General features: G+C 40.5%; 5 protein-coding genes across 5 annotated transcripts; 2 read left to right on the forward strand and 3 right to left on the reverse strand.

The window, feature by feature from the left end:
* Positions 1-7,129: 7,129 nt before the first annotated feature.
* LOC135715580 (non-specific lipid-transfer protein-like 1) lies at positions 7,130-7,653 on the reverse strand. The gene is made up of 2 exons (XM_065238792.1): positions 7,459-7,653; positions 7,130-7,385 (listed from the first exon to the last, which is right to left on the reverse strand). The coding sequence occupies exons 1-2, from the start codon at positions 7,583-7,585 to the stop codon at positions 7,195-7,197; spliced, it is 318 nt and encodes a 105-aa protein (XP_065094864.1). The 5' UTR covers positions 7,586-7,653; the 3' UTR covers positions 7,130-7,194.
* Positions 7,654-10,989: 3,336 nt separating this feature from the next.
* LOC135715579 (uncharacterized) lies at positions 10,990-13,170 on the forward strand. The gene is made up of 4 exons (XM_065238791.1): positions 10,990-11,125; positions 11,388-11,638; positions 11,740-12,906; positions 12,973-13,170. The coding sequence occupies exons 1-4, from the start codon at positions 10,990-10,992 to the stop codon at positions 13,168-13,170; spliced, it is 1,752 nt and encodes a 583-aa protein (XP_065094863.1).
* Positions 13,171-17,571: 4,401 nt separating this feature from the next.
* LOC135715581 (non-specific lipid-transfer protein-like 1) lies at positions 17,572-18,086 on the reverse strand. Its single transcript, XM_065238793.1, has 2 exons — positions 17,903-18,086; positions 17,572-17,828 (listed from the first exon to the last, which is right to left on the reverse strand). Exons 1-2 carry the CDS (start codon positions 18,027-18,029, stop codon positions 17,638-17,640), a joined length of 318 nt encoding a protein of 105 aa, XP_065094865.1. The 5' UTR covers positions 18,030-18,086; the 3' UTR covers positions 17,572-17,637.
* A 20,267-nt stretch (positions 18,087-38,353) lies between these two features.
* Positions 38,354-63,482, forward strand: LOC135715577 (uncharacterized). Its single transcript, XM_065238790.1, has 3 exons — positions 38,354-38,519; positions 62,111-62,482; positions 62,541-63,482. The coding sequence occupies exons 1-3, from the start codon at positions 38,420-38,422 to the stop codon at positions 62,648-62,650; spliced, it is 582 nt and encodes a 193-aa protein (XP_065094862.1). The 5' UTR covers positions 38,354-38,419; the 3' UTR covers positions 62,651-63,482.
* Positions 62,688-98,480, reverse strand: LOC135715576 (autophagy-related protein 2 homolog A-like). The gene is made up of 10 exons (XM_065238789.1): positions 98,248-98,480; positions 88,661-88,763; positions 77,595-79,970; positions 77,314-77,531; positions 76,971-77,248; positions 76,749-76,899; positions 73,947-76,688; positions 73,723-73,877; positions 73,507-73,653; positions 62,688-63,789 (listed from the first exon to the last, which is right to left on the reverse strand). Exons 1-10 carry the CDS (start codon positions 98,396-98,398, stop codon positions 63,559-63,561), a joined length of 6,552 nt encoding a protein of 2,183 aa, XP_065094861.1. The 5' UTR covers positions 98,399-98,480; the 3' UTR covers positions 62,688-63,558.
* Positions 98,481-128,829: the final 30,349 nt, after the last annotated feature.

Consider the following 128,829-nt stretch of genomic DNA (forward strand, 5'->3'; position numbering starts at 1 on the left):
TCAATGTATAAATATATGCATGAAAATGAACGATCGATCACTGCAGCTTATTTCTAAATGTAAAATCCATACACAAATTGATTGATTTATGGGTCCACATTTCAAGTTCTTATGGTATTTATATTACGTAAGTCTTTAAAATCTGTCGATCATATACAAAGTACAAAATAAAAATAAATACCTATCATTAAAATAAAAAAAAAAATAAAAATTTCTGAAACATTGAAATGAAAAAAAATATTCACCTTACGATTAAAAGTAGAGTCTAAAAATGGAAAAGAATATTAATATGATGCCAATAGCAAAATAAGATACAATATCGCAAATTGTTGTTGAGTTTTTCTTCGACTGTTTTATGACTCAAAATTTGAATGTCATGAAAATAACAAATTTTGATGTGATATCATAGTTTGTTATTAGATTGTTATTATGTGTTATGGGTAAATAACATAATAATATCAAGATAAGCTATGATAGTAAAATTTGCAATTGGTTAGTTCTTGGTTTGCTATTCTCATCTACTCGGGTTGAGCTTACTCTGCATATCAGAGCGCCGTTGTGCTAGCAGAGCAACATCATCAGCCAAATAGAAGTCGTTGAGATGCTCCATGGTGATAGGCTGCCAAAGCAGCCCACGGTTCGGTACACGGTCAATTGCACCTACCATGATCTCGTCGATTACGATGAGAAACAGTAGCGGTGAGAGTATAGATCCTTGTCTCACACCAGCGACTACCCAGATAGGGTCGGACAAGGCTCCGTTATGCAGAACTCTGCATGTGAAAGCCTCATACTGCGCTTCGATGAGGTTGACGATTTTATCCGGGACTCCCTTGCGTCTCAGGGCACCCTACAGATTCTCGTGATTGAGACGGTCGAAAGCTTTTTCGTAGTCAATGAATACCAAATAAAGTGACTCTTGGAATTCATCGACCTGCTCCAGGATGATGCAGAGCGTGACAATATGGTCCACACAAGATCTTCCGGCACGGAATCCTGCCTGCTGTCGTCGGAGAGTCCCGTCGATCTTCTCCTGTATCCGATTCAGGATAACTTTGCACAGAACTTTGATGACAATACACAGTAACATGATGCGTCATCAATTGTCGCACACAGTCAGATCCCCCTTCTTTGGGACCTTCACTAAGATGCCCTGCATCCAGTCGGCCGGAAAAGTCGCGGTGTCCCAGATAGTACAGAATAGTTGATGCAACATTTGTGCGGATAGCATGGGGTCAGCTTTGAGCATCTCTGCTGATATGCGATCGACCCCTGGTGCCTTGTTGGATTTCATGCTTCGGATAGCTGCTTCAATATCCTGCAGTGATGGGGCCTCGGAATTGACACGAGTGATGCGCCGCACCCTAGGCGGATCATGCCGAGATGTTGATGGCTGGTTGGCTGTCGAAACTTGAAGAAGTTGTTCGAAGTGCTCAGCTGGTCAGTGGGGTCGGTAAGCAATTGTCCAGTCGTGTCCTTCACTGGCATCCTCGGGTTCATCCTTGCTCCACTCAGGCGTCGTGAGATATCGTAGAGGAGGCGTATATCGCCAGTGTTTGCGGCTTTCTCCACTCTTTCCTCTGGGTGCGCAGCTCACTTAAGTTGTTCTCGCTTGTTTCTATAGAGGCATTCTTGATGGCCGTCCATTGTTCTTCTACGCTGCCACCTTCTGGAACGTCCGCAGCTCGAGTCTCAAGTTCTTCAACAAAAGACCTTTTTACCGCTGGATCTTCAAGTCGGCGTGCGTTTAACCGCCGCCCGAGTCTCTCCTCCCGTCGCTGGATCCGTGCCATGCGTAGGCGGATTTCTCCGATTAGAAGGTGATGGTCAGACGCGATGTCGGCGCTGCGTTTATTCCGGACATCAAGAAGGCTCCGTCTCCATTTTCAGCTGATGCAGATGTGGTCGATCTGATTTTCGGTATGTGCATCATGGGAAACCCACGTGACTTTGTGCACTGACCGATGGGGGGAGAGCGAGCCCCCGATCACCATGTCGTTATTGCCACAAAATTCTGCAAACAGCTCACCGTTCTCGCTCATTTCGCTGAGTCCATGGCGTCCCATGACACGCTCATAGTCCGTGTTTTCGGAGCGGATCTTCGCATTGAAGTCGCCTGTGTAGATCTTGATATCACCTTCTGGAATCTTATCCACGACGGCATTCAGTTGACTGTAAAAATTCTTCTTGTCCTGTAGCTCGGCAGCATCGGTTGGCGCATAACATTGGATTATGGTAAGGTTACGAACACGTGTTCTAAATCTGGCAACGATTATCCTCTCATTAACAGGCTCCCACTTGATGAGCGCAGCACTTGCCTGGAAGCTAAGTAGCAGACCAACTCCACGATGGCGGGGAGCGTTTTCACCTCGAATACCAGAGTATAGTAGTACCTGTCCCGACGGCAGTTTGTGTTCTCCAAAGTTTGGCCAACGAACTTCACTCAGTCCCAGGATTTCTAGCTTCATGCGTCGCGCCTCGTTGGCGAGTTGTGCCAGTTTACCCTGCTGGGCTAACGTCAATACAGTCCATGATCCAATTCGTGTCCGTTGTTTTGCGCTAAAAGTCGTTGCCGTTAAATCAGTTCGATGTCTTTCTCTGTTGGTTTCTGTAACAATTGTAAAGGTTTCAGAGACAGTAGGTGGTTGGCCTAAGGTCTCCTATCCGCCGTGATGGGGCTGCGATCTTAGGTGTAGCTTACGGGGAAGAGCATTTCTTATTCAGCCGCTGGATGCCAGTCAGACGCTGTTTGAGCCGCACCTCCATGGTGAACAGACGCTCGGGTTGGCGAAGCATTTCCTCTATCATCGTGCTATGTTTACCGCGCCAGTGTTCGTGTCGCACCTCCTCACTCTGCTATTGTCGGATTGACAACATTGCCCAGGCTACGCCAACCAGCTGTGTCCATGTTTCAGCTAGCAGTCTTTTGTGATCATATGACTCGTGGAGGCGTGAGGTAGGAACTTGTGAGGACCGGAGCTAGGTATATCGCTCCTTCCAAATTGTCACTCACCATTGTGTATCCCATGCCTGAAAGTATTTCATATTAGATCTCTACCGCTAATTTGGTATGGAGTAATTACGAGGGAGTAGTAACCGAAATGGACGGCTCACCTCGCACATAAATTTATATGTAGGTACGCGAGGAGTGGTGTTGAACCAGTTGAACTAATGACATGTGCTATTTTTCGGTACTTATCTTACTTATGACAAGTAGGGTAGAGAACTACTTCGGCCTAATCACCCATTTTGGGCCTATCGAGCAGAAAACTTCAAATAAATCCATGATGTCAGGGTTAACAAGTCAATAATGCGTTTGGTACGATACTTTAGATAATAAGCTACGGAACATTCTTCCCAAAAACTAAAGAAACGCTCCGACCGAAGCAATTTTCATCTTCATCCGATAGGCCGAAGTGAATTCATTGGCGTTTCAATGGCGTTTCAATGCGTTAGGCCGAGTTTAGAATCCGTAGGCCGAGTTTGGCGTCAAGAAGCAGTGTTAGACTTTCGACAATATCTTAACGATTGGTTTCTCTTTATCAAATCTTACGGTACATACGGAAAGGTAAATAAATTTGGAAGCCCTCAGTAATAATAACATTCCGTTTGGTACTAAACTGCGCTAGATTAAGAAAGACTAAGTGCGGGTTGTGCTGAATAGGCCGGAAATGGGGTAGTTAACCCTACCTTTAATCAGTTTTCTGAAACTATGTCTTATGCCTTGTTCAGACTGGAGAGTTATAACATGCTATAACGGTTGTCAAATAATTGCAACACAGAAACCACCATCAAGATAGCGCTATAATATGTTATAACTCTGTATTCTGAACAAGGCATTATAGTACATTCAGACTACAGAGTTATAACATATTATTTCACAACCGTTATAATATGTTATAACTGCTCAGTCTGGACAGCGTTTTAGGCATCATTTCGAAGACACGCTTTCGTGCTGTATGTTATTGAAAAATTATCGAGCGCGCTTTTTTTCAAAGGTTGGGAACGAGTGGGTATGGCCAAGTTCCAGCACAGATCTGCACATTGGTTCAGGATAGAAATTCGACAAGAGAGTCGTCCTATAGTGCTTTTGATTCTGGGTTTAGACGTTTGACGTCTTCAGTGATGTTTTTTTACTTGAAGTTCCTTTTTTTTGTGATCATAATGGGTCTGAAAAGTTTGTGAACTAGTTGGAAATAGCCCAGAAAAGTCTTAGAATAGTCTTTGGTTCAACAGTAGTAGGTCAGTAGGAGTACAATATTAGGAAATTGGATTCCTAGATTTTCGTTTAATTTCTTCTTCTTGTTCGCATTTCAAGCTTATTACTTAGCGCATATTAGCTTATCGCGTGCTCTCAACTTAATATTCTAAATGCACTTTCACAGTTATGTGACCGGTCGAACGGTGGATGATATCCGTCGTGTGGTCTTGCATGCACTGGCTTATCATCGACGGGAAAGTCACCAACATCACCAGCTCGCCCATGGAGTGCGTGTATAGGTAGCCGAAGATGACGACCGTTGGTAATGGTCAACGGTGAGTGACCGATGGCCTGGAATAGGCAACTACTTCCTCATAATTACACCTAGATAGCGTTGCCGAACATCCTGCCCCTGGCAGAAATGACCATTTCTGGAGATTCTCAGCGCTGGATTCGTGGAAGAGCTCGGTAACATGGAACAGATAAAGAAGACCCGGTAGGATTTTCCAAAAAATTAAAAGTGTTGGACAGGTCCTTACCTCGACCCTACTGTTCGAGGGCCTTGTATGCTGGATAATCTACGATGAGTTCCGACCCGGCTGACGTGACGTACTCGCTATTTATCGCTTTCGTTGTGGAGTTGATGGTACGATTCCATTTAGAAGCACCAGCAGTTGATCCGATCCTCGTGGAGTATAATGGGAAACGCTCGTAGGTACATGTAATGTGAATAAGACCCGGTAGCCAATTTCGAGAAGGTATGTGTTATTGGAAAGGTCCTCACCTGGACCCTTCGTATTAAGGGCCTTGAATTCATTTCGTTCCCAGCAATTTTGAAGAGCTCGTTTGATCTGCTTCTGCAGAAACCATGCTGTTGGCCAGGCTGACGTTGATAGCTGATCGTCGACTAATGGTGGTATTGGAAGTATGCAGATTTTTGCCGTAGGACGAGTGAGGAATCCGGTTGCAGTTTGCAGAGTGACTACTCGTACTACGCCGTCCTTTCCTGCGTGTAGATCGTGGATTCGTGCAGTGCCCCAGCGCACCGGTGGCTGGTTCTTGTCTATGATGACTACGAGCTGGTTTTTGTGCAGTGCTACAGGCGGTTTACACCACTTACTACGTGGTTGTAGCAACCAGTGGAAGCTAACGATTTTAAATTGGCTCACTACTTGACTAGTCTATTGGTCCCAAGCAAATCGATTAGCCCAACCCATTCTAGTCGAATCTAGTACTACAGAATGTTTGTTTTGATTCGCTATGAAAGTTTGACAGATAAAATAAGGGGTTTTTTTTATCTAGTTCGTTTATTTGGAAGGCTCAATCGCGTTAGCTTTACGGAGCCGATAATTCATTCTTCACTGTGTGTAACAAAATTCACTTAATTCTATGTCTAGTAGGAGTTGGGCCGATTACTCGCGGCTTACTCGAGGTTAGAAGGGTACATTTTCGAAGGATATGATCAGGGGAGGAGCTTGGGGTAGGGTTTCGTTGTCTCATCAGAGCGTTGTCGCCAGTATGAACGGTAGTGCTGTTCAAGCTTCGTCCGGAGTTCGACCGGCTATGGTGGGTGACCAGTGGGCGACGATGAGACTCATCGAGACGGGGGGACAAGACAAACAAAAACTAATAAAGAGAGACAAAAGACAAAAGGATTTAAATTCTTATACTAGACATTTGAAGAAAAACATAAACGGACTGCATATAGCAGAGATCACGGGTTGCCAACACGTCTCTGATTGGAACATAGGGTTATCTTCCTTGGGCCTCGAGGGTATTCAAAAGTCGCTCTCTGGCGGCGTCATTATCCGTACATTGCCAAACTGCGTGTTCGATGTCATCGTAACCGTTTCCACACCGACAGATGTTGCTGTCCACGAGGTTTATTCTATTGAGATGAGCATCTAGCGAGTAGTGGTTGGACATAAGTCTACTCATCACGCGAATGAAGTCACAACTTAAGCCCAAGCCTTGAAAAAATAAGGGGTTAGTGGATTTTCCTATGTTTTGAGGGGTGATTCAATTAGCTTGGAACCGAAGATAGTACCAGAGCTGAGCCAAAAATTTGAGCACGTTTCTTCGGGACCTATTAGTCTTAGAGTTACCTCTATGGTTGTAGTGAAGCGAGGTATTCTAAGTACCAGCGTTTCCAGATATCCTGGAGCAGTTTCTGGATGAGCTGCCATTGGTGGAGAAGGTTTGCTGGAATCGATTCATAGTCGACGTCTTGGACGGACTGCAAGGACGAACCGATCAGAAAGTGTCTCGGTGTGAGGGTTTGGAAGTCTGACGGATCCTCGGATAGTTTGGTGAGCGGCCGTGAATTGAGACAGGCTTCAATCTTCACGAGGAGTATCTCCATGTCGTCGAAGGCTAGCTTACTACACGGACGTTGTGCTTCTGTGCAGAGTTGATTGCAGCTTCCCATAATCGTCCGAAATGCGAACCACGGGGCAAATTGAAGTGCCAACGAATCTCGTTGGTAGCACATTCACTGGCGAAAGTGTGCTGAAAGTCTTTGTCATGTAGTAGTTTCCGGATTTCATTCGCTGCCCCAACGAAGTTTTTACCGTTGTCACTGTAGACGTCTGAACACAAACCCCGACGAGATACGAAGCCTGGAGAAATTTGACTATAGTTAGGTCTACGACGAGTTCCAGGTGTACAGCCTATGTGCTGAAGCACACAAATACTGCGACGTAAGCTTTCGGAGATGCATCTCTGCGGTGACGAGGCTTGAGGTAGATCGTTCCCCAGAAATCAACACCGACGAAGGAGAGCGGTAACACGCTGAGTTGGAAGTTCAGCCATGAGTTGCTCGACTGCCTTCATGCCCTTATATCCCTTCCCGTCATATCGGGCAAACTTTGTTGATCACATTTTCCAAAACTTTTCAAAGAGTTTCTTTCAATTAATGTATAAGATAGCTTTTTTTTCATAATAGCTTAACTTATATTGTTAGATTATTATTCGATAGGCCGCTTCCGTTTAACTTAGATAGCATCAACCAGAGCCTGGAAGAGAGCCTCGTCACCGGTCATCTTGATCTTTCCCTGCTCAACGGCATCATGCACCGAGACAGCCTTGGTTCCAACGGAAATAAAGTCTTCGTCCTTCATGTTGATCACCACATCGGCTCCCGAAGCTTTACCCTCGTATACCTTCAGGCCCTTCAGATCAACAACTGCGAATAATAAGAATAGCACAATTATCACCCGGTATTAATTTGATGGATTGTAGAGAGGCTGGTTCCTTACCCAACTCATGTACACCATCAGCTGCTTCGATGTTCAGCTGGAACACTCCAAGCACCTTTCGTGGGCCATTGGCGTCGATTCCAGCAACACGGGCCTTGACTTTCTCAATAACGGCGTCGCACTTCATGATTGATTGATTGTTGTCTGGAGGATCTTCACTTGTCGAAGGAACTGTGAATAACTGATGTAGACAATGGAACCGGAGTCCAATTTTATACGACTCGATGAAAGTGCATTTCCGAAATAGCAGGTGGTCCGGATTAGTTCCGTTTGTTATCTACCGCGTCGGTTAATGATTTTAACCAACAACACCGAAATAATCCAAAGATTTGTTAGCTGCAAACGTGCGTTGAACGTATCGCGAATGAAACAAAAGTTATTCACATAGATACGTTGGGTGAATAATGCAGTTACTAAGATAACTAAATAACACGCTGAGTTGGAAGTTCAGCCATGAATTGCTCGACTTCCTTCGGTTTGGCTCGAAAACAGGTGATGCAGCCGTGAACAATGCGGCGAGTGATGTTTCTGCCGTCCAGGATCCAGGTAGCATTTTGGAGTATGACGAATCGATCAATCCGCAGAGCGTTCATGCGGGGAAGTTCGGTGTAGTATTCGACCCAGCGTTTCTTCATCTGCTCCGGTAGTTCCTTGTCCCACTCGTACTGCTTTCCGCTGTCATCTTTCAATCCCCACAATACTTGCATGAATGTCTTCGCGATGACTACGACCGGACCCACCAAACCAAGTGGGGCAAACAGTTTGGCGATGCAGGAAAGTGCGCTTCGTTTCGTGACGACTGTTGAAGACTTGGTTGTCGCTTCAGGAACGACGTATTTCAACTGGTCAAAACAGGGATCCCAGTGTAGACCCAGTGTCTTGATGGCCTGACCCTTGTCGAAATCCATCGAAGGATGCAAGACACGGTTGTTTTCCGGAACTCCTTCTAGAACTGCAGGGCAGTTGCTCGCCCACTTTCCAGCTGAGTTGAACATGGCATCCATTTGCTCCCATAGTTCGATTGCTTCGGCGACAGTCTGTGCGCTCGAAAAGAAATCGTCGACATAAAAATCCTCACAGGTTGCCTTCGCTGCGAGGGTATAGCTCTCCTTCTCATTCTCCGTTCGCTTCTTCAGTACTCGAGTGGCTAGATACGGGGCTGAAGCGATGTCGTAGGTTACGGTCTTCAATTTTAGATGCGGATCGGTTCTGATAGTGAAGGACGCCCGAATATCAGATGAAATCGGCAGTCATTTAAATGTACTTTAATTTATAATTTATTCTTGTTCTATTTCTCTCCACTGCCGTTGGTTGCCCCGCAACATGGGTAGATTACCTTTTCGTGGTACGTTACAGGATGTAAGATCTACCACCGATTCCTAGTCCTGAATACTTCAAAGTAGGGTAACAGGATTTTTCAGTAATCAAAGGAACACATCTTAGTCCTTGTTACTTTTTATGACTTGTTGATAGTGTCAGGAGTCGGTTTTGTCCACCGAGGATGATCTTGAAACAAGGAAAAAATGAGATAGGGAAACAGTCCTATTATTGCGGTACGTTAGAAGCGTTAGGAGCCTATTGTTGTGTACGGAGACGTTAGAACTTCTAACGTACCGCAATAATAGGACTGTTAAGGAATCCAATGTTGACTGACAAAAGGGCGCGCCTTTGGTGGGTGTTTCCAAACTCCAAAGGGTACACGGCAAGAAAAAAATACTCAAAATTAAGTTAAAAAAAACTCAACGTTGGGTTCTATCATTAGAGGTCCGCCGTTGAGTGAATCAGAAAAGCGGCGTTGGTTAAAATTTACTCAACTATTGAGTAATAATAAATGAACTCAAATATAAGTTTATTTTCATTGAGGTTGCTCTTATGTGCCTTTAACCATTTCATTTTCACAAGCGTTGATAGACGAGTGGTCAACACACGGGCCCCGTAATGTCAACGTCCATGGTTCGGTTCCAGTCTGCTCCGTTTTATTATTTTTTGTCAACTTGGTCAACGTGGATTCATGATCAGGATTACTCAAAATTGAGTTCTCTTCTTTAACTTAATTTTACCTAGCCCCACGGAAGCCACGTGATGAGTGAAAGGAACTCAATTTTGGGTACTTTTTTCTTACCGTGTATAAGCTTACGTCAACACGTTGGCAGCCAACTTGGGAGCAAACGTCAGAACAAGGTCCCGTTTCTAAGTAAAACGTATAATACTTTCAAGTAAATTAAACCACATTTATTTATTTTGTTTTTTGTTGGATAATACCAATAATACTTTGGATACTTTAACGTGCTTTAACGTAAGTAACTACAATACTAATTAAAAAAATGAATTTCAATAAATATGCTTTGCAGCTTAAAAAGGCTAAACAACGTCTTTTTCTGAGGAGGATCCGAACGAAACTCAACGATCCAACATATTTAAGTTTAAATCCACGTTCGGATTAACTTTTCATCATGCCGGAGACGGAGCGCAATGATTGCAAGATTTGCAAAACTTTCCAACAGCTTGGATAATATGGTCTATTGCTCGATGTGTGAAGAGTGGATGCATTATGGATGTGCGGGAGTGGATGGCAGCGTTCGGAAGGTGAGAGCTTGGAAATGCGAAGCATGCATCGCATCGATTTCCAAACCCCTTTCACCACTAGCCTTTCCCGTTACGACAGCAAGTTTAATTCCACCAACTACGTCACTGCCAAATGTGACTATCTCGGTTGCTGTGACTAGTCAAGCAATATCTCTAGGCGCTGTTGCTGGTATAGTCGGTGATAATGTAATCAGCCCCATCAGCAGCAGCTCTACTCAATTTTCGGAGAAAACGAAAGCTACCCTTCGTCAGCTGCAAGAGCATCAGGCAAGTCTTGAAAGAGAGATGGAAATATAGCACAATCTGGAATTGGAGAGGAAAAAGCAGCACTTGGCGTGGGCGATTTCGAACGCGAGAGGAAAAATCATGCACCGGAATGACTGCGAGCGCTTCATATCATCAATCGTTTATTCCCGCCACTGGGGCTAACATCAGCGCTCCACAGATTTCGACGGTACTGTCTATTCCATCCTTGGGGCCTCCAGCAGTTGTGCCCTACAGTTCCGCGCCATCCGTTCGGGTCTCAGCACAAGAAATCGAGCATTATAGGAGTCTAGGAGCGATTCTGAAAAGTAGAGTTATGACGTCGCGGTCGATGGCAGTAATGAGTATGCCTTCAGTTCCAGCATTCCAAGCGTGCAATATGATCCCAGCAATGAAGTCACTCTCGATGCCAACCAACATACCTCCAGCACCTGCACTCCAAGCTTGTAATACGGTACCAGCTATGACTCAGCCACGGATGTTTCCCGGTGTAACGATGAATGCAGTGTCGACTAGTGCTACGATGCCATCACTTTCGTCGGTTTATCAACCACAAATCGCAGGTTATCCATTTTTACAAAGTCAGCCATCATTCTTGGGTCAGCCCGCGTACGCGTACCCGTACCGGTATGCACCAGTGCAGTGACACCAACGCAGCAGCAGTTGTTGGCGAGACAAGTAATGCCGAAGGATTTGCCACCGTTTAGAGGGGATCCTGAGGACTGGCCCCTATTCTACAGTGCGTACCTCAACTCCACTACGGCGTGTGGCTATACCGATGTGGAGAATCTGGCGAGAATCCAGCGTGCTTTGCAAGGTAAGGCGTATGAAGCAGTCAAGAGTCGGATGCTTCTACCGGCATGCGTTCCTCAGGTGTTGTCCACTTTGTATATGCTAGTTGGACGCCCTGAGCTTATTATTCACAATTTGCTAAATAAAGTGCGAGAGGTGCCGGCTACAAAGCTAGATAGGTTAGAAACATTGATTACGTTCGGGATTGCTGTACCATCTCGAAGCGGCGGGCCAAGTGGCACATATGTGCAACCCAGTGTTATTGCAAGAGTTGGTCGTCGTTGCAGCATCTGACGACACCGTTATTGCTGATACCAATTTGGCAAAGTCGAACAAGAGTGATAAGGCGCGGGAAAGGAACTACCTAAACGCTCATTCGGCGGAAGATTTAACGAAGAAACATCAATCGTCGAAGCAGGAGTTACCTTCGCCGGTCTTGTGTTTAGCGTGTGAGGAACCACAGGTAAAGGATTGTACGATCTACAAGAAGATGGATGCGGAACATCACTGGATAATCACCTCTGCCGCACGTGCCTTGGTAAGCATGTTCGTAGACCGTGTAAAACGCAAACAATCTGTGGAACGGAGGGATGCCAGATGCGTCATCATCAGCTGCTTCATGCAATTCTTCATAAGCAGAACAATATCACTAAAGAAGAACCGAAATCAACAGGCACTGCAGGTGAAACCAGTGAGCGGGTGAATGCACATCACAACCCAAAGCAATCCGTTCTGTTCAAATTTCTTCCCGTGCGGTTGTTCTGGAAGGGAAAGTCGGTGGAAACGTTCGCGTTTTTGGACGATGGTTCGAACATGACTCTGGTAGAGGACTGGGTAGCTAAACGTTTGGGAATCGATGATGGCGAGGATCTACCGCTGTGTATGAGCTGGACAAGCAACGTCACTCGCTACGAACCAAAATCTCAACGAGTTTCGGTCGAGATAAGTGGTGTCTCACAGTCTGGGAAGTTCATGCTAAATGACACCCGCACGGTGAAAAATCTCAGTCTACCTCGGCAGTCGCTGAACTACGAGGAGTTGGTTCACCAACACTCACACTTGAAGGGATTGCCTCTTAGTAGCTACGAATCAGTTTCCCCTGGAATACTAATCGGTTCCAAAAATGCCAGTTTGATAGCGGCTCTGAAAGTAAAAGAGGGTCAACTGGGCGACCCTATCGCCAGCAAAACTCGGCTGGGTTGGACGCTGTCAGGGATGGCAGAGGAAGGCGACAGCTCGGTCAAGGTGAGCCTTCACATCTGTGCGCGTTCGCAAGAAGACGAGCTACACGATATGGTGAAAAAATTCTTCTCTGTGGATAGCGTAGGAGTTGCGGCTGACAAAGGTCCAGAGTCCAATGACGACAAGTGTGCTCGTTCTATTTTGGAGCGGACAACCAGGCGAGTCGATAACCAATACGAAACAGGCCTTCTATGGCGTTACGATCACTTCAAATTTCCCGATAGCTTCGGTATGGCGAAGCGGCGCTTGGAATGCTTTGAGAGGCGGATGAAAGCTGATCCAGAACTTCGTGAAAGCGTTCATCGACAGATCGACGAATATTTGCAGAGCGGCTATATACACCTGACGACCCCGGAAGAGTTGAAGTCTGCGAATTCCGATAGAGTTTGGTATCTACCATTAGGAGCAGTTCGAAACCCGAAAAAACCAGGGAAAATTCGTCTCATCTGGGACGCTGCGGCGAAGGCAGGAGGTGTCTCCTTCAACAGTATGCTTCTAAAAGGTCCCGATCTTCTAACACCATTGTTGACAGTCGTATTCGGGTTCCGTGAGCGAAAGGTTGCGGTTTGTGGCGATCTGAAGCAAATGTTTCACCAATTTCGCATTTTGCTTGGTGATATCCACTCACAGAGGTTCCTGTTCCGGAAGGATCCCTCGCATCCAATCCAAGTGTACATAATGGATGTAGGGACTTTTAGATCTACCTGTTCACCGAGCCAGGCCCAGTTCATTAAAAACATGAATGCCGAGGAACACAAGGAAACCTTCCCCAGAGCGGCCGCAGCAATCCAGCTTTCCATGCTCGGTAATGGCGGCTTGTTTGTATGAATAAATGTATCCTTCACTGTGCTTTTTGACACTATCTGGATGTTCGAATTTCAACCCCTTCCCTTTCCCTCTCCCAGGAACAGAAGAAAATGGAACAACATACGCCCTCCAGTTAGTGTTAAAAAGCACAGTGAAGGATACATTTATTCATACAAACAGGCCGCCATTACCGAGCATGGAAAGCTGGATAGTATCCAAAGACTACGTTGATGACTATTTGGACAGTTTCGACAGTGAGAACAAAGCTATCGAAGTGGCTTTAGAGGTAAAGCAGGTGCACACTAACGGAGGATTCACCATAAGGAACTGACTTTCTAATTCTGCGGAAGTTCTTCGACGAGTCGGGGATCTGGGATCTCAAGATACAAAGTCTATCGAAACCAGCAAAGAGAGAGCAATTAAGCGAGTTCTGGGAATTTCCTGGGTCCCAATCGATGATCAGTTCACGTACGAGGTGGATCTTAACGTAGACGAAGTGACTCCGACAAAACGCAACTTGCTACGGTGTGTCATGAGCGTTTTTGACCCACTGGGACTGCTGTCACATTGTCTACTCCACGGACGGATAATTATACAAGATATTTGGAGATCACAGGCAGGCTGGGATGAAGAAGTTTCGGGAGAAATCCAGGAAAAATGGCATCGATGGATTGCTGAGTTTGGAGAGCTATCAAAGATACGTATCAGCCGCTCGTATTTTCCTGGTTTTGCTTCGATCGAGGTTGGTCCGCTACAGCTTCATATATTCACGGATGCGAGTGAGGATGCATACGCCTGCGTAGCATATCTACGGGTAGAGGCTAAGGGGAGAGTTCACTGCGCCCTCGTGATGGCAAAAGCGAAGGTGGCGCCGCTCAAGGCTTTGTCCATTCCCCGCCTCGAACTTCAAGGTGCTCTCTTGGGTGCCAGGATGGCGAGGACCATTACCGAAGCTCATTCACTACCAATTGTTCGTCGGGTACTGTGGACCGATTCGGAAACTGTGCTCACCTGGATAAGATACGACCATAGACGTTATCGGCAGTTCGTCGCTTGCCGAGTGGGGGAGATTTTGAACAAAACGGACGGTGAAGACTGGCGCTGGATCCCCTCGAAACAAAACGAGACCGATGAAGCGACTAAGTGGGGGAAAGGGTCCCTGTCTCAGCTCCGAAGCCAGGTGGGTCCAAGGTCCCGAGTTTCTACGTCATCCGGAAGCAGAGTGGCCGAAGAAGAATGCAGCAGGACCGTCGAAAACCACTGAAGAGTTACGTGCTTGCTTTGTTCATCGAGATGGATGTTGATGGATTTCAGCCGCTTCTCCAAGTAGAAACGTCTATTAAGAACCGTGGCATACGTCATTCGAGTCCTGGACAATGCCCGTCGTCGCAGATTGGGGCAACCCAAGAAAACTGGAAGCTTGTAGCAAGACGAAATCCAGCGGTCAGAAGTAGCTTTTTGGCGTCTAGTACAAGCCGAAGCCTACCCGGATGAAGTCACCGTACTGCTCAGCAAGAACTCGGCTACCAAAAATTTTGATAATCAAGCAAGATCTACAAGCTGTCACCGTTTACCAACGAGAGAAAGGTCCTGCGCGTCGACAGCCGAATGGGAGCGGCATCGGGTGTGTCGTATGATTTCAAGTTTCCCATCATTCTCTCACGTTACCACCGGATTAGCGAACTCCTAGTTGACTGGTATGACCGGAAGTTTCTGCACGCTAACAACGAGACAATCGTTAACGAGATCCGGCAGCGTTTCCAGATACCGAACCTCCACATGGTGGTACGCCAGGTCTCTATGAATTTCCAGACCTGTAAGGTCCGGAAGGCGTTACCCGTTACACCGAAGATGGGTCCTTTGCCTGCAGCGCGCTTGAACCAGTGTGGTCGACCGTTTACCTGGCATCGATTACTTTGGGCCAATATCGGTCAAGAGCGGTCACAGCAATGTGAAAAGATGGGTGGCCTTGTTCACTTGCCTTTACGTCAGAGCCATCCACCTAGAGATTGTACATTCTCTCACAACCGAATCTTGCAAAATGGCCATCCGTCGCTTCGTAGCCTATCGAGGTGCGCCCAGTGAGATCTATACAGACAATGGGACGAATTTCCAGGGTGCTAGTCGCGAGCTGCTGCAGGAAATCCAAGCCATTAACAACGGTCTAGCTGACACTTTCACCGACGCCAATATGAAGTGGGTCTTAAAACCGCCCTCCACTCCACGCTTTGGGGGAGTGTGGGAGCGACTTGAACGGTCCGTTAAGGTTGCTCTTGCGTCGCTGTCAAGCTTGGGGAACTCGGACGACGAAACCCTACGCATGATTATTGCTGAAGTCAGTGCCATTATCAACTCACGGCCACTGACGTTTATTCCTCTAGAATCAGCGGAACAAGAGGCTCTGACGCCGAACCACTTTATTCACCTGAGTTCTGATGGGGTTGTCCGAGCAAGGAAACCACTGGTGCAATCCCAAGGAGTTTGCCGTACCAACTGGGATATGGCAACACAAATGGTTGACCAGTTCTGGAAGAGGTGGACACAAGAATACTTGCCAAGCATCTCGAGGCGGACCAAATGGTTTGAAGAGGCGAAGGCTCCGGAAGTGGACCCGAGGTCGCATCATCTCGGTGGTAACAGGACGTGATGGCCGCGTACGACAAGCCGTCCTGTGTGTAAGATTACTGTGCTGGATATGCAACCAAAGAGTAAAGCTGAGCCGGAAGCGGACCTGCAGCTTTACGAGTCGGGGAATGTTGCGGGCACTGGCAGCACTGCCACATCTACTCCTCGGTCGCAGTTGGTTCCCTCGGCATTGGAAGATCTCACCTCTGCCTGACAGCTTACGTCAACACGTTGGCAGCCAACTTGGGAGCAAACGTCAGAACAAGGTCCCGTTTCCAAGTAAAACGTATAATACTTTCAAGTAAATTCAACCACATTTGTTTAATTTGTTTTTGTTGGATAATACCAATAATACTTTGGATACTTTAACCACAGACAAACAGACGTAACTCTTTGAAAAACTTCTTCTTGAAAACATAGTCACCCCTATTCTGTATTTCGTTTCGAACGAAATTCTCATACAAAAAAATTATTTTTTGTATGAGAATTTCGTTCGAAACGAAATACAGAATAGGGGTGAGTATCTCAAAACATATAACCTCAGTAACGACATCTCTCTGGCTTCTCGCGGAAAACAAGCTTGCTTGCTAACGCGTAAACAATATTGCATAAAAGTTCTATAGAATATATAGAAACGTCAAAAAGATCCGATGCCAGCGCTGTGGCGAGTAGTTCGCGGAACTGATAATATTCAAATCAACCATTGAATGCATGAACGAAGATACACAATGAAGAGTTACGTCTGATTGTCTGTGTTTTAACGTAAGTAACTACAATACTAATTAAAAAAATGAATTTCAATAAATATGCTTTGCAGCTTAAAAAAGGCTAAACAACGTCTTTTTCTGGGGAGGATCCGAACGAAACTCAACGATCCAACAATAGTGATGGAGTAATACCATAGAGGTAACTCTAAGACCACTGGGTCCCGAAGAAAATCATTATTATTTTTGGCTCACTCAGTACCAGAACAACGGTCCCAAGCAGTCCCAAGCTATTTCACTCACCCCTGCATGTTCTGCATGAATCCACACACCCCTGATGTTATCTGTCAAACTTTCATAGCGAATCAAAACAAACATAGTGTAGAAATAGAATTTCAACTAGAATAGGGTACGTTAATCGTTTGCTTGGGACCAATAGGCTACTAAAGTGGTGAGCCAATTTAAAATCGTTAGTTTCGTATTGATTGTTGGTAATACGACACATAAGGACACGGGATATACTACAATAGATCAGGTGGTCGCAGTAGTGCTAGGTCCCGAACAGAGGGGAAAAAACCACAAGACTTCGAAGGATGTCGTGAAAAATGTGGATCAGAATATTTTGGGTAGGTTAACTTCGGGCACTCCTTTAATTGAGTTAGTATGTGGTGCGACTACAAACAAGGAGCTGGGATAGAAATATCCCTACAAAAATCTCACGTAATAAGTGCATGGTCCCAGTAGATAATGCTAATCGACTACGAGGCTTTCATAAACCTTAGGCAAGCAACTCAAAAATTTAAATGCCGCAATAGTTCTCTATGTTGTCAATACTAATGTATGGGAGTAATGGCAGGGGTTTTCCAAGCACTCAGGAGAATGCCTTCCACCATGGGACAATTGACGAAAATAGTGGCGGGTACGGTAGGCGAAACGACACAATTCTTGATAAAGAGTGGAGAGTGACGATCTGGTCCAGCGGTTTTGGATTCGTCTATCCCTTATATCCCTTCCCGTCATATCGGGCAAACTTTGTTGATCACATTTTCCAAAACGTTTCAAAGAGTTTCTTTCAATTAATGTACAAGATAGCTTTTTTTTTCATGATAGCTTAACTTATATTGTTAGATTATTATTCGATAGGCCGATTCCGTTTAACTTAGATAGCATCAACCAGAGCCTGGAAGAGAGCCTCGTCGCCGGTCATCTTGATCTTTCCCTGTTCAACGGCATCATGCACTGAGACAGCCTTGGTTCCAACGGAAATGAAGTCTTCGTCCTTCATGTTGATCACCACATCGGCTCCCGAGGCTTTACCCTCGTATACCTTCAGGCCCTTCAGATCAACAACTGCGAATAATAAGAATAGCATAATTATCACCCGGTATTAATTTGATGGATTGTAGAAAGGGCTGGTTACTTACCCAACTCATGTACACCATCAGCTGCTTCGATGTTCAGTTGGAATACTCCAAGCACTTTACGTGGGCCATTGGCGTCGATTCCAGCAACACGGGCCTTGACTTTCTCAATAACGGCGTCGCACTTCATGGTTGATTGATTGTTGTCTGGAGGATCTTCACTGGTCGAAGGAACTGTGAATAACTGGTGAAGACAATGCAACTGGAGTACAATTTTATACTAATCGATGAAACTGCACTTTCGAAGCTACGGATTAGTAATGTTTGTTATCTACCGCGTCGGTTAATGATTTTAACCAACAGCAGCGAAATAATCCTAAGATTTGTTAGCTGAAAACGTGCGTTGAACGTATCGCGAATGAAACAAAAGTTATTCACATAGATACGTTGGGTGAATAATGCAGTGACTAAGATAACTAAAGTATTGGTTCATGTCAGGTTCTAGAACACTTAGAAGTCAAATTTTTCAATTGATATCAAGTAAACTAAATTGAGGCATTGATCGATTTCTGAAGAAATCTTTAAATTGTACTCCATCACACTTTGCAAATCTCTATTTGCTATATATTCTTCGGCATTAGTATCGTACGATTCATGTTCTTAACAGGGCCAGCCTCCCATTCGGATCATGACACGCGAGTTTCTTATTTTCTCTCAAATAAGGTAGCCAAGATATATGCTTTGAATGACTTCTTTCCACCTCGGCAACGATTTTCACCGGAGAAGATTACCAACATAACCCTTGCTTAGCTTATTCCGTGAGATAACTGCCCCGTAAATGATCTTCTCCAAAATAAAGCGGAAGGGAAGACACGCGGTGGCTTTTATGCCACCTACTTTGGTGCGGCGGTAATAGCCAGCATCAGAGCGGCAAAAAACAAATCTTCAGAGTACCGCTATAGCTGAAGTTGTCTTGCGTGAGTGTAGCTCTTTTTTTTTTTTTTTTGCTCTGAGCACCTGTTTGCTGTCCCAGTCCTGCTGACCCGAGCGGACGAGAAGACCTGATACACAGCATCCCGGTATTCTTTCGTCTTTGGCTTTACGCTTCTCACCTTTATGGAAGTCCAAATCTCGTTATTTCTTAGTTTCACGAAACAAAATTTTTAGTTCACTCGGAAGTCTCGTCGCGAACGGTCACAGTGTTTGATTTTTTTTCCAGTGCTACAGTGTGCTTTGTGTATTTTGATGCAGTATTTGTAATAGTATTGAGATAATTTGCCTTCGGTAAGATTTTTTTTAATTTTATTAGCGAACAGGCTTTTGGTAAGAAGCATTCATATACAAAAGGTGTTTCGCAGAATGTTTCGCTTTGAATTGACTTTTACTTTGCACACTCAAATTCAACAGATGTCGCCCCGCCACTTGTGAATAAACTACGCGGAAAGAAATCCCCTATTACCTTTTGGAAAATTTCTAATGCTGATTATTCATAAAATGTATAAGTCAACTAACAAGCAACCGTGCAGCAAAGTTAATGAAGATCATGTGTCAAATGAAATCTATAAATGTTCAAACATACCGTTTATGCTTTCTTCTAGGACCTATGTGGTTTATCTTAAGGCTGATGTTGTGGAAAAAAATCTATAAGTGAAACACATGAATCACATAATTAATTTTCGTTTCGTGTAGTTTTGTGGTATGAAGATTTTCACAACATCGTCAATTTCTCTTCAAACATTGCTTCTAGCGGTGAAAATATTTCTAAATGTTTTTCATTTTAGTAATATCGACTCGCATAAACAAGATCCACATGAAGCGCCTAGCCACCAGTTCTGGATATCATCCCAACTCTATGTTGTATGATCGCACCATCTATGATACCGTTTATAAGAAGACATTATGTAGAAATAATATGTCGAGCACGGTATGCACCACCCATCGCGCTATTTTATGGATTACTGATTTTTTTTTTTAATTTTTTATTATAATTATAATGGAAGTCCCACACAGCAAAAAAAAATGTAATATCGATAAACGTAATTCAAGCTGATGTATAAAATAATGATGTAATAGCAAAGAGCAGATACAATATTACATCAATGGATGTAATTTTGTTCGCAAAATCGATGTACATCGTACAACGTAATATTACACAACCGGCGGAATGATCTCTGTGCAGCAGTTTGGATGTAATATTCAACAACTTTTTTTTCTGTGCAGCCACTTATTCGACGCCACTTTGTCGACATGCGCTTGTTGCAACTGATGGGGATACGTCCTCCCATGCAGCAGCTTCAGCTTCCACGATGCGACTTTATCTTCGACAGATTTTAGGTCGTAATTCAGTTGGTAGACTTCCTGCGCCAGATGCAGGGCGGTGAACCCGTGGTGTGCCTCACAAACAGCACGGTAGACCTCGAGACGGTTCTGGCTTTCCACAACTGCTGAATCTGGGAAAAACATAACACTTGGATCTCAGTGATGCCTCTTCCTCCTTCTTTACGGTGACTCTCTCGACGGCCGACATCGGATGATGCATGCGATGCTTAGTGAACGTCACTCGTACCAAAGAAGAATACTAAGAACAGTCGAAAGAAAAAGTTTCTGTTTTATAGTACGTTCAGACTACAGAGCTATAACATGTTATAGCGCTATCTTGATGGTGGTTTCTGTGTTGCAATTAGTTGACAACCGTTATAACATGTTATAACTCTCCAGTCTGGACAGCGTTTTAGGCTGTGAACCATTTGCCGAGTTAAATTTAACTCGTGGTTAAAAGGGGCATTTCGAAAGTTATTTTCGATGTTCGAACATCCCCGTGTTGTCGATTGAACGGTTTTCAACCCACGGTTGTCAAAATTTAACTTCTTGTCTGTCAGAAATAACCATGCTCGGATAGCAGGGTTCATCAAAAACTTTCCATCTGTCAACTTTTAACCAAAAGTTAAAATAATCAACCAAATGGTTCAGAGCCTTAGTGTCCTCTTTCATGGTCCCTTTCATCCAATAAATACCCCCCGTATGCAAGATGTTTTTGTGGTTAAGCAGCCCCCTTGCCAGAGTTGAAATTTTGCGCATTTTTTATCAAAACAATCACACCAAAATTAGTGATGTCCCATTTTTTAATTACTCGATTAACAACTAATCAACTAAGTCGTACCTGTTATTGGAGAAGACGAAACAGCATTTTTAGTTGGTCTTTCGACCAAGCAACATGCATCGGAATGATAGTTATTTACCGTTGTATGCATTTCTTTTATTTAAAAAAAATCTCATCATTTTCCTCTATAGTTTTTCAATACCAAATTATCATATGTGTCACGAAAAGGTACAAATAGAGCACGGCAAGTTGATTAGTACATTAAATAATTTATTTGTTGGTAATATGTTGTAGCAACAGAACTGTTAATGTGCTTACGACGTTATCGAGGTATCATCCAAATATTTCAAAGATTAAATTTACCATTTGGCTAATCATTTGGATCTTGTAATATGTTTACGATGAATTATTTGGATAACAGACTATAACTTTTGAAGAATTTCTTATACATATTAAAAATTGGAGCAGTGGGACAGATATGCGTCCATTTTTGCAATGGGACAAAACTACTGCATATATTTTTTTTTTTTTCTAGAATAAACAGCATGTTTTAATATAATATTTTAAAAATGTGTATGTGCATCATAACCTCAAAAAAGTCAAAATGTCACATGGGACACCGGCAGAATAGGCTAGTCAAGTAGTGAGCCAATTTTAAATCGTTAGTTTCAAACCGCACACTGGGCCAGAAATGCAATCTAGCGGATCAATATTAATAACTTCGAAACGAAGCATTTCCGCGACTTAGTGTCTTCGGTAAAGTTTCTCTTCACAATAAGGACCATCTGGTTGACATAAACAAATAGTACAAAACTCTTCCGCAAATATGGCGCCACAATCTAACTTCTTTCTCTGACTCGAGACTTGATGTTTTCGGCAAAGTTGTTTATCTTGACATAATAAACAACTCTTTTGAAGACGTAAAATTTCCACAGCCTACTGGTTTCGAGTTATATGGAATTAAAGAAAAAAATGTTGAAAATATGGTTTTTTCTTTCTGTTTCGATTTTTTGACAACAACCATATAATGTTATATTTTTCTCTTTTGCAAATGCATTAAATAAATAACTTTTGTGAAGAAACATACTGGTTTAAGCTTAAAATTTTTAAGATATTGTTGAAAAACCGAAAAAAACAACAATTTTTGAACTTTAATATCTCCTGAAGCGCAAAAAAGTGCAACCTGACATTTTCAGCAAAAATTAAGCAATACTCGATAGACAAAATATCAAAATTTGAGAGAGGTATATTTTGGTGTTTTTGAGATTTCATCATTTTAGTGGAGCATGTATTTTTTTATAACTTTTTTTAATGCATTGAAATGGCGTTTTTAAGACTTGACGACTTAGGCAAAGTTGTGTATCTTGATAAAATAAACAACTCTTCTTAAGGCTGTGAACCATTTGCCGAGTTAAATTTAACTCGTGGTTAAAAGTGACATTTCGAAAGCTATTTTCTATGTTCGAAAATCCCTGTGCTATCGATCGATCGGTTTTTAGAAGAACTTAGCCAAGGTTGTCAAAATTTAACTTCTTGTCTGTCATAAGTAACCACGCTCGGATAGCAGGGTTAATCGATAACTTTCCATCTGTCAAATTTTAACCAAAATTTAAAATAATCCATCAAATGGTTCAGAGCCTAAGAAGTCAAAACTCCTCCAGCCTACTGTTATGTGCATTTAAACAATATATTTAAAATTAAAACACTTATTTTCACATTTTTTCTGTAATTCCATATAACTCGAAAACAGTGGGCTGCGGAGTTTTGACTTCTTCAGAAGAGTTGTTTATTTTTTCAAGATAAACAATCTTGCTTGAGTCGACAAGTCTTTAAAACGCACGGGACCTTCTGGTCTTAGAGTTACCTCTATGGTTTTACCGCGACGTCATTGCTCTCGTTATCGTTCTACAGTTTTAGGTTAAACTTTTGGAGATCAAACTAGGCGAATATCGATATGTCACCATGTAATCGAACCGAAACTCAGCGATTCGCGACGTCGCGGGTCATCAATATAGTGATCGGACACGGAATAGAGAACGATAAGTTTGTGTAACTTTGAATATTTATTTAAGTGTTTGATCCAGTGATGCAAAATATCATGACACTCACTTGACACTCGTCTTCGCATCAACCGACTATCGCTGACAGAACGTTTTGTCACGCAGTGAGAGGTAGAGCCATGGCAAACAACAATCACCAATTATGGTCGCTGCTCACAAGCAAAACGTTACGCTCGCTGCTGATGATGAAAAGCACAACGAAAACAGTGAAGACTTCTGCTTTCTGCAGTACGATCATGAGAAAAAACGAAACGACAGAAGAAAATGAAAACAATGCCTACGCATTCCAAGTTCGTCTCGGCAGGCGCGACTGTGTGAGTTACAAACAAAGCAGGCAACATTAAACGGAAGCTGTTGGGCTCACTCGCCAACACACTCACATATGCAAGCAAAGCAGCAACTGCTTCAAAACGAGCACAGATGAGTGTTGTGATTGTCGGGAATGACCAGATCGGTGATGAATCACAACCGAAGACGACATTCACCGGTTGCTTTTTATTTCTTTCGTCAACTTGATGGATGGTCATGGAGAGAGCTTCGACCAGCACATTGATAGGAATGTACAAAGCGCAACTACCATCAGCTGTTTGACGATCGTGATTGTGATAGGTCGCAACTCTGGTTTGATCGTAAAACAATCACGCGTGAGAGTTGATTGTTCTGCTTAGTGATAGCTCGAGTTCTTTCTTTTCTTTTGTTGACGAGCCAATAAAAACACCAAATTGACCAGTGTTGCCGGGTGGTGCCACACATATTTTATGGAAGTGCAATAATGTGATACAAAAGGTGCGATAATAGAAATTCAATGCAAATGGTCCGTGCAGCAATTGGGCAAAAGAATTATTATATATACATAAGATATAAGATTTCTTGAGGAATTCCCACTTGTAACTTCTAAAATGTTGTCAACCTCATTATTTTGCTAAATAAAAAAATGCGTCCTTAGTTGTGCAACAATTGGGTTCTTTAATTTTGAAAAATATATCGGTTTTTATATAGGGTTTTTGATCTAATTTCCGTCCTACTAAGGACAACCCGCACTTTACCACACTTTTTGGAAAGCGTTTGAACAAAACATGGAATGTTTTCATCAAAGATAACTTCTAAATTTATCCACCTTTCCATACGTACCGTTGGATTTGATAAAGAGTCAAACAATGTTGAGATATTATTAAAAATCTAACACTGCTTCTTGCTTCTAAATTCATCCTACGCGTTTCAATTCCGTCCAAACGCATTGAAACGCCATTAGATTTCCTTCGTCCTACGGATAAACGGAGAAAAAGGGGATGCGCTAGGAGCGCTTCTTTTGTTTTGAGAACAATGAGCGTAAATATGCATACAATGCGCTCTAATAGGATTTATGTCGTAGCTAATGAACTAACGCATCGGAACAAACGTATTATTGTTTTGTGCATGGTGAAATCATTGATATTATTGATGACTTCTGCTCGATAGAACGGAAATGGGCGATTACGACGAAGTAGCGCTCTTCCCTATCATCTGAAAGAGCTTCGTTTTCTGAGCACAGAGATATTTTTTTCGAACCCACACACTTTCAGCTCGATTTTTAAATCAAGATTTAAAGCAAAATATTAACTTCACTGTTTGACACTAAACTGACAAACTGTCAGCTCGCTCCCATATAAAGTGACACCGAGGGGCGCTAATAAGGTGATTTTTTGCGAATGTAATCGTTCTTATTTAAAATAGTTCCAGTCTACCAAAATTGATGAAATTTTGGGTTTGAGTTCCATTTTTAATGCAGATAACGAATATTCATTTACCTCAATACCCTTAAAGAACCCAATTGACAAATTACCCTACGCATCATTCAGCATTAGCATCATGCTTGAAATGCACAGTTGTACCCACTAGAGTCGGTGTATAATGAGTCACGCCAAGAGAAAAACAGTTGAACTCGCATCACGGTTTTCGAAAGATTCCCTTTCTTTTAACTTGGCAACAGAGGACTTCTGCATCAACTTCAAATGACTTCTAGTGAGGAAAAAAATAACGGCTGTAGTATATCATTATATCAGTGATTTTGTTGAATTATCTTAAGGAAAAATAGTAGAAATTGTCATTACTGATCATTACAAAACGTATCGCATGACAAATGTAATGCTCACTGCGTGTATATGATTATTTCTTCGGTTATATTTAATATTTAATTGCAATACCTTTCGTGGACCTTTCATAGCATCGTAATGCTTGTTTACTTTGCACGATAGGTAGCCGGTTTGACAGTTCAATAGGTAGACTTGGCTTCACTCTTGGCGTGACTCATTATACACCGACTCTAGTACACACCAACTGCTCATTTGCTAATAACTTATCACTCAGTTGTTGAAATTTGTTTTTCTTTAAAGTAATTGATAGATTAGAATCATAGCTTACTATAGATATTAGACCTGTTCATTCGGAAAGTTCGTAGAACAAATACTTTAAAATTCATCACTTTTTAAGATATCTTCGAGCATGAAACTAAGTCAAACTCCAATAAAATCACTTTGAATAATCAACCTTTAGTCACAAAGTTGGTAGATTAGTACATTAAGCTTTGCTATGAAAGTTTTTAGAGCAGTTTTAGTTGTTTCAGTCTCGAGATAAAAATATTATAAGCCGTAAATTACCTTAAAAACATAAAATTAACTTGAAGCACCTCTAAATCATTACCGATTTTGCTGAAAATTTGCACAGAAGTTCAAATTAACATGACGAACAGTAATCACGGTTGACCCGGTGCATCCCAAACATTTCTGTTTAAATGAACAGGTCTAATAGATATGCAAAAGTAGATAAATCTTAACATTAGAATCAACACAAATGAATTTTTACACTTAAAGTTCGAGATGTGCTGCGAGCATTTCTCACTTCATTTTTACAACAAATACAGTTTATAACTAGAATTAAAATCTGCTATTTTTACGTATCTATAACAAGCTTAAAATCTATTCTATCTACTGCTTCAAAATGAACTCTGTCTCGTCAACTGCGTGCAAAGTTATTCACCCATATCCCTGTTTTCGTTCGAATCGTATTTTCCGTACAAAATACGGTTCGAACGAAAACGAGAATATAGGTGATTAGCAAATGAGCAGTTCGTGACCAAAACTGTGTATGCCAAGCATGATTAGCATTAGCATTACCATCGAACAAGTTGCACAATATCGTAGGTGGTACGAATTCAAAACTATTGAGAGCAAGACTGTTATCTATTACTGGACAGATAGTAAGTAGGAAACAATTGCTCTCTCCCAGATAAAGACAAATCCCGCTCCAACAGTTAAAGGCTGGCGCACAATGCATAAGTTTCCGGTTTTTTTTTTGACAGATGATGCATGAGCTAACTATCAAATAACCTGAAAACTTATCCATTGTGCGCCGGCCTTAATGATTGTCCTGGCCACGTCCTTACAACTGGTAGGGATAGGAAAGGTATGTTAGTCCAACATTTCGACAGTGAGTATGCATAAGGGCCTATACGGGATGATCGATTCTCTTCGTCGATTTTCTCTTTTGTTAATAACTCGTTAGATTTAACGTTTCTCGGTGCGTTTGCTGTTGCTTTTGATAGCCAATACAACCTTTTACTACTCTGCATTGAACAAATTCTAGAAAATTATTTCGCTTAGCTGTAGCAATGCAAAGAGAAAATCGATGAAGAGAATCGATTATCGCGTATTCGCCCTTATGCATGCTCACTGTCGATTTACTTAAGAGAGATGCAGAGTACTCTACGACCCCTCATAAATGTCTCGGGTAGAGTCGGTGTATAATGAGTCACGCCAAGAGTGAAGCCAAGTCTACCTATTGAACTGTCAAACCGGCTACCTATCGTGCAAAGTAAACAAGCATTACGATGCTATGAAAGGTCCACGAAAGGTATTGCAATTAAATATAAAATATAATCGAAGAAATGATCATATACACGCAGTGAACATTACATTTGTCATGCGATACGTTTTGTAATGATCAGTAATGACAATTTCTACTATTTTTCTTTAAGATAATTCGACAAAATCACTGATATAATGATTTACTACAGGCGTTAATTTTTTTCCTCGCTAGAAGTCATTTGAAGTTGATGCAGAAGTCCTCTGTTGCCAAGTTAAAAGAAAGGGAATCTTTCGAAAACCGTGATGCGAGTTCAACTGTTTTTCTCTTGGCGTGACTCATTATACACCGACTCTAGTCTCGGGAATCGAATTCTAGATAAACATTTCAAAAGGTCCTATCTGCATAGATCGATTCTCTTCATCGACTTTCTCTTTCGCCAACAACTCAGCTGCAAAACCTTTCCCTGTTGTATTTGACGTTTTGGACGCTAGATAAGAACCTCCTTTATCAAACTATGTGATTGAATTGTGGTTATGAAAAGAGAAAGTCGATGAAGAGAATCGATCAAAGCAGATAGGACCATTTGAAATGTTCATATAACATATTGAACTCACCATCGCTGTCACACCCGTAGCTAATTAAAAGGAAGGAATTATGTTGTGTTTTATCATTTTTTTTATTGATTGAGGGGAAAACCCGCGGGAGTGAAAATAATGTTACTACCTCTTCTCCCGTAGGCACACAACCTCTATGTCTTTTCAACTTGAATCATAATCAATTACAAATGTCAACAATAAATCTTTATTCAAATCGAAGCAATAAAGTTAACAGAATATAATATGTCATATATGTCATATGTCAAGGTATCACCATATAAATCCAATGTTTCCAGTAATCCCGTCCAGTTGTTTGCAAGCTAGTGGTATTGGAACGATCGTGACATCTAAATACTCCATTGAATAGGTGACGAATCATCTCAAGGATCGCATCAACTTATTTCTGATATACCACTTCTACTTCATATCATACAAAGAACACCATCTGCCGCACAACAAGAATATTCTCCGACTTTTCCGTTTCCGCAGGAGAAAATACTTAACTTCCGATGGAATCGAAAGCAACGGAAAACTGATGCCGTTTTAGTTTGAAGCGAACCCTCACCCGGGTTGCAACCTAAGATCTGTCAAACTGATAGTTTGAACGCCAGTTACCAACCTCGGTTCGCCACCAAGCAACCTGAAGAACGACTAGGTTCGAGCCCGAATTTTTTTCGAGGTTCATCAGTTTCACGCATACATTCAATGTAAAGAGCCTGAATTATAAAGAGGCGACATCTTATCCATTTGACAGGTCTTCTGCTCGATTGGAATGACTGTGACAGACAATCGATTGTTCCAATTTCGACATGTCGCCTCTTTATAAATTTAGGCTCTTTAATTCAATGGTGAAATTATTATGGTGAAATGTCAAAAAGGTAAACAACAAAGAATCAGCCAGTCTGAAAAAATAAAAAAATATTCAGTGAAACAGATAGGGAATCGATTGGACTTGTAGTTGGTCAGTTGGACCGAGAAAAATAGTTAGAGGCTTATGGTCTGAAGATTCCCGGAAAACCCCGTGTATGGTCAATTATTGAAAGACAGCCTAGAGATTAATGTTTTTTTGTGATTTGTGTAGAATATTGAGCATAGATGAAATATGCAATCCTCATACCGATTCTGTTACTGGGTTGGTCGGAAAAAGGATCCCCAGATATCCAGAATCACCGGGAAAACTGTCCATTACTGAAAGTCGCGAGTCACGATTTTTTTATTAATTGCATAGAATCTTGAGCATAGCTATAACCGAGGCTATAACATGCAATCCTCAGACCGATTCTGTTACTGGGTGGCTAGAAAATGGTTCTATGAATATCCCGAATCACCGCAAGTCTTACTAATTTTTAAATGTGGTACGAGACAAACGCGGTTTTGTTAAACTGCATACAATTTTGGGCAAAGATGAAATATGCAATTTCAATAGTGATTCTGCAACTTACTGTCCATATTCCTCAATCATATGTAATTATGCTGTTGGATTACGTCTTCTTCATGGTCATGAATTAGTTCGTAATTTGCGTGCGTTCAAATAAATTTTGGAAAATATAAAATGGCAGCGGTCACAATCAGCAGTGAACAAGAGAATTTCCAGTGCATATTCAAGCTGAAAACTGCTGTTGAGCAATCGCTTGGCAGCTAGCTGGCATTGCCTTTTTGACTTTTCTATTTCAAGTCACACATACACATGTACACAACATTTCAGTTCACCCAGTTCACCGCGAGAGTGATATTTTGAAGAAACTAACCCAGATTCGAACCTGGTGGCATGAGTCACGGCATGAGTCACAGATCCAATGAGCGCAATACAGTTTTTCGCCAATAAACTGAAATTAAAAATTATCACTCGCAATGCCACAAATTTCTGGTCCGGGAGAAAAAATCCAACAACGCAGATAGCGACATCCCTTCTGATGCTTGCAAACATGATGAATCGCGTTTTCTTTCTCGATTCTAAAACTTCCCGAGAAAACCACCAATCACACACATATAACCGCCCGGGAGCCAGAGTGCCAGCGCTAATCAGGCAAATGCAGCCGAAAACTATGAAAGCGAACGCACGCACAAATCAGTGAGCAAACTTTAAACGCAACCGTATCCAAAGGGGTTCAAAACTGCACACCAGGGCTGGTAGCGATCACTGCTGTCAAAAATAGTGATTTTAGTGACCATGTTGAAGAAATAAGTGACCAAATAGTGACTTATAGTTGTAAAAATAGTGACTAAAAAGTGACCTAAGAGAAAATAAATGTTTGATGTTTTAGACTTATTCAATAAGTATCTTATGAACACTTATGTACGATATGAACCTTTAAAGCGAAAGATTGAAGTTTCGACAATTTTTCTTAAGTATTACAACCATTGTAAACGCTCACTAATTTACCCTGAACTTATATATGGGTACCTGAAGTTCTCTAAATTTATTTAATAACCCGGTAGATTTTCTGATATCAATTCATAATTCCCTGACGCTTCTGCCGTTTTTAAATCAATCATAGAATTCCTGGAATACCCTATCATTCCACGGAACTGCTTGTAAGTCTCTGCAAATTTGCTTAAATTAATGGGATTATTCTGAATTAATATCTAAATTTATTAGAAGATCTCTGGAATTTCTTGAAGATATCACTGCTTGCTAAAAGTTCTCGCTTTTTTTTAATGAATGGAGATTCGTTGAATTTCTCTAATCAATGCAGCTAGATTTTCGCGTTTTTTTTTTAGTTCTTGAAATCTCCATGATATAACACACTTAAAATACTCTCACGTTTTCCGGATGTTCATAGAATTTTTATCACGTTCCAGAAATTCTCACGGAGCTTTGCTAAAGTTTCCGGAAATTCCATGAGTTTCTCGCAACTTCTTAAGGTTTCTACAATTTCCTTGAAATTAATTGAACTACCCGTTGATTCTCTAATCTGTCTTGATGTTTTCGAAGCTTCCTTCAAACTCTCAATTCTATTGAAGATCTCGGTTCTGCTGCTCGGAAATAAATGGAATTCCCGTAAACACCTTTAAATTTATCTGAAATTCTCTGCTTTTCTGTGAAGTTTCTGAAATATTTTCAGCTTGGACTTACTCAAATTAAGAAAGTTTTTTTTTTTAACTATATGATGATGATGATGATGATGGTCCCACCTCTTACCCCTACAAAGGTTTGAGCTGGACGAGTTATCTTTAAGATAATTAAATATAAACATTTTAACCAGGTTTGCAAACAAAATCGAGCTGGTTACAATTACAGATATAAATGTCCTGTTAAATATGCTATAGGCATCAACCAAAAACATTCAAAGGTGTAGCTAGTTATCAAAAGTCCAAGTATAGTCCTCGACAATACTTCCATTTACACGTGACCTGGGATTTACACGTTTAAGCTTCCACAGTGCCAGGACTATATCCAAGGAAACGACTTCCAGCCAATCCTTTACTAATTTAAGGCTTTTGCCACAATTTCCACGTATTAGTCATTTATACCTGTATACAGCGCGTGAGGCTCAAACCATTGTCGACTACTCAAAGCTATTTTTACTATTATTACTACAAAATCAAAAAAAACTAAAAACCCATCATCACCATCGAGGCAAACAATGTAGTTTTTTGTATATGCTACACAAATTACTAAAATGTCTTGATGACAGTCTCCATACAAACTAATCCGTTAGTGATAACTTTGTCAAGATACATGATTTATCCATTCATAAAAAATTAACTGCTCAATAAACAGCTTTTACATGTGAAATGCAGCGTCTCTTGAATTCTGTAAGTGTAGTTGCACGCTTGATGTGTCTAGGCATCGAATTGAAAACATTTATACCTTTGAAAAATAATAAATTTTGTGAAGCATTATTCAAAAGATGTGGTGTTCTTACTTCATCCGCGTTTCTAGTGTTATATCTATGAAAATCACTTCCTCTTTCAATCCGATCACACAAATATCGAGGCAGCAAACCGTTAACTACTTTAAAAATGAACACCATAGTCAAAAACACAATTCTTTGCTTCACTGACAGCCATTGTAAAGCGTCCAGCATAAAAGTTGAGGAAGTGAATCTATTACATCTTAAAATCAAACGCATTACTTTATTCTGCAAACGCTGTAATCTCGATATTTGTGTTTCATTGGCCAAAAATAAAATGGAAGGGCAAAAGTCTAGATGAGGGGAGATGATTGATTTGTATAACTGTATTTTACTACCAATAGTTAAATCGTTTTTCAAGCGACAGAGGATTCCATACTTCTTGGCAATTTTCTTGATGACATTGTCAATATGAGAATTGAACTTGAGTTTGTCATCAATAATCACGCCAAGATATTTAATTTCCTGAACGCGATCAAGTGTCTCATCATCAATAACAACAGAGACATCATCATCTACACGATTCCGCGAAATTACCATGAATTTAGTTTTACTTATATTCAATTTCAATTGTTTATACTTCAACCATCTACTTAGAGAACGCAAATCTTCATTCAAGCGTGAAACGGCTTCTTCTAAATCTTTAGCTGCAATGAATAACACAGTATCGTCAGCAAAAAGATTAATATCACAAAACCGTAAAACTCATCGCATGTCATTAATATACATAATAAATAAAAGGGGCCCTAATACACTTCCCTGAGGCACTCCAAGGTCATTGTCAACGGGACAAGATACAAAATCATTAAAAACAGTCCTTTGTGTTCTGTCAGATAAATAGCTTTCAAACCATTTGTATGCAGAACCCGAAATTCCAAAGCGCTTGATTGTTCTCAACAATAAGGGCCTAGAAGTTGTCTCAAAAGCGCGTTTTAGATCCAAAAACACAGCAACAATCGTATCTCTATGCTCCAAATTTTCTTTCCATTTAGCTAACACTAAGTTTAACGCGGTTTCACAAGAATGGCCTTCCCGGTATCCCGATTGTTCCGGTATCAACAAACAGTTACTATTTAAATATTCTAACAGCTGGCCTTTTACAACAAGTTCTAAAATTTTCTCTAATGTGTGCAACATGTTGATGGGACGAAACTCTTCGGCTTTAATCGTCCCAGCAACTTTTTGTATAGGAACAACTAAAGATTCTTTCCAAATATGCGGCACGTGCCCAGATTGCAATGATTGATTAATAAGGTCCCGCAGAGTGTGTCGAATGACATGAAAGCAATCTTGAATAACTCTAGCATTAACATTATCTACTCCAGCCATTTTTCCTAATGAAAAGCAAATATTTTTAAGTTCATCTAATGTAATTCGGTGAAAACCATTAAATCTACAATTACTATTAATCGGCTGTTTTATTTCGTCCGGTTCATTGATCAGTTCAATAGATTGATTGATCAGTAAAACGCTCTCGACGAAATAGTTATTAAACTTAGAAGCAATTACTGGTTCTGACTGTTCTAATATGCCATCAAAAGTTATGGTCCGCGATTTACAATTACTAGGCTTCATCAAAGATTCCAAAATTTTCCATAACTCTTTGCTGTTGTTTTGATGCTGATCAATTTTCCTCTGAATATATTCACATCGAGTTTTCTTAATTGATTGTGAATATTTATTACGCGCGACCGTGTACCTATTCCAATGATTATCACTATTAGATCTACAAAACTTTTTGTACCATTTGTCCCTCTTACGTTTAAGACGCAAAAGATCCAAATTGTACCAGCTGTTCGAGTTTTTCAAAGAAACAAACTTTTGTTCAACTAATTTATTGGTACAAGTTTTCAAAACGTTAGTAAGAACAGCTGCATCTTCATCTAAAGTTCCGGTAACTAATGGAAAATCCACGCTTCTCTCAACAAGATTCGAAACAGCTTGCTTCGAATATTTCCTCCAGCACTTCAATTTTACAAAATTATCGTTATCGGTAACACTGTCTAAAACATTAATTACTAAAGTTTCATGATCGGTTATTTTCAAATCAGCTTGAGTAACTGAACTGACAGAATCAAAATTAGAATAAACATGGTCAATCAAAGTTCTACTGTGCCGGGAAATACGCGTACATTCACTTACTAATTGTTTTAAATTAAAGAAATCAGCTAATTGCTTCAGATGGTTCGAATTGCTAGTATCATGCCAATTAATGTTAAAATCACCCGCAAGTATATTTAATTTACTAGAATCTAAAAATGTCTCGAACCAGTTCTCTAAAATTTCAATAAAACGCTGATTACTTGAACTGGGAGAATGATACAAAACACCATAATTACCCATCTTCATGCCACGTTCAACTGTAATGCCTAAGAACCAATTGCCATCAATAACTTCGTTTTGGCGAAGATTGAATTGAACTGATTCTTTGACATAAATAGCAACACCGCCAGTGTGCCTTGAATGTGACAAACAAGCAGCAGCTTTATATCCCGGAATGCTATACTGATCAAAAGATTCAATTTCTACAATATGTGTTTCTGCTAACAAAACCAAAAGTGGACGATTATCTTCTACAATCTGACGTAATGTTACGTAGTTTGTAGATAACCCCGCAATATTCAAATACAAAATCTCTAATTTACTCACATTACTTGGTTGCTATTTATTGAAATGTAAGCTGCTTTTTTTCTGATCATATAGTTTTTTATACACAAAACAATTAGAACTAAATGCTGCGTGGTTGACGTCCAGATTTAATTTACGCTCTTTATTAGTTTTTAAACAATTAACGCATTTCAATACAGTTGACGTACACTTAGAGGTGCTATGTTGTTTGCTGCATCTAGAGCATCGTTCGCAATTTTTGCAATCCGTGCTTTTGTGCCCAAATTCTCCACATCTGAAGCATCGCAAAACATTAATCGCGGGAACTATCGAGCACCGATCAAACCCTACATTTACTTTTTTCGCACATAACAAACATTTATACGTCTCGATATCGACTTCAATCACAACACTAAACTTGTTGTAAGTGAAGCGTGGATTTTCAAACATGTTAACTACTTTTACATCATTAATTGCGATGTCTTCATTTTGACTTTTTAAGAAGTCAATGAAGACATCGGAGGAATACTGATCGCTCATGCCCACCACTTTTAACATTGGCACCGATGTGGGAACAACAGCGTTGTAGTTTCCACCCAAATTGCTTTCAATGCCCTTTTTCACCTCATTTACATTGTATCCTGTTGCACACTCAACAATAATGGAGCCATCTTTCCCGTTTCTAAAGTTACTAATTTTGTGTGTTTTTGGATCCAGGTTTGTTTTCAAAAACTTGCGAGTTTCCTCGCAATTTTGTTTGGACTCTTTAGGTTTAATCACAATGACCGGGCGAGCCTTACGGTTGTTCAGTTTTTTACTTTCAAACTTACTTTTATCATTTTCAACTTTATTTTTACTGATATTCTTACTTTTACCGTCCCCTTGTCCGTTTTTCAAAGCATCCGCGAAACTACATTTAACTTTATCATTAGTAGAATTCTCTTCGTCATGACTATTACTATTACCATCGGGGATTTGACCCGCTTCAGAGGGAATCGGCTCAGATCCACTGCTTTTATTCATTGCAACTAAATTTTTGTCCGCAATAATTCTCGAAAATGAACTAGTCATATTTTCCAATTTTTCATTTAATAATATTTCAAGTCCGCCAACGGCTTCCTTCAGGGTACCATTTACATTTAAACGGATAGCTTCCATACCGGTCTTCAACGCGTTATCAATTTGAGCAGCAATCTGATCTCGCATGTTTGTGATCGAGAAGATATTCTCTTCACTTCTTCCTCAATATTTCTAACATGCGAGATCGAATCACTCGGCTCGTCACAACTAGACAGTGAGAAGTGAGAAATGAAGTAAGTGTTAAACTTCAACATTCAATGGATTTGATTGTAAAGCTGTTTCTTTAAAACTGATTACCATGTCTTAAAACGATTGGGTAAATTGCTGTTGTTTTTGATCCACAAAAAAAAGAATATTTTTAACGCATTTAAAAAATGACTTTTTTATAATAAACCTGGAATTTATCCGTTAAAGTACTGGAAAAACCTGGAAAACTCATGTAATTTTATTTAGAAAAATTAGTAGACACCCTGTAGATAGAGAAAGACGATTAAATGCTACAAAGCAAAGAATGATCAATCTTGAAATAAATTCACGCTAAAAAAGTTGAAAATAGTGACTGATTACAAGAAAAAGTGACTTTCGTGACTTGGTCTTAAAAAAAGAGTATTTTTAGTGACTGGCTTGAAAACAGTGACCAAGTCACTAAAAAGTGACTCACTACCAGCCTTGCTGCACCCAATTACCTTACGCATCATTCAAATAGGGTTAAATACCCCATTTCCGGCCTATTAAGCATAACACGCACTTAGTCTTTCTTAATCTAGATCAGTTTTGCACCGGAATGTTATTATTACTGATGGCTTCCAAATTTATTTGCCTTTCCGTACGTACCATAAGATTTGAAAACGAGAAACCAATCGTTGAGATATTGTCAAAAGTCCAACACTGCTTCTTGACGCCAAACTCGGCCTACGGATTTTAAACTCGGCCTAACGCATTGAAACGCAATTGAAACGCCAATGAATTCACTTCGGCCTATCGTATGAAGATAAAAATTGATTCGGTCGGAGCGCTTCTTTTGTTTTTAGGAATAATGGGTGCAAACTTTCATACGACGCGTTCTCATTAACTTCGTTCGGTAACTTATTAACTAAAGTATCGTATCAAACGCATAATTGACTTGTTAACTCTGCAATCATAGATTTATTTGAAGTTTTCTGCTCGATAGGCCCAAAATCGGCGATTAGGCCGAAGTAGTGCTCTACCCTACTCAAAATAGTATCGTTTTGAGGATTTTGAAGAATATTTTTCGACTGAAAATCCATCTGAATTTTTTGTTGGCTTCGCATTGCACCCGCGACTCCAGATTAGTAGCATAGAGGTAACTCTTAGTAGTGTTAGTAGTTGGTAGTAGTTAGTAGTGCGATAGCAATATGCAAACTTAAACTCAATGCGTTAAATTGTTGATCTTACGTTTCGAAACATGCTCACTATGGGTTGTAGGGTGGATTCACCACTGCTCGTTCGATATGAATTGAGATCTCCAACAAATTTGCCATATTTCAACTAAGTTGGTAGTGATTTGAAATTACGGGACAGTACCCAACAAACAATTTGTGCTGATTGAAAGCTGAATAAGCCATTTTTTAGCTGAAGAAGCTGTTAACCTGCTTCCAATGTTTGTTGAGTACGATACGATATGATACAATTGGTAATACTTTGTGGTCAAAAAGTGTTGATGAATCAATCAGGGTTGCTGAAACGATTCAGATTGGAAGGAATATCGAAATAAAGATCATCGATTGGCGCTAAACACTAACACTGTTGTAACGATTTTACAAATACAGTTTTAAAATAAGATAAAGGGAAAATGGCTCTAATGTTGGTCTATGGATCTAAGATTTGGCTCATTGCTATAAATCTGTTATTTATCAATTTTATCTGGATGAACGCGTCATTGGGACGGTACTAATGGATATTTTTGGTCGCTATTGAAAATTTAGTCGATTGGTGAATTTATGTATGGGTCCAAATTAGGGGCATTTAGGCCAACATTACATCCATTTCCCCTATCAAGCAACATATTCATTACACTTTGCAAAATAATTACACACCTGGCGGAGAAAAAACTTAGCTAAATATAACACCATTTGCTGATATCAACCTTTTTGCCTTTCTCGTACATCAAGGTGTACCGCTCCAAGACCCGGAGAGGCGAACGGCATATACCAATAGACTAATCTCAACGATAACGGAAATTGTTTATTTATGTGTGTGTATATATGTATGAATGCATGTATGTGTGCAAGTTCGTATGAGTGTAACTCACTCAATTTTCGTAGAGATGGCTGGACCAATTTGAGTGGAACAAGTTCCAGAAGATGTGTTTCGGATCCCCATAGATAGCTATTGATTTTTTTTTTCCTGATCGGATTGATGGTTCCGAAGATATCAACAAAAAAGTAAATTCCAGATTCCACTGGGGAATACGCAAAAGATTGATATATCAAAAACTCATCATGCGACACCTCATATCACATTAGAATTTTACTATGATTCGATTGTTTACATTTATTTATTGCACACCGTCTTCGACTACGTCCTACCGACTGATTACTTAAAACTAAAACTTGTTTAACTTAATCCTCATTAGTAAAACCAAATTCGTTACAAACGTCATTAAAGGAAGGCAAACAGGAATTAAAACAGTTATTGCATCCAAAGTTAGTTCTGTGGAATGGAATCGACAGAAACGGGGAGTTACGAAATCTGCGAAGAGGAATGTTCCATGTTCGGGACAGTCCACATTGCTGGTAATTAGATCGAATATGAAGAGAGATTCCAAATCAATCAGCATGCATCGGTCTGGATAGGCAGAAAGAATTATTGGAAGCTGATGTAAAGCAAACCTCATGAAACTTTTCTGAAAAATTTAATCGTAATAGTATGCGTGGTGTAAAATGGAGACCACACTGGGGGAGCATATTCTAAGATACTGCGAACCAGCGAGCAGAATAGTGTCTTGAGGCAATACACATCGGTGAAACCAGAAGCATGACGATGAATGAAACCAAGAACAGTGCATTCTTTTGCAGTTATGATGCTTATGTGTTCACAAAACGTTAACCGGGAATCGATCGTATCGCCTAGATAGCATAAGATCAATGGTGGATATATTCAGACCCAATGATCACAATGGCCTCTTTCAGAGTGGACAGATTCTGACATGCGCCGAAATGCATCGTCCGATACCTTAAATCACATCGAATTCAACATAATAATCGTACAGATAATTTTTATTGTCCGTTTAATAACTTGAACAGTCCTTTAACAATAAGGAGAAGATATATGTGATTTAAATTTTCATTAAAAGACATTTTTTCCTTTGCTTTCAGCACTACTTCCTAGAAAACATCGTCATCACAAAGTCCAGCTATCTGGAAAGATCCAAACCAACCCTAAATTTGTGATACACGTATCGCACAAGGTGCCCGATGACTCCGAAAATGATAAAACAACAACTGTGTTACGTATTTTTCCTACTTATCACTGCGCACCTGATAGACGCCACCATACCAACGATTGATAATATCGGTACGTAAGCTCCTACAAGTAATCCATTGTCACCATTGATCCATAGACAACCAGCTGCACTGCAACGAACCTACGTAATTTAAAAGCGGTCACATGTTCAAATGTTCTTTCGCGCAATCAGGCCATCGAATGCTCAAGATTAGTCAGCCCAGTGGCAGGCGCGTAGGCAACATGTTATACCGTGACAGCGGGCCCAAATAAAAAACGATAAACGATTTAAGCCCGGGACATGCTGCCTACTGTCAAACGCTGCTGTTGGTATAGGCCTTATCACTGGTCTGAGATTAGCCAAGGAATAGTGACCTCAATGTGACGTACGTTTATGTATGTTATTCGACTGGAGACGTCATTCGGATTGAGCCCATAAAATTTCTGCCTTTCTCCATATTTTGGTGGTCACTGAACTAAACGATCCAAACGAATCGGAAAACTATCAAACATTATAACTGACACCCACATGCGACCGCTAACGAACTGCCCAGGCTGCATTTTGACCATGGAGGTGATCAAATTTGGTTATCGCGGCTATGTTAATGCCTTTCTGTGCTATATATGGCTGATGAAATTTGACGCTACAGTTCACTGAACTGAACTGTATTGTAATCAATCAAAAGAAATGTGATGTCATTAAAATAGGGGCGTTACTATCGAACAAAATGGGCCAAAAGGTCTCAGAATTTTATGAAATGTTTCCCACAAGTAGAGTTTATGATTGTATGAACGAAAATAAAAATCAAAAAATTCGCGTTGATATTTTTTCGGGCAAAGTTTTCGGATTTTCCCGAACATCACGTACTTTGAATATTCGTAACTCATGAACCAAGTATTGTAGAAAGAACGTTGTATAGTGAAATTATCTCAACAATCCATACAATATATAATCTGACTAATGTTTTCGACGAAAATTTTCACGGTGGAGGAAAATCGCAAAATAAATCAGGAAAACCCATTCTCAGTATAATCATAGAGGTAACTCTACGACCAGATAGTTCCTAAGAAATGTGGTCAATTTTTTGGCTCAACTCTGGTACTATCTTCGATCCCAAGCTAATCGATGCACCCCTCGAAAAATCCACGAACTCGTCATTTTATCTGTCAAACTTTCATAGCGAATCAAAACAAACATTGTGTAGTACTAACATTTCGACTAGAATGGGGCACGCTTATAGATGTATTTGGGACCAATAGGCTAGTCAAGTAGGGAGTCAATTTAGAATCGTTAGTTTCCACCGGTTGGTATAATGGTTGCATTTTTTATCTAAATATGTTTTTTTCTTAAGCAACTTTTGAAAAACGCGTATTCAAACAATTGATTATATTTTTTTCAAAATAATATAAAATAGAATTTTTTTCTAAGGGAGTTTAACTGCTTGTGCAGTCATTCATCCCTGACACCTGACACATGCAAATGACTGATCTGAACAAAATGACATCTGAGAAAAAAATGTAGGTAATTAAATGTTCTTTGAAAAAAAAAACACTGACAGAAAAACCTCATAGAACAAAACATAAAACGTCGATTTTCTCAAAACACCCTAAAAGCTTAAGTAATGCCCTCAGATTTGAAGAAGAGTGTAAGCCGGTAACTTGCTTCAAAAAAAATTCTATACATTATTTTAGTTTTTAGGGTTTTTGATCTAATTTCCGTCCTACTAAGCACAACCCGCGCTTTACCTCTCTTTTTTGAACGGGTTTGATAAAAAATGGAATATTTCTGTCCAAGATGACTTTTAAATGTATTCACCTTTCAATACGTACTGTTGGATTTGATAAAGAGTTACACATTGTTGAGATATTGTTTAAAATCTAATACTGCTTCTTGATTCTAAATTCGTCCTACGCCATTAGATTTTTTTCGTCCTACGGATAAACGTAGAAAAAGGGAATTCGCTAGGAGCGCTTCTTTTGGTTTGAGAAAAATGAGCGTAAATATCCATACAATGCAATCAAATAGGATTTATAATGTAGCGAAGACATCAAATCAAGAAGACTGGCAACTTTGCCAGAATCCAAGCGACAGATACAATAGCGCTGCGCTTGAGTGAAGGTGGAAGCAACCCATAGAAAAATGAGCAAATACACAAACCTTTCTTCTGAGGATGTAATCTTTGCTATCAAATTCGTTCGAAGCATTTACCTTTGATCGGCAGATGACGCGATTGTACCTGTCTCATAGCGTTCGTATGAGAAAATTTAAGAGTTGCCAGTCTTCTTGATTTGTTGTCTTCGGTTGTAGCTAATGAACTAACGCATCGGAACAATCCTATTATTGATTTGTGCACGGTGAAATCGTTGATATTATTGATCTTTTCTGATCGATAGAACGGAAATGGGCGATTACGAAGAAGTAGCGCTCCACCCTATTGATTTTAAAAATACAACGAAACTGCATATTTCTTAGTAAAATAATAATGTATGTATTTGGACATGTAACTTTTTTCCCAAGTCCAGCCGTTCTCAAGTTAATACAAATTAAAAATATAATAATTATGAATTTTCTACACTCAAAAGATTTTCAAATCTAAATAGATTAAAAGTTACACTAAATCGCAACTCTCCTGCCCGACGCATAGGTCGGATTAAAGAGAGATAATACGAACTTAGTATAAAAATGATTTATTCATTGAATGGTGTAAAGTTGCGGTATTCATAGAATGCATAAAGCCTGCTTATCCGTCAGAATGCGTTTTTCATTGATGTCAAGTGAAGAATTTTGGAATAAAGTAAACAAAAGATCTGGAAGTAATGGAATTGTGTTTTTATTGAAGCATTTAAATTAAAAATAATAAGAATGCCCGATCGCATAATAATCACACCACGGTAGCCGAGAAAGGAATGTACGAATATTAGTGTTTATAATCCCATAATTAGGCTGCAGACGTAACATTTGGTGCAGGACAGGTTTGAATCGGTCCTTCAGATCTAGTCATGATCTTGTACATTTTGCACGAACGTAATCGGACTGGTTCCTTCTCCACGTACACCCAACGGCTGTTGATACCGTTTTTGCAGTGTGATCTGTTGGTTCTCTCTGTCACCCGCGCATAATCGTATTCAACATATCTCTCTCATGTGTTCCCAAACCCGACGATAGCAAACGACCTAAAACAGTAATAAAAAGTCGAACTTCTTTGTCAACTCCGAGTCGACCACATCAAACCCTTTCGTACCTGATTTTGGATTATAATCAGCTTCAGATTGTACTTATTTTCCACGTTATTCTGCTTCACGTACACCTAGTTGCTCTCTATTGGAAGTTTCATCATAGTCGGAACCAATTACCGTGTGCTCCTTCTCAGCATACAATCTGGAATCACTGGATATAGCGGCTTGCTTTCGTTTTTTCTTCCACTTCGGAATCAGCCGAATCAGAACGACCGCTTCTCGTCGGAGACCGTGATCCAGAGTTTGATCGAGTTGATTTTTCAGGGTGGATTTGACCTATTAGGGATACAATTTCCTCTTTTAGTCTAGAAATGTTTATAATACTCAGTGTTGGCAAAATCAGAAATCAATTGATATTTTTCCGCTCTCATGCGCTCACAATGTCACGCGTGATATTGGAACAAAATATCATGCTTGATATTGATTTTACAAGCTCCTTTGATATTGCGAGACTATTTACAACATGCAAAAATAAAGCTGAGAGTTGACTCGACACAAAAATGATTCCATTGCACATCGTTTTCTTAGAAAGAGAAAGCACAGTTTGCTATCTCTTTTAATCTTCACCGATGGCAGACGCGAAGGGACTGCTGCAAGCCGTTCTGGAAGTTTCGGTTGCATTCGGGTGTAAAGCAAAACTCATTAAACTCAATCTCACCACAGTTTGGTGAGATTTGCAGTTGGTGAGTTTTGTTAGTTGTATATTCTGAGCTGCAATATCACAGCTTGCAAAATCAACCGCAGTAGTTTGCTTGTTGATTTTTGTCTACGAAAATCAAGCGTGATCTTGGGCGTTGATGAGATTTGATTTTTTGATATTTTCCCAACACTGATAATACTATTTGAGTAGTAACTTACCGGAGAATTTGACCTAGAGCCAGGTCCACTTCTGGACTTAGTGGGATTTCCTTTTTGCAGTCTGTTCGTTGGAGTTCCACTGATTTTGTAGTAATCCCGGACGAATTACGCGTTGCACATCGTTGGAGCGACTTGTTGAAAAACAAACACACATACGAAGTTTTGTGATTGTTGATGATGTGTGCGCTGCACTGACCATATTTCCCCAAATAATTTATGTTCTTGATCAGACTGTCCGACTGTGGTTTCTCGTGGGGTTTCATAAGGAAGTGTTGGTTCGACGTGCCGATTTGCTTCACAACTGATTTATTATTTTGAATGCATAACAAACTGCATTTTGTTGTTTTTTTTTTCCTTTGTATACTAGGAACTAATTACACGCCTTTATTCAGATTTAGTATAGGTTTTAAAGAAATTTTAATCGGATCAATTTATAAACATTGCGTAATCATAAAATGATTAAATTTAAATCTATCTTTGTTTAGTAATATTTTTGAGTGTACATTTTGAACCATTTTTAAATATTAAAGGGTGTTACGATCAAAATTTGGCTAAACAAGAATGCGTGTGAATTGATTTTTTTTATTAAAATCAGGAAATACTTGCTTTAAATTTTCGGAAGATTAGTATGTGAATGTATGTGTATAGTAATGATGATGATTGAAAAATATTTCAAAAGGAAAGCCCTTATTACCGATGTCACTTCACGGTGAAGTGACATCTTATCACTCACGGTGAAGTGATTCCCATTTGATTTACACGGCAAACACTTCACCGTCAGTGACAAGTGAGTGGTCTTTTCACTTCGTTTTCACCGTAAAGTGACACTCGTAATAAGGGCCGCAAAATAATACAAACTGACTGACGGTGTCTTGAGCCTTAAAGTTCCACAAAAGGTAAACAATTTATTTACTTTCAAAGTGTTTTTATGTTACTTCATACGCGAAGTTAGCGATTTTCAGAGTTGGTTGGAAATGCTATCATGAAGCTTTAAGTGTGATAATTTATTAGCTAGAGAATGATCTTTAGAAGAGGGTAGGTGGATAGTTCCGTTAGAGTACGGCAGTATGAAAATTGAATAGAAGTTGAAAATGAGCGAAGGGCCATTAATGCGACAGTTTTTAAAGTTAGACGCACATCTTTTGCCTAACCCGTACGATGTACGCGGAGACTTGAAGTATGTCTCCAAGTCTACAGGCAACAAATGTGCGTCCTTCTTTTGCTCATAAACTGACTGCGGCTGTGGAATAGTTCTAGCGACGTTTTCATCACTACCTAAAGCCCCACGTTGCGAGAGTATTATTTATGTACGGTCCTTATATTTGAAATGGCGTTTCAATGTTCAGGCCTGATGGGTATATTAATGATGATGGTTGAATGATATTTCAAAAAGCTCCGTTGAAGATCAGTGGCTGAGAAAATAATATTGATGGCGTATTTTCCATTCTTTTGAACATGAGCTATTCTTCAGCTGTATTCCGTTGAAGTACAGTAATGTGGTGCTTCGTACCAAAGCGGAGTATGACCAACAATCAATACGAAACTAACGATTTTAAATTGGCTCACCACTTTAGTAGCCTATTGGTCCCAAGCAAACGATTAACGTATCCTATTCTAGTCGAAATTCTAGTACTACGCAATGTTTGTTTTGATTCGCTATGAAAGTTGACAGATAAAATGAGGGGTTATTGGTTTTTCCTATGTTTCGAGGGGTGAATCGATTAGCTTGGGACCGAAGAGAGTACCAGAGCTGAGCCAAAAAGTTGAGCACGTTATTTCGGGACTTTCTAGTCTTAGAGTTACCTCTATGGTATGACTTGGTCGTCACCCATCTGAGGTCTTCCAATGTGGAATTCTTAGCACACGACATTCCCGATGAGCAACCGTTCAAGGTCGTCATCAGGGGCCTACCAAACTTCGACCCGGATGACAAAAAGAGATGAAAATGTTAAGGCGTATCTGGAATGTCTTTTCCTGGTACACTTCCAGAACGGAACGGTGACGCTCAACGCGTTGAATGCCATCCGCTCCATCAATTCATTCATCGTCCGCTGGGAGCCATACCGTGGTGGCCATCGCGATGTGAATCAATGCCAACGGTGTCTGAACTTGCAACTGCAACATTAAGCCACGCTGCGGCAATTGCGCTCAAGACCATGCCACCGTCGAATGTGCTGCGGATGAAGCTGTGGCGTCCAAATGCGCCAACTGTGGTGGTGCTCACCAAGGATCTGACAAGCAGTGCCCTAAACGCGAGGATTTTAAGCGCATCCGAAAACAGGCGTCCACTAACAATCAACCGACCTGGACTATGCTCGTGGAGGACCAACGCGCCCTTGGTGTTTTCGAACGAAAGGTGTTGCGTACCATCTACGGTGGAGTGCAGATGGATGACGGAACGTGGAGGAGGCGAATGAACCACGAATTGCACCAGCTGCTGGGAGAACCATCCATCGTCCACATTGCAAAAATTGGGCGACTACGGTGGGCTGGGCACGTCGTAAGAATGCCGCACGACGACCCAGTGAAAATGGTTCTAGAAAGCGACCCAACAGGAACAAGAAGAAGAGGCGCGCAGCGGGCAAGGTGGATCGACCAAGTAGAAGGTGACCTGCGGACCCTTCGCAGACTACGAGGCTGGCGAACTGTGGCCATGGATCGAGTAGAGTGGAGACGACTTCTTCGGACAGCAGAGGACAACAAGGCCTTAGCCTGATTGGTAAGGTAAGGTAACCAACAATCAACCGGGACGAAGGAAGGATAAGGCCCCCCCCCCCTCAAGAAACGTCTGGATCATCTGCAGGACAAAGTTCCCCATCCCCCCCCCTGGATTCTGGAGACAACCAACAGCTCAAACAAATAATCCCGATCTGTTCTCAGCGGATGAACTGTTGGAGATTTTCATCAACATGACCGGTGCTCTACGTAAGTGCCGCAATAAGCCCGAACAGATCCAAGTGCTCGGTAAGTTCATCATCCAGTATGGTGTCTATAAACCGCTAACCATCGCTACCTGAACCGCTTGTTCTGTAAAAACTGTAAAAGGCTTCTAACCGAGACCAATCTGAAGTCAGGCGACAAGTTCTGGTTGCCTGACCACAATATTATCCGGCTTGATCGCACCAGCTCCAGGGGGGATGGTGTAGCGGTCATCGTCAGAAAGGGAATCAAGTTCTGCACTCTGCCCCACATCCGCACTTCTATCATCGAGGCCGTTAGTGTGGAGGTGGAATCACCAACTGGAAACGTCCGGTTTGTTGCTGTTTACTGCCCAGCTTGGTGGAACTACCAGCGGAATCGGAACGGATGTCTATTGTTCGACCACGTACAACATGGACTGTATACTGTACAGTTTCCGGACTAACCAACTTTTATCTCTCCGGCGGGAAATCTCTCCACCCTGGACTTTTTCCTGTCAAACATTGAACTATCCAAGCCGGAGGTGCACAACGATCTCAGCTCCGACCACCAACCGGTGGTGACTGAGGTCGGTGTCAACGTGGTTCCTGCTAGAAGCTGCCTGCGTAAAGACCACCACCATGTCCACTGGGTGCAGTACGGACGAATAATGGACAGCAACATCGAAGAAAATCCACCGCTCGCCAAGGTAAGTTTGTTGCTATTGATTCCCACACCCAATTACTGATTCGGTTGAGAAATGTTTGTAGACGCCAGTTTCAGAGGACTGGAGATCTGGGCAAAAAACGTGAAATGACCGTTCTGAACAGGCAGATTGCTTCCAGAATGGACTCACTCCGAAATGAAAGTTTCGGGCGTGTTGTCCAGAATCTGGACGACCGCTTCAGACCATTCTGGAAGATAGTCAAGGTCCTGAAAACTCATCCCAAATCCGTTCCATCTCTCAGAGTCGAAAATGATGACGATCGGCTTTTAATCACCCCATAGGATAAAGCAAATGCTATCGGCGAGCATGTCGCATAGTCCGCACGATGATCAGGTTGCGCAATGCGTTCAAAACCTAGATGGCTCCGGTGGATATGATTACTCATGATTTGCTCAGCGCTGAAATGCACCAAGAACATGAAGACTCCCGGGTTTGACGGTATATTCAACTTGATCTTGAAGAGACGAAGACGAAAGTGCAGTCTCTTCTAACCGCAATCTTCAACAGATGCTTGGAACTGCACTACTTTCCAAGCATCTGGAAGGTAGCAAAAATCATACCAATCCGCAAATCCGGAAAGGATCCAACATTGCCTTCAAGCTACATACCAATCAGCCTTCTTTCAGCGCTGAGCAACTTGTTCGAGAAACTCTTTCTCAATCGTTTGCTCGAGTTTGTCGAGGAAAATAACATTCTCCTTTCGGAACAGTTTGGATTTAGAAAGGAGCACTCCACCAATCACCAGCTAGTACGGGTGATGAATAACAGCCATGGCCTTGTTAGACGTTGAAAAGGCGTTTGACAATGTTTGGCATCACGGACTTGTGTACAAGCTTTGTAACTTCAATTGTTCTTTACATCTGATTAAAATCACCCGTAACTACCTCCAGCAAAGGTCGTTTAAGGTATCGTTGACTTGTTGTCTTTCGAACACGTTTTCCATCCTAGCAGGAGTCCCGCAAGGCAGTCTGCTGGGCCCCTTACTTAACAGCATTTACACTTCCGACATTCCTCCCCTCGGAGACGGTTGCGTGTTTTTCCTGTTCGCAGATGATACCGCAATAGCCGTCAAAGGAAGGATGCCTAGCGAAATAACGAACAAACTTCAATGATGCCTTAACGCCTTTGCTGATTATGCCACCACGTGGAAAATTAAAATCAATCCCTCCAAAACACAAGCGATCATGTTCCTCCATCGGCAATCGCCCAAACTGAAACCGGCTCCATCTTGTACTGTAATCATGGATGGCACAAGGGTTGAGTGGTCTGCCGAAGTAACCTATCTCGGGATGTTGTTTGATGAAAAGCTCCTCTTTCGTGCGCATGTAGAGAAAACTGTAGTCAAGTGTTCTGCCTTGGTTAGGTGTCTGTATCCGCTGATTTGCCGCAGATCCCGCTTCTCAAGGGTAAACAAACTGGCTGTCTACAAACAAATCATAGCACCTGCGATCCTCTACGCAGCTCCGGTGTGGGAATCATGTGCACAGACTCACAGGAACCAAATCGAAGTCGATCAGAATAGAGTACTGAGGATGGTTCTTGATCGTCCTTTCGACACTAGAATGACAAATTTACACAAAGAGACAGGCATTCCCAAAATAGATTCCAGAATTAACTAAATTAAGACTAAATTTGCATAAAAATTTAATATATCAGATCATGCTTTGACTAAGTTCAAGTTTTTTTTTTATATTGTAAAATTGAGTTTATTTGGCTGATTGTGTTAAAAACTAATTACTGCAATTAATTACATAGCAACTTGTAAATGAAAAACTAACTCGCCAACGTATACAGCGTTATCAAAACCTATGAGAAGGTGACGAAATTAATAACATATTTTGGAATTTCAATTTTTTGTCTTCTGTCCATGTTGTTTAAAACTGGATGTATGGGGTCCTCAAAAGAGAACCTCCTCCGACCGTCAAGGATTGTTGATATCGTTCTCTTCAGGTGCGATCACGCCGGCGTCACTCGTGGACATTCACATAATTTGTAGGGTATGCTTGCAGGATTGTTTTTAGACAGAGGAGATCAGGATTTGTGTGGGTAAGAAAAGAATTATAAAAGGGAATGGAGCCGATCTCCTGCAGATGCCGATTGCTTTTGCTTTGAGCGCCGGCAGCTGTAGTTTCAGTCCTCCTTGATCTCGTGTCCTTGATAATTGTTGCATTGGCACACGCGCAGGATGCCTTCTCCACAAAAATGTCCCCATGGTAGCTGTTATTTTGGCCGTATGGACACAGTATAGTGGCAATACGGACGAAAGATACGTAATCTTGGCCGTGATGAAGGTGTTGAGAAGGATCACCTTTTGGTGAAGAGTGAGTGTAAAGGGTGATACGGTCAAAATTTGGTCAAGGGAAAACGCGTGTAAATCGGTAAAATCGTTTATTTAAAAAATCAAATTAAATTTCTTTTTCAAGTTCAATTAGTATAAAATTCAGGAAAAATATTCAGTTAGGCTTCCGCTTTTCCAAATCCGAATTGCCGGGCCTTACGCTTGACCCTGCCATCAGATTTTGTAAAGCCACCTTGTCCACCTTCTTCGCCGCAGAAAGCCAGTTTGCCTTGAACTGCTGCTCGCCCTTAGCAGTTTTTTTTGGTCTTCTTTAGGTTCCGCTTGACAATAGCCCAGTATTTCTCAATTGGGCGGAGCTCTGGCGTGTTGGGAGGGTTCTTGTCCTTGGGAACCACCTGCACGTTGTTGGCGGCGTACCACTCCATGGCCTTTTTACCGTAATGGCAAGATGCCAAATCCGGCTAAAACAGTACGGAACAACCGTGTTTCTTCAGGAAAGGCAGCAGACGTTTATTCAAACACTCTTTCACGTAAATTTCTTGGTTGACAGTCCCGGAAGCTATGAAAATGCTGCTTTTCAAGCCACAGGTACAGATGGCTTGCCAAACCAGATATTTCTTTGCGAACTTTGACAGTTTCATGTGCTTGAAAACATCTGCTACCTTTCCCCTTCCTTTTGCCGTATAAAACTCCTGTCCCGGAAGCTGCTTGTAGTCGGCTTTGACGTAGGTTTCGTCGTCCATTACCACGCAGTCAAACTTCGTCAGCATCGTCGTGTACAGCCTCCGGGATCGCGCTTTGGCCGTCGTATTTTGTTTATCATCGCGATTTGGAGTCACTACCTTCTTGTAAGTCGATAGTCCGGCTCGTTTTTTGGCTCGATGCACGGTTGTAGACGATACACCCAGCTTATTTGCGGCATCTCGGAGAGAGAGGTTAGGGTTTCGCTTGAAACTACCGGCAACTCTCTTTGTCGTCTCAGCGGCTTCCGGTTTTCGATTTCCCCCCGATCCAGACTTCCTGGCTGTCGACAAACGTTCCCCAAACACTTTAATTACATTTGTAACGGTTGATTTGGCAACTTTTAGCGATTTTGCCAACTTTGCGTGCGAGTAGCTCGGATTTTCGCGATGCGCGAGCAAAATTTTGATACGCTGCTCTTCTTGCTTGGACGGCATTTTGACAACTGAAGAGTGAATTCCAAAATCAAAATAGGAGCAACATTCTACACACACACACCTTCAAAATGAGGGGTGTTCAGGTTTTTTAAATGCAAAATTGAAAGATAAACGTCAAGTTGATATTGACCAAATTTTGGCCGTATCACCCTTTACGCAACGAATGCAGCCACACCTGTTGCGACATTTTGCCTATCAGAATATCCCAGTTAAGTGTGATCATGTGCCGTATAGAATTGGCAAAAATCGCACCCAAAATTTTTATCTGATTTTCGGTCCTCATCCAATTTGCTTGAATCGGGTTTCCATTAACGAAACCGACATCCATGGACGTTGTTTTGTGTAGGTTAAGTACGGCTCCAGACACACGCCCGAAGCGATGGAATAGGTCTCGCATTGTTTCGATCTTGCTTGCCGATGTACTGATGACGCTGATATCATCTGCATATGCCACGATCAAGTCGGGACCACACACTCGCTCGAGGGAATCTACCATTGGATGTAAATACAACATAAACAAATGCATCGAGATTGGGTCTCCTTGTCTCACCGACCACTGGATGGGAAACGATGCCGTAAGGTGCACATTTTATCAACAGGCGGGAAGAGGATAGAGTTGCAATCCGGGACAGCAAATCCACGAGTTGATTGTTTTTGCCGAGGTTGCGCATATTCTCATATAGAAATGAGTGCCTTACTCGATCGAAGGCAAGGTCCAAATCGAAAGAGACCTGTTTATGCGACGTCAGTTGAGCGATCTTATCCTTCAGGGCTAGTGTGGCTTGGAAGATGTTGTTGTGTGCGTTAGAACACTTCTGAGCTTTACCGAGTATGTGATGTGTTGTCATAACAGTTTCCAGGCGTGCCTTCAGTATGCGGGAGAACAGCTTGTAGTCAAAATTTAGAAGAGAGATAGGTCTGTACGAGCCAACAGTGTTACCAGTTCCTTTCTTCTTCCCCAATACGATAACACCATCCACAAACTCCGACGGGAAGTTTGATGCTAGTGCCTCGTTAAGCAGTAGGTTGAGCTCTCGATGGATGACGGCGAATGTTCCAAGATAAATTTTTTTTTGAATTCCGTCAGGCTCTGGTGATTTTCTGGAAGCACTCGATTTGATCGCCGCCCATATATCCACCGTAGTTATTGCGTCCATACATGCCGCGTTTGATGCATCGTTTTCTGGGACGATCTGGTTGCACTGAAAGTCCTCGGTCTGTACTACTTCTTGCGTAGGCTCCGAATACAACTCAGAGAAATATTGATGTACGTGGTCTTGAATGGTTTGCGTGTCGTCCACGATCTCACCTCGATCGCCGTCCAAATGAGCTATCGTTGTCTTTTTTCTTCTCTTTTCGCCTAGCTGGAACACGAATATCGGTTCTCCTGCTACTAATTGCTCGTGTATACGAACAAAGGCTTGTGTGAAACGTCTCTGCAGAGCGAGCATCTCTCCCTTGAGGCGGTTGATAGTTGCTAGCATGTCCAGATTTTGATAGTAGCCGTCGTAGGCCCGTCGCAGCTGGTCGTAGAGGGATTGCTCCGCATCATGAAAATCGTCATAAGCTTGTTTTGATTTCCAGCAGAAGAAACTAGCAATTTTTGGCTTACCGTACGCCAGCCACCAGTCCATCTAGCTTCGGTAGTTGCATTTTTGGCGTGTCCAAATTGCCAACTTGTCTGGAACTCCACTATGTTTTCGTTGGTGAGGAGATGGGGACGAAGTGACCAAAAGCCGCGTCCTTGTGCTTGACCTAGGTGAGGTAAACACACTCGCAAAGTCACAGCCATGTGATCGGTGAATGAACATACGTTTGTATGCACGGTTCGCAGCTGATCACGCAATCATCTGTTGACATATATACGATCTAGTCTTGAAGAAGAATTGGCCGAAATGTGTGTATGCAACTACTGTATGGTGGCCTGGAGAGACGGACTCGTATTCAGGGTGTCGACTCAAAGTCGAAAATAAAATTCCCTGACTTTCCCTGACTTTCCAGTCGGTTTTCAGAAATATTCCAGTCATCAAAACTTCGTTATTTTAACCCAAGAAGCTACAACGTGATGTGCTTTATTATACCGTAGTGTAAATTAAGGTTAGTTTAAAATGAGCAGCAGGGTAGAAGATATTAAGAATGGCATACTCATGGCACGTACTACATAACTTGATACTAATACAATTTTTACAGAACATTTGACCGACTACCTACGAAGGGTGTGAATAGGCGTAGGGCTATAAATACATATTTTAATATAATAATGAATAACTACTGCTCACAACTAGGCTCACTATTCATTACTAAGTAATAATAGGAATATTTAATCAATGTCACCAAGCTCTCAATTTGTGTTCATAATTTCACAGCCAAATAAAAATCAACCCGTAGACGATCCTTTCTCTTAACATATAAATTATTGTAAAATAGCAGAGCAGTGATTATTCTTGCTTTGGCAACCTAACCTGAGGATGCACTGCTAATGCATTAGTCAGTTTCGTACTCTCAGGAACTCCATATGACAACCACAGACATGGCAAAATAATTTAAGTTTAATTATCATTAACATTTTATTCTCTCAGTGAGTTCACATTACAACGAGAAATTGCAAGTTGAATATGTGTTTATTTTCATTTTCAGATTACTTTTAAAAATGTTTGAGCAGAACAATTTTCTCCTGCAAACTCTCGGCTTCTTTTTGAGCATCTTGAGTTTTCGGAATCGATAGCTTCTTTCATACGACGATCCTTGTCTACATGCAAAGCGAATGCGATTTTTCGAACTCGCTGAATAAGTTTATTCAAAATTTGTAAGTTTTCCAACCCGCCTGCATGAGTAACACCATCATAGATCTGACGTCGCGCTACGACTGAAGGCCCAAACGCAATGTGTTTTCAAAAAGATATTCTGCATTTACCGAAAAACCTCTCTCTGCATTGGCGTTGCCATGCGATAAGCAGCAAATCATTTTCACAACCAACAATAGTTCTGAATACGTCGACCAATGATCTGTGCCAAAAAACGTCCAGTCGTTCCTTTTTGCGATCTTATTGATCAAATGTGCATTTACCTGTGCAATATTGTTCAGATGATCAATATTAATGAACCTTTCCATAATGCCTCTAACCATTCGAGACATCGCACAAAAAAGACACCATAGGGTTGTCCGTCTGAAATTCGCATTGAAATGGCTCAACTTCGACACCAACTGATTTAAAGAAAGCTAGCTTAATACCACGTTCAGACAACTACAGAGTTATAACATGTTATAACGGTTGTCAAATAATTGCCATACAGAAACCACCATCCACGAAGGTTCGCAAATCGATCCTGACCGATCATTTCCAATTACGCTGAAACTTTGCACAGTTGTTCCTTTCTAGTAAAGGCGCCATTTTGTGCTCTCAGTTTTTCATATTGAATTACGACTACTTTTTGAAAAGGGCCTGTGTAAAAATAGTACTAATGAGTTTAAAAATATATATTGCCGAAACGCTTTGTTCGATTGATTTGGGGTCTAGAGCAAAGTTGTAGATATTATTTTGGCAATTGTGTAAAAAATATACACTGTAAAAAATTTCGTTTGTATCAATGAAAAAAATTATATCTATTATTAAAAAAGTTAATTTCTCAAAAAGTACATTCCTCATTGAAGCTCATAATGTTTGCTACTAACTGGCAAAGTTTGGTGATGGTAAACTCAAAAACAAAAAAGTTATGGTTTTTTGAATATTTCACGATTTTTACATGTTCATTAAAAACACATTTTTTTTAACCGTGTATATTTTTTCAAGAATTGCATTTTAATTTTGCACAACTTTTTCGAAGACACCATAGCAATCAAGCAAGCCGTTTTTGCAATGTATTAAAATGTTTATTTTATAAGCGCTTTTCTACACAGGCCCTATCGGAAAAGTAGTCGGGGTTCGCTATTACAATTTGTAATAGCGAATCCCGACTACTTTTTTATTTTAAAATCTCTACTTAAATCCACAAAATACATTTATCTGCTCTTTTTTTACTTTTCTTTTATTCGAAAACCTTATGGACAAATGATACATAATTTATTTTCATTGTAATACATTTACTTTCTATTTTTATTTACATCACTTCTTAAATACATCGAATATTTTGGCATCATTATCATTACAGTCTGAGTATCGTTTGGCTTTAATTTTATTTTCTGATACAGGAATGAAAGAATGAAACTTTTGAGTTCCTTGAATTATTTTTGCATTATTATATTGCTCGTTGAGGTGTGAAGCCATACATTCGTATTCCTCTGTTGTGGCAAAACTAAATGATAATTTTGTTAATTCTTCTTCTTTTCGATTATTTGCCCAATTATAAAGCTCTCTTGCATTTTTTATTTGATGTTCACGTTCTTTGGCCAAACTTGCTCTAGTAGCCATACGTTTTATTGTACCTCCAATAGCGTCACAAGGACCTTTCCCATGTGATGTTGCAAAGAAATGCCATTCGGCTTCAATTCCATACTTTGATTTAAATTTACAAAGGCTAGCAAAATGTATTGTGACGCGGCTCCATCGGACATAAAATAAATCTTGTTGATATTTTTACTTTGGTTAATGCGTAAAAAACTTATCATTTTAGAAATAAATAAGTTAACAGCCACTGAGTCATGCCTTAACTCTTCAGAAATTATAATAAAACTTAAATGTTTAACTTGCATATTTTCTCTAAAATATAAAACAAATGGATGAATGGTAGCTTGTTGGACATTCCAGTGATGAGACTGAACTTCATCCTGTAACACAAAGCTGTAGTTTTCGGAAAAATCGCAAGTAACTAAAAATTCACCTTCTTGCTAATTATTTCGTGTAGTTTTCAAAAAATTAGATTGCTGTGTTTTTATGAAATCATGTGGTATCAAACTTGTCAATTTCAAGCAGAAAAATTAAACAAACTCGTCTGCAGGCTTTACAATAGTTTCTAAATCACATCTATCCGTGGTAACCCACTGTTCAAATGAAAGCTGATCAATGCATTTTTCCTCTAATTGTTTTAATAAAATGTTTTCTAATGCGGAAGAGTCTGGACAATCTTCACAACACCGTAGATAGCAATATGTTGTCTTGTTTTCACAAAGTAGGCTGTCAGTGAACGTTTTTACATCATTTAAATGGTTAAGTTTTTTCAAACTGTGTAAAATTAGATTGATGTTTTCATGCGTTGTGCACACGCAAACATTGTGGGTTCCAGAGCTGGTTAAAAGTTTACATTGCTTAGGGCGGAGTTTTGCAAATGAAGAGAATCCAATTTTTACATTGCAGTGAATTTCATTGAATCGTTTATACGCTTCTCTCAAAGTCATCATTAGTAATCTTTTTTGAATGGCTTGTCGTTTTCCTTCTTTCTGCACAGACACATAATCTTTTTGACCAGGCATTGCCCGGCTTATATCATCATCTTCAAAAAAATTTATGACTGCCAATTTTGTTTCATCAGTTAAGGCTGTGCCATATTTTGCGGTTTTTGACGAATGACCTTCCTTTATCAACTTAGCCTCTGTTGCAATATATCTACTAGCATTAAATTGATCCATAACTTTTTGTGTTGACCATGAATAAGGCAATAACGATAAAATTAATAATTTTTCACTTCTTGCAGTGGATGCATTGGAAAACTTTTCCTTCATGTTTTCTAAAACTTCTTTGAGTTCATTCACTTCGTCAGCCTCAGGCTCGAAGTTGAAAAGATTCTTTCTAATACCTTCGTTGATTTAACGGTGCTTCTTTTCGGAGTAGTGGATGTAGTTGAGTTTTCCCACGTCTATCGGTGATACCTGGATTCCTGCAATGCCTCGGTTGAATATCTCGATGTTGACTGGTTGAGTAAATTCTTGGTACGATTGAACTGAAGTAACTGATGTCATTGATGGTACAGTTGTAAGGCTTTCACAGCTCGGTACGACAGGTACTATCACTGTAGTTGGCATCTTTGAGCTTCCGGCAACATGCTGTTCCTCGTTTGAGATTAAAAGAGCTTGTTTATCAACACGAAGACGACAGGACGTGCAAATGCGAAAACCAGTATTCAATCCTGATGCTTCAGAATATCCAATCGATTTTAATTTCTGGATGGTAATATTCGAAATATTCCTCAGCTCTTTCGAGCACTTGACTTCCTCGAACGGCCGAATGCACCTGATAAAACATGCTCGTTCACTCATGTTGCTTCCTTTATTAAAAAAATTAAAAATAATAATCTTTAAAAATGATTTCATTGAAATACAACTGAAGGTTATGCTTACCTTTTAACCAAATGGTGTTACACTTATTTCCTATGATAACTTTTTAAGATGTATAATCTTTGTGATCAACTGCTTGTTTTCACCATTCAAACTCATTTAAGTATCTGATCGATAGGTATAATTTCTACATTAGGTACAGACAGATGTTTTTGGTGTTCACTACTACAGTGTTGAGTATTTGACTTATTACCGTTAAGATCACTGATACAACTATGCAAAATTGAAGACAATGAATAAAAAAGAAAATTAATCGCTAATTTGAGCGTCATTTCACTTTTATTTAGTTCTAGCTCAATATTCATCAAATGAATTTTTTAGTTTTGTTAGTAACGATACCTTTTCATGGTATCAGATGTAATGAATCCTAACTTTTCAATAGGGCCTGTGTAGAAAAACACTAATGAAATAAACATATCTATATTGCAAAAACGGCTTGCTTGATTGCATTGGTGTCTTCGAAAAAGTTGTGCAAAATTAAAATGCAATTCTTGAAAAAATATACACGGTTGAAAAACATGTGTTTTTAATGTAAATGTAAAAATCGTGAAATTTTCAAAAAATCATAACTTTTTTGTTTTTGAGTTAACCATCACCAAACTTTGCCAGTTTGTAGCAAATATTATGAGCTTCCATGAGGCTTAAAACGAAAATTAAAAATGTACTTTTTGAGAAATTAATTTTTTTAATAAGAAATATATTTTTTTTTCATTGAAACAAACGATTTTTTTTACAGTGTATATTTTTAACATTATTGCCAAAATAATATCTACAACTTTGCTCAAGACACCAAATTAATCGAACAAAGCGTTTCAGCAATATAAATTTTTTAACTCATTAGTACTATTTTTACACAGGCCCTGTTAGAAAAGTAGTCGTGATTCAATTTGAAGAACTGATAACACAAATTGGCATCTTTACTAAAAAAGAACAACTGTGCAAATTTTGATCAAAATCGGAGCCGACAAATTAAAAAAAATTAAAAAATTCGTCAATCTGTAGAGAATTGCTCTATAACATGTTATAAATCTGTAATCTGAACTTACTATTAGCCATCAGCAGCGAGTCATTCAAACCGTTTTTAACATCTTGGTAGGAGCTGACGTTTTGTCTTTCTGGACGCCTTGAATGAATTTTCGTATTTGCGGAGTAATTTTGATTGCCCTCTGCAGGGCTGGTAGCGATCACTACTGTCAGAAATAGTGATTTTAGGGACCATGTTGAATAAATAAGTGACCAAATACAAGGTCCAGGTACATCAAATAAATGTATGATGTTTTAGACTTATTAAATTATTATCTCATAAACACTTATGTACGATATTAACCTTTAAAGCGACATATTCAATAGAAACTTTATTACCAAACCCACAGTATTAGTCACGGTGTCTATTAATTTCAAAAATCTGGAAAACCGGGAATCTTCAAGAAATTTTTTGTTTCCCTAAAATACCTGGAAGTCTCAAGGAATTTAAAAAAAATTCTTACTAAGAAAATAATGAATTTAAAACACAACCATTTATTTTTTCTCGATATTTTCCTTCACACTTTGAATTTTTAAGATTCACAGTGGATTAATCTTCAGTAAGAAATAAATTTAAAAAAATAAATATTTTTTTTTTGGTTTCTGAAGACCACTGTCTTTCTGCAACGTTTCTGAAATTTTTCTAAATTTATGGAACTTTTGTGCTCCCGAAATTTTCATGAAATTAGAACGAAATAATTAATATTTTTCTATGATTTCCACTGAAGTTCTCAAGATTTTTCTGAAGTTCATAAAACATCCCTTAAATTATCGACACTAATTTAAAACTTCTTCAATAGTCTAGACTTTCTTGGTGTCTAAACGATTACTGAATTTCTTTAAAGTTATCTAGACTACCCTGAATTTATCAGGTTTTTTAAGAACCCGCACCTTTACTGAATTAATTAATTTGCCTTGTAGTTTCGACAATGTTCCTCAAGTATCATAACCATTATTAACGATCGCTTTTCCCTGAACTTATCTATGCTTACCTGAAGTTCTCTGAATTTGTTTAATAATCCAGCAAATTTTCTGATACATATTCATAATTCCCTGACGCTTCTGACGTTTAAGGATCAATCATAGAATTCGTGGAATACCCTATAATTCCACGGAACTCCTTGTAAGTTGCTGCAAATTTGCTGAAGTTAATGGGATTATTCTGAAGCTATCTGATCATCCTCGAAGTACTCGGAACTTCGCTGAATATCATTTAACTATCTAGAAATATCTAAATTTAGTTCTCTGGAATTTCTAGAATATATCACTGCTTGCTAAAAGTTCTCGCTTTTTTATTAATGGAACTTCGTTTATGTTCTCTAACCAACTAAGCTAAATTTTCACATTTTTTAAGTTCTTGAAATCTCCATGATATAACACCCTTAAAATATTCTCACGTTTTCCGGATGTTCATAAAATTTCCAGGAATGCTCTCGGAGCTTTGCTGAAGTTTTCGGAAATTCACTGAGCTTCTCGAAACTTTTTTAAGGTTTCTAATATTTCCTTGAAATTACTTGAACGGCCCTTTGATTCTCTGATTTGACTTGATGTTCTCAAAATTTGAATTTGTACATGGAATACGAAACTTCAAGACATTGAATATTTTTAGACTTTGAACATACTTACTTGGAAAACTGAGGTAATTTTATCCAGAAAAATGAATAGACATCCATACATAGAGAAAGACGATTAAACGTCGCAACGTAAAGAATAATCAATCTTGAAATAAATTTACGCTAAAAAAGTTGAAAATAGTTACTTATTACAAGAAAAAGTAACTTTAGTGACTTGGCCTTAAAAAAAGAGACTTTTTAGTAACTGACTTGAAAAAAGTGACCAAGTCACTAAAAAGTGACTCGCTACCAGTCCTGCCTCTGAACAGCAGCACTATTTTCCAACCATCGGTGAGCGCAAAACTTTAACGGGAATATGGTAGATCCAGAATACATCGTGATAAACGCTCGTCTTGCTGGTACATCTTTGAAGATATTGTAGACACCACGCAAATACATCCCAACTGATACTGCGAACACTATCCTTGAATGCGTTATGCAAAATAAACAGCCCACAGCTTCCCAGATCTATCAGTTTCTCGCCACCTTTTTTTTTTCCTCTAGCTTCAATTCACATTGGGCCCATCCATGGATACTTGCAGCAACCGGCAAGGGCGTCCATAAACGCAGCGAGTAGATCTGATGCCCGGGATCTTCCCAAAAACATGGACGTCATGCACTGATAAAATTTCAAATATTGTTTTTATGAGTTCCACACATGATTTTTGGCAATGTGATCAACATAATTTTTTCTCCCTGACCTACACTAAAATTCCCTGACATTCCCTGACTTTCCAGATCATAAATAGAATTCCCTGACATTCCCTGACATTCCAGGTTTTTCCAGGTAGTCGACACCCTGGTATTGTACCTCGTTGCATCGCATTGTCGCAGCACACAAATCAAATCGACTGCGAGAATTACGTGCTCGGTGCGGTGTCGGAGGTAGAAGGCGATTGTCTTGTTGAAGAAACGCTCTCTCTGGGCGCGGTATACTGTTCCAGATGGAGCGTAAACGCAACAAAGTGTGGTATCGAGAACACGCAAAGCGACCAGACGACCATCTCCACATGAGAGAAATGTATATGCAGAAAAACGACGTCGAGCTCAATCGTTCGGACAAGTGTTCGAAGTGCGTTAAGTTTCGTTGTGTTCGTAATGTTGTTTATGTTCATGGTCGCAATATTATAGCTGGTGAAGAGGACGGTTTAGTGGTTGGAGTCTTTGTCGTGTGAAACGTTGCCATTATCACAACGCATTTTTTTTGCCAATCGGTCGTTGGTCCAATCGGTGGGCCAATCGGTCACTTCGAGGCAAGCGGCTTTGACAAAGACAACTCCGGTGTTGCGGCTGTATTGAATCCGCACGGCACCTTCACGCTTCATTCTCAGCGTCACACCAACGAACCTGGTGGACCTCCTCGAACGATGGCTTCTTCGGCACATTCGCATAGTCAATGCGAAATGTGTGTTCGCGGCGTTTTATCGCGGACATTGCTACGCAGTATCATAAAAAAAACGCGCTGAAACTCACGGCGATCACTCAATCACGGATACGCACTTTTACACTGTAACGTGAGCAAAGATAGCCGGCAAAAGGCTTCCGCAGACGATAGTTGTATAAGCATCTATTCGGCACGGAAGTTGAGCGCTAACTGTGTTCAAGAATATGCTTTGATAAGTAATTTGTATATAGGGTAAATGTTGGCTTCGGCACCCATTGACTGTTTTCGGCAACCAAAATTTAAACGTTAATTTCACTATGTTTTCCCATCAACGCACTTCCCTGAATGTGTCCAAACGATTGTTTAGCCTTTCAGCTTCAATCTGATTATATTTGAACGATCGAGCAATCCAGTAATGCTACATTTTTCTTCAAATAAAGCATACGCACTACAAAATGAGGTTGATTTCGAGTTGCCGATAATAGAACAGCTGGTTAACACGCAGTTCTAATGGGAAGGTTGCCGAAGAAAAAGAGGCTGCCGACAATAGTCACACTCACCTGAGAAGTTTGGAGCGTTGTAAAAACGCTTTCAAAACGTTTTGAAAAATTCTGTCGATTGGAATGGATAGAGAAGCAAGCAGCAGATGAATGTAAACAAACAGACACATCATATATGTGCGTGACGCTGAGAAAATGCTAGTAGAAGTGCAGACGCTGCTTAGATTGACGAGAATACGTAAATTCCCCTAGTAGTTGTAGGTTAGTTGTAGTAGTGTGGTTGGAGTCGCTGGAGGAGGAATTGTTTAGGGATGACTAGAGAAAAATATGCGTGGAAGCATCGGGAATGCGCTCCCGGGTGAAGTGATTTGGTGAGTACGTTCCAGTTGAAGATTGTTGACAAGTGTATTTGTGGTAATGCAAATTATGGTTTAGATGACGCATGGCTTCAAACATTTTGTGTATCCAAATAAAACATATTACATACTAAATAAGCACAGGGCATCGTCTGCTAACCATTGCCGCGGGTATATCGTGGGAGTCCCAGGTACCCGGTTCAAGCTTTAGTTGGCGGCGGCGGCTCTTCTTGACCTTCTACCCCCTGAGTAGTTAGTGTGAATAAGGGCGTCTATGTGATGTTTTGCTGTACCTGTTGTGGACATTTAGTGCATCCTGTTCCCTTAACTTGTTGAGGACACCCTGTCTTGCCTCAAAAGTTACCCTTTTTGAAGTACTAGTCTTCACAACATAAAGGGCACAATTACGGAGCATGAGATTTGATCAAATTATTCGCAGTTCTACTTGTCCAACGCCCCCGGCTGGGTGAGGGATAGAAGATGACACACACACACAGTAGTTGTATGTTAGTTGTAGTTGTAAATAGTAGTTATAAGTAGTTTCCTTTTTCCAATTTAAAACAAACCAATCCCACCAAGGTGGTCATTCTCTAAAACAGGGCTGATAGGACTAGAAACTGAAATTAATAATAATTGAAATTTCAAAAGAACTAAAGTTGAAAAGGCGCATCGGTGTCACTTGATAACTCAAACATGTACCTAAACCACGCAAATACAAGAAATAAAGATCATTTAAGTCAAAAAAGGATGTTTCTCCATGATTCGCCATTTCTTTCTCGAAAGGTTTTTTGTTGTTTAGAAATGTAAAAAGGCGTTTGAGAAAACTGTTAGAACAAAAGATGTTCCATGTCGCCCAAATTTATCGAATTCATCAAAAAAGTTGTTGCTTTGAACGCCTTGAACACAATGAAACTAATCCATTAATGGTACAGGCAGAAAGCTCTCACTTAACAATTGTAGAAGTGGTAAATGAACACTATGTTGAGGGTTGGCTGAAAGTCTCAGTAGGGATGTGACAAAGTTCTGGGGACCTGGGGGTTCATCCCTAGATACGCCAATTTAGCGGAAGGCACGGGATATGCAATGAACAATTACAATATCTAAATCACTGAAGCTTTTTCCAGAAACTCACATTTAATGGTTAATGCTGAACGAAGAAGATTATGTAATAAATAGGGTTTAAATTAAATGGTTAATGCTTAGGAATTTGATCTGCGGATCAAGGTCTACGAAGCCTTTTCTGTTACTTTCAGATAATCCAATCATATCCTACAGATCAAACAAAATAAAATAAAATAATAACTATTTTTGCCACTCTGCAGTCGAAATTCTCCAATCACCCACATTCCATCAAATCATACTACCTCAACCCTTGGTAGCTGCCGATCCGACGGTAGCAGCAGCTGCAAATCATGAAACAAGCACGGTCAACGATATGCCGCAGAACGAGTCTCCGGCGCAGAATGACGAAGCTCCTACCTTGAAGTTAGTAACGCGTGTTCTAGATACGCTACGATCGCCCCTTCCTGCCCAGCAGATTATACTGGTTCCACAAAGGCGAGCCCTTCCCGGATGTCCACTGTGCGATGCTTCCGTGTACAGCTACTGTGACTACAAGGTTTACCACGATGGATGCTGTTGCGGAACCACGAACAGCGGTTACGGTCAAGGATTTGGAGGGGGACTTTCCAACGGTATGTAGGTTCTATAAATACATAAGAGCATGAACTGACATACACAAATGACTTACAGGTATCGGCTACGGGGGCTGCGGCTACCAGGAGGATTGCAGTTTCCTTTACGCAAATTCATGCTACGAGCATCAGCTGATAGTGAATTGTTGCTGCAACTCACCATATTGAGGGATTTCACAATGTTAAATGAAAAGGATAACAGGAATCCGAAGTACTAATCACACTCTGGTGGTGTATTTATGTTGCTTCGACCGTTTCTCAACTGATGTTGAATTTAGTTTTAAATGATACGAATCATTTCGTCCGCGTTCACTCACAATCATTGCTCTCTAGTGTTAAATTATGCCTAGCACGTGGTTTCGCTCATCTTAAAAATGTTCTTCAATAAATGACTGACAGAAGAAACATTCCAAATTTTCCTATCATACCGTCACACACGAAAACTGCCCACTTTCTATCATTTTCGATACGGTCCGATTAGCATTGTTGAGAGGATATATTTTAATCTTAGTTTCATAGAAATATGGATATTCTTAATTTTTGTTCAATACAATAAAACTAGAGACGAAAGATGGAACTCTTTAGTAGCAGAATGAACGATTCTTATTCAACTATTAGCTTTTAGAGAGATTAACCATCTATCATATCATACCGAATTACTAATTCGTGCGACTTTTTTTTAAACGTTCGATGAAAAACCTTCCTCAATCTGTCGTAAAACTGCTTCCGAAAAAGGGTTGCTATTGAATTCAATGCGGTTCGTTTATTGCGTACCTAACGGCACACGGTCACAGTATATAGCTGCTCTAGCATATTGTTTACATTACTGTTTATCACATGATTTTCTTCGTTTTGCTAAAAATCGGATAAGTTGCTCCTAATCGTGTAGAATCAATTCACCTTAAAATATGAATAGTCATAAACATTGAACCTATTTCTAAACAGTGGGTTTTGATTAGATCACAAAAGACTAACATTAGTGTCAAAGTTGCGTAAAATAAAGCATCAACTGATGGATCAAGAAGAAGAAGAAGAAGAAGAAGAAGTCATACGATACAAATGGCCACCGTTCTTCTCTATTCTACATCATCCTTGTATTTTTCACGGGCTTCGGCACGGGCATCTGGCACAAGTTGGTTCTTCACACCGCCGAGCACGTTGCTGGTGGCTTGGGTGGCCAGCACAATCGGTTGCATAACCATAGGCGGAATTTGACGCATTACCGCTCCAACGGCACCGGTGTAGCCCTTCTGGTCATGCTCGAGTGCCGTCAGCTCGACCAAATTGTGTGCCGTTTCGCTGATGCCCTGGAAATAGGAAATGGAAAGAAAATTAAGATATTAGGTGTGGATGTTCCAAGGAAGATCATTTGATTATCTACGGTAGAAGAGCCCAGAAGATCCTTGTTCAGACTAGCGGTATCTTGATGTTGTGCTTTAATTATTATAACCAAATGGGGACTCTAATCTCAAAATAATAAAAGTAGGGTAGAAAACTACTTCGGCCTAACCGCCCATTTTGGGCCTATCGATCAGAAAACTTCAAATAAATCCATGATTTCAGAGTTAACAAGTCTATTATGCGTTTGGTACGATACTTTAGTTAATAAGCTACCGAACGAAGTCAATGAGAACGCGTGATATGAATGTTTGCACCCATTTTTCCCAAAAACAAAACAAGCGCTCCGACCGAATCATGTTTTATCTTCATCCGACAGGTCGAAGTGAATTCATTGGCGTTTCAATGGTGTTTCAATGCGTCAGGCCGAGTTTAGAATCCGTAGGCCGAGTTTGGCGTCAAGAAGCAGTGTTAGACTTTTGGCAATATCTCAACCACAGACAAACAGACGTAACACTTCATTGTGTATCTTCGTTCACGCATTTAACGGTTGATTTGAATATTATCAGTTCCGCGAACTACTCGCCGCAGCGCTGGCATCGGATCACTTTGACGTTTCTATACATTCTATAGAACTTTTATGCAATATTGTTTGCGAGTTAGCGAGCAAGCTTGTTTTCCGCGAGAAGCCAGAGAGATGTCGTTACTGAGGACCTATGTTTTGAGATACTATGTTTTCAAGAAAAAAAATTTCAAAGTGTTACGTCTGTTTGTCTGTGTCTCAACCATTGGTTTCTCTTTATCAAATCTTACGGTACGTACGGAAAAGTAAATAAATTTGGAAGCCATCAGTAATAAAAACATTCCGTTCGGTGCTAAACTGCTATAGATTAAGAAAGACTAAGTGCGGGTTGTGCTTAATAGACCGGAAATGGGGTAGTTAACCCTATCAGGGTGTCAAACTGAATTTCTATTTAAAAATTCCATGATTGTTCCTGTCTGTTAAGAACACCTCGGAGGAGAAAGCTTTTATAATGCTGGTCTGACCCTTACTGTGCGTGGTGCGGAGAAAAATATTGACATGATGGACGGTTTTGACAGAGTAGGCTTTTTTTAAACTTTATTATAGATATTTTTAGCGTACACGCTAAGATGCACACTGTACACAAACATCATCCTCTGATCGAATGAAACCTCAGACCATTCAAAACAAATCATCGAAATCGCTTTTTCGAATGATACCTGCAACGGATGACGGTTGTTTTGAAATCAGATGATTTTCCTCTAGAAAACAGGATGAAAATTGTTATGAGAAGGGATAGGGCCTTCAGTTGAAATGCGTAATGCTCTCTGCAGAATGAATGTCATACTAAATGGAAATGTATATGGTATTGGTTTAGCCTCATAACGCAAATCATTCAAAACGATGATGTAAATAATTCTATCGAATGTCATTTGCTGATCTGAGCTGACAAACGAGGTGGAAGCATATGCATCGCTATCAGAGCTGTGTCGAACATAGGTAAAGGACGAAAACCAATGTTTCCTCCACCACGAAAAAATTGTGTATCCATTATGGAATGGCTAATTAGATTATGGCTATTCAGTATAGAAATGTTGATAATCAAATTATAAATCTATTTAAAAGCACTTGCATGTCACACTACTCTTAATTGTTTGTCCTCTGAGTGCCGTATGTTTTATAGCTAATTTTCAAACGAAATTCATTATGTATTTGGATGACAGTCATATGGATGCTCATCATCTGACGACGAATTCAACCATAAGAAAATCATCCGAAATTCTAATGCATATCGTTAAAGGGCTCGAGCAATGCAATAATCATTCGAAGTATTGCGGATGTTTAGGTTCAGTGCACTAGGCCTTAAAGTCGGTAAAGAATACCTACACGGAGAAAAATACTACCCATAATTTGAGTTCTTTTTACTTAATATTGACTTCAGCCTTTAACTTGCACTCGTTATTGTTGTCAAAAAAGGAACGAGAGATTCGACCCAACGATATAAAGGGCGAACACGAAATTATTGCGACACCGAAAATGTCATGCCAATTTTCTTATAATGTTTAGAATCAAACCAAAATTTTAGGGTAGTTTTATACATATATTTACTTCAAAAATCAAAAGAAAAGTTAATCGATGGAGCCTTGAGTGTAAAATTGAACGCATTTTCGCTTGATGCCCTCCATCAAAGTCTTTACAGTGTCATCCGGTACCAGTTTCTCAGTCTTTTTTTTTTCCATTTTCTTAACATGTCCTTCTCGTCTTTGACTGTCTTCTTGCTCTTCCGAAGTTCCCGCTTCATTATTCCGGGCGCAGCTCCGGACAGTTTGGCGGATTCATGTCCTTTGGAACAAAATGGACAGAATTGGTCTCATACCACTCCAGGACACTTTTAGAATAGTGGCATGATGTCAAATCTGGCCAAAATAGCGGAGCTTCGTCGTGCTGCTGCAAGAACGGCAAAAGGCGCTTCTCGAGGCACTCAGATTTGTAGATCTCGCCATTTACTGTGCCCTTTGACACGAAAGGCTCACTCCTCAGTCCGCAAGAGCAGATGGCCTGCCAAATGAGATATTTGGAGGCGAACTTCGACATTTTCTTCTTCTTAAATTTGTCGTCCACATCGAACTTGCTCTTGCCGGTGAAAAACTCCAACCCCGGAATTTGCTTAAAATCGGCTTATATATACGTTTCGTCGTCCATCACACAGCAGCCATATTTTGTCAGCATTTTCTCGTAGAGCTTCCGTGCCCGAGTTTTAGCCGTCGATTGTTGCCGCTCATCGCGGTTTGGGAAGTTCTGTACCTTGTATGTATGTAGTCCAGCTCTCTTCTTTGCATTCTGGACGTAGCTCTGCGACATGCCGATCTTTTTAGCCAAATCACGGCTTGAGACGTTGGGATTTGCTTTAATCATCCGCTTCACCTTTCCCTCCGTCTTTTTGTTCTCCGGTCCCGGTTTTCTTCCAGCTCCTTTGCCGTGGTCCAACGTCAACCGCTCCTGGAACCGCTTCAACACTCTGGAGACGGTTGAATGGTGAATGTTCAACATTTTTCCCAACTGCCGGTGCGACAGGTCAGGAAATTCCAGGTGTTTGGAAAGAATTTGTTCTCTCAACTCGCGTTGGTTCACCTCCATTTTCGTTGAATCGAAAAACACGACTTCGAGTTTGACAGCATGTACACAATACACATCAATGAGAAAGTGTGCAAAATTTGGTGGATTTTTACCCAATGGTAAAAAAGTTATGCCCTATTGAATGTGTCGCAATAATTTCGTGTTCGCCCTTTAGTTCAGCCCAATAAGTTACTTTTGAGTAAATTGCATATTCTCAAATTTACGTGAATTAAACTTAATTTTGTGTAGAATATACTTAAGAGTAGGTATTTTTTTGCTGGTGTTCAGGGCTCTACAATTTCGAAGCTCTAAAATGAACTCGTGTTTTGTTTCTCTCATACATACGTGTTCGACACTTCATTTCTATAACGCCTAGCTAGACTATCAGCAAGAAACGAAAATAAAAAAGCAGGACGCTTAGAAGGAAAGGCTGGCTGTGGAATTTCTCGTCGTTGCTTTGCTCATCGCTTTCAATGTAACTAACGTCGATTTTCTAGTTAAACGATGCTCATTATGGCTTTCAATCCCCCTTCACGAACACTCTATCACCGCTCTTTCAATTTGTTTAAAATGCGTTATGTCCCGTTTTCGATCATTTTTTTAGATAAATATATGGATGGAAGATAAATTAAAAATATGACGTGTAATCTTCAAGTGTTTTGACGTGAGAAATGCTTTAAATGTGTTATTTCATTTTCCGTCATATACGTCATGAAACCTCTGTTGATGTGTTTCATGAAAGAGAAAACTATCAAAGTCGAGCGCTCTTTCGCTCATCCGTTTCGACGAAGCTTGAAAGGAAGACCAATGGAGCGACGGGAGAAAGAGAGACAAGCGATTGAACATTTGTTTGTGCACGCCGACTGAGGTTCTAGAATGCTGCGAAGCGGTTCGACTTTAACAGAAAAAGAAAGCCAGCAGTCTCTTCGTCGCATCGATTTGGTCGATTGAAGCTGATATTGTGACGCCCTGCTGGTGTTAAATGGAAACTACTATATGCGATTTACTCAAATTTGGATTATTGGGCTGAACCCCGGAATTGAGGGAAAAGTACTTAATTTTGGATAGTTTTTCATCTCCGTGTATTTTTTTTTTTTTTCTTATGGTTTGTTTTTTTTCCGTCGATCTTGTTTTCTGTGCTGAGCACCAATGCTACCGACGTGCCAGGAAGGCAGCTCCCACACCTGGACCCTACCTATCGACCCATCAACTCATGAACCGGGGACCAACGGCTTTACTTCCCATCCGAAGGAAGGCGTGATCAGAGATGTTATGCCTCAGAACATCCCGGCGGCTCCGACTGGGATTGAACCCAGGCCTGCTGGGGTGAGAGGTAATCACGCTTACCACTACACCACCGGCGCCGTTGTCATCTCCGTGTAGATATCGGTAAGAATTACTGATAATCGAAGAAAGTGCACATACATAAATTATCTGTAATCATGGATTACCATATTGAGTAATCAAGCGGATTAAGATCAGGGCTGGATGGCTGCCACATATCCTTCGCCCAGAACGGAAGATGTTCCTGCAACCACTTCTGAGAGCGGTTCGAGGTGTGGCACGGAGCCCCATATTGTTGAAATACAACATTTGGCTTCGGACCGTACTGTTCTTTGATGCACGGAAGAACATACTTACTTAAAATCCGGATGTAGACCACCGTGTTGACCTTGTCGCTTTCTGGAATGAACACCGGGTCCATTTTTTTGCCATCGGAAGCCACCAATCCAAACACCATAACGCTAGCAGGATGCTTGGTCAGATACACGTTCTTGTGCTCGTCGGCCACGTCTTTTACCGGAAGAGAACTAATATACCGATCGGTTCTAGAATTTGATACGGGATCGACGGTAAATATGCTCTCGTCGGTGAACAGGATTACCGAATTTTTTTGGTTAAGGAAGTTCAAAATTTTCTTGCATCGTTCGACTCGTAGACCAAGTAAACCAAGGCATTGTAAGCACAGGTGAAACGGGAACCTTATGTGAACGATGGTGCAAACATTATCTTGCATACGGTAAAGCTACTGCGACCAGTAATTTGATCCATTGTAGTATATCCCGTGTCCTTAAAGGGTGTCCACGATGAAATTGCCACACACAAAATTGATTCGCAAAATTCGAGTTTTCATCCGATTGCCATCAAATTTTCAGGGATTGAGAAATAACTATTAAACTTCATTTTACCATTTTACTCGTATTTTATTTACAGTCCATACGCAAATGCCCGCACCTTGGCCTTAACCCCGGCCATAAGATTCTGCACAACCTGTGAATCAATCGTTTTTTGCATGTAAACCCATACTTTCTTCAGTTCCTCGACTGTTTTCACTACCTTAGGTCGTTTAAGAAGGTGCTGCTTCATAATCGCCCAGTACTTCTCGATGGGGCGGAGCTCCGGAGTGTTGGGAGGGTTGAACATTTTCGGCACGAAATTGACCTTATTGTCCGCATACCACTTCAGCACGTCCTTGGAGTAGTGGCATGAGGCCAAATCCGGCCAGAAGATTGTTGGGACGTTGTGGGCCTTCAGGAGAGGAAGCAGCCGCTTCTGGAGGTACTCTTTTTTGTACACCTGTCCGTTCATCGTGTCCTGGGTCACGAAAGGTGCACTCCGCTTCCCGCACGTGCAGATGGCTTGCCAAACCAGGAATTTCTTCGCAAATTTGGACATCTTCTGAGTGCGGACATGCTCCGGAACGCTGAACTTATCCTTGGCCGTGAAAAACAGGTTGCCGGGGATCTGTTTGAAGTCGGCCTTCACATATGTTTCGTCGTCCATGATGCAGCATTCAACTTTCGTCAGCATGTTGAGGTACAACTTCCTGGCACGGGTTTTGGCGGACTTGTTCTGCTTCTCGTCGCGATTAGGGGCCTTTTGTACCTTGAACGTTCGAAGCCCAGCCTTAGTTTTGGCCTTCTGGACAAAACTTCGGCTTAGGTGCAGCTTCTTAGCCACATCCCTAACGGAGGCGTTCGGATTTCGGTTGAAGGCCCCAACTACGCGGTTGTGATTTTTGGTGTTGTACGGAATACTTTATCCTTCACTTCTGGGCTTCCGATCGGTGGTCAACCGTTCCTCGAACCGCTTAATCACTCGCGACACCGTGGAATTCGCGATTCCCAACGTTTTAGCGATGGAACGATGCGAGAGATCCTTGTTCTCGTGATGAATGCGCAAGATTTTATCACGCACGAGCTGTTCTTTCGACTCCATTTCCGCGAGTTTTGATCACAGGACTTTAAAACTTGCAGGATGTAAATAATGCACTATGAACTAAATCCACCCAAATTTTCATTAAATTCTACCCAACGGTTAAAAAGTTAGAGCAATTTCATAGTGTGGCAATTTCATCGTGGACACCCTTTAGTTTAGTGCATGTCGTATTACTTCATCACTATTGAGAAATGATGAAGTATTCGGTTTTGATACAGTTGTAATTCTTGCCTTCATCACAAGGAATCGATTCTAATTGAAAGGTCCCGCTACTTATACCCTTCGGAGTGTTGAAACACCCTCCAAAGGTGCGCCCCTTTGTCAGTCAAAATTGGATTCCTTAGCAAAAAAAATTAAAGAATGACACCGATAGTGACCTAGTCTTAACCACTTCAAACTAGGGAACAACGAAAAGAAGATTAGGAATCACATAGATGAAGACTAACTAACTCATTTTTTCCTTGTTTCAAGATCATCCTCGGTCCAGGCAACCCGAGGACTTATCACTATCAACAAGGCATAAAAAGTAACAAGGACTAAGATGTGTTTCTTGATAACTGAAAAATCCTGTTTCCCTAGTTTGAAGTAGTCAAGACTAGGAATCGGTGGTAGATCTTACATCCCGTAACGTACCACGAAAAGGGGATCTACCCACGTTACGGGGCATTTCTTGATGTTAATAAGGCACATAATCCTGAAACTTAGCTGGTTCAGATAGTTGACGCTTAGAACACGTCGGTCCTACTTCACCCTTTGGAGTGTCCGTAATATCTCGATTAGTAGGCAAAGTCTGATCATGATCCGAATCACCAGACGTCTGATTTGGTAATTTTCTCGGCTCGGGTCTGGGTGCATCGGTATGACCCGGAATCTTCTTCAGATGCGTGACGTTGCGTCGGAATTCTATACCTGATTTTGTTGAACGGACAGTTACATCAGATCCCACTTTCTTTACTACCAGAAATTCTTCGGGTGAATAATCGGCTTGCAGCTTATGCTCCTTTCTCATCCTTTCACGAATATCACTATGTTGAGCTCAGCGTTTCTAGTCCGTATATGTACTTCTTTCCTTTCTGCTTCTGTAGCTTGTCGGAATCTCTCACCGCCTCGTCATCTGCATGACCTGGAAAACGGGGCAGTTTACTTTTAATTCGCCTTCCAAACATCAACGTAGATGGTGGCTGTCCTGTGATTGAATGATTCGTTGAATGGTAGACCAACAAGTACTTATGAAGCTCCTCCCTCCAATCTTTGCCGAGTTCTTGAGCAATCCTCAATCGTTTCAGGATAGAGCGATTTTGTCGCTCCACCTGGCCATTCATTTGCGGCCAATACGGAATGGTGTTAACTAAACGTATCGCGTATGTCTCACAGAAAACCCTAAACTCTTGACTGGCAAATTGAGGACCATTATAAGCCTTGATCAATGCAGGAATTCCAAAACGATTGAATACCTTCATTAGACTGTTAATCGTGCTCTTTGTATCAATACACATCATCTCATATACTTCCAAGTATCGACTATAGCAATCTACTATAACGAGTAAATGCTGTCCCTCTGGAAGTGGTCCAAGGTAATCGATAGCCGATACAAAAAACAACCTCTGCAGCCTGTTACGAAAGACTCAACATCAGCGTCAAGCTTCGGTCACCACACAGATGTACGAAGATGCGACTTCATCATGTTCACGCAACAGCAACAGCACTCCTCCCACGTTGCAAAGCTCTACAGAAACAATACGATATGCAATAGGCAGTAAGTCTAAATAATCGTTATGCAAACAGTTGAAAACAGTTGTAATATCTGCATCATCTCGTGAAGCATCGACCAGTTCCGACCACGAAACTGCAACAGCAGAGGCATTAAGAGAAGCGATATGTTTGACAATAATTTCTTCCGCTGAATCAAATGGTTCAGGGACTGTGCTTGAAAGTCGTGAAAGAGCATCAGCAGCATTTTGGTCACCGCGAATGTGAACAACTTCATAGTCAAAGCACTGTAACCTTAGAACCCACCTTTCTATCCTGGGACATGGGCGTGACCGAGGCGTAAACAAGTATAACAGAGCCTTGCAATCTGTGACCAGGTCAAACTTCTTCCCAAGAAGGTAAAATTGAATTTTTTCAACGGCTCACACCAAAGCCAAAGCTTCTTTCTCGGTCTGATAGTAGCGCTTTTCAGTCTCCGTTAAAGACTTGGAAGCGAAGCTAATGACCCTTTCCACCCCAAAGTTATCCGTCTGCACTAGAATTGCCCCGAGTCCCGTTGGAATGGCATCTGCAACCACTGCCGTTCTGTAACTTGCATCATAAAATCCTAGCTACTGCACATCTGCCATGGCTCACTTAATCGTCTGAAAAGCTTCTTCGTGATTCCCAAGAAAACTTTACCCATTTTCTGGTGAGCTCTCTTAGTGGTTCATCTCTGGTTGCAAGATCAGGAATATACTTATTGAGATAGTTCGCCAGCCCTAAGAAGCTGCGGACCTCGCAATCGCTAGTAGGTCGACGGAAAGCTAAGAATGCTGCTACTTTTGTGTCAGATGGTGCTATACCAGATTTTGTGATTTTATGCCCGAGAAACTCAACTTCCTCAGCTCTAAACAAACACTTGTCCCAGTTAAGCTGAACCCCTCTATGCTCCAGCCTATCCATAACTTGTTTAAGTCTAGTGTCATGCTCCTCAAGGTTCTGCCTACTACAAAAATGTCGTCTAGATACCAATGCGTTCCGTCGCATCCATACAGGATCTCATCAACCACCTTTTGAAATATTTCTGGTACAGTTATGAGGCCAAACGGAAACCGTTTAAACCTATACAATCACCAGATGGTTTACCGGAAGATCTGGAACATCCGTAACATGTAATGCTTCGTAAATTTGATCAAAGTAGGCCTTGATTTTCCCCTGCATTTCGGGGGTATACACAAATTAAGATAACACAATAAATTCTAGACCAACAATTGAAATAGCCGGAACAACCATTCGTAATAAATGCAAATTCTTCGAGAATCAAAATACTCCGACACAAACTAACAATGCCATTCGATAAAGGAAGTTTGCTCTATCAGTTGATGGTGTTAGATTTCTTGGATGTGCTTTGATTCTCGAGGATTTGCTTTGGTTCTCTATTTCAATTGTTGGTCTAGAATTTATCGTTCGATGACCGATATTCCAAGTGATTTTTCTTAGAGGAGTGAATCTAACAAGTTGTACTAGGTTTAGGTTACAAAAATTCAGGTTTTACAAAATCTTTCGATTTTTGTAAAATCTTCAAATGCGATTCGAAATTCTACAGGCTGAATAAAAAAACAAGCAATGAACTTACGTCTCTCACAATCTGTATGGCATTGGTCATCCCCTCGCGAATGTCTTGTGGCGGGTGCAGTCGTTTCCGCTTTCCTTTCTTATTTCCACGCCCACGACGCACCGACGGTCCCGGCGAAACCATATCGTATGCCGTTTCAGCCGTTATCTACAAACGAACAAGCGACTCAATATTAATTCTCTTGAAACAAAGTGCATATATGTGAGTGAACCTAACCTGAAGTAAATGGATTATTCTAGTGGTAATTTCCAACGCCGCTAGCGCTGTCCGTGCCGTAAAACTCTGAGCTCCTCTCTGGAGACCACGTACAATGCGACCGTCCTTCTGATACTGCTCGATCGGCAACCAGAACAGATCCCAAATGCCTTGGACTGCAAGCAAACAAACAATAATGTATTGTTAATTAAAACTTCTTTGTCTGAATTGAGTTATCCACATACATAGCTGAACAAGCGAATACATCGGTCCAACGCCTCCAAGGATTTTTGGTAGCTGTTTCTTCTTGATGTCCTGCAGCCACTCCTGCAGTAGGAACGAAATCAGACGATCCACGCCCAACAGTCCATGGCGGTAGGAAATTTTCTTCAGTCGAATCTCCGAACACTGCAGCTGTCCGAGTCCCATCAGAAGTCCGGCCAGCGGTCCACGCGACAGTTCTACACGTTTGCCATGATAATCAATACGAATCGGAACATCTGGCCCAAAAATAACGTTTCGGAAATATATGGGAGGCGATTCGTCACCCACCTCGCTGGTTGTTTCCTGGTGTTCCTTGTTTTTCTCCTCTTCCTCTATCAGCAGCATCAGGTTTTCGGATACCATTTTTCGGGCTTGTAGTTCCTGGGCTGCTTCCGGAAGCTCCACCATCATCACCGGAGGTTGATGTGAGGGCGTTGATTGACTTGCTCGAGTAGCAGTGTTGTGTTGATACTGCATTGCCGGATCGATCAGATCGTCTCCGCCGCCAAGTTGGTTGAAGAAGTTTACCATGAAGAGAAGCGAATCCTGATCGATGTTCAGTCGGATAGGAAGGATAGAAATCCTCAGACAACATTCCTGCGCAGGAAGAACGGGATTCGGGCGAAGGTGGAGAGCTTTCATGACTATCATGTGATTATTGCCTTTGTGTGGTCGATGAATGCTGGTTTGATATAGGAATTTCTTGATGTCCGATATCGCTAGCCGATCCCAAATTTCCAGCTCCGTTATGAGAAGTACCTGCCGGGAGGCCTGCTCCGTGTTTGGTGGGTACACCTCGTGCGAGAACTTTACTTTGTTTATCTGAACTTCCATCATAACATCGTGCCTCCGTTCGGGCCCACCGCGGCTTTTCCAGGTAAGTTTCTGAGCTGGTGTCGGACCGAAGGTTACCGAGGGAGATCCTTTCGAATAACTTACACCACTTTTGTACGCTTCGGACATCGGTAAATGTGCGAAGCTATGTTCCGAATGTGATTGTTTTGCTTTAGGTTTTCTTTTGTCTTCCTCCGTTAGAAAATCATGGCCTCCATAAAGATGCCACGTGACCGACATTTCGCATATGGTGTACCGCGTAACTGCCATGGGGAAGCCTTTGGGTGCTAACAGTAGATCAGGTTTGCCCATAGGAACACTGAAGTGATTATCGATTATGCGAATAGGATCCTCTAGGACGGGAACTTCCTGATTACCACAGTGTGGTTTTTCTTCATCAGCAATAAAGCAGAAATCATCATCTGTGTCGGAACTGACCTTCCGATGAGGACTGTTTTCTATTGCCGATTCAAGCTTCGTCGAAGATCCTCCAAATTTATTGACATCACCTAGATCCATCGTTACCTGGGGAAGAGCTTCAACCACTTCATCATCGTCGTCATGTTCCTTCTGCAATCCCATAACGGAACATTCGAAGTTAAGCAACTCTCGCATTTCCGTGTTAACGCTTGCTGTATCTTCTGACTGTTCGTCGAACGGTCTCTGTTTCAGATAGTGATCATCGTCCTGATACGAAGAAGGTATGCTTGAGCCTTCTTCTATGCTCAAGGAATCATCATCCGAAGCAAATCGCCGTTTATTGCTGTTGTCCGAAACAAGATTGTTGATTAACTTTTTCCGCGCAGCCGCTCGAGTTTGATCTTCGTCCGGGAAGAAAAATACCTCCACCCCTTCTCCGTCGGCCAGTAGCTGATCATCCCGCGATAAGTCGCTGTTAGTGCTCTGCAGTGACAAACTTTCCTCCATCGCTTCGGCCATTAATGAATTTACTCGTTGTTGCTGTTTAGGCGTCACTTCCGGTGCTTGGGCAGGTTTCACCGGAACCAAATCACCTTCCAATTCATTGCCCATTGGTAAACCACACACGCTTTCGTTGTCCCCAACATCACTCGCTCCATCGTCCTGCGGCAACAGGTCACCTTCCGCCGCAAGGTATCCAATCATCTGAGCCAGAGCTCGGCCTGAATCGGCGCAAGTTCGCACATGAACATCGTTTATGGCAGTCCTCAGGTCAAATTTGGGAAAAGAACCAGTGGCTTTCTCATTCAAACGCAAGGAAATCTCAAATAAACCAAGTTCAACAAGGCAAACCAGTTCATTGGAAGGCAATACCGTCACCCTATTGTCCTCTCTAGCACTCGCACTGTTGCTTTTTCTTTGTGGCTCCTTCTCACCACCGATATTGGGAAGTGAGACAGTTTGCGGCGCCAGACACAGTGTAGCATCTTCGGCGATAAACCTCAACGTCAACCCCGAGCTCTCCGTAGTTATATTACTGCTAATCATGAATGATCCAACCGTGATCACCGCTCGGTAAGGGAAATACAGCGGACGATAGTCGATCGCACAGTCCCACAGGTGCAGATGCATCTCGGTTATCACACCCAGTGGAGTGTAGCCCTGTACCGGATAGTCCACCACGTCGAACATATCCAACAGTTGCGTTAGCCACGAGTGCTGCGGGAGAGTAGAATGGTGCCGTAGAGTCGTCAGTTGAACTCCCGCTGCCATACGGATCCGCTTGATGCTCTGCTCAGGGATGGCTTTGATCTGAATTGCTAGCGAAAGCATTTCCCGATTGGGACAACCACGCTGCTCGTTCACGGTTAGATTCTTCGGCGTAGGATAGAGCGTGCTGAGGATGTACGCCGGAAGTACACTGTTCACCAATCGCAACGGAGGATTATTTGCCGGGGTTGGGATTAGGCCTGTAAATAGAAATATAACTGTGAATTCCGACTTTCAAACTCAGAAAATATCTCACATACCACAATGATAGACGTCAGCTGCTTTGCCCTGAATGCAAAGATATCCAAGGTTGGTGTTCCCGTGGAAGCCACTCACCGAAAATACATACGTCGATTGGATTTTCATGATAAATTCGCCAAGCTGGCCCGGTATGACGTGATTTTGAGCGTCCTATGTGGAAAGGAGGATAAGGAATCGTAAGTAATTGGGCTATTTGAACTGTAATCAACCGATCAACTCACCCGCACGGGAGCAAACATCGTCAGCATGCCTTGTCCAATGTTCAGTTGAAACGATACGGCATTACTCCTGTCGACAAACGACGCTTTCCGATGCTGCTGCTGATTGCGACGACTACCGCCGTGCTGCTGCGTCGAGTGGTGTGACTTCCGCTGATCATTGCCAGCCCCACTTGCGCTGCCATCACCAGGAAGACGCCTACAACTCCTATCGTACACCGAGTAGAATATTCCGTCCGAGTCCGATTCCGATTCTGAATTGGTTGCCGATGAGCTAGAATCTATTACGCAATATAAGACAATCAGTACCCTCGGAGATCATATAAGCCATATGTACTAAACTAACCAAGTTGGATAGCGCTTTGACACATCGTGAACGGAGCATAGATGCTATCCATCATTCCCATGTTGGCCAGGTTGATCTGCGGCTCCTGGAATGCCACCCTAGAGGCACTCAAATTGGCACTAGTTTCCGCAGCAGCCGTTGCCGCCGGAGCACTCGGTACCCACAGCAGCAGATCCGTACTGATACGATTGTAGATTACCTCGTAGAGATGCTTAGATCTGTAATTCGATGAAGCCGAACGTGAGCAACGTAAATTTCATGAACATTAAAACATAACTTACCTCAGCTGCAAACTAACAACCGGCAGGTCGATCCGAATCTGCAGCTTGCTCAACTTCATCGCCGTTGAACAGAAAGTATCTAGCTCCTCCGAATCGCCAGGCAGTGTAAGCGTTTCTGGATCATCAGCCGAGGCTTTCATGTGCGGAGTATCACTTTCCCGACATACACGCTTCGCACTAAATGGCGTGTCCTCTTTGCTCCGTCCCGTTTTGACGCCGAAGCTCTCGCCAGATGTCGGATCACTGTCACTTTCTTCGCAGTTCATGGTCCGACTGTGTTGGCTCGATTTTGGTTGCGTGTTCGACTCCTGGAGCTTTTGGATCGCCGCTTCACTAGGAATCTCAATCTTTATCCTCGGATATTCAACACCTGCCGGTTGCGATGCCTCAGACTTCCGGCCACCATGGCTAGGGCTATACTTACTACCTATATTATCTGTCATCACAGCTTTGCCTATATGTACACTATCGCTTTTCAGTTCACTCTCGTGATAGAAGAGCTGAATCTCGTTAGCCGAGATGTCATAGAGAGGATGCGGGTTCAAGGCTATGGTGACGCGGGCCTGTTGCAACTTTACCAGTATAAAGTCAGGCCGGATATTGCGGCGCCACCAGGGAACACGTTGCGGATCATGGATGGGCCTAAGATCTGGAATCGGAAATCGTAACCGAAAATCAATGGCAGGTGAGTCAAGATACAGTTCAGTTTTGAGTTCCATCTTCCGGCTGTTTCTCGCGTACGTTGGCGATGCAGGAGAATTCACTGGAGTGGTCTGATTGTAGTAGGAAGCGAATGGGAACTGGTAGATTAAGGAACTCAAACGGTCCAGAATAGTGATGTCGAATTCAGTCAGGAACGGCGCAAGCGAGAATCGGATTTCCGTTCTGGGAGGAGTGAATCGCTTCCCACTAGAGCCCTTAAAGGCGTTGCAAGTCTGTTTGAAACGCACAGATATTTCGGGACGCTTTGGCAGTGCACTAGAACTTTTTTCTCGATAGAACTCTAGAAGGGGAACTGAAACGTCTGTCAGGACCTCTCGGAGATCGGCACGGGCGATGGATATGGAAAATCGTAACAAAGATCCAAGTCGATTTCGTTGTTCGTCTCCTTCTATGATGATTGGCGCTAGAAGCAATCGCAAATGACTATTATCACAACCCGAATCCATGATGAGCCCCGCATTTAGAATATCGTTAGCACCTAGGCCAAGCCCTAGGTTTCCCACCGAGCGGAAGAATTGCTCCGACTTAGCTTGGAGCTTCTGAACGCTTGCTTCACTCAGAGGCGATTCGTTGGCACTGGATTGACTGCTCTCCACAAGTAGATCTTCGTGCAAGAGCACCAAAGCTATTGCTGCAACCCTCACGTTAAACTTGGAAATATCTGCATCCGCATCCGGATCGATCATTCTTCTTCTGCTGGCGGACGTTGTTCTGGAAGCCATACTGGATGATGTAAACGAGCTTGTCATGGAACTGTTTGACGATTCTATCATTTCCGAAACGCCACCATCGTCTCGGAAATCACTGTCCAAGAATTCGGCTTGCTCCTTAATCATGTCTTGCATCGGATCTGCCAAAGACCATCCCTGGTTCAGGCCGATGCCACCGCTCATCCGGTTCATATTGTGCTTCAAATCGAACTCCGTTTCTTCGTATCGTTGCTCTTTGGGTGTCAAATCGGACCGAGAACACTTGGCCGGACCTGGTATCTCATTCAATCCGAGCATTGTATCACTCAGTAGGACAATCGAGTGCAACTGTCGGGGAGATAAGAATAGCTGAAAGCAACCTAAAGACATTTCCAGCTCCACATTCGGTCCACTCAAATTGTCCGCTTGTTTCATCTTTATCCGAATTTCCTGCTTCGATGTAACCTTCCCTGCCAGGATCTCCCCCGAACGGATACATTCCCCGTAATCGCCGTCCCCGTCGTCTTCTTCTCCCTCGGAGGGTGCTCCGCCGGTACTTCCTCTACTGTCAGTACGTTTATAACTATGACTACTACTACTATCACAAGCGCTTGTATAACTAAAGAACTCATTGCCACCGCCTGCCGCCGTCGCCGCCGGATCCGGAAAATCCGATATCGTGCTAAGAAACTGCTCGCCGGCAATTATGCTGTCCCGATTATCGGTGGAGGAGTCCGGTCGCTGTTGTTGCTGTCGTCGTCGCTGCTGCTGTTGCCGTGGATTGTGTATCCGGAATTCCTCCGTGTAGAATGTGATACCTTCCATGTTGATGTGATGTGTGGCATGTGTGGAAATGAGGAAAGATTTCTGTTTCGGCCTTTGCTCAGGCTGGCTACCGTCTTCGCTGCCGGTATCCGACTGGCGGTCGGGTGGATCGTTGCCGGCTTCGTTCTGGTAATCGATGCTGGAAAGAAGATGGGAAATTTATCTTTAATTGGAGTTTTATACGACAGCAAGGAGGGTGGTACATTTTTATAAGATCAATTCCATCAACATGTTCAAAGAATACCTCCCCTACGAGGTGGTCTTGTTTGTTTCTGCGGGTGTTCTTTGATTCGCGAGAAATTCGCTCATGCTGGGTAAGCTACGGGCGTTTCCCTGATATCACGAATTAATTGGAAGTTTCCATCATAAGAATTGAGGCATTGACTTCTTCTAAAGTTCTTTTATTCCATAAAATTTACAGCGTTTCTCAATCTAAGGTTCGTGACCCATTTTCATACGGTCGCGGAAATTCAGACAACTTGACCAGACGCATTTACATTTTCTAATAATCTAAATCTGTGACAAATCATAGACACTTGCACTGCCACTTCGAGTTTTCTAGGGAGTTAATCTCGGACACTATTACGATTTCAACTGGAAAATACGAAGTGGCATCAGACCCCGGGCTTCTGAATCGTATCACCTTAACTAAGGTTGTTGGAGAGCAGTTCTGAATTTTCTCACTATGAGGCGAAGTTTGAATTTCCTGAATATTCTATATCTTGGTATCTTTGCAATATAGAAGGCTACAGTCTCCGGCAAATTTAATCAGTAGGTAAAGGACTTGTTATTGCTGAAGAGAAGTTCAGAATTTTATCACTACGCGGCGCTAGAGTGTAAGTAAATCTCCTGAATTTGATATTTCTCTGGACTTTCGCCATACAGATGGTTACAGTCTTCGGCAAATTTGTTCGGTAACCTATGACTTTTGATTGCTGGACAGATGTTCAGAATTTTCTCACTACTTGGCGCAAGTATGCAAGTGAATTTACTGAATATGCTACATCTTGGACCCAGGTCATATAGAAGGTTACAGCTCTTTGACAAAGTTGTTCGGTAGGTCGAAGCCTTTTGATTGGTGGACAGAAGTTAAGAATTTAACTACTATGCGACACAAGTGTGGAATTGAATTTCCTGAATATGCTACATCATGGGATCCTTGTTTTGGGCAAATTTGACCAGTAAGTCAAGAACCTTCTATATTGCAAATTTCCAAACACATAGCTTATTCAGGAACGTAGTGAGAAAATTCTGAACTTTTGTTCACAGAAAGTCCTTGACCTACTAAATAAATTTGCCGAAGATTGTAGCCTTAAATATGACCTGGATCGCAAGATAAAGCATATTCAGGAAATTCACTTACACACTACCACACGTTGTGAGAAAATTCTAAACTTCTGTCCACCAACCAAAAGTCCTTGACTAACTGAACAACTTTGCCGAATACGGAAACCTTTTATATGGCCAGGATCCCAAGATATAGCATATTCAGGAAATTCACTTGCACATTAGCGCCGCGTAGTGAGAACCTTCTGAACTCCCGTCCACCAACCGGAAGTCTTTGAATTACTAAATAGATTTGCCCTTTCACTTGAATACTGAGAATTCAGAACTTCTGTCTACCAGCCAAAAGTCCTTGATTCACTGAACAACTTTGCGAAGACAGAAACAGTATATAGGGGATATGGCTATAATTTTGGCCGAAATCGGCTACCCGCTGGTAAAGCACCTCCACCCGAAGGCAAAACAAAACTTCTCGACCTTTACAACCAACTCTGGACCGCTGAAGAATACCCGGAAAACTGGAGAGAAAGCTTTGTTATACCGTTATCGACAACCAATGTCGGGACCAAGGACATCACTGGGTTCCGTCCCATTGCACTGACCTGCTGCATGGCCAAAGTCCTGGAACGGATGGTCAACAGGAGGCTAAAGCAATATCTTGAGACCAAGAGGCTGCTTGACCATCGGCAGCACGCCTTCAGACAAGGGTATGGCACCTCCACCTACTTCGCCACTCTTGGGGAAGTCCTGAAGGAGGCAAAGGACCAAGGTCATCACGCGCAGATCGTCTCGCTGGACATCTCCAAAGCGTTCAACCGAACATGGACACCAGCTGTATTGAAGAAGCTTGCTGATTGGGGCCTGAAAGGACACATCCTTCACTTCGTCCGGAAGTTTCTGACCGAACGATCTTTTCGGGTTTCGGTCAGAAACGTGCAATCCAGAAGTTTTAGTGAGGAAACCGGAGTGCCACAGGGTTCGGTGATCGCGGTCACCCTCTTCCTGGTGGCCATGAATGGGGTCTTTGACAAACTACCCAAGAACGTTTATATCTTCGTCTACGCGGATGACGTCCTCATTGTAACGGTGGGTCCCACCCTGCAGCGGACGAAACTGAGAGCGCAAGCGGCAGTCTCCTCGGTGGTCAGATGGCCTGACTCTGTTGGTTTCCAGCTTTCCGCCGGCAAGAGCTTGCGCTACCATATATGAACCACCAGGCATCGCAACAACGGACAACCCATCATGATTAAACAACAAGCAATACCGACCAAAAACACCGTGAGGGTCTTGGGAGTGCTCCTCGATCGAAATTTATCCTTTGAGCCGCACTTCCAACAAGTACAGAAGGACTGTCGCAGTCGATCCAACCTGATTAAGACCATCTCCCGCCCCCACCGATCCAACAATCGCGAAATCCACTTCCGCGTAGCTCGAGCCATCATCGACAGTCGCCTACTGTACGGTGTAGAGATTACATGCCTTGCCGCCGAGAAAGCCGTCCAGATTCTGGAACCGGTGTACAACGGCTACGTTCAAACAGTCTCCGGTCTCCTGCCCTCTACCCCGGCCGACGCTGCATGCGTTGAAGCCGGTATCTTACCTTTTCGGCTCATTTTCACCGCAGCTACTGTTACCAAAGCCATTGCCTTTCTCGCTAAAACGTCGGGAAACAACAGGATCGTTCTCCTCCACGAGGCAAACCGACTCCTCCGCACGGCCGCCGACGTAGATCTCCCTCGAGTGGCCAGAGTCCACTGGCACGGAGACAAAAGTTGGCAATCGCATAAGCACAAAATTTGCAGACGAATTAAGGACTGCTTCAGGGCAGGAGACAACTCGCTGACTTTACGCCGGACAGTTGTCGAAACTCTCGGGGCGCACTACCAAGGTTATAAAGTTAGGTACACCGGCGGCTCTCTCTTCAGGAGCGGAGTGGGAATGGGGGTCTCCGGAGATCGTCTGCTTGTGAGCAGATCACTCCCAACCCAATGCTCGGTGTTCTCAGTTGAGGGAGCGGCCATTCTCCACGCGGTTAAATTACCGGCCAACCGGCCGATATTAGTCGTAACTGACTCACACAGCGTGATATTGGCTTTAACAACAGAAACACCGAAGCATCCGTGGATCCAAGGGACGGTAAATCACGCGCCACCCAACACTGTATTCATGTGGGTACCCGGTCACTGCGGGATCCAAGGGAACGTAATAGCCGACCACCTAGCTGGCTCAGGCCACACTAGACCCAGGTCCACCGACATGTACCGCTCCAAGATGTCAAAAAGTGGATCAAGCGGACGGTTCGGAGAGCCTGGGACACCGAGTGGAGGAACAACAGTACACACGACCTTCGGAAGATCAAGGCGACCACCGGAACCTGGAAGGATCGACCAAGCCTAAGAGAACAACGAGTGATGTCAAAACTGCGCATCGGGCACAGCAGAGTATCCCACAACTTTGGAGGAACACCGTTCCGGAGGACCTGCAAAACCTGCGGAGTGCCAACCACCGTGGAGCTGGAGGACCTTCGGCTTGGAGCCAATCAGCATTCGGAACCTGTTGGGCGACGAGTCCCCGGCAGCAGCCACCTTCCTAAATGAGACGAACCTTTACCACAATATCTGAGTGTTCCTTGTTTGTATTTCCAGTTTTTTTGGCCCTTTTGGCAGTTTTCTACACCTTCGCATTCTAGCAAGATAAATGTACCACAGCCAAGATTGGGAATCTCCTTCTGAGAACCCAATTTTTTCTCCTTTTTTACAGTATCTTAAGAGATAGCCATATGGCTAAAAATCTCTATAATAAAGACAAAAAATCTATGGATCTAAGATTGGGCCCATCGCTAAAAATCTGCTATTTATAAATTTTATCTAGATGAACGCGTCATTGGGACGGTACTAATGGATATTTTTGGTCACTATTGAAAATTTAGTCGATTGCTGAATTTATGTATAGGCACAAATTAGGGCCATTTAGGCCGACATTACATCCATTTCCACTATGACCCGAATCCCAAGTAATAGCATACTCAAGAAATTCACATGCACACTAGTGACGCGTAGTGAGAAAATGTTGACCTACTGAACAGAAAAGTCCTTGAACTACTGAACAAATTTGACGAAGACAGAATGCTTCTAAGATATAGCATATTCAGACAATTCACTTGTACACTAGCGCAACGTAGTGATCAAATTCTGAACCTACCTCCCATGGAACGGTATTGGTTAGTTTTGGAATCAGTCAACTGGTTCCGGAGATATTACCAGAACAAGTTCCTGATTGTACGGTCATTAGATTAAATCTGACCTGAAACGAATAAAACCTATTATGTGACACATCATATGAGGATTTAGAAACCTGTTCCATTGAAGTAATTTGGATTGCTCAGGACCACACTGGCAACATCCGGATATGTTCCGGATATCTCCAGTGGCGAATTTCATTTAGTAAGAATGGTCAGATCTCTCCTTAGGTGAATTTATACATTATATATAATTCAATGAAATTCCGAAGAGAATTGCATGCGAAATATAGAGATATATACAGAAACATCAAAACAATTAATAAGTAATCCAAGGGAATCGAACTCTGAGAATACTTCCAAAGGAATTCCGAGGAGAATTCCAAGAGATTTCTGAGAGCATTTAAAATACATTTCGAAAAGAATTCCAAGGGACATCTGAGAAGCTTCGCAATATAATCGGCTTCTGAGGATACTTCCAACGGAAAATTAAAAAGGGTTTCTAAAGACAATTTAGCAACAGGAATCCAGTCCGAAAAGTAATTTTTCGGAAGGTCTGCAAAATACTCCTCCGCGGAAGGTCTGCAAAATGATTTCCTCACGTGAGCTGATTTTTTTTATTGATGTGCCATCTTTTAAGGTTTAGGAAGAGATACTAGTCTGAGGGAGCCAAATCAGGCGAATACGGTGGATGCGGAAGTAATTGGAGCCGTAAGTCATCGATTTTAGCCATAGTTGCGATGCTCTTGTGCACCGGCGCATTGTCTTGCAAAAACAATTTTTTTTTCGCTTCATATGAGGCCGTTTTGCAGCGACTTCGGCCTTCAATCGCTCCAATAATGCACAGTAATACTCGCTGTTGATGGTTTTTCCTTTTTCGAGGTAGTCCACGAAGAGTATGCCATGACAATCCCAGAAAACCGACGCCATAACCTTCCCTCGGCCGCTTCGGAGCACTCGTGCCGGCTTCAGTCCATTGCCGGCCACTCATTCTGTTCTCTGGGGTGTAATACTCGATCCAGGTTTCATCAACAGTTACCAATCGACGCCAAAGGCCGCCCGATTCCGCATCAGCAAATCCAAACACTCTTTCGAAGTGCTCTCGCGTTCGTGTTTTTGGTCAGGAGTGAGCTTGCGCGGTACCCAGCGGCAGGATAACTTTTTCATATGCAGAATCTTGCCCAAAATATGGCGTGTGGGCTCAGTACTAATCTTTGCGGTATCTGCTACCTCGCGCACCTTCCCTTTCCGATCAGCCAACATCATTTCATGTATTTTTTTGACATTGTCCTCAGTAACCGCATCGGAGGGCCTGCCGCTGCGGACTTGATCGGTAGTGGAGTTGCGGCCACCACGAAGCTCTCGAAACCAATATTTGACGGTGTAATCTAATGGAGCATTAGCCCCATAATATTTATCCAAGTTTTCTTTTTTTCAACAATCAGCTATCAAAACAAAACTAAAGACAGTATCGCACTGGAATTTGGCATGTCTGCCTAAATATGAACGGACTACAATCTACCAGTACCAGCGCATTCTGGCGGTCAAGGAGGTTACTTTTCATCCCAACTAGTAATTTCAATGCCGCTCAACGAAGTGTGCGCCTCTCGCTGAAACCTTCTATATGGACAGGATCCCATATTCAGGAAATTCACTTGCACACTAGCGCCGTGTAGTGAGCAAATTCTGAACATCTGTACACCAACCAAAATTCCTTGACTCACTGAATAGGTTTGTTGAAAACAGAAACCTTCTATATGGTCAGGACAGGATCAGGAGATATTCCATCGTGGAACCAATTATGTCAAATTTCGCATACTACGCGTTCCATTTACGCGCATTCGATTTTACCGCGCTATTTAGGGTATTACTGTAAACAAAAATTATGCTACGTTATTCAAAACAAGTTTCTTCGGGAATACACGTTGGATCGATCAGTGTTCACTCGGCTGTCGACAGAAGCAGACCACTCTCAATGTGTGTGACCCAACTTCTGTTTACTCGGCAGCAACCATTGATTGTGTGGTCCTCATCATTGTTCTTTATCAGCAGTACTTTCAGTCGATGCGTCGTCGACTTTGGAAAGCATGTTTAATGTGTGAGTGCTGACCACGTTTTGCGTCCATTGCTGCAATGGAAGCACTCTGACCCCCGTTGGCGAATCTGCCATACAATGAAACCACTGGAAGCGGCTCCCGTTTCTGGTGGCTTATTGGATAGCGGAAGATAAAATGTTTATTGTGTTATATCTTTTGACTATAGTTTTAAATCGTAGTAGGCCGCGCTTGAAAGCTGACGTGTTTTTCTTTTGCTGCGTATTTTTCGTCAGCGAATTAAGCTTTTTTTGCCTTGAATTTGTTAATTTGTGTGCTGAAATTTAATTGCAAGTGTTCATAAAGTTATCATTTAGTGATATATCGTGTTTTTTTTTTCTTGTGTTGAGGCGTCCAGTTTTGAAGCCAAATTAGATTAAAAAAGAGAAGAATGTAGCAAGTGAAAAATAGAAACATACAGTGACAAAAGAAAGAAGCAAGAAAAAAAAGGTCCGCCTTGAGTGCTTCGGTTGACCTTGAATTTAACCTCCAATATCTACCTCGCAGCTTCAGTTCAATTGTTTGGTGTCAGTTTAATTGCCTCCCGGGAGCCCGGTTCTCCGAGTTCGGATGCCACACTTTCGGCGCGTAGTTCTATTGAGAGATTCGTCACCGTTGACGAGTTTTAATCCGGTCCGATTGGTGAATTAGCCAGGGAAAGTGCTGATAATGTGTCCGTCGCGAGTTTTGGTGGTGATTCGGTGGCAGACGTTGCCGTGAATCAGTAAGTTTTCCGCTTGCAAAAGTGTTCGGCTGCTGGTCGGAGATTGCGACTAATTTAATTTGAAAAATGCCTCGCTAAAGACTTGACGGGGTTGATGGCCGCGAACGCTTCCTAGGGAAAGCACTAGACGCGAACATCCTCCCAGGCATGGCAGTGCAAGAAAATTTTTGTTCGGAACTACGTAACCCATGGATTGGGGGATCAAATTAACATGGTGAGACCAGTCCAAATACTTTTCACAGTAAAAAAAAACATAAACTAAATACGTGCCAGGATTCAAAAGAACATTTTGAAGCTGGAAGTGTGTGTTTAATACTAATATCCAATTGATAGAGGTAATACATACTTGCGGGGCTTATTGTAAGTGAAAGTAACCTCGGAATGGGCGTGACTCTCCAGACATTCTGAAATGGGTTGCTGGATCTGCAATAGAGCTATCACCGTCTAACTCCCGGACTAAAGTTGTCTACAATGACCATAAATGCGACATTGTAGAGAGAGTTCTTCCATAATAACACTGCTGGCCAGGGGGGTTAGAGGGAATACACACACACACACACACACACACACATACCTTTTGACTATAGTTCTAAGATGTATTGTATAGTGAACAAGAATCCTCGGCTCTGTAAAGCTAATTCGGTTGAGTCTTATCAAATAAATTAATACACAACAACGTTGGATCGATAGGTGATTTTGCAATAAAATGGTAACGGAAAATCCACATGTGTTGTGCAAAGCACAACAGCGCGAGTGCTCAAAGGCTAATTCGGCAAGCATACAGTTGAGCCAAATCGAAGATTTGAACATTAGCAAATTACCAGTAGGAAACCGTCAATGTCTGACGATGTGTTTGCAAAATGTGCAAATGACTACTACATTTACCTTTGATTTGATAATATAATGGGAATGAAATAAGCATCTTTTCCACTCTTCCGGCAATACAATAAATATTTTAAATTGCACAGCCCATCTATTGGCTTAAAGAGTTCCACTGTTCAAAGCGCATTTAGCAAGGGAAAACCTAAAACCGGCTTCAGCCTGTAATTATACTGCAAAATTACTTAGCGCCTTTCACACATTACAGATGCATAAGCTGCAACCAGACATTATCGCCGGCTAATGTCAGCATCAGGTTTGGTGTTGTGTGTGTGTGGATTAGGTTCCCACCGTCGTCTTTATTATTGTTGAAGTCAAAGTAATGCGCGCCACTGCCAATACAGAACATCTGTTTTAGCGATATCCCGCCAATTTCGTGTGCCTTCTGGTCACGCGGACCAAAATTGAAAGCGAAAACAAAATTCGCATTAAACAAACACCCGGAAGGCGAAAGAGTGTTTGTGAAAATAGGTCAGTTCGCAATTTGTAGCGTATGTTTTCGATTATCGTTTGGCCTCGAGGCATATTTTGTGCTCCCGGATTCCTTATCGCAAATCGTCACGTTATTGAGGGGGATTTCGAAACCGTATCGTGATGGCGATGTTTCTTACCTCTTGATTTTGACTATAAGAGCGACCCCGCAGTCACTGTCTGGTGGCAGGTATTCCAGGCGTATTTCCGTATTGACCAGTCGGGCCTTTATTCGGTTCAACACTGAAAGAAAGAGGAATCAATTAGCGAGTGTAACAAACTTTAAATTAGCTTATAATTAAAGTACACATGTCTGGTGTCTACTGCTTGATTTGCAAGAATTAGAACAATTTTACAATTAATCGGTTATTGCGTCATTATTAAGAGTAACCATTCGTTTTCAACGTATTTGGTTCAATGACATCAGACATTCAGGGATTAATACAGCCCAATCACGTCTTTATGCATTTTTGTATTAAATCTTATTTATTTAAGCTTATGCACTTCAAAGAAAATTTCAAGCTGAGCACTCTCCAAAATTTTAAAACCTCAGGATCACTGACAGCTTTAGAAAGTCTCTGGATTAGTATTTCGATTCTCGGGATTCCCGGGAACACAATTTTAGTTCCTGAGAATCCCCAATTTCACGGAAACTTTATTTGTCTTCAAAAATTGAATTTGCTTCAGTGAACTTCATTTTCTCCAATGAAATCAATTGTTAGTGCGAGATGCTGCTTGTGATTATCCTTCCTAATGCATTAGGAAAAAGTTACACATCGTGCAAAATTTGAAATGTTCACTCCACAGTGCTCAAACGGTTCCAAATCGGGTCCTGATTAGCCTATTAAAATTTAAACTCATTTGGTAAGAAACTGACTTGGCACAAACCATTTGAAGTTTATATGGAAATTACTATGGGAAACTTAAACTTTTTGTTCACTGTCTTCTAGTCTTTTTCTATCCAATAAGCCTCCTCTACCAGAACGGGAGCCGCTTGCAGTGGTTTACTTGTATGGCAGATTCGCCAACGAGGGTCAGAGCGCTTCCATTGTAGCAATGGACGCAAAACGTGGTCAGCACTCACACATTCATCAAGAAACGGTTGCTTTGCAAAGTCGACGACGCATCGACTGAAAGAACTGCTGATGAAGAACAATGAGGAGGACCACACAATGGTTGCTGCCGAGTAAACAGACGATCGCGTGACACACATTGAGAGTGGTCTGCTTCTGTCGACAGCCGAGTGAACACTGATTTAATTGATGAAGAGATTGATAATCTTATGGCATGATTAAGCAGCTGTATTGTGGGCAACACTGTATTCTGCAATGTGTGACATAGTAGCCATGATTTTTGTGACCTATCATTGTGACCTATGTTGCCTGCTGAACAGTTAATTGAGCATAATCATAAGACATCTGTGATTGGAATCATTAATACCTTATGTTCCTTACATTTAATCGAAAAGTGGTCCTGAACAAAGTTGTAGCTGAGAAAATTTTCATCAAGCGCAGCTATCATTTTCTTAAACAGAGGAAACTGGTGAAGTTTGAGATGATATGAACCAAAATTTTGGTTTTCTCATAACAGGGCTGGTAGCGATCACTGCTGTCAGAAATAGTGATTTTAGTGACCATGTTGAATGAAAAAATGACCAAATAGTGACTTATAATTGTAAAAATAGTGACTAAAAAGGGACCTAAGAGAAGGCACATCAAATAAATGTTTGATGTTTTAGACTTATTCAATTATTATTTCATTAACACGATATGAACCTTTAAAGCGAAAGATTCAATAGAAAGTTTATAACCAAACCCACCGTATTGGTCACGGTGTCTACTAGCTTCAAAAATCTGGAAAACCGGGAATCCTCAGGAGATTTTTTGTTTCTTCAAAATACCTGGAAGGCTCAAAGAATTTAAAAACTTTTTTTTTAAAGAAAATAATGAATTTTAAAATACAACCATTTAATTTTTCTCGTTATTTTCATTCACACTTTGAGCTTTAAAGATTCACAGTGGATTTATCTTCAGTTACGAAAAAAAAATAATAAAATTAATATTTTTTTTTGGGTTTTGGAACATGCATATTTACTAAAAAAAATTAATTTGCACTAATTCTGGACTTAAATGCTATAATACTTCAAGAAATTTTCAAGAATCTTGAGTCGAATTCCATTCACAGTTTTAAAGACTCGAGGAATTTTATTATAATTTCTAAGGACCTCATTCCAAGAGAGCTCTGGGAAAAAGTCATTAAGAAAAAACATCAAATGAATGCAATCTGCTATCGAGGTAGTTTCTTATGAATTTCAGATTTCATGAGAAGCCTTAGTTAGTTAAAAATAAATAGTTGAGTTAAAAGTAAATTTTAATGAAATATCTTAGGAATTTCTGAGGAGCACAACTCTTGTGAACTTCACCGGAAAATTCCAAGGGCATTCAGAGGATAATTTCATAAAGTTTGTGGGAAAAAATGAATCCGGAGCACAAATTCTTGGACATTTTTTGAAAATACTCAAAGGAGGATAACAATTAAATGTGAGAATAACCCCAGAACATCTTCAAAGGAATTCGGAAAATAAATTCAGGAGAGTTTTCCAAACAAATTATGAGAAGAAATCTAATCGAATTTCTGATGAGTAATGTCAATGAATTTTTAGGAGACTTTCAATGTGAGTAGAACTCCAAGGGAAGGAGTAAGATTGAAAGGAAATCTGAAATGAATTCAATGAATACTCGGAGAATCTTTCCAAAGGATTTTTAATAGTGGATAATTTCAAGGTAATTCCGAGGAAAACTGAAAGAAAATTTAATTCTGACGATAGATTCATCGAGATTTTGAGGAATTGAACATGGAATGGACTATTTTGAGGTCTTCAGAAAAACTTGAAAGTTCTCATTTTTTTCCTGAAGTCAATGAAACTGCCTTGAAGTTTTTTTGTAGTTTGATAAACTAGCCTGATGCTCACAATACTTCTCCTCAAATCCGGAAATAGGGCTTCCTAAAGTTTCCTCAATTGTTTTAGCGATCATTGATCTTCTTTAAAGGTTTAATAATTCACTGAAGTTCTCTAGACTTCTTTAAAATTTATGTGACTTCTCTAATGTTGACGGAACTCCTCTGAGGTTCTCTGTTCTTTTCAGAAATTCTCAAAACTTCTCTAAAGTGTTTACAGTTCTCATCAAGCTTGTTGTACTGCGCTGAATTTAATTAAATCGTCCTAACAATATTTAAGCTTCAGTGAACTTCTGGACTTATGCGAAGACCTCAAACAACTTTTTAACTTCTTAATCTGGGAACTGCTTTAAATTCCCCACTAATTTTCTGAAACTAATTTTCGGAGAATACTAAACTTCTTTCAAATGCTCTCGCATTTTGCTAATGTTCATAAAATTTCCTGAAGTTCGCGGATCTCATCTCCATAGATTTCTATGAAGTAATGTTTCTGAAGAAGTCCTTCTGTGAAGTTTTCGAAGGTTTTCTTAATTTCTGGAACTTTTGTGCTCCCGCAATTTTTATGGAATTCGAACGAAATAATTAATATAGTTCTAAGATTTTCACTGAAGTTCTCAAGATTTTTCTGAAGTTCATAAAACTTCAAATTTCTTTAAAGTTCTCTAGACTGCCCAGAACTTATCAGTATGTTTAAGAACCCGCAACTTTACTGAAATCAAATAACTTGCATTGAAGTTTCGAAAATGTTCCTTAGGCATTATAGCCATTATTAACACTCGCTTATTTTCTCTGAACTTATCTATGCTTACCTGTAGTTCTATAAATTTGTTTAATAATCCAGCAAATTTTCTGATATATATTCATAATTTCTTGACGCTTCTGACGTTTAATGATCATTCATAGAATTCTTGGAATACCCTATAATTCAACGGAACTCTTTGTAGGTCGCTGCAAATTTGCTTAAGTTAATGGGATTATTCTGAAGCTATCTGATCGTCCTCGAAGCCCTCAGAACTTCGCTGAATATCTAGAAATTTAGTAAATTTCTTGAAGATATCGCTGGTTGCTAAAATTTCTCACTTTTTTATTGATGGAACTTCGTTGATGTTCTCTAATCAACTTAGCTAAATTCACTGAGTTTCTCGAAACTTCTTGAAGTTTTCAAATATTTCCTTGCACATCATAGAACTATCTTGAATTTATCTAAATTAACGATTATTGATTTTAAACTGCTCCAACACTCTGGACTATAGTTACTGGAATTGCTCTTAAGATCTGAAATTCCCCAAATATCTCTAGATCTAGCTTTTCTTTCATAAAGTTAATTATGAACTTAAATAAATCATTTATTGTTTTTTTTAATCCTGGCACTTTAAATCTTTTCAATATCTTGAACTTGTACAAAATTACAACACATTGAATATTTTTAGATCTTGGACTTACTTGCTTGGAAAACTCAGGTAATTTTATCCAGAAAAATGAGTAGATATCCTGTATATAGAGAAAGACGATTAAACGCCAATGCCGAATAATCAATCTTGAAATAAATTCACGCTAAAAAAGTTGAAAATAGTGACTTATTACAATAAAAAGTGACTTTAGTGACTTGGCCTTAAAAAAAGAGACTTTTTAGTGACTGACTTGAAAAAAGTGACCTAGTCACTAAAAAGCGACTCGCTACCAGCCCTGCCATAATAATTTCGATGTAAACTTCAAATGGTTTGTGCCAAGTTAGTTTCTTACTAAATAAGTTCAAATTTTGGGAGGCTAATCAGGATCCAATTTGTAACCGTTTGAGCACAGTGGAGCGAATATTTCAAATTTTGTATCAGTCTATTGTTAGCGGGTCAAAAAAGACTCAAACTGTAACTCACGCCCGAAAATCCATTTTTGAATCGATTCTTGATCTATTGGCCTCAAATGAAAGATGAAGGTTTCTAAAATGGCACCCTGTCCAGGATTTCTCCAATTTTTCCATTTGAGCTACCTGGCACCGGTCAGACGGCTAAAAGTTTATGATTTTCCATGCAAAAGTAAATACGTACTGAGTACCAATGCTACCGACGCCAGAAAGGCAGCTCCCACACCTGGACCCTACCTATCGACCCATCAACTCATAGACCGGGGACCAACGGCTTTAATTCCCTTCCGAAGGAATGCGTCATCAGAGATTTTATGCCTCACAAAATCCAGGCGGCGCCGACTGGGATTGAATCCAGGCCTTTTGGAGTGAGAGGCAATCACGCTACACCACCGGCGTCGACAACTGGAATTGTCTACCAAGATATTTATGAAAAGAAATGTTTGCAAAAACGATTGTTGCCTTTTTTGAAGATACACAGTTGTTCCATGCTGTTTTGGCCAGACCTAGCTTCCTGTCACTACGGGAAAATAGTGTTTTTTTTTAAATTCGCCGCATACTTAGTTCTCCTGAGTGGGATCCTCTAAGCAGAAGAGAGTTGCCTCTAAGCACATGGGAGCGAGCTTGTTGAAGATCCATATGGTCGGTTAGAATATCAGCGATAACAAGTGTCTTAGCCACCTCACGTCGTGTTTGGAGGGTGTCCAGTTGGATCATGGAGCAACGGCTCTCGTAGCTCGGTAGATTAAATGAATCCCTCCAAGCCAATCTTCGAAGAGCGTATCTGATAAAACGCCGCTGTACCGACTCGATTCGTTCAACACCATTTTGGAAATGAGGGTTCCAAACTTGAAAAGCATATTCCAATGTCGTTCGTAGCAAGCAATATAGTGATTTCAGGCAATAAACATCTTGGAGCTCTTTTGCTATCCGAAAAATTACTACGGACGAAAAATGCGGCTTGAACGTGTGTTTTTCGTCAAGAATCACTCCAACATCTTTAACCTGATTTTCCCTCTGCGTTTGAGTGCCCATCAATGAATAGCCGAAGTATAACTGGGTCGTTTTTCTCGAAAATGTGACTACAGTACATTTACTGGGATTTAAGAGCATGCAATTCATCTCACACCACCTTTGAATTGTCTCCAGGTCGTCTTGCAGCTCCATAGCATCTTGTAACGATTTCACGTGCATGTAGATTTTGAGATCATCAGCAAAGGATAATCTTGTGTATTTGATTAGCAAAAAGTGCAGAAATTATTCTTAATTTATCTCTGGACCAATCATCCAATGAATTTTTAAGTTCGTTGATTGTGTACTGTGTCGAACATTTGCATGCCAAGTATGATCGGGTATGCAAGGAGTTTGAGATCGAACATTTTTTTAATTGGCATGAATTTGCTTCTCTATCTTCAAGTAGCTTCGTGACAACATATGTCTCGGTTAGGCTTTATATTAAAACTACTTTACTCGGAAAACTGTAGCAAAAAAATTTAAAAAAAATCATTCAATGACAAAGGAAATTAAAAAAAAAAACTTACCCTTGGTAGGAACAACGAGTGAAAGAAAATAATAGATTTGTTTTGTAATTTTGATACTTTACTCCAGTGAAAGCATAATAGCATAAGCATTGTAAACAGAAGTGTAAACAACTACAGATGTCTTGGCTAGCCGAGATTTCGACTATTTGAATGTAATTTATATGTTTTTAAAACAGATAGATCTGAGGATTTAGTAGTTAGTGTCATCTTGTGTTCGCCCAAGTTGTTAGCTGCCCATCGGTGTACCCCTATGTTTGTCTTTTTCGTCAGTATGTCGCTTAGTTTGAGATCAAGAGCACATTGCTCTCCAAAACTTGTATTCTCAATCCCTACCCTGCCATCCATTTGTTACAATTTGTTACCCCTAACCTCGAGATAGCCGCGAGTAATCGGCCCCCGCTTTACTAACGTTAGTTTAAAGTAATTTTGATATCTTTTTTTTTTTTTTTTTTTTTTTTGTAGTGATCCAGTGGCAGCAACTTGCTAAAACTCTACACTGGACCCCTTTTATTGATAAATTTTGCTTCTATGAGCCTCTATTTTAAATCAACACACAGACGTTCCTAGGCTATGGTGCCCGTGTGGTCACTGTTGTTTTTGTGCTGATCCAAATAGTTTTGATAATATAATTGCGCATTCTTGTTTTTTTAAAAGGTTGATTTTCGTCCCAGTCTTGTCTTCTGTCGTCACTTATTTTGTCATTTTGTCTTGAGTATTAACCCCCACTTGTCTTGTTTATTGTGTCAACTTGTGTCTATTGTCCTTCCCCATCTGTTACTCTGTCATGACTAATTTCATTGATATATAAAAATAGTAATATCAATTACAGGATAATATGGTTATTTCTCGATTACTTTTTCAAAGGGAAGCACCAGCTCCTGCAAACAATGCATCCGATCGTCGATCCGGCGCAACCGGTATCTCGCACACGCTTATCAACACGCCAGCAGGTAGAGGAAAATTTCCCCTATCTGATGATAGTGCCAGCACGCGCGGGCGAGCCACCAGTTACGCCAAATCGACGACCAAACGCACCGCCTACAAAAGCCGATACGCTCCCTTGGAAAAGTTATCGAGATTTCTACTAATTAATGAATTATTGACAATTACCTCTCATGATCCTTGGCTCTGAATTTAACTTACCACTTTTTGATTATTTATCAAATACCTCTCCCAGAATATATAACTCCCCGATGCTTTGTTGGTTTCTGGTCTCATTTGGATTGGCCCTGAATTTGTTTGATATCCTGTTCGAAGTAATTCTGTGAGTTCCAGCTTGTACGTGTCTCACGTCATATGAGTCGCCATTCATAAAGATAATGGGTTAAAAGGAAGTAAAACATACATAAAGGTAGATTAGTATTAGTTGTACTTGATCCAAACAATAGAAAGAAGCATAGATCACTTAGTAGAAAAATAAAACTAATAAATAACTAAAAGTGCAATGGATAAGTGTTAGTTCCGGGATCATTTAAGTGTTAGTAGTTATGTTAGTTTTGATCCGTATTCAGCCCTGCTGGCCCCTCAAGCACTATTTGCAGCAATTGTGATAAGATTATGCGACACTGCTACTACTACTATGTTAGATGTATGACTTGTCAATTTTCGCAACGCAATGTATTTCAATAAATCACTCAATCAATTTGATGTTTGAAAATTTGCTCAAAAGGGCTTTGTTGACACATCATACCTTACCGAAAACGAAAACACAACAATTCTAATTCTTATTTCAAACCTATCAACATATTTAACACATCTTTCCTAAAATTTAACTTGTTCGTAAGCGCCTGGTTGAAGATATGACTTTCGCTATTGACATTGTCTGTAATTAACAAATACACTAAATAGGAAGATTTATTATACAACTTCATAGGCTAGTCACCTCCCTAAGCGGACCCCCCGCGTCCTATCTCTTATGTTAATTAACTTTCTGAATTCTATAATTGAAGTTTATTTAATAAATAACTGAAATCTCTAATCTACCTACATAACCCATGCTTTTAAACTACAATTTAACGTGTTTCAAGTACTTCTGGCTTTTACATATCTTATCTTATATCTTTGTTCGTCCCAGATGACACCTTCAAGTGACTAAAATGCTTCACTTTGAAGTTAGTTTCCAAGCTAATTTTAAATTGTATATTGTATAGGGTAAATGTTCCAACTACGCTCTCACGTTTCCACTATGTGGCCCCACAAAAATACATATGGGTATGTCACAATAGAAGCACACCGCAGTGGAAATCCCGAGCCATAGTTCAAACACTTATCCCAAATCAAAATGAAGCACATATAAGATTAGTTACAATACCATGTACAAAAATGATGTTTAACATTGTTTTCTGAGTAATACTTCAATGAAAACAACAATGAAAGCTTGTCACGCAAATAGAAGGAGCACTGTTGGGCACTTTCTGAAATATTTCAATAGTATAATTCCCTTGCAAACCCAAATAAATCTATCTGCGTAAAAAATAAATAAAATAAGAGTGATTTGCGGCAAAACCCGCCAGTATCACACCCAACGTCAGTGCCTATACGTAAGCGTACTACGACGCGGCTCTCAATAAAAGGAGTAACAAGTGTGATACTATCACTGCTAGACTAGATCTTTGGTTCTCTCATGCAGCGGTTTATCAGAGAGGGGAAGCTTAGTAATCCCCATCGCCTGCCCATGTCGCCATTCTATCGCGGCATGAGCCAGCAACGCCGACTATAAACCTACCGTCTCCAACACTCCACTATAAAGCATGAAATTAAGCCCGCCCACCAACAGCAAGGTGCAAAAACTAGCCAAGGGGAGGGTAGTTTAAAGTAATTTTGATATCCAAACAATAAATATCGGCTCCGCAAAACTACAGCAAATGAGCCTGGAAAAATAAACGAATTATTTAAAAAAAAGTGACCGGCTAGGAAAAAGTGACCAAATTACTAAAAAGTAGTCTGCTGCCAGCCCTGCTAAACCATGTGTGTATTTTGTTATCATTACAAAAACCACTTGCCATCCACCAGAAAAAAAAATGAAAGCAACATAACAGGTAAACAAACGCTCTATCTCTTATTTGAAACGTTGTTTTCTCCCCATGGTTAACGAATGGGTATCTGAATAATAATAAATTGTTTTGTCGAAAACACAAACGTTCCTAGCTACCCGCCTACACATCTGCTGATTACGGCTAGTCACAAGAAATTAGGTCAACGGGAATGTGTTTGTACGTCACCCGTAGACGGTCAGTCAAAGTCTGCAAGCTATTCTGCGACATTCGCTTGTTTACAACTTCGATTGCCCCAAGGTATTATTGCGCGTTTCGTTTTCAGAACGTTTCAAAAACAATAATATGCAACAATGTATTGCAGTAGTGCTTACCGTTGTCGATGATTTGTGCAAACTTCTCCAGTCCTTCGATTGTGTTGGTGGGGGCGGCAGTGGGAGACTCAGCACAGCCGCCTTCCCGTTCCAGGCATTCCTGGGCCAGCTGCATCGAGCTGGACATCGAGGACCACATCGACTCGAACATAGATGTGCCATCGGTAACTCGGGCTATCGGCCGGAGGCTGATTGACAAGTTGGTTACCTCAATTGAGCTGTCCTTGGCTAGCGGAGCTTCGTAGGGAATGTTGACACTTACCGCACCGATGTGCCCGCAGATTACCTCTATTCCCCAACCCTGTCCTTCACAGATATCATTTAGTGCCTGCAATGGAAGACAAATAATAGAAACATTGATGAATCCCGCCGTGATGATATTTAGAATAAGTAGTCAATGAATCGATTTCACTAATTTTGCACATGGCAACAATAGCTCCCGTATCAATTATTCCCCATGCGCCAAAGGTTAAAACATTACCAGTCTAGTGATAATTGAATCAATTGAGCACAATTATAACTCTTCGTGCCGTCATCGAAGATGAGAGTATAAGAAGCAGATACAGTAAGGCAATGCTTTTACAAAGCCAAGCTGGAGAATCCGATTCAACCACCATCAGTACCAAGAATGACGAACTCGGCGCCCATTGGCGCCAATAGTTCGCGGCTCGTGTCGGAGGAACAACCTTGAAAGCCGATTACCCTCGTCTAGCCGTCCTTCCTTATCTCTACCGAAAGAACAACCATTACTAATTGTATTGATGTAGGTGTACTGTTGCTAACTAAAAAGCTAATTTATATAGGTATGGTTCAAGGTGATAAGTTTTCAAAAAACTTCGCCAGGAAATGATTCGGGAAAAAAACCGTTTATATTAGTGATACGCACACCTTGGTACAGTGCGTGTGCGTATGGAAAATTTACGCAATTAATATTAACAACGACTACGAAGAAGCTACACAGCGAGTGTTGCTGATAGACATATTCAGCAAATTGAGAGACATGGCGCGATGTTTGTTTATCTGCTCACACGTGTTTTTTGAATTGAAGGTTAAAGGGAAATAGTTCGACTATTTTTTATCATTATTATTATATTTGCATACAAGTATGTATTTTGATATCTCTTCACATGAACCGAATTGAGCGAAAAAGTTCAAATTCAGTAAAGTTTTTTAGTATATGATGATAATGAATGAATGAATGAATAAGAATGAATTTTCAAATGGACGTATCTGCTTTTGTAAACACAGATTCATACGTCAATTGTCGGAAACTCTTAACTCGCCCGCAGAAATTAGCACCACCTCATCAGAACATACAAACACTGGTATAACCAAAAAGCCGGTTACTTGGGTGGTGGAGTAAAGTTTCCCCAACATGATTGTGGTGCCCAAGAAACACACAAAACATTGTTTTATTTATTTGTTATTATTATAGTCCATCTGACTTGATAGTCTCAATGAAACACTGAAATCTAAATGTAGTCACTCATTAAAAATTAAAAATTGGCCGACAGCAAACGATGACGAAACCTGGAGGCATTGATGTCAAAGTCAAATAGGTCAGAGGCTTCGTTGAATTGATGAATCATGGCGACAAAGGAACTGTTTGCAGCATAGTTGGTTGCATGTACTACTTCATGAAGCAAGATTCTCGGACGGAGTGTTCGGGCAGGAGCATACAGATTAATTTTGGCCAGTAACTCAGGAACATCATATTCTGCGAGCAAAACTTTAGCAACGAAGGCGACCTGCGATATGTTTCGTCGCTTAACAAGAGTATCCAAACCCAGTAAACGACAGCGGTCAGCATACGGTGGTAAATTCAGCGGGTCACTCCATGGAAGATAGCGCAGTGCGTATCTGACGAATTTGCGTTGAACAGCTTCGAATCGTCCACTCCATACTGCTTGATAGGGATTCCAGACAACACACGCGAATTCCAGTAGTGAGCGTACCAATGAACAGTAAAGGGCTTTGAAACACAGAGGATCACGAAATTCCTTAGATATCTTGAACATGAATCCAAGCTGACGATTAGCTTAGTCGATCGTGGTTGAGAAGTGGCGAGTGTATGTGAGCTTTTCATCCAACATGACACCGAGTTCTTGAACGGGATCGACACGTTGAAGTGCAGTCCCAGCAACGTTATAATCAAACAAAACGGCAGTCCTAGTTCGACGGAAACTAATTACGCAGCACTTTGAGACGCACAGGACCATAAAGATACGTTCACACCAATCAATAAAGATTTCAAGAAGGTTTTGTAGTTCTCAACAGTCGGCATAGCCTCGAACGACTAGATAAATCTTCAAGTCATCGGCAAAAAACAATTTACCTCCACGTAGTAAAATAAACGTTACATCGTTCACAAATAAAGAGAAGATGAGTGGTCCCAAAGTGCTACCCTGTGGAACTCCTGATCTGTTGGAGGAACAGTACAATGAGTAGTTTCCAATGCATACAGTAACTTCACGTTGCACGAGGTACGATCTAAGCCAGCTGCAGAAGGAAATAGAACTTCTAATTTTTTCAAGCTTTGATAGCAGAACGTCGTGCACAATTCTATCAAACGCAGCTTTAAGATCAGTGTAGATGGCATCCACTTGAAGTTTCTTGCATACATTTTCCATAAAGAACAACGTATAGCTGACGAGATTAGTTTCCACGGAGCGGCCAGAAAACCATGCTGACATGTACTTATGTAATGCTTGCAGGAAGCAAACAATCTCTCATTTATCAGCGACTCAAACAACTTAGATTCAACTCCAAGCGAGGTAATCCACATTGCGTTTGTCTCTTTTCTTGAAAACAGGGAACATAGTAGAGCGTTTCCATAGTGCGGGAAATTTCTGTTGACGAAGTGACAGGTTGAAGAGCAAGGACAACGGAGCAGCTAAGATATCGGAGCATTTTTTTAGGACAGCTGCTGGAATAACACTCGGACCTGGTGAAAATGATGATTTGGTTTTACTCATCACAGAGAGAACCATTTGTACATCTACGGCAAAAACATCCATGTTTACGACGTCGGTTGGCACATCACGGATGGCTCGCTCAATTTCTGCTTGCGATGGGGAGTCATTCGAGAAGACGCTTAAGAAGTGCCAGCAAATAGGCTGCATTTGTCCTCAGTTGTCAATGCTACGTCATTGCCGAGAAACATTTTTGACGGCAGTATTCATAAACAACCAGAATCCCTTGGGGTGGCATTGCAGATTATGTTGAGTACGAATTACATACCTCTTCTAAAGAAGCTTGTTGTAGTGGCGATAATCGTTGCTGGCAATTTAAAAAATTTCGCTTAGTAAGGGTACATCGTCGATGAGTGAGAGCACGGAGAGCTCTAGATCGCACTCGTTTCAGGTTGCGGAGAGTAGCGTTAAACCAAGGCGGTTTTCTTGGAGGTAGGCACTTCGGTACTGAAGCACAAACACAGTCGCGCAAAAGGCTATTATAGCGAGCGGCTGCTGTATCGATATCAAGGTCATTCAACACGTTCCAGTTGATCCGGGACAAGGAACGCCTCAGCAAACGGAAATCGGTCTTCCGGAAATTGAGCCGAGTGGCAATCATGGTTTCATAAAAACGAATTTGAGATCCGTTCGCGATAGATATATCCAAAGCAGAGTGGAAATTTCCAAGAGGAACGATGACGTCAGGCGCTTCAGCGACGAAACAGTCCAGAAGTGCACTTTCGCTAACAAAACCCAAGTCAAGAAAACGAGACTGGAAATTGGGAACAAGGTTTATCTGGCTCAGTCCAAGCAAGCGGCTGGCAGGAGTAGTTGAAGATGCAATCGGATCTGGAAACGCATAACCCTGACCTAAGGGTGACCAGCTAAGCCCAAGCTGATTAAAATCACCAAGCAGAAGAAGCACATCCGTTATATCAGCCATTGACGATGCAAATTCTGTAGCATCCAGATGAAGCTGCATTGTGCTGCAGTCATGTCGAAGTTCAGGGGGTATATACACCGCTCCAATGAGGATGTTCCGCGAAGTGAGGCTGACCTTAACCCAAACCGCTTCAATTGTAGTAAATAGTTCGTTGGCGATTACGCAGGAGGCGAATGCGTTGGAAACAGCGATGAGGACACCACCACCGCGAGTACGAATGCTGTTGGATGAATTACGGTCTAATCTGTAGACAGTAAAAGAGTCACCAAACAGTTGCACTGAATTGATCCTCCCATCGAGCCAAGTTTCGGTGAATACATAAACGTCATATTCCCCGTCAAGCGCAGCCAGATAAACATCGTCCAATTTAGTCATGAGCCCCCTGGTGTTCTAATAATAGACTCGTAAACCGCTAGAGGGTTCGGTGCGAGCCGTGTCAATAGTAACTTGTCCAGGATCCGAACGAGAGAATGGTGAACTATCAGGCAGCGAAAGATCACCTGGCGTAGAAAGGCTCGAAGGGGTGGCCATAAGCGAAGATGAACTGATTTAATGAGACTAAGAAAAGCTTGTTATATTATGGTGAAACAATAACAGCCCACGTTTTATAAGAGCCAGTGGCGTCGCGTAACCTCACTTTCTACCTGTTCACAACTTTTTAGGGTTATCATTCAAATCAGTTTCAAATGGCACAGGTTCTACTAGTTTCACTGATTTGTATCCAATGGGACCAATGTATTTTTTTTTAGTTTTGAGAGTGGTTGAACAGATAGATTGAGGTTAGGGCAACGCCACTGATAAGAGCACTAAATAATTACTTCCTACTTCCCAGATTGTATACATATGAATCATGCTTTATAATAAATTATGTACATACTACTAATGTTGTTTATTTAACCTTTCATAAAGGCAACGAAAAACAAGCATGGAATTAACTTGCACTACAATTAAATATAAAGTTAACATGGTGTAATGAACCAATACAATTTTATTTTTGAAAACAATAACTCTAAGATTTTGTAAGAAAAAATTCAAAGAGGTCTGATTTTTCTGGATGTGAATCAAAATTGTTGAAATGGTGATTGCTGATTGATCACATATTCAAGGTTTATCTGTATGGTTTTGGGCTCTTCAAGGTTGATTAAGTCTATCGGAAGGTTGAGCTGTTTTAGTAAATCTCTGCTTACTTGAGTACCTTTTTAAAAACTGTTATATTTTTAAGAACAGAGAGCCAAATGAGCTGAGATTTTGCAAATTTATTATAAAAACATAGATTATTCAATTGCTGGGCTGATACAAGATTTTCAAAATTTGATCCATGAAATCTGCGATATCTCAAAAGAAAGCAGCAACTTCAAATACTAATCCGCGACAAATAAAAACTGTATTCATTGCTTAAAAATACCATTTGTATTACTACTACTTTAGCTTTTTGCGACTTCTCAACTTAGAGATCTTTGAAGCACTTCCACATTTTACTTGCGAGCTTTCTATGCCTCTACCTCTACAACCCTATGCCGAGGGAAGTCGAGACATTTTCCATCCCGAAAAATTAATAGACCGGACGGGAATCGATCCTAACCACCTTCAGCATGGACTTGCTTTGTAGCTGCGCCGTAACCGACTGAGGTGAGGGGGTATCTCAGTGTTGCCCAGAGAAAGCAAGAGCATGAGCATGAGCATGATTGACCACCCACGGTTGCTACTCTGTTATTGCCAGACCAGCTGTAATTACACAGACAACCAATAGACGATGCTTGGGACTAGCAATCATCCTCAATGTGTAAAAACTGGTGATCTCGAATTAGGCAATACTAGCGCCAGCCGCGCCTGAACGCAGGTCAAGAAAGGAATGGGTAGAAATGTGTTGACGTGACACTCGCTTTGATGGAAGCCGAGGAGTCCTCTGCACTTCTACGAGGAATCACAGAGATGTTGGGTAAGAGGGTTGGGTTCGTTTTGGTAAACGATAAGCTGAATCGTAACGATCGTATAACGCGAAGGAGCTTGGGATTGAACCCACGGTCCTCTGCTCAGTAAGCAAAAACGTCTGCCACTAGGCAGACGAGCTCCTTTTTAATCATTGACGAATCTTGAATGTGGATGGGCCTGAGACTAGACTCATGATGTTCTGCTCAGTAAGCAAAAACGGTTGCTCTAAGGCCACCGAGCCTCTCATATCACATTATAGCGTTACTCAAGTTTTTATAACTATTTAAACGAGGCACCGACGACAACGAAAAGTTTTACAAAATACACGATAAACAAGCGATATTTTAATATTTTTAATATGAAAGGATCTGGGACAGCGTCTTTCTTCTCAGTAAGCAATCCACTGCAACCGACGATCTTTGAAATCCTAAAACTAAAAGCTACGAAAGAGTACTTAGGCCTTCATTAAGATCCACTATCACGCGACGTTCAATGTTTCGATTTTCTCTTTACGCATGGTTCAGACAATCATAACAAGCTATGACCGACGTGACGATTGTTTAAGACCTGGTTAAACAAGCTATTCAAATGAAATTACGTTCTCGAATTTCACTTGGAATGTACTGAACAACAGAAATACGCGATAATTCATATTTTCAGCGGTTGATGTTTAATTTTAAATATACCAACGGTACTGCCTACGACTACGACGGCGATTACGACAGCGACTACGACGGCGCCTACGACAACGACAACAGAGAATTTGTAACTTACCATTTGTCTAGGATAAACACCTTTGCCCGGCACCTCCACTGGTTCTTCATGTCCGCTATCTGTCACTGTTTTCAAAATATCTAATATCAATTACCTATGTTGTGATACTTCCTGTTCTCAGTGTTGCCCAGAGAAAGTTAGAAAACTCCAAAAGTTAGCAACTCTCTCAATAATAGGGGCAATGAGAAGTAGCCCGAGCAAAGTCCAGGATCAAAATGACAGCAAATTGAAATCAATTTTAGATATCAAAATCAAACTGAAATCCTAATTTGATTTCAGTTTATGCAATTGATAAATTTCGTTTTCATTTTGCTGTACATTTGCTCTTCAAAAATATGTTGTTGCGGGTTTGTTTTCATTGCCTTAGCATAACATCAAATTTATTACTTGTTTTGTTATCAACAGGAAAAATTGATATCAAATTGAGTTTTCAGTTTGCTCTCATTGATAGCAGAAATAGTTTTCAATGTGATGTCACAGGAAGATTTTTTGCTCTCAATTTTGATATTTTAACCGTTAAAACGACCAAAACGACAGCAACCTGAGTAATCATTATCAGCGAAATCACAACATCAAATTTAGATTTCAATTTGATCTTAGACTTTGCTCGGGAGACCATCGAAGGCATCGGATGCTTTACTTTATATGCTACCATTGCATCAATTTGTAGGATTAGAAGCCGACAAGTGTGCATTAAGGATTACAAGGTCAGTGAAACTCTTTGAAGGAGACCTTAGAGATTCTAAAAACTGTTAGTATCAACTCTCTAAAAAGGAACAACGAAGACTGGATGGAGAAAAGATACAATTTCAATCGACTTTTTCAAGTATTTGACCCTGGGCGTAATTCATGGCAATTTGGTGGTCCGATTCTTCGTCTATGATCGATTGTTTTTTTTTGACACAGATGGTTAAAGATTGAACAATCAAGTGGGAGCAGGAGTATCTGGCCCAGGGATAGACACATCGGTTCATATGGGCAGGGCAGATGGCCAACTATGTTCCAAACAGAAATCCAAGCAATTTTGGAGTGTTCTATTATATGTTTGCGTAGAAATTATAAGAGTTCAAATATATACATAATGTCCGACAGTCAAGCTACTCTAAATGTTTTAAAATCGACGACACGTACATCAAAGCTTGTCTGGGAGTGTGTTCAATCACTTCAAAAATTGTCTTGTCATAATCAAGTCAACTTATATTGGGTTCCTGGTCATTGCGGGACTGACGGAAATGAAGAACTGATGCACTAGAAATACTCGGATCTTCTCAAAGTTCATATGACCAGAGCCCTTTTGTGGCTTATCGGCTGCATCTCTTAGAATTGTAACGCTGTGCGGTTTTCTTCTTTTTTTTCCTGTAAATATTTTATCTAAATTTAAAATAAAATTCATTTCATTATTTAAATTTTCATTTATTTTTCATTCAGTAGTGAAATATTTCGTGCGTTTCATATCGAAGTTACGCGTTATTTATGGTTAGGTGTCCTGGATAAACCTTTTGCTATAAAAAGCTCATCTTTATAGATAGTAGCTTTTATTGCACATGCTTTCGGAAGGCGCCATGAAATACTTCGCCATTGGATTAGTTTGGCGCAGTTTTTGAATAAAAGAATCGTTTTTTAAAAGACAACCTTAATTTCTAAAGAAGAAATTAAGAACTCGTTAGGAACTTTCTTCCCCGCTAAAGGTACTCTGACTCGTCCATTTCGCTTTCGAATCGGCTGGTGAACAGAAGTGCGCGAATTAAGTTCTCGTTAAAAGTCGTTTGTGCATTTAGAATTGCCTTAAAAGGAAGTTAAACTTTAGTGAATGGGTTTTATTTTCAGAAGTTTTACTAAGACGTTTCCTTTCTTTGTACAGTGTAGCTAAGGTAGTTTCAAATTCCGCGTAGTTTGTTCGTTTTTTTTTCAGTGAATTTTGTGCAAAAAAGGTAATAATTGATTTTAGTCTATATTGTAATTATTTAATTAATGTGAGTTCGCGTTGGATTTCCAGCGCTTTGCGCTTTTTTTGTACGGGCTGGATTTTTATCTTCAGTTCGGCTATCGCAAGGCCGGACAAGGGGTCCTGTGAAGTGGCATCTATTCCGTCGTCCGTGTGAAACGGACCATCAGACTCGTGCCCCAAGCGAAGGCCCGCCTGTTCAAAGGTAGCCAAACGGAGAAGAGTGAAGTTCGCTATTCCACGGAGCGAAACTTTTCCGACGGTCGCAAATCAACCGTCGACGAGGTCCTTTTTCCGCTGCAACCCCTTGTGGACCATTCTTTCCGAGAGCGCGGACCGTTTGAGTGCGTAGCCAAAAGCGTACTACGGTCCGGATTCAATCCAAGGAGAAGGGTGGGTTTCAATCCATCCCGGGCGGTCATAGCGGAAGCTTAGTACGCGAAGCCGTGCGGCGGTAAGTTGGCCCTCTTTTCTCTGAGGGGCGAATCTTCCGGGAAAGCACGACTACGGTCGATGCTCAGCTCTCGACGTATTAAATCGGAAGCCTTCCGTCCAGCCGCCACTCTCTCCGCAACTCTAGTTCGGCCATACTGCGCACGGGTCACCTTCATCGCTGCTCGCCATACTGCAGCACATGTGCGGCGCCATCACGCCTCGCCGCCATCGCCACGCTAACTGGAAGGTCGCCTTCCGTCGCCATCATCGAGTCGTCGAGTCCCCACCGTCAGCCATCATCGAGCCGTCGTTCTTCGCGTCGAAAAACCTGCGCAGAAGTCCAACCCGAATAAACGAACTCAATAATAGTGTTTAATGAAAATTGAAGATTAGTTTTTTATGCTTTAGAATGTTTTTTTCCCTTGAATAAAAGACACTCGCTATCTTACGTTCAGTTTTTCCTTCGATTACCGCTCAGTTGAGTAAGAATTCCTTCTTTCTCTTTCCGTTTCGTTCATGTTCTGGGTAAGTCAGAGTAATTCTTTCGTTCCGATAATATCTGCGGTTCTACAGGACTTGGCGTTTTACTTTTGATATTAAAGCTAGTTGTGCCATTAGTAATCGGAAACCGTTCAAGAGGTTCTCTGAGATAAGGTCTCATAAATCGGGCAAAATTCGAACATGACCAGTGGTCTCTCCTAATTGAGAGTGGCGCTTAAGCCACTGAGTTTTACGAAAACCTCAACGAAAATTCGTGAACGGTTACAGAATGTAGCTAAAAGCGTGGGAATCTTCAAAAGAAAACTGGAAGAACACTTCCATTGCTAGGTAGTCGAAGCGATTCATTAACCCAAACATTTCTGTGACCCACAAAATCCTGGAGCTTTCTAAGAAAGATCTTAGCATACATATATACAGGCACATAACATCGATCATCCAAAATCGACCCCATTTCAGTGATTTCAAGTGGTATAGAAAGGCATCGATCTGTCAAATTGATTATACCAGCTGTAAAATGAGAAAGGGCATCAAGGGGGTAGTAAATTCTATTAAAATAATAATAGAGTGGTTTATAATTCTATGACTTCTAAGCACTTCTGAACTTATGTCTTTGTTTATTGTTAATTATTTACGTCCTTTATTTGTAACTATATAGCTGGATTTAACAAATTCATCACCTTGCCTCACAAAACAACAAAAATATATTAATGTTTGCATTTAAATAAGCAGACATTTTTCGCCGATATTTCATGCAATGACCTGCCACCAACGTTAATCCTAAAATGTCATTGTAAGCTTGCATAACTGTTTACAGTTCAATTTTGAAAGTGATACGTATTGTTTTTCTGTAGTTATGGCAGAAAAGTGGGGAAACTCCTCGCGAATACTTGTTTAATTTTTCTAATTCTAAATTTGAGTAGGTATGTTTATCAATTTTATTTTTGTAAACTTAGACGAAGAATGTATGTACCATTTTTTCGCTAAACTTTTTCAAATTGTTTGGAACCAATTGCATCAACTTTTGATTTCATTTAGATTCATAGGAGGAAAAATACGACCGCGCAAATTAGGAGTTTACAACACACATTTTGAAGTCCACCGCGAAGCAGCAAAATTTTGCAACAAGTGGTCCAGTTTAGGCGGAAAATATGCAGTTTTTTAGGTGACCATCGTTTCATTCGCAAGAATTTCGCAAGCAGGACGATAAATCAAATCAAACGCTTCAATACCTGTAATACCCAATGATTCAACCCTCCATATGTTTCTCAACTGCGGAAAATTGTATTTTTTTTTGCTCAAATCCCAACACAAAGATCTACTCCAATTACTTTGTACTCAAAAACGTGGAAAGATTGATCTAAAAGACAAAGGAGGGGCTAAACATGATCCTAACAAACTTTTTTCGACCACTATGGCTAAGGTCCCAGGCTGGGACTCCTAGCTAGCTGACTCAAAGTTACCAGGAACAGCTATTTTTTCAACGTAAGCACTATTTACAAACAAAAGTAATTGATTAGATCTATTTTACTTAGGGTAAGTGTACCAGTTTTGCCACTAGTGGTACAGTCTTTGACCCAAGGGCTTAAATCAATTTTTTTTTTTTTTTTTTTTTTTTTTTTTTTTTTTTTTTTTTTTTTTTTTTTTTATTGGTATCAAGCTGGAGCTGCGTGACAGCTTAATTTTCAAGACTTGACCCATTTGAATAAATTTTGCTTCTATCTTTGACAATACAGCAGAAGGACTAGCCTATGTTGGCCGCTTGAACACTGGATTCCGTATGTATTGTTTCAAGATAGTTATAGAAAAAATGCTGTGACGTGTGCGCGTAGATACATCCGCGTAGTAAACCGATTGAATAAGTAAATCCGTTTCGAACGAAATATCTAAATTATGTAAGTTACGAAAACCGCGCGAATTCCGAAAGCCGTGCGAGACAACCGAAGCGAGAAAAAAAAAGGCTTATTATCATTTAAAGAGTGCCACCAAAATAAATGTGATAGCCTATGTTGGCAAGTTGATTAATTTTGGTTTCCTCCTTAGATATTCTACTTATTTACTACTGAGCTTTGTATCAAATTAGTTAATTTAAAGAACGTATCAATCATTTCAAGATTTCGCGACCGCACCGAACAAATTCTATAAGCTCAAAAGCGTTTGACAAGCTCTACCGAATTGCGTATCACTTCTGCGTAAGCTCCGTAGACGTAGGCGCGTTGAATCCGACAGTCGGCAAAGGTTTAACCTGTACCAACACCGCTTAAGGAACGACCTCGAGTCAGTGAAACCGTTTATAGTTAAACATCTAAATTACGTAAGATACGAAAATCGCGCAAATTGTGAACGCCACGCGAAACAACCGTAGAGAAAAAAAAACAACTTATTATCACTTAAAGAGTGCCACCAAAATAAATGTGATAGCCTATGTTGGCATGTTGATAAATTTTGGTTTCCTCCCTAAATATTCTACTTATTTTACTGTTGAGCTTTGTTTCAATTTAGTTATTTTACCGCACGTATCAATCATTTCAAGATTTCGCGACCGTACCGAACAAATTCTATACTACAGAAGCTCAAAAAAAAAAAAAAAAAAAAAAACTTTTGGTGAGCTCTACCGCATTGCGAATCACTTCTGCGTAAGCTCCGTAGACGTAGGCGCGTTGATTCCGAAAGCCGCGAAAAGTTAAACATGCATCAATACCACATAAGGAAAGATCGATTTTACGTATGGTTTAGTTCATAGATTAACATTGATTGCTGTTTACAAATGTAAGTACTTGAACACTAAGAAATAAGTTAACTCAAATGCTTTAATCGCATATATAAGAGATTTCGCGTATTAAGAGAATTATATAGTAATCGAGTACAACAAACTCAGGGGAATACAATACCTCCAAAAGTTTAAAAGCTAATAACTGTCACATAACTCTACTTTTACTTTTTTCCTAAACTATTCCTTTCCTTGTTAATCTGCTAAATGCTATTGGTCTGCCTGCGTTTTCTTTTTTTTTTTAATTCAATACTAAATAAGAAGATTTATTCTACAACTATAAAGGTTAGTTGCCTCCCTAAGCGGACCACCCGCATCCTAATTCTTTTGTTAATCTACTTAATGTCATTAAACTTTCTGAAGTTTATTATTTAAATTCATTTGATGGTTATGATATCTCATTAGTCTAAATTAATAAATTATTAAAAGCTCTAAGTCACCTAATCAATCATAACCCATGCTTTATTAAGTATCTGCACTTGTGCTTGTAATCTAAAATTAAACGTGTTTCAAGTACTTTTGATTTTGACCTATACCTATTTATTATATCTTAGTTCGACCCAGGTGACACCCTCAAGTGACTAAAATGCTTCATTTTGAAGTTAGTTTCCTAGCTGATTTTAAATTATATAGGGTATATGCTCCAACTACGCTCACACGTTTCCACTATGTCGTCCCACAAAATTACGTATGGATATATCACAATAGAAGCACGCAACAGTGGAAATCCCGAGCCATAGTTCAAACATTTATCCCAAATCAAAATGAAGCACATATAAGATTAGTTACAATACCATGTACAAAAATGGTGTTTAAAATTGTTCCCTGAGTAATACTTCAATGAAAACAACAATGAAAGCTTGTCACGCAAGTAGAAGGAGTACCGTTGGGCACTTTCTGAAATATTTCAATAGTATAAATCCCTTGCAAACCCAAATAAATCTATCTGCGTAAAAATAAATAAAATAAGAGTGATTTGCGGCAAAACCCGCTTGTATCACACCCAACGTCAGTGCCTATACGTAAGCGTACCACGACGCGGCTCTCAATAAAAGGAGTAACAAGTGTGATACTATCACTGCTGGACTAGATCTTTTGTTCTCTCATGCAGTGGTTTATCAGAGAGGGGAAGCTCAGTAATCCTCATTGCCTGCCCATGGCGCCATTCTATCGCGGCATGAGCCAGCAACGTCGGCCACAAACCCACCGTCTCCAACACTCCACTAGCATGAAATTAAGCCCGCCCACCAACAGCAAGGTGCAAAAACTAGCCAAGGGGAGGGACCCAAGGGCTTAAATCAAATTTGAAATAAAATTTCATGGTTTTTATTATTATTATTGTCACTTTAGCACTTTTGGGTCATTCGTGACTTGTCCGGGGGTGAGATTTGAACTCGTGACTTTAGTGTGAGAGATATGGATGCTAACCTCTACGCCAGGGTCGCCCCCAAAATTTCATGGTTTTATTTGCGTAGATTTATGACAAAAGATATGTTCGAACATTGTATCGAAACAAATTGAAAATTAAGCGTAACTATTCAAATCGACGTATCTGCTTTTGTAAAGAATCACTTTAATCGACGGTTTGTCTTAACTGCTAACTCACCCACGCAAACAAATCCCATCATCAGGTAGGGGAATCTTTCCCCTACTAGCTGGTGTTGTTAGTTTCTGTGAGTGAGCTAGCAGTTGCCACAAATCGTCGATTGAAGTGATTGTTTACAAAATGAGATGCAGCGATTTGAATAGTTACGCCTGAAATAATGTAAAAAGGGGCAATTTAAGATAGGGCCAATTCGAGAACCAATGGGGCCTAAAACTGGCATACTTACCCTAGTTTTATTCCTAGCTTTTTTAGAAAAAAAATCAAGTTTTTATTAAAGGTAAACGTTAATATCCATCAACAGAATAGTTAGTGCTGAAATCATAACATTCATAAGTAGACTTACTAAAAGCACAGTGAACAATATTACACTCTTGATTGGCTTCTGACAGATTTGAAAATACTAGTTAAAAATCCTTTGATAAGCCCCTTGTAGAGCTAGTCGAAAAAATAATAGCCGCATTACCTTGAAACTTGCAAATAGTAAATCCCCCTCAGCTAACGTCTGTCTGTGCATGAAACATGGTGGAAATTTCCTTATCCTTTCACTCCTATGGGAATTTCATAAGATCCTGTCAAGCTTTGCGTGAAAAGACGGTGCCTCACTGATATCATGGTGGAGTGAAGAGACAAGACAAAGTTCGCTAGATATCATGCACAGATTGTCAAATGCTTTTGGGATTTTACAATAGGAGTAAAGAGTTGCAGAGTCGCAACCATAGCATTTCATAAGAGTCAATGTTGCAAACGTAAACAATGACTTTTTCCTCGAATTTCTCGAGAATGGAATACCACTCAAGTAAACCACCACGATGAGTATGTAGAGGGAGAGTCCTCATATCCGATAGAGTTGGTGGCTTACATGGATTGACTTTGAGCGACGAGAAATTTACGGAAGAAGCCATTGTTTAAGTTTTCGACTTTGGTCTTTGTGAACGCTCAGTGTCGATATCATGAAAATTTTGTTTTGACAGATCGATGGCCAACTATACCAGTTGTACCACTGAGGCAACACAAAAAAGGGGTCAACTTTTAGTCAGTTATTTTGCATGAAGTTCCAAATATGTTATGGGATACAGGTCTTATAACAGGTCATGTTAGTTCTTAGATTTGGACAAAATTCTAGGATTCTGACACTTAAAATCAAGATAATTTTGATGAGGATGCCATACGTTTTTAGGGTGATTCTGAAGGAGTTGAAAAATCTAAAGAAATTGTGAAGAGAATTCAAGGAGAACACGACAAGAATGTCAAGATAATTTTAATTTTTTCAACAAAATTTGAAGGAGAATTGAAGGTTATTTCCAAGCTAATCGGAAAGAGAATATTATTTGTAATGCACAATTTGAATGAGATTAATTGAAATCAGGGTTGCTCCCCTCACTTACTATAAAAAAAGTTTCCCGGAAGTATTAGACCTGTCAATTTCGCATTCAGAGCGTCACAATTTGCGATTTTGTGATTCATGAGCGTTCACTCAGAGTTAGCAATTACTTAAACAGTAAAATAAAAAAAACATTTTCACCATGAAATGGTTTAAACAAAGCTAAAGTAAGTTTCTGTTTCAAACATGCTTGAAAATAATAAACAGTTAGGACTTGTTGAGACCAAATAAACCATTTGCATCTTAGAAAGTCCATGTTTTGATAATGTGACACGTGCTTGAGGAATAAAAAAAATCAGAGTGGAACACAGCTGGGGCGTAGAGGAAAGACATTCACTGTTCAAAAGTGTCAACACAGTCAAGTCAAAATAATCTTTTAGAAATCCCATCTGAATTTTTTTAAAGATCAAGGCGAAAAAATCCGAAGGCCTTTCAGCCGTGATTTACACAAAACTGACTAATGTCCAATAAAAATAAAAACAATTGGCATTTGATGTTTAGTAACTTTGGAATTGAGATTACCGATCTGGTTCCAACATATCGGAAATGGATTGATATCACCTCGCTCAACATCCAATCCAACAACGTGTGTGTCAACTCGAGTGCCCTCGGTGTGCAACTATCCTTCTTCTAGGTCAACAAAGGTAGATAAGTACTGCTGAAGCAACGGTATGTGAGAAACCCGAATACGGTAACTTTGAAGCAATTACATATGCCGAATGCAACGCGCAAGTGCCGGGTCCGATGCATAGCGATAAGTATGAATACATATGCTCATACAGTAGAATTGCGAACCATTTTTTTTTTGTTAGTTTTGCTCGGTGCATGTGAAGCCTATCATCACGTCGTCCCTTGCCCATCGAACGGAACAAGGGTAGATAAATGCATGCACCATAGGAACGTATGTTGTTACCGCTAGGGGTCTCTGAAGTTCAGCATGCACCGCACTTCAACGACCAGACGGGCACACACATGGGGAAGTTCTACACAGCTGTTCCTCATAGTCGACCAAAGAAGGCAACACCAGCTTCTCAAAAAGGTAAATAACTTTTGAACGGGTTTGTTTTTTTTTTTTTTTGCTAAGCAGAAGCGGTGCGAAGTACGTATATGGTAGTGAGACTCTTTGTTTCATTCATGCTCGCTAATTTTACGCGATTTCCTACTGCCCTCTCACTTACGACTATTGCCACGATGTAGAGACTGGTGTGTTTGTTCTGGGAGCGGTAAGTCTATTGACGTTTAACTGATCAAAACTACTACTACAGCACACTCAGTCGTAGTTCTAAGTAACGGACACAGAGAAAAAAAACCAAAACACGTGACATGGCGATGTTTCAGTCAGATCAACGCGCGGTTGTGTTCAATAGATTTAGGTAGAATGTAAGCAAAAAAGAATCACTTTGTAGTAAAAATACAACGCAGTTAGACATGGTTTTACGACGACGACAGAACGCCATGCGGAGCTCTCCTACCGTGACCGGCGGTGGCCCCTAGCACCGAATGACGCATCTTCGGGGTGGGTTTGAAGGAGGCGGAGAAGCAGGATTGAAAGCGCGGCGGGCTATGTTGACGAAATGCGGATATTTTTGTCAATGGCAAGCGAAGGCGCTATTAGAGAAAACTACGAAAAATAAATATATGTTATGAGGTAAAAAATACTACGTTGTGATGTGTTGGTGTATTTGGTGGTGTATTTCAAGAGATTGATTTAGACAAGCGTATTACGTGGGGTGCGGAGATCAAAGGTCGAGACACATGCTTTTGGGATTGCGCAGCACTCGGTTCTAGTTTGAGAAATTGGATATTTTTGTCACGATAAATTAGTAATTGGTTCAGTAGCGTCGCCCTAACCTCAATCTACCGGAGCACCAGCTCTCAAAACGTTCATACATTTCAAAATATTACTGGCAATGGATAACATATTAGTGAAACTAGAAGATTATGTTGTTCATTTTGTAAGTCAGTAATAAGGGCCTATCATTGACGACTGTATACGCAGTAGGTCGAGGGGGTTGTGGGATTTGAAATATCGTAGTATATGGACAGTCCCTAAGAAAGCATGAATTAAATCTGCAATGTCTTTCAAATCCAGATTGGAAAAATACTACAACTACCTACCGATCAGCAATGTAAATCTAAATGAGCGCCCTAGTCAGAGGATGAAAGTTGCAAAATTTAAAATTGAAAACTAATGACACAATCACTTGCAACAAACAGGCACCAAAAATATTGAAAAATGTTTACAATTCACACACTTAATAGGGTTATTTGAGTTTCTTTTCACATACATCTGGCTCCAACATATATAAATATTACTCATATTTATTATGTATATCTAAATCTATTATTTTAATGACAATGTTTGAAACTTAAATAAAAAAAATTGTGGTGTTGTGTATAAGACACGACCGAATTGTTGACGTAGACTACGTTAAGCTGTGTAGTTGAATTTTCTAGATATTGATTTAAAATACAGTAGAAGTAACCTATGATTTCGGTCCTATGTACATATTTTGGGTTTCCTACTTAGTAAAAATTGGTTAAATTTAGGACCTCATAAAAATGTAAATACACTGGAGTCGCTTTTTACGCGGTTTTTTTTTACACGGTTTTTTTTTACGCGGTTTTTTTTTTACGCGGATTTCGGAATTTACGCGGTTTTTTTTTACGCGGATTCCGGAATTTACGCGGTTTTTTTTTACGCGGATTTTGGTTTTTTTTTACGCGGATTTCAGAATTTACGCGGTATATCGCTTTTTACGCGTTTTTTCTTACACGGTCTTTTTTTACTCGGTTTTTTTTTACGCGGATTTCGGAATTTACGCGTTTTTTTTTTACGCGGATTCCGGAATTTACGCGGTTTTTTTTTACGCGGTTTTTTTTTACGCGGGACGTATCACCCGCGTAAAAAGCGACTCCAGTGTACATATTCTATTACATTTGGTTCCTAAATTACAATCAGAGTAAGGTTTTCTTCAGATGATTCATTGAAGCGCCCAATAACGACCGTATGATGGCTGATATTCCCTATCACTTCAAGATTTCTAGGGCACAAATCTTGGACGGTAGTGACATTACTCATGAAATTGAAATTCCTTGTGTACAGTACTGCAGCAAACGTGTAGTTCCAGTTTCTTTGTTATAAGTTTTGTGAGAGCTGATATTTGTGCTCTTGAAATGTTGCCAACTCTGGCAGCACTGCGGAGAAGACCTCTAACTGTATCCCCACATCGGAGTCCGCCTGTGTCCGCGATCAGCAAACGTCCACGCGAACATCAATGTCAAGCGGCCGAATGTCAAAAGAGCAAAATCGAAAGTCATAGTATCTGCCAAAGAGTAGAGAAACCCCTTATAAACGTGAATTTGCAGTAAAATTGTAGTTGATTAGTGTAAAATTTATTTTAAATTGATAATCTCACCCGCGAAGGGATCGGCCGTTTATTTCCGGCGATTAAACCATTAGTTGTGTTTCTACCGGAGCGATATTGAATTTTGTTGGATTTTATGTAGCAGTAGAAGGGTGACCAAATTGTGAATTGTGAATTCAATTTATACACTCTTTATTAATAAAATACAATTTAGCTTTAAGATATACGGCACAACTGAACCCAGTGCGTTCTCTGGAAGGAGGTCCGAATTCAAAATCCAACATGAAATTTTTATGTGGTAATGAGATTGATCAGAAATAAGGTTGCCATTGCGATTCTACTTCAAACGCTAAACATAAATGCACACACAAAAACGGAGGGTACAATTTTGCACCATGTTATGCAACATTTCGTAGCTGATCGTGAATATCTCAATTAGCCATAGATCCATCCAATAAGTTCTCGGTACATCTGTTATCTACCGATTGAGCAAAACAAAATTACTAAATATTGATGTTTTTTTTTAAGATTTCGTTCGCGTTTTGTAGACGCACATTCATCATTTGGCATAAGAACACTGGGCGTTTCTGTGGTGGTAAAAAGTGACTTCCATATCTATAACAGACTACAAATTCGACAGTGAGCATTAGACTGATGCAAAATTTGAAATTTTCGCTCCACAGTGCTCAAAAAGTTTCAAATCGGGTCCTGATTAGCCTCCAAAAGTTTACACTCATTTGATAAGAAACTGACTTGGCACAAACTATTTGAAGTTTATATGGAAATTACTATGGGAAAACAAAACTTTTTGTTCATTGTCTTCTAGCCTTTTTACATATTGTACTGTTCTACTGTGCTATTCTTATGGGAATTTTTATCAGCTACAACTTTGCGGAATATTGTTTTTCAGCCAAACATCAAATTAAATAGTTATTAATTGTTTAAGAGATTGATAATCTTATGGCATGATCAAGCAACTGTTTTGTGGGCAACACTGTATTCTGCAGTGTGACATAGTAGCCATGATTTTTGTCCTCTATTCTACGTGCTATAAACACCAATGTTGCCTGCTGTTGATTGAGCATAATCATAAGACATCAGTGACTTGAATCATTAATAATTTTTGTTTCTTACATTTGATCGAAAAGTGGTATTCAACAAAGTTGTAGTTAAGAAAATTTTCAACAAGCTCAGCTACCATTTTCTAAAGTAGAAAGAACTGGTGAATTTTGAGATCGATATGAACCAAAATTATGGTTTCTCCACAGTAATTCCCATATGAACTTCAAATGGTTTGTGCCAAGTCAGTTTCTCACTAAATGAGTTCAAATTTTGGGAGGCTAATCAGGGCCCAATTTGGAACCGTTTGAGCACTATGGAGCGAAAATTTCAAATTTTGCATTAGTCTAGTGAGCATATATAAGGACGTAAGCGCGATGATCGATTTTCTCTTTTGTTAAGAACTCGCTTGAATTAACATTTCTCGGTGCGTTTGCTGTTGCTTATGATAGCCAATACAACCTGCTACAGCACTTCATTGAAAATATATCAGATAATATTCAAGCTGAACATTGTATACGGTCCTAAGTAACATTGATTGATTCACTTCATCGACTTTCTCTTTCGTTAATAACTTGAGCACATAACCGTTTCTTGTTATGTTTGTCATAAATATTAGATGCTTCTTTTATCGCTCTGTATTCTGAAAAAAAACCTGGGAAGATCTGGGAACATGGCCGAGGGTATACAAGGAGAAAGTCAACTAATAGAATCTTGTTAATGTTACTTAGGACCTAATGCAATGTTCAGCTTGAATTATTTCGCTTAGCTGTAGCAATGTTAAGAGATGAAGAGAATCGATCATTGCAAGTAGGCCCTTTGAACGCTCACTGTCGAATTTCAGTACCTAGCACTGAAAAAAAAACTCGACGGTACCTCTATTTATGCTAAGAGATAAGCATTGTAAGTCCCTCCTACTTGGAAAATTATAGAACCAAACGGCTTGCTATGCCTCCGCCCCATCAGCATAAAATCTGGGATTTTATAAACCGTTCTATAGCATAATTTTCCAAGTATCATGAACTTTCATAATTTACCTAAAAACGTAAATCTAGATAGAGCTGGAATTAGGGCCTAACAGCTTTTGTAAACAATGACTTCTTTCGATAATTTATAGAAATTCGAGGTGCGCCCACGCAAACCAACATAAACATCGGGTAGGGGAATACTTCCCCTATCTGATGGTGATATTGATTTGCTTGGGCGAGCCTTGAGTTTCTAGAAATCATCGAGAGAAGTCATTGTTTACAAAAGCTGTTACGCCCTAATTCCAGCTCTATCTAGAAATGATAATTTCATTGCTTGGTACAGAAATCTGTAATCTGGGTAGGGAAATCCTTTTTTTACCACCACAGAAACACCCCGTTTTCTTATGCAAAACAATGGATTTGCGTTGACAAAACGCACAAAAGCTTAAAAAATGAATATTTTGTATTTTTTTAATTTAATCAATAGATAAAAGTTGCACCGAGAATTGAATGGGGGGATTTCAAGCTAAAAAGTTCTGATCGCGAGATATTCACGATCAATAACCGAAATTTCGCATAAACAGGGCTGGTAGCGTTGATGCGATATAATAGTAGTGACTTTAGTGACTAAAATTACGGAAATAGTGACCAAATAGTGACTTGTAAATACTAAATAAGTAACCATTTATATGGTAACATAGAAATTCAAATACGGTTTGATATCGAAATAAACTTTTTATGTCATGGAACTCAGTATCAAATGTCATAAATTCCTGTGAAGAGCATTTGAAGTGATTTGAATAATTTACTTTTGCTTACGTTATACATGATGACTAGCAAATAGTAATTCCTATTTTTATGATCTTGAATGTGATTCTGCGTTCGAAATCTCTAAATATTTGATATATCTAGGTAGATAACTTTGATAATTTGCTTTGAAATTTTCACAGAATTTCTTCAGAATGATCTCAAGAACTTTTTTAGAATAATTCCCCTTCTCTTAAACTTAGAAGCAAATAAGCTTTTACAAACATAATATTGCATTCTTGAAATTCTTTGCAGAATAATCAACAAAATTCTTGGAAATAGATCATTTTCGTAGTTAGAAACGCTTAACATCAAATATCAGAACTAAAGTGGACATTTTATACGATAGATGAGAAGATGAAAGTAAAGAGTTGATAGTTCCGTTATAGTGTGGCAGTGTAAAATTTGTATATAGAAAGTAGAAAGCGAACAAAGGATAATTTTGAGGAAGGTACGAATAGGGTAGAGCATTTCCTTTACCAAGCTCATCCGTTAATGAGGGATGGTGAGGGGTGTTTCCCCCTGCCACCACTGGCAAAAGGGATGATCACCGATTTGCTCATGTACCTCTGATGTGCGGAAACAGTTCTATTGATTGTTTCACACTCAAGTCGCCATCTGACGTAAACAACTACCCGATTCGTACCTTCCTCAAAATTGTCCTTTGCTCGCTTTCTACTTTGATAAACAATTTTCACACTGCCGTACTATAACGGAACTATCAACTCTATAATTGAATCTCCTCCTCGGTCGTATAAAATCTCCATTTGAAGTCTGATATTTGACGTTAAGCATCTCCGACTATGTAAATCGTTAAATTCACGCATGAAATAATAACACATGATTAGTTAAAGCAGATTATTTTCGATTTTTTATTGATTCTTTTAGAAACTCCCTGAAGGCTCCTTCCATAAATCCATCCTTAGAATTTCCATGCAATTAACCTCAGAAGTTTCATAAATTTCTGCTTAGAATAATCTTGGACTTCTCCCTTGCATTCATTTGTATTCTCTTTAGAATTCACATAGTATTTCCTCAGAATTCTCAAAACAAAAATCCATCACAAACTTTGAAACTCTTCTCAGAATTCCTTCCTCAAAATTCGATTCCATTTGAATTCTTCTCGGAATATATTTCGAACTCAGAATTCTCTTGAAAGTATCGTCAGAAATCACCCCAGAATTCTTTTAGAACTATCCGCATAGACCATCTTTGGAGTTCACGGGATTTTCATGGAATTTTCATCAGAGCCATTTCAGAACTAATTTTGAATTCTTATTAAAATTAGACCTAGAATCCTCATCCAATCATCATAGAATTTTTCTCAGAACTCTCGTTAAAATGCACTCTCAATTACATTAGAATTATTTCCAAAATTGTTTCGGAGCTGAATTTTGAGTCTCTATTAATTTAAACAGTAATCAAAAGCGACGCCCGTATGTGTTAAGCCAAGTTTTACTATATAGGTAAACCTGGCTTAAGATTTAAGCGGATATGAAGAAATCGGTCCTCAGAACAGTTAATTTTACATGAGACTTTCGTAGTCTGTACTTTGGTATTCTTCTCTGATATATCTTGGTGTATGTCCTGGAATCCTTTAAAATTTTCTTTTAAATCGAAATTGAAGGCATTTCCCAATAGTTTTCCTGGTGTTCTAACGTTTTGCGGTTCACTGGTCACCTGGTTAAAATTTTCAATTTTTTAACAGATATGTATATTTTGTTAAAACTACTGTAGACTTTCTTAGTGCCAAGTACTCAATTTAATCATTTTGCGAAAAAGTGACTTTAGTGACTATTTCTAAGGAAATAGTGACTTTAGTGACTTTTAGGTGTAAAAAGTGACTTTTTAGTGACTGGCTTTAAAAAAGTGACCAAGTCACTAAAAAGTGATGCTACCAGGCCTGCATAAATGTCCAACCCGTTTTGTGTGTGTGCTGCTTAATTTCCCTGTTGCCCAATGCTTAGGGAACTTTCATAAATAACGTAGTAGTTGAGGGGGAAGACGGGTTTCAGAAATTGTGACCGGCCATGTAAAGCAAAACACGCGACGAGGAGGAAGGGAGGTTAATTGGTCAAACAAATTCTACGTCATTTATGGATGGTCCCTAATTTTACTTCTAGGGTTGTGTCCCAATGGGCGAGTTAAATTTAACTCGGGGTTAAAAATGACAGATGAGTTATCGAATAACCCTGCTCTCCGAGCGTGGTGATTTCAGAACCAACTAGAAGTCAAATTTTGGCAACCGTTGCTGAGTTCTGTTTGAAAACCGATCAATGTCCGGGATTTTCGAACATTGAAAATAACTTTCGAAATGTCACGTTTAACCACGAATTGGGACACAGCCCAAAAAGTATTTCTCGATTACTTTTTCAAAGGGACGTATCAGCTTTTTTAAACAACGCATTTGATCGTCGATTTAGCGTAACTGGTAGCTCACCCACACATGCAAACCATCAGATAGGGGAAATTTTCCCCTACCTGATACAGTGGTGTTAGTATGCGTGGGCGAGCTATCAGTTACGTCAAACCGATGATAAAATGCGTTGTTTACAAAACTGATATGTCCTTTCGAAAAAGTAATCGAGATTTGTAGAACGCGGGATCGTTATCATTCAGGCAAGGAGGTTGATCCACTTCGGAGCGCTTGCGCCATCGAGGCGACGGTGCTACCAGCAGCCAGGGATCTCGACGGGAACGACGCGCAAGGTTCGAGGTGCAAAACGCGAACGTTGTGCGCTTGACAGGAACCGCTGCCTTCCTACTGCTGCTGATGCTACCTGCTTACCCGCCGTTCGAAGCAAAACTGAGTTGAGGCACAAAAGCAGCGCTGTTTTATAACTTTTCAGATTCAAGCAGCACGATGTGCAACCAAATGGTACTCTATTATGACGACTGGGTTTGGGGAGAACGTTTATTGCATGAAAACAGTGATAAAATTATCACATTTTATTTGTACATTTTCAACAGTTATTTATGGAAAATTGAAATTTGTAGTTTATTGTAGCAGATTATGAGAATTATTTCCTACCGATTGGTGTATTTGGATTTTAATTTCCTCTATAAATGACAAAGTTATAAGCGTTCAAAACCTTACACCTTTTCGTGACGTTCGCAATTTTAGATTTTCGATTCACCCCCAGTACCTTCCCGTAAGACGTAGTCTACGTCAAAATACCCTGTTGAATATTTATCCAGCAGCACCGGTGGTGTAGTGGTAAGCGTGATTACCTCTCACCCAAGCAGGCCTGGGTTCAATCCCAGTCGGCGCCGCCGGGATGTTCTGAGGCATAACATCTCTAATCACGCCTTCCATGGAAAGGGAAGTAAAGCCGTTGGTCCCCGCTTCATGAGTTGATGGGTCAGAATGTCAGAATATCAAAATGCAGGTTTTAGAAAATTATTCAAGATTGTGGGACTAGAAATTTTTGGTACATTGGCTTGCGCGGGACAGATTTATTAATCATTGATTAACATTCCACTTCGCAACCGCTGAGCTAAATCGTTACAATGATTCTTTTCATCAGCGTTCTTTCAGCATTAAGCATTCTTTCCATCAGCGATATAATGGAAGAAGAAACACGTGATGCTATGCTTTTAAATAACGACATGAACAATAAATTTACAGTACTTTCATATTTAATAATATCATAATAAGCCTCTCTCATTTGGGTCGAAGCTATTGCAACTTCAATGCACATCTCGCTTGCTTGCGGAGACTATAAATTGTTGAACCATTTAGGTACGATCGCGTTTGACGCTTTATTGCACACGCGTGCTGCTTTAGCCCTGTGTTCATACTAGTATTTATACTCCGCACATATCGCTTCAGAGTATCTCTGTATGTCACTGGGTGTGCGGCTACCTAGTCCATTCCCTTGGTCATGACAATCATCTGTTTGCTGCGTGGAACTCTATTTGCCTGATTTGCCTTTTTCTTCTATAACAGTTTATTGCAGTAGAAAGACGACTTTTGTCTTGAAACAAGCCGGGTGCTAGTGCGACAGAGCGTGTATAAATTAATTAAACAGTTAAGCGTCGACTTGCTTGATCCACACTACTCTGCTGATCATTGAGTGCCATTTAGATGGTTGATTGTCACTGCGTATTATTGTTTTGCTATATTTATCTGGCATACGAAGGGAAGCTATTCTGATGTATAACAAATAGCATAACCTGTCACAGGCAATAGTTGCCTCTCATCTTGAATTCTTTTGATTTCCAATTAATTAATATTGAATTTTGGTTACGCCACTTCTGCGACTACTGTAAGTGAACAACCAGTTTCACCATGCCTTCCATGTGAACCAACCAACTATTGAGCTGTGACTAATCACGTATCTGTCCTTGAACGTTCGCACCTTTAAAAAAAAGTATGGTGGCAAGCCACACACTGACCGCGGCGCTATTTTCTAAAACCAGGCAGCGAACCAATTCCGCATATTCACACACATTAACCTTGCAGTAATTTGACTCGCCGTTTAACACGGACAGTCGGTTATCCATATCAGCACTGCGCTGCTATTGGAACAAGAAGCGGTCTGACTCAAAACAGGAAGGCTGTCGGCAAAATTTGTCATTCTTGTGGCTGGGCACGATCGAGCACCGCGCCCGGTCATTGCTAGATGGACGAACGAACGTACGAGTACCAATTTTTGTATTCTAATCGCGCGATTTCCTCTTCTCCCAACACATACAGTGTTAGTTAGCTAATATGTCGAACAGTTCGCAGGTTGGCCCGCGTGTTTATAAATTATTTAAAACCAACTGCTATTTGCATAGCCTCAATGACGGGGGCATACATTTGCGTGGTGGTGATAGAACGACCTGTCGTACTGCTAGATGTCCGATGAAGAAGTCATCGTGATTTGTAAACAAACAACAATGAGAAGCAACAATATTTAAAAGGGGGAGTGGTTGGTTGAGGTGGGTCGTAGAACTGTGGAGGTGTTGCTGAACTCGTAAACTGAGTCATTTTGTGTTCATGTAGGCCGAAATACGTTTCAAAAATCTCATCAAACCAAAAACACACAGCCTGTTGGTCATGATTGCAAAATGGGATGATGATAGGAATGGCGATACAGGCTAAGAATCCTGAAAAAAAAGAGTAAAGGGTTGTGTCCTAGACACGACCGCAGTATGACGTAGAACCACGCAAAATTGATGTTTGTCATGCATTTTTGACTATTATACTTATTATTATGAATGGGGCGGGGCAGAATGTATCTTTTGTGCAGAATATGGAAAAAAGGATGGACTATAGATGTTAATCTAATTGCATATATAGAGGTACCAGATATGTTTTACAGCCAGTTGTTGGTAATTTACCAACATAATATCATCGGATGTATGTCTCCTCTTAAACAATTGTTTTGAAAATTTTGGCTTTTGTTTTTCCTTATAATTGAATTTTGCTTAAAATTTATTTCCCGAAAAAAAAAAGTGATTGTCAAAGCCTTTTTCGGGTTGTTGTTAAGGGGAGGAGATGTTATTAAGGGGGGAGAGGTTTTACATATATAATTTTCCAAGTATCATTCCTCATTGTAGTGGTCATGGTCACGCCGAGATCTACCATTAGTCGCTGTCTTGGTCCTGCTTGTTGCTAGTCCTGCTAGTGCCACGCCGTCCGAAGCGGTAATGAGCAGAGGCAGGAAAGCTGCGCTGTTTTATATATTTTCAGGTTCAAGCAGAATGATGTGCAGCCAAGTGGTATTAGTTTATGATGACTGGGTTTGGGGAAAACGTTTAGTTCATGAAAACAGTACTAAAATTATCATTTACGCATTTTTCAAAAGTTTTATGATTAAAAATTGGAAAAGTATTTATCGCAGCAGATTCGTTAAGTAATGTCCTATCGATTGGCATATTTGGATTTAAATTTCATCTATAAATGACAAAGTTACAAGCGTTCAAAACCTAACACTATTTCACCTCACATATTTTTTTGATTTTTACCCCAGTATAGTCGACAAAGACGTAGTTCTACGTCAAAAGTTCATCATGCAAAATTGCTCGAACTCGTATTATGGGTTTAGTTGTCGATATTCACATCTGGGTAGTTTTTCTAGAAAAAAAAAATATATTGGGGAAACGCACCTAATTTGGCCATGTTCTGAAGATATTTCACGTTTTTTACAAGTTTGATATCTTAAAATGTGTTAAGATTGCTGATTTAATTTTTATTTTTCGAGATGAATGTACATAACGCACGAAGATTCAGATTCAATCGTTTTGCTGAAGTATGACCAAAATAGGAAACTATGGCCAATACTGGTGGACTTACCCTACTAAGAATGCTATTTTGCATTTTCATATCATCATTCATGTTTGCCCGTTCGGTTTAGTGTCTTCGGCAATATTGCAGATAGTGGATGATACTATTTGAAAAAAAAATATGCACTCTAAAATAAAATTACCCAACTTTTCAAACATTTTTTCTTAAAAAAAGATTTTTTGTATTTTTTATTTGCTGATAAGTTTTAGGGGACAAAAATGCCATCTATTGCACTATAGGTTAAGATGGAGAAATAATGGACAAAAAAATTATGATTTTAAAAAAAAACTCAAGTTTTTGAAAAAATATCCAAAACTTGGTCCACTTACTGTTTTGACTTTATACAATGAAAGTACACCAAATTTACAATAAAAAAGCACCCGGGTAAAATTTATCTAAGTCGCACCGTTTTCGAGATGTAGCTGTTTGAAAGTAGATATTTTTAAAATGTTGGTAGTTTTTGGCCATTTTTAAATGTATTTCGCGGTTCTCCAGTTCATTAAGAAATATCTGAGAATTTCAGGGCAAACCTGCCAAATTCAGAGACATTCTGCGAACTTCGAAGAAGGAATGTTTGAAGAACTTCATCGAAGTTCTACGAGATCAAGGAAAAAAATATGAACAGGGATTTAATTTTGAATGTAGCTTCTATGAGCTATCTTGGCAGATCGTCGGTGGAACAACTTCCATACCATTTGTAACTGTCGGCTAGCTCAACTCTTATTTTCAGGGTCGGCAAACCGCACTAGAAGAAACTCACCTGAATCCAACCAGCGACAAAATTCCAACCTGAAACTTTTCTTTCGGTGCATGCAAGATTTAGAACATAAGCGTTACGTTAAGAACACCAAGCCAAAATATATATTCAGGGTAAATTCAATAATATCAAGAACCAAACTTTGGAGCACTTTTGTATTTTAGAAAAAGGAAGATGTTGTAAGGTTCTAACTCACTGCCTGATATCTGCTAATGCTTGTCTCGATGATGCCGACGCCGCCGCCGTTGGATGCCACGTGTTCCCTCGTCGCTGGATCGCTTCACTCTTATCAGGGCCGATGCTGATACCGTTCCGATTCAAAACGGCGTGCTAGGTCGTGTTTTGACGTACGACCGGTTCAGCGCATCTGGGAAGCGGTTCACTGTGCACAATCTTCACACAGTTCGAGAGGAATTCAACCTAACTCGCACCGCGACCCCTTGTCTAACCGGTTTTTACTTCACGGACAGTTCTTCGTGGTAAAGACTTAAAACTTCACAAACCGGAAGACGACCTCTCGGAATTCTAACTGGCCTCAAGGTTACTGATAAGGAGGTCCAGTTTACCACCACGTGGTCACTAAAGCACACACTACCGTGTATTGTTCTTGGCGAGTTAGGTTGCACTTGAAGCTAAGCTCCTTTAAAGTTTCTATAGAGACTTAACCGGCAAGAGTAATTAACATTGGCTGTCCAAAAAACTTCTCTAACTCCGGTAAAACAACGGGTTTGAATATCATTTGCTGAAGTTTTAACTTACTTTTCTGGATGCACCAATCTTCTTCGCTTCCCAGGATACAAGAGACCTCTATTAAGGATCGGGGACCCTTATATAGAAGTGCCGGGTTTGAATTTAGGTAGCCAATTATCATCATACGATCATCAGCCCATCGATGACGATCGTATCACGTGATTTACGCGCCTTCGGGTTTTTCTCACTTCGTGCGCGTCGAGCAGTAGGTGGTAATCTTCGCTGTAGCCATGTTCGAGCAGTGGAACCACCTGATTCCCTGCGCTAGCTAGATTTTCAAAAACCCTATCTTCACAACTCCTATCTGACTCGTAGGGTTGTGAGTCGTATCATTTGCGTAGTCGTATGATACATGCGATATTTTTATCGTGCTGCTCATCTTTTGGAATGATTTTTTTTCCAACATAAAGCGTGACAACGGTTCACAACTTCCTCGGTCTATTTTATTAAAATATGTTTTCTACTTTACGGCATTGGAGTTCATCAAATATTAATAAATTTAATAGGTTTAATTTATATAATTCAATAAATTCTTGCATGAAATTTATATTTAAATACAATGGTTCTGTATTTCATGAGGCAAATCTGACACCAAAATATAGTATATAGGGTTGAAACCAGAGCACAGTGGTCGGAGATGCCAATTTGGTGAACTTAATTGTTTTGTAATCAAACCGTTGACCTAATCCAAAAACTGTCTTCAGAAGAATTGTTCACAAAAATATTGCGCATATTATGACAATAACCAATATTTGTCATGGCATACTATTAAAAAAATAAAAAAAATAACTTTTTTCGCAAAAGAGATAGAAGAGTAGTTTCTCCAGCAAAGTTGTAGTACTCATAAAAATATGAAACTTTGCTGAAAACATCAAATTTGTATGACGAATACTTGTGAAGATATGAAGCGGTTTTGATGGAAACCCCTCTTAAATTCAATTTTTTAAGGATAACTTTTTGTATAACAGTTTTTTAAGTAAACAGTGTTGTAAAAAAACGTAAACAACATACAAATACATGTTTTTGCTGGAGACAGTATGTGGCTAAAATCGTCCCTTTCAAAGTTATAGTACTTTTTACATTTATTTTTCCTTAATTTCAGCTGCATATAGGGGAGAAGGTGGCAAACCGGGACACAGCACCAAGTACTCTTTTTAAAGCTTAGACTCTGTACTACAAAGTAGTGAAGGTTTGGTTAGCGCCAATTCATAAATGAGTGAATAAGGGCACGTTGAATGTTCACGTGTTTGGCCTTTTTCTATATAAAAATAACCCTGCCTCCTCATTTATGAACGGTAAATTACGGATTATAGAAACAGATATTATCAAACTCATCCGTGAACAAAAAGGAAATTTTCTGT

The sequence above is a fragment of the Ochlerotatus camptorhynchus genome, unplaced genomic scaffold, assembly GCF_037179485.1.
Source record: "Ochlerotatus camptorhynchus isolate MF236.1 unplaced genomic scaffold, CSIRO-AGI_Acam_v1.1 ptg000957l, whole genome shotgun sequence".
Classification (NCBI taxonomy): Eukaryota; Metazoa; Arthropoda; class Insecta; order Diptera; family Culicidae; genus Ochlerotatus; species Ochlerotatus camptorhynchus.

Excerpts from the sequence above, each read along its gene's own strand:
- LOC135715577 (XM_065238790.1), top strand. The coding sequence starts at position 38,420 with ATGACTCCGAAAATGATAAAACAACAACTGTGTTACGTATTTTTCCTA. Across the intron at positions 38,520-62,110 it reads ACCAACGATTGATAATATCG|TCGAAATTCTCCAATCACCC; the intron begins GTACGTAAGCTC and ends GCCACTCTGCAG. Across the intron at positions 62,483-62,540 it reads TGGAGGGGGACTTTCCAACG|GTATCGGCTACGGGGGCTGC; the intron begins GTATGTAGGTTC and ends AATGACTTACAG.
- LOC135715581 (XM_065238793.1), bottom strand. The coding sequence starts at position 18,029 with ATGAAGTGCGACGCCGTTATTGAGAAAGTCAAGGCCCGTGTTGCTGGA. Across the intron at positions 17,829-17,902 it reads TGATGGTGTACATGAGTTGG|TTGTTGATCTGAAGGGCCTG; the intron begins GTAAGTAACCAG and ends TATTATTCGCAG.
- LOC135715580 (XM_065238792.1), bottom strand. The coding sequence starts at position 7,585 with ATGAAGTGCGACGCCGTTATTGAGAAAGTCAAGGCCCGTGTTGCTGGA. Across the intron at positions 7,386-7,458 it reads TGATGGTGTACATGAGTTGG|TTGTTGATCTGAAGGGCCTG; the intron begins GTAAGGAACCAG and ends TATTATTCGCAG.
- LOC135715579 (XM_065238791.1), top strand. The coding sequence starts at position 10,990 with ATGCCGAAGGATTTGCCACCGTTTAGAGGGGATCCTGAGGACTGGCCC. Across the intron at positions 11,639-11,739 it reads CCTCTGCCGCACGTGCCTTG|AACAATATCACTAAAGAAGA; the intron begins GTAAGCATGTTC and ends CTTCATAAGCAG. Across the intron at positions 12,907-12,972 it reads TCCGTGAGCGAAAGGTTGCG|AGGTTCCTGTTCCGGAAGGA; the intron begins GTTTGTGGCGAT and ends ATCCACTCACAG.
- LOC135715576 (XM_065238789.1), bottom strand. The coding sequence starts at position 98,398 with ATGTTCGAGTCGATGTGGTCCTCGATGTCCAGCTCGATGCAGCTGGCC. Across the intron at positions 79,971-88,660 it reads CTTATAGTCAAAATCAAGAG|CATCGATTACCAGAACGAAG; the intron begins GTAAGAAACATC and ends TCTTCTTTCCAG. Across the intron at positions 77,249-77,313 it reads TCAAAGCGCTATCCAACTTG|ATTCTAGCTCATCGGCAACC; the intron begins GTTAGTTTAGTA and ends ATTGCGTAATAG.